Source organism: Clarias gariepinus, chromosome 2 (genome assembly GCF_024256425.1).
Source record: "Clarias gariepinus isolate MV-2021 ecotype Netherlands chromosome 2, CGAR_prim_01v2, whole genome shotgun sequence".
In the NCBI taxonomy this organism is placed as follows: Eukaryota; Metazoa; Chordata; class Actinopteri; order Siluriformes; family Clariidae; genus Clarias; species Clarias gariepinus.
Window position 1 is genome coordinate 912,501 of NC_071101.1, and position 128,636 is coordinate 1,041,136.

Sequence of the window (128,636 nt, forward strand, 5' to 3'; positions counted from 1 at the left end):
TGCTGTGTGCTTAATAAAGTACTCCCAGCCATTGCATTGAGTAGCAAATAGGCTCACTCGTCTCTCCAGCATTCTTCCCGGCGTAAAAACGTTACAATATATATATATATATATATATATATATACACTACCATTCAAAAGTTTGGGGTCACTTTCTAACTCCATGATGGTTGCAGATGTTTATTTCTTTCTACATTGTAAAGGAATGCTGAAGGCGCCAAAAAAATGCATTAATCTCCTTTGAACAGTTAATGGTGAGATGTTTCTGCTACTTCTGCTCTGTAAAGACTTCATAACGCCTCTAATCTGAGGTGCTGGTTGTTAATTGGTCATTTTTCAGGCTGATAACTCTAAATGAACTTCTCGTCTGCGGCAGAGGTAGGTTTTGGTCTCGTCCTCCTGGGACGGCCTTCATGAGAGCCAGTTTCATTATGGTGCTTGACGGATTTTGCAAATGCACTTGACAATACTGTTCTTGCAAGAACTATTACAGAAAGGCCGACCTCTGTGTCTTAAAATAACAACTAACTGTTGTTTTTCTTGTTGTTACGTAATTACCTAATTCCATATGTGTTATTTTATAGTTTTGAAATCCCCAGTATTGTTGTAGAATGTAGAAAATAAATCACTAAACAAAAACAAAGAAATTTGCAAGTGACCCCAAACTTTTGAACGGTAGTGTGTGTATATATATATATATATATATATATATATATATATATATATATATATATATATATATATTTTTTTTTGTAGTTTTGCCAGCTGCTATGTAATGCTGGTGTTATTTTATTTTAACTCCTGTCACCTGTCTCCAGTCTTTTATAATTATTAATAATTCACTCTAAGCTGCATGAATGGATAAATGGAGAGCCGTGATTTTTGATTCTTTACTATAAACATAATTCTCCCACAAGACTCAAGGTTTTTGCACTTATTGCATTACATTTTAGCAACCCTTTGTCTTCTCCTCCATATATAACTGATACGACCTTTATTTAAAGCTAAAAATAAAGCTTTAAATAAAATTTAAAAATTGAAAACCTTTAAAAGTATTTGTGAATATGTACATATGTGAATTTATGAATATTAATTTTTTTTATGCACGTTTATTTTTTACATGCACACATATGAGGAATTCAAGCCAATAATAATGAAAAAAAAAAGCAATCTGGCTGCATCGGCTAAAGAAAGAGAGTTGGCTTGGCAAAAAATAACGGACACATTTAACATCACCTCCCCTTTTATTATAATGCTAAATAATTAAACACCCCTTCCGCATCCTTTTGGCTGTTAAATGAAAGCTACGGTTAGGGTTAACCCTAACCCTAACCCTAAGCCTAGCCAAGTGAAAATCCAACACAAAAACATCCTGCAAAAAGATAATATTTAATTACACGATCACTGAACTATTTATTAAACATGATTTGGTATATTATTTCTGTCATGGAGCTAATAGAAAAAAGGTTGAAGCCCGTCTAACTGGCGGGGGATCTTAGTTGTATTACTTTACATGTTTTTTCTGCATTATTGTTTTTTTCTTTGATAATATTGAGAATTCTATGGGTTGTATTTTCTTATAGATACTAATAGAGGGATTGTATTATTGGACCTTACAGTCTTTCACAGTTGTAAGTGTTTTGTTGTCAGGTACCTTTAGTTGCTTTTATTTTATTTTTTGCCAGATAACGTATACTTGCATATTTTTACTGAAGGATGAAGATGTAGAGACCACATGTGCTGTGACAGAAGTGGACAATGCTGGTAGATCCACTGAGGTCGGATGCATAGTATTATAATGCAGCGCCCCCTTTTCACATTAGAGTAACAAACTGTCATTGTTCTTTCACAGTACATACCTGGGGATTTACCCACGGATGAAGGTCCTTCAACCTCAATGCATGATCTAATCAATGTAAGAATTTGTGTGCAGTTGTCCATATTTTAATTATATTGTCTGACAGAATCTCAATTATTTAATTATTTTTAATAATAAATCCTAGTTTCCTTCCTAGTTGCCAGTAAAGGATCTGTATAAGGTCCATCTTCAAAAACAAATAAGAGAAAGTGACATGGAGATGGACCTTAAATGGGAGAGAAAAGGCTATCCATTAAAAAAGCAACACTAGAAACTGAATTACTGGAGCGTCGCCTTAAGGTGAGAACTTGTGCGTATATTAATCTGTTGCATGTTAAAAGTGTTGTGTATATAAAGCAATGTCATTAAAAAAACAACTTTTATTTCATTTTACTATCATTGTTTTTTAGGAAATAAAGAAATGAACTGAGCAGCAGACCAGTGCAAACTATTTAATAAAAGTTATTTTGACAAATCCTGTCTTCCATCACTTCCATGTTGTGTGCACAAATCTGTAGAGGTTCCTCTGGGCCTCTTCTTCAATACAAGGAAGGTGTCTCTCTCCTCTTATAATGGCAATGTGGTGAAGCACAACACAAGCCACTATGATGTCTCATGACATCATAGACACTGAAACCTAGACTTGAGGATCCCTATGGTCATCTCCACCTCGGCCCGTGTTCGGCTGTGAGCCAGGTTAAAGCGTGTCTGTGATCCAGGTTCAGGGTAGGGGGTCATTAAATAGGGCAGACAAGGGTGTCCTCTGTCCCCCAGCAAGTAACCATTGTAGTGTCCAGTAATGATTCAAGTGTACAATACAAATATAGTAAAAAAAAAAAAACATTGTATAGAGCAAAACCCTGCTGAAATGTCTGGCATAATGATGACTTGTGGAGAATTCTGGCATCATGTACAGATCCTGGCCATTTTCCTCTATCATTAGTAATGATGTGGGTTGCCTCACATATTAAAAAAAGAAAATGAATTTAATTATTTTAACAAGGCAAAAAATTAAGAACACAAAATTAAGTTGTTACCTGAACATTGATACTATGAATAGATTTCCTATTAACATCGTCTCCCTCATTTATTAAAGGAGCTTTAATAGGAATGTGTTTGACATCAATGCACCCAATTACATTTAGAAACCCTGGAATAGAAAGTCATATATGGAAGGATTAAGTGTGTGTGTGTGTGTGTGTGTGTGTGTGTGTGTGTGTGTGTGTGTGTGTGTGTGTGTGTGCAGGATGAATACATGTATACAGTAGATATAAATAGTTTGACTACGTATTAAATATGTGTCATCGATTTTACTATAAAGGACAAACCTGTCACTCTGTGGAATTCCTCCAATAACACACAGAGGTTTATGGCCAGGGAACTGTACACATGTGTGTAAGAAGTGTTTAAGTGCCAGACATACAGTTGCCTTTCCCACATGCTCTACACCACACGCCCCACATTGTACAAAAAAATGCCCTGATGAAAAAAAACGAAGTGCTTTGTACAGAATGTTTTCTAAGCCCAGACCCGCCGTCTGTGACATTTACAATGTGCGGTTTCAAGAGATGTGTTAAGTAAATTAACGATTCCATTGAAAACCAATAACGCTCTTTCAAATAATCATTAGTAAATAAAAAGACATCAATAACCGGTTTTATAACTCTCTCCCAACAAAAACCTCGTATAATTTGTGCCTCCACGTCCACGGGATCATCATCAAAAGGGCCGCTATGCTCAATAACCTTCTGAAACAACCTGACCCTGGAACATAACCTCCTACCGAGCAGGTCATCTTCAGAGAGTCAGTTGCTATGGTTACATACATACCCAGAAAGTTACCCACGTTTTTGGAACCGGAAGTTGAGGTTATCCACTAACTTACTCCTAAACTTACCCGGGTCTGTCACATAACCTGCTTTCTGGAAACCCCCCTGGAATACCCCCCTGGAATACTGATCTGTGTGCGGGGAGTTTGAATAAACCCCCTGTGCTTGTCGGGTTTCCTCTTGGTACGAGCGTTTCATACCAAAATCGTTACCAAATTGCCCGTATTGTGTGAATGTGTGTGTTTGTGCGCTCTTGCGGTTTTAATCAAACTTCATTTAAGAAAGGTTTTACACATCACACGACACATATACATGGTTACAAATGCTTCATTTTTACACTGTTAATTACACTGATATGTAAAAATGTTTTAACATTTATGCCGTATATGCAAAATTATACAAAGTACTACTGATACTTACATTACGTTACATTAGAATTTATATTTCTATCAGGTCTCGCGGATGCTTATTTGCTGTTTGGATGTATGATTTATTTGGTATAAAATGTAATCACGCATTTTATATATTTTTAAGAAAAAAAAGTACTTCTCCTCCTCCAACTATTATTTAAAGGAAAAAACATCATATTACACGACCGTTGGTCCTAGTCCCGCCTCCTCGCCTGGTCTCAAGTAGGTCCTCTGGAGGCAAATAAATAGGTCATCGTTGAATTCTAAGTGCTAGTCTGTTGTTTAACTTTGCGGAAATAGCACGATGTCAGGAAGAGGAAAAGGCGGGAAAGGACTCGGGAAGGGAGGCGCTAAGCGTCATCGTAAGGTTCTCCGCGATAACATCCAGGGAATCACCAAGCCCGCTATTCGCCGTTTGGCGCGCCGTGGTGGAGTGAAGCGTATTTCCGGTCTGATCTACGAGGAGACTCGTGGTGTACTCAAGGTGTTTCTGGAGAACGTCATCCGCGACGCCGTCACCTACACCGAGCATGCTAAGAGAAAGACCGTCACCGCCATGGATGTGGTGTACGCTCTGAAACGCCAGGGACGCACCCTGTACGGCTTCGGCGGTTAAACACTCCAACGGCTAACGAAGCGAATACAACGGCTCTTTTAAGAGCCACCCACATCTTCAACAAAAGAGTTTTTATTTCTGTATGTGTGTAAAAGTGAAGTATTTACAATCTAGTAAACACCGTTTAAAAGCTGTATGATGTTTATATAAAACGCTGTGTTGGAGTCTTCAGCTTGTAGAAATAATTAAGAAACCGCATTCAAATGCATTTTAAAAACACCAAAAATCAAATGAACAAAGTATTTAAAATGTATGTGGTACACACTACTTTTTAATGTGGACTTTTAAAAGATAACGTTCATTCACGAATTATATTTACATGGTCTTTTCTGAGGGTTGAACGCGTGATCTACTTAATTTCTGTATGAAATTATTGTAAAACGGCGGGAAGGGACACAAAGCGAAGCGGAGGGGGAGGAGTAACAGGAAAAGACTGAGGTGGTAGGAGGTCCCTCACGTGTTGAGGTATTGGATATAGACCAATCAAAATCCGTTTTTGGCTTGTGCTTAATTACAATGTGACCTGTACATAGAGCGCCCTCGAGGCGGAGCTGTTCATTCTTTTTTCAGTATCGAGAGTCAGCAGCACCATGCCTGAGCCAGCCAAGACTGCTCCCAAGAAGGGCTCGAAGAAAGCCGTGACCAAGACTGCCGGCAAAGGAGGCAAGAAGCGCAGAAAGTCCAGGAAGGAGAGCTACGCTATCTACGTGTACAAAGTCCTGAAGCAGGTTCACCCCGACACCGGCATTTCGTCCAAAGCGATGGGGATCATGAATTCGTTCGTCAACGACATCTTCGAGCGCATTGCGGGTGAGTCCTCTCGTCTGGCTCACTACAACAAACGCTCCACCATCACTTCCCGGGAGATCCAGACCGCCGTGCGCCTGTTGCTGCCCGGTGAGTTGGCCAAGCACGCCGTGTCCGAGGGCACCAAGGCCGTGACTAAATACACCAGCTCCAAGTAAAGCGCGTCACCGCCGCCATCAACACAACGGTTCTTTTAAGAGCCACCCATGTTGTCCGTCAAAGAGTGATTTCCTGCCGTGTAGGATTGTGTATTTCGAAGTCGTTTTCTAGGAGCCACTTGTAAATCCAATAGAATTTTTAAGCTGTATTGTTCTAGATCAAAGTAGTTTCTAGCCGTACAGAGCTGTTCAAAACTAGCACATAGCAGCTTTACAACTCTGCTCTACTCGTAGCTGTTACTTTTTCTTACAACAAATAAAACCATGAATCTCGGACGATCAAAGGAATTTAATTTAATACAACATGAAGACTAGGGGAAAAAACACAGTGGAATAAATAAACTTATTATATAAATATTTAACTCTCCTGTTGACTCTCACTCATGTAAAGTGACTGGGGTTGTTTGGTTCCATTATGAATCCACTATAATACATATTTATAATGTTTCATCAGACCTTTTTTTCAGCTCTTGTAAACTTTACAATTTTGAGCTTGCATTCGTTGTGTACGTCCTGCAGACCTTATTTACTGGAGCTCATACCCCACATTTTTAAGGGGGAAAAAAGATTTTGATTATATGATAAGATGAAGCCTATTGTACTGCTTATCACAGAATACTTCAGTAAGATGTTTACCAAAATCACTTTTTTGAAAGATTTTGTGTGTATATATATATATATATTCCGCAAAAAAGAAACATCCTCTAACTTTCAACTGTTTTTACAGTAGTAAACTTAATGTGTAAATATTTGTACGAACACTAAAAGAGTCAACACCATAAGGCTCAAAATCAAAAGTACCAGTCAGTATCTGGTGGCCACCAGCTGCTTGAAGTACTGCAGTGCATCTCCTCCTCATGGACTGCCTATTGCGGACAGTCTGAGCACTGATGGAGGGATTGTGTGTTCCTGGTGTTACTCGGGCAGTTGTTGTGGCCATCCTGTACCTGTCACGCAGGTGTGATATTCGGATGTACCCATCCTGTTCGGGTGTCGTTACACGTGGTCTTCCACTGCGAGGATGATTGGCCGTCCTTCCTGTCTCCCCGTAGCGCCGTCTTAGGCGTCTCACGGTGCGGACGTGGCGATTTATCCCCTAGCCACACCAGCGGTCCTCATGCCTCCCTGCAGCATGCCTAATGCACGTTCACGCAGATGAGCAGGGACCCTGGGCATCTTTCTTTGGGTGTTTTTCACAGTCGGTAGACAAGTCTCTTTAGTGTCCTGCGTTTTTAGAACTGTGACCTTAAATGCCTACTTTCTGTAAGCTGTTAAGGTCTTAACGACCATTCCACAGGTGCATGTTAATTAATTGATTATGGTTAATTGAACATGCATGGAAAACATTGTTTAAACCCTTTACAATGAAGATCTGTAAAGTATTTGGTTTTTTACAACATTATTGTTGAAATACACAGTCCTGAAAAGAGGACGTTTCTTTTTTTGCTGAGTATATATATGGCACAAAATAACTTTTGTGGTCCCGGGCACAAGTGACTGATAGGATATAGGATGCGTTGAAAACAAAAGCTTAAATGCACACATTGGAAACCTATAATAGTAAGTAATCTTTGTTATTATTATAACACAGGGCTGGACTGGGACAAAAAAACGGCCCGGGCATTTTGACTAGAGACCGGCCCACTAGGTATTATTGGCAAAGCCATAAAGCCTTTGAATGAAAACACCCGCTGTTCTGACAGCGATGTACACTGTCCTGTTGGTATATATGTATCAATCTAACTTAAACCTACACCATCCTCCCTATTCTGGTATTCTAAACAGTACTTAGCGGAAAACAAAAGACAGCTTGGTCGAGTTAACCTCCTGAACTATCTACAACACATGGTGGAAACCTGAAATTAAGACAGAGAAGACTAGAGGTGAGACATGATCTATAATGAGTATTAAAATTAATAAATTAGAGATTTAGTGATATTTTCATAAACTATTTATTTACCACATCAACAAACAGCATGGCAGCACAAAATATTTTTTAAACATGGCAACCTTTAAAAAGTGAAAGGAGACAGAGAAAGAAAGTTGAGAAAGAATAACACTTAATTGAATTTTTGATGCCATTTTACACACAGTACATGGCACAAGAACTGACAACACAACAAAACACAGAGATCATGATTGCTGGAGTGTCATCCAGAGACCTGGGCTGCCACAACCAGCTAAATCCTAACACAAATGCACAGAAATAAATTATTTTTCTACAATAATTAAATAGATTCAACATCTTTCTTCGACATAATTTCAGACTGCACAGATGGTAAGCTTACTGGGCTTACAGAGACTTAATATTTTTAGACTTAATATTTTTAGACTTAATATTTACTATAAACGATAATGGATTTCTATACATTTAACATCAAATGACCACTTTGGTTGTAAGATTCAGATAATTATTTAAAAGCTAGACATTTAAAATGAGAATAAGAAAGAAAAGTATTTCTTTGTGACCCCCTTTCCTTGTTAATGCCCTACCTGGCCCCCTGGCAAAACTTTGCTAGACCCGCCCCTGCACAGTTACCAGCTGTCAGCTATGTAGAAAAGGATCCTGGTGTTATTTGTCTCTCAGAAACAGTTCATAACTTCCCTTCAACTCATTCATGTCACCTAAAAGATAAACCTGTTTCTCCATCACCTGTTCAACTCTGATGATTAAATAAGGACATCTCCTGGTTTTACCTTTATGTTTCTCTCTCACATATCCAAACCGATCATGACTAGCAGCTTTTATGTGGCTCCAGCAAACAGCTGATAAACCGATCAGCTGATCAACAGGAGAAGGAGTGGGAGAGAATGAGAGAAGCCGAGGCAGCTGCAGCGTAAAGACACAGGATAACTCCAGCTTTGTGTTTTTTTTAATTTATTTTTTTATTCTAGCTGAAATACAGGACAAATCGCGTTCCTTTTCACCTCAATACGTAACACGTAATATTTTCTCTGAATACGGGACGATTACGTTTTTTACGTTTGGCAACCCATACTAACTAACCTTATCAATAATTCACTCTCAGTAACATCATAGCACCAGCATAGAAACTCTGTCATCATGCTAACTAGTACACAGTAGGAGTTATTGTAACTGACTGTAAAAAGTTAGCAAGCACAACGAAAATAAGCTACACCTACTTGGTTTATAAGGTTTTTTTATGGTTTTACTTGGTTTTACTCCTCGGGTCTCTCCTCCTCCTGCCTCCCCTTTCACTCTTCAACCTGCGGCTGCTGGCCTCCATCACTTTCTAATTTTACTGAAGTGGAAGCTCCACTATAGCCACCAAACAACTGTGATATTTTAGCACATTTGGCAGCATCTGCCTGAAGGGCTAGTTTCTTTTTGGCCCTAATTTTTTCGGCTCCTCCTGCTGCTTTGCGTTTTTTGTTCTCCATTTTTGTTCAGCAATGATATGTGATTGCTGAGCCCTTACAAGGGGGAGGGTGCATCTGACCTCCTCGGCTGTAATTGGTCCAGCCCCGAATCCATCCGAAAATCACCATCAGCCCACCGGGCAAATGCCCGGTAAGCCCTATGGCCAGTCCAGCCATGTTATAACAGTAGGTCATCATTATTGATGACTGTCAGTTATTTATACGCGCACATTATACTGCTATTATTTTGAACACAACTGTATATATATATATATATATATATACAGTTGTGTTCAAAATAATAGCAGTGTGTACTGTAGAAAAAAGTTTAAACAAAATTGCTTGAAGTTTAATCTTCTTGTGCATCTCTGAACTAATATTTAGTTGTATAACCTGCTTTCTGAGAACTGCATTACATCTGTGACAATCGTGCTACACGCCACAATTCCTCTTACAGTTCTTGGTTTTGCCTCAAAAACAGCATTTTTTTTTTGTCAGGCCACAACTTTTCAATTGGATAAGGGGCTGGGGATTGGGCTACCACTCCATAACGTCAATCTTGTTGGTCTGGAACCAAGATGCTGATCGCTTACTGGTGTGTCTGTGGTTGTTGTCTTGTTGAAACACCTATTTCAAGGACATTCCCTCTTCGGCATACAGTAAGGCAACATGACCTTTTTAAGTATTCTGATGGACTCAAATTGATCCATGGTGAAACAGAAAGCAGGAATTGATCTGCATTCATACTGTGTGTTAGTTGGCAGGCAGTTCAGCATAACAGTTAATGTTAATTGATGTTAATATGGAGTCCAGTTTGTTATTGAAAACACAGGTAGACTTGTATAAAGTTCCAGTCCTGAACTATTGAAGAGTCAAGTCCTTAGAGAAACAGCTACATCCAACAGCCAACACCAGTCAAGGCCAGAACCGTCTTCTAGGTAGAAAGAACCATCCCCAGACACGAGACGCATCCCAAAGAGACACACAGGGAATCCATGTGACGAGATCTCCAACAACCATCTCCAGGAACAACATGTGTAGCTCGACAGAGAGAGAGGGGGAGAGAGGGAAGAGAAAGAGCAGGAGAGAGAGCAGAAGAGAAGAGATAACAGTTAGGTCTGGTCACAGTCATATAATGTAAATGTACATCTATATTTACTCTATTTTTACTGTAAGAGAGTGCAAGCAGAGACTCCGGCAGGACTAACTATGACATCATAACTAAAAGGGAGAGCCAGAAGGAAACACAGACATGAGGGCTTCCTGAGATGTAAAGCAACCAATCACCTTACTGTCAACAAACCTGAGTGATCAATGAGAGTGGGGAGGACAGCATCCAAACATACCAGTTCACCATAATACTCTACGTTCATGAGTCCCCCAGATCTGCTCCTTTACCTAAGGCTAATCTATTTATAAAAATGCCTGATTAAATAAATAGGTTTTTAGCCTGGACTTAAACACTGAGACTGTGTCTGAGTCCCGAACACTTATTGGAAGACTATTCCATAATTTCGGGGCTTTGTAAGAAAAAGCTCCGCCCCTTGCTTTAGGTTTCATAATACGCGGTACTGATAAGCAGCCTGCATCCTTTTATCAAAGTAGGCGTGGCGGATCGTAAGACACTAGCAGTTCGCTCAGATACTGCGGTGCGAGACCATTTAATGCTTTGTATGTCAAGAGTAGTATTTTAAAATCAATACAAAATTTCACAGGGAGCCAATAAAGTGAAGATAAGATAGGTGTGATGTGCTCGTATCTTTTGGTTCTAGTGAGGACTCTCGCTGCTGCAGAGAGTGGTGCGTTGAGCTGAATGAATCATCTGCATCCCTGACCTGCAACTCAATCTACAGCAAACGGTGCTGGACTAAGGCCAGGAAGATGGTGAAGGACCTCAGCCATCCCAACAATGGACTGTTCTCTCTGTTGCGGTCTGGGAAGCGATTCCGCTCCCTGAAGACCAATACAGAGAGATTGAGGAGGAGCTTCTTCCCGCAGGCCATAAGGTTTCTCAACCACAACACAATACAGGACTAATATTATCTCTTTTACATCCAACACTGACTGGGCATTCATGGACACTATGGACACATTCATGCACACTTTTCGCACTATATACTTATATGGCGCTTTTCCACTGCATAGTACGGCACGGCACGGTTCAGTTCAGCTCACTTTTGGGGGGTTTTCCACTGGGAACAGTACCTGGTACCTGGTCCTTTTTTTAGTACCACCTCAGCCGAGGTTCCAAGCGCGCCGAACCGTTACCAAAACGTGACGTGTAAACTCTGCTGGTCACTGATTGGCCGGAAAAAATCGTCATTACTGCGTCACTGAACTTGCGACACGAGACACAACAGACCCGCGAGTATTATTAGCAGAGCCAGCGAAGGATTGGACGCACCTTTTTGTACTGTATTAACAAAAAAAAATGGCTGTTTCATGGTCTATTGAGGAAGTACAGACGTTCCTCTCATTGGTAGCGGATCCAGCGAGAGCTTGATGGGGCGACGCGGAATGAAAAAGTTTTTCAGGAGGTCGCTAAGCTCTTGGCCGGACACGGCTACCATCGGACTTACAAACATTGTAGGAACAAGTTAAAAAAGTAAAAAAAAATGAAGAACGACTACAGAAGTATAAAGGACCACAACAGCCGGAGTGGTTCAAACAGGCGGTCGAGGAAGTGGTTCGCCCAAATGGACGCAATCTACGGAGGCAGACCAACGAGCAAAGGAAGGGATGGTGCCCTGGACTCGGCCATGCCATTGTTGTTGGAGAACACGATCGAGGATGGTACGTTGTGTTTTTATAACGCTTGAAATCCTAACCTTTCTGGTTTTATTGACCGTCGATGCTTATTTTATATCGCAATTTGACTGTAAAATCATGGCCTTAATGAAGCACGAACTCCTAGTAGCTAACATGTATCAGTGGTAGTGCTATTGTTCATGATGTTCATGTTTTTTTTGTTGTGTTGCAGTAGTTTGTGCATTCCCAACTGATTATACAAACTTTGCGTTTCACACTCATTGTCCACGATCGATTCACTTGTACTTTCTACATGCAAGGACGACGACTCCTCTTCCCAAGCGGTCTCCACCACGCCCGCCAACACCATCGGCCTCCAGCTGCACGGCAACACCGCAGCGTGTGTTTACGGAAACAATACTCATTTGATACTTCATATATCATATTATGTACAAATAGGATATCACAATATAGGATATTTATCCTTATATACCGTGTCTCATGAATTACTGTTGCTTACCATAAATAGTTTAATACCATAAATAATAATACTATACAATACCATAGATACTGTAAATGTAATTGAGTAAAATCAAATGAATTTCAAAAATAATTTCTCTCATTTTCACTCCAATTTTCTACGCTTTGGTCCAGGCAAGAGGAAACGGAGCCTGCACCATCAGGAACATCTTGCTGCATTAAGAGAGATGCAGGTGGCAGACATTGAGCAGCAGGAGCTGAACCGTGCCCAGAGGGAGCGCCACTTGCAGATGGCACTGGAAGAGGCCAAACAAGCGAGGGAGCAGGAAGCGGCCTTGAGGGCAGAGGAACACTCTCAGACGGCAGCTTTCAATCAAGCATTCCTCAATGTTATGGGGATGCTTGTCCAGGCAATGAGCGGCCGACGGGAATAGAACTCTCTTGCTGACTAATGCCATAGGTGTTTGTTTTTGTGTTTTTTTTGTTTTTTTTTTGATAATGTTTGCACTACATGTCTGCACACTTAACAGTTTCTTCTGTTAATGTTAAAATTTATTTTGTTCTACTTGTCTGTTGTATATCCGTTGTGCACTACATACTACATACATGTGCACACTGTTTAAAGTTTACAGTTTATATTTTTACTACTTATATTTTTACTTTTTGCACCTTGTAGATTTTTAGTGTTTTCTGGTCATATTTTTACCTGTAAAATTGTGTTGTGCTTCAATAAAAACAATCTGATCAAATACGTGTAGCCCAAGACTATATTAAAGATTTATTATTGTATGAGCAGGTAAAGTACCTCCTGATAAAGACAAATGGTTAATGCCACCACGCCGAGTCGTGCCACGCAGTGGAAAAGCGCCAATACTTTTATTATGGACCACTGCACAAATCACTTTTATAATAAGACACTTTAAGAAGTCACTTTATGCATATTTGCACACCTCAGCCATTTTGACATTACTTATATGGACAAATTTCTATTTTCTTCTTTTATATTTTTTTATTATATATATTTTATTTTTATTTGTACAGTATATATTTATTTTATGTTACTTAGCACAGTATATTTTACTAGTTAATTTCATTTTTCTGCAATACTTCTTTTACTGCAATATATCTTTATTTTTACTTGTACAGTATATTTTCCAGTTAACTTTATTATCTACCGTGTTACCTTTTATTCATATTTATTTCTTATGTTTAAGCTTTTATTTTAAGGTCACTGGTAGTCGAAAAAGCATTTCACTGCATATCGTACTGTGTGTGGCTGTGTACGTGACATATAAAATTTAAATTGGATTAAAATTTGATTTGAATTTGATTTTGAATTTGATTTGCATTCTGGATTGCTGAAGCTTGTTTATGCACCTAGTTGGACAACCAGACAGTAAGGCATTACAATAGTCCCACCTAGAGGTGATAAAAGCATGAACTAGTTTTTGTGCATCGTTTAGCGACAATATATTTCTTATCTTGGCAATATTTCTGAGGTGAAAGAATGCTATCCTGGTAATATTATCTACATGAGCTTTAAATGAAAGACTGGAATCTATAATCACACCAAGGTCTTTTACTGTTGCATTCGATAGAACAGAAAGGCCAGCTAAAGTTACAGAGTGATCTAGAATCTTACTTCTAGCTGTATGCGGTCCTATGACTAGAACTTCTGTCTTATCTGGATTAAGCAGAAGGAAGTTAAATAACATCCAATTTCTTATGTCCTGCACACATAACAGTGAAAACTAATACCATGCTTAAGGATTATGTTGCCCAGAGGAAGCATGTAAAGGAAAAAAAAGCAATGAGCCTAAAACTGACCCCTGTGGAACACCAAACTCCACTAGGGAACATTCAGAATAATCATAATTTAAGTCTACATACTGATACAGATCGGACAGGAGAGGGCTGTACCCTTAATTCCTACTACATTTTTTAATCTGTGAAGAAGAATAGCGTGATCAATGGTGTCAAAAGCTGCACTGAGGTCGAGTAATACAAGCATAGTTACACAACCCTGATCAGAGGCCAATAGGAGGTCATTTACTACTTTAACGAGTGCTGTCTCTGTGCTGTGATGAGGCCTAAATCCTGACTGATACAGTTCATGTATGCCATTTCTTTGTAGACATGAGCATAGCTGCTCCGCTACTATCTTTTCCAGAATCTTAGAGATTAAGGGGAGGTTTGATATTGGCCTGTAATTGGACAGCTGACAGGGGTCGAGGTCAGGTTTCTTAATTATTGGTTTGATAACTGCTAATTTAAAAGATTTTGGAACATAACCAATGCTGAGTGAAGAATTAATTATTCTCAACAAGGGTTCTGTTATTGCTGGTACTATCTGTTTAAGAAAATGTGTTGGTCCAGGATCTAATATACAGGTTGCAGAAGAGATGAGTGAAATTAGTTCATTCTCTTCAAGGGGAGTAAAGTATTCTAGGTTCTGATCTGACATGGCTAGATTAACATCTGCATAACTTACATTGTTCGGTTTCAAAGCCTCAATTTTATGCCTAATATTTACAATTTTATTATTAAAAAAGTTCATGAAGTCCTCACTATTGCATGATGTTGTTGTGGAGATTTCTGCAGTGGTCTTATTTCTGATTAATTTGGCTACAGCATTAAATAAAAATCTCTGATTATTTTTGTTATTTTCTATAAGAGTGGAGAGATATGTTGATCTAGCTACACTAAGAGCTTTTCTATAGTTCAGGATGCTCTCCTTCCATGCTATTTGAAATACTAACAATTTAGTTTGACGCCATTTACGTTCTAATTTCCGAGCGGTCTGTTTTAAAGTGCGCGTGTGATCGTTATACCAGGGAGCAAGTTTCTTATCTCTAATAATTTTTCTTTTAACTGGAGCTACATTATCTAAGGTATAACGGAGCGTAGACTCTAGATATTCAGTCGCCTTAGTATAAGTTGATAACTCTAGGAGATTACTGATAAAACTCTGTGTGGTAGTTAATGTAAATGTACGTTTAGTTCAGTAGCGCGGCGCTGTGTGTATTTTATTACTATGACACACTTGAATTGAGACAAGATAGTGATCTGATATAGCTTCAGATGGACTTGTAAATAAATTTCTTATACTTAATCTGAAGAATATTATTAAATCTAAAGTGTGACCTGCTTTATGAGTAGGTCCTACTACACACTGATTTACTCCTACTGAGTCCAGTATGGCATAAATGATGTTCTCAGAGGGTCTTCTGGATTCTTAAAATGAATATTAAAATCTCCAGCAATTAACGCCTTGTCTACAGAAACGACTAGGTTTGGGAGGAAATCTGCAAATTCACTAAGAAATTCAGAGTACGGCCCTGGAGGTCTGTAAATGACAATTAGTGGAATCGACTGAGCTGACTTAATATTTGTAGCTACACTTGTTATGTTACTATAGAGAACTTCAAATGAATTAAATTTGTGTCCGTGTTTTTGTACAATAGTTAAATTATCATTGGTGTATGTAGCTGTATCCAGGAGGACCTGCTTCATTTAGAGCTACATACTCGTCCTGTTTAACCCAGATTTCTGTTAAACAGAGTATATCAAATTCCTGATCCATGATAATTTCATTAACTATAACTGCTTTAGATGCGAGATTTCTAATATTTAACAGTCCTAGCTTCAGATCAGAGGTGCCGGCTGCGCATTCAGTGTGATCTGAGTTTGTAATATCTATGTTAACAGCACAAGATCACAGGGGGGAGGATCCTGGAACAGGATCCCACTGTTTGTGCAATTCCTCATGTCAGATGTGGATTTGACCAAGGGACTATTCTTAAGCAATTTTTTATATTTTTAATAACATATTAAGTCCAGTGGGCTTGGTATTATTTTTTGTGCTGTCTGTTTAATAGTACAAATATTAATAAGTATTTATTTTATTTGTTTGTGTAAATAAATAAATAAATATCCTATATGTGAAATAATCTGATGGTGAATTGCATGCTGTTTTACTGTACCAATAGACAATGTTCAGTTATTGATGTATGCTACTGAAGCCTGACAATAAAAAAATAGTTACAAAAATATTAATTTATTTTCCCAATTTTTGTTTCACCAAAAAAATATGTTGTAAAATATTAAAATAAAATGCTATTTTTTATTGCCCTTCTTGTCAGTATTGGAATATGAATAGCATTAATTCATATGAACATTAATAAGTTATATCATGTGACAATTTAACAAGCCTATTCAGCAAACAGTTTATATTGTTTATTGAGAGGCCTACAACACACTTGGACTTCAAGTAGGGAGAACTATAGGTTATTTGAGCACATGTTTAATATTACAAGAATGTGCTGTGTTGGCAAAATAAAATAAAATTTTTTTATGATTAACTGATAAATACTTCATGTGTAAAACATAATATCTTTTAAAATTACACACATAGTCAATGCCACATAACAAAAAAATCTGAAGATTTCTATTTCGACAGTGTAAACATGGGAGGACTACAAGGTACCTTGTCTTGGCAACAGCAAAAGGTGTGAATGGGTGTCAAAACCGTGTGTGCGTGTATGTGTGTGTGTGTTTTTCTTTCTCTTGCGAGTGTGTGTTATGTGTGTGCGCGCATAATCTGACCCCGGCCAGTCACACACAAACACACACGCTCTCTTTCTCTCTCGCATTTACTTTGTGTCAGTGTTTAAGTGTGTGTGTGTGTGTGTGTGTGTGTGTTTTTCTCTTGCACTGCAGTGTATGTGTTTGTTTTTTTTTCTCTTGCGCTGCAGTGTGTGCTTTAATGTGTTTGTGTGTGTTTGTGTGAAACAGAGAGGGGGTGCTTCACTCAGACACAACCGGCACGGTGTCAAATTACACTCGCGCACACACATAACACACACTCAGCAGCGCAGGAGAGAGAAAAACACACACAGTGCCTGTGCGCATAAATGGAAACACTTATCTGTCAGGATTTTAATTTTTACTTTTTTTAAGGTAACATGGAGATTAATTAGTTTTATTTTAAATTTTTATTTTGTGTTAATTATTTTAATGTTTTTTTTTTTTTTTGGGCTGTGGAACAAATAATTTGAATTTCCATTATTTCTTATGGGAAAATGTGCTTTAATTTACGGGTGTTTTGGAATACGAGCCCACTTCTGGAACGAATTACGCTCGTCATCCGAGGTTCCACTGTAATCTAGCTAAAAAATTATTAAATATAGCATCAAAAATGTTGGGATGATATTGTAAGGGTTAACCCCTAGGGGGCGCCAAACACCCAAAGACTACGTTTATGTTTTGTTGTAGTTCATTTGAGTTAACTTAATTTCCCATAAGGCACCTCGGTCAGGTGATGAGAGCACGCACCTAACCAGAGGTGAATTATTAGTTAGATTATAAATAGCCTGTTTAAGTTGAGAGTAGTGTCTAGCATTTGTTATGATTATTGTTGTGATGGTTGTTGTTATGTTTATAGTAAGTGTTGTATTTAAAGTAAAGTTTTCTGTTATTAGTGTTTTCTTTCAGTTTTGCTTTCTTTCGTTAATAAAAGAACATCTTGAACCGTCAACGCTGCCTCAAACTGCAGACAACCCAAACGTGACAATGATAATTTATTAAATGTTTGACTTATTAGCAAATAATTTCTACAATTACTTTAGTCTTGATGGGACAGGTGTTTGAGTAATGAACATGTGCATTAGATATATTGGGACAAGTATTCAGGTGCCATAAAAACTTACTTAAATCATTTGCTTTTTACTTACATTAAAAAGTTACTTCTTGTTGAATTTCCATGATTTACTGTTTTTGGTAATTAAATAACTTTATTAATTCTGTAAGGAGATAGGCCATTTTTATCCAATGTCATAAAGGACTGTATTCCATGTGGAAAATGTAGCACATGGTTCCCCCAAAACAATCTTTGAACATTTTATAATTTAAATTTGTTCAGGTTTTTATTTAGTTTGCTAAAATGTGTGAGCCATTTTACCTGAACATGTCATCTGAGTTTGGGGTACTTGTGTCAAAATCTTCCATAGTATTCTATTTCGCAACATATTTTCTCTGTAGAAATATGGCAGAGATCCACAACAATTTAAATTACTAACACTTAAGATAGTCTTGCTTTATTTAAGGTGGTTTTCTTCCAAAAAGGGTCTCAAATTCAGACTTCAGCCTACATTTTTAACCACTTTAAATGTTTTCTTATACCTCAGCAACATTATGATCTTTTCGCATCACTGTTAACAGTTTTATGAAATTTAATATCTTTATCAAATTAATAGGTTATAAATTTATCTCAAGTGTTATATGTACGAATAAAACATTGACCTTTTATTGATGACCATATGTTTGCAATGTATTTAATGCCTTATATAATTTTCCTTTTTTATGAATCACAGAAAATGGGAGGATATCGAAAAGGAAAGGGAGCTTCAAGAAAGGACGTATGGTTATTGGTTGGAGAAAAAGAAATGGTAGTTACTGAATTTCTGAAAGCTGACCAGGGCTGTGAAGACACAACATACACCTCAAAGGTGTGGTCCAACCTGTCCTATAAGCTTTTTAAAAAGGACAGTGTTAGAAATTGTCACTGGTTATGGGTCATTTGGACAATGAATGGCAATGGTGTACGGCAGTGACGGTTCTACACTGAATTGCTCCCCGGGCGAGACTCCCTCCCAGCGCCCCCTTTGAAGCAAAAGAAGAGAAAGAAACCAATGGGACTGACATAAATAAATGGAAAGAAATTGAACCAGAGAAAGGTTCGACTAAACTTAAACAGCCATGAACAGATTATTTTTACAACAGCTTCAGAGGGAAAAATCCTTGCTGCACACTTGCTTTCAAATATCAACATTCTAAGCCTGATAAAAGCAGAAAAAAACATTCACATTATTTATTTATCTATGGAGTCTGCCCATTACCTTCATGCACGGCGAAATACACTTTCAGATGACAGAGAAACCCAGAAGGGGTTTCAAAATTACAGTCATCCAAAGAGGAAAATCAAAATTACAGTCATCCAAAGAGGAAAGATTAAACACAAAATGAGACAAAAATAATTTAGACCAGCAACAAACTTACGACGTGGGAAAATTGCACTGTCAGTGCAAAATGGAGTTAGCCAAGAGTACTATCGACGGGTAAAACACACTCCTGCAGCTGAGCTCTTGGCTGGAAACATCACTAGGAGCTTGAAACAAGACATAATGAAAGTCATCAGTTATGAAGTAAAAAAGGAATCTCGTCTTCACAATGACATCCTCATGGAGATGTGCCTGACACAGAACATTCTGAGAGAAGCAGATTTTATCGTATGCCTGGGTAAATACAGCACTTTCAAGTTGACCCCTTTGGAGTTAATTTGTATACAGAAACTGGAATCAGCATCTCGGTACAACATCTGCGTCGAAATGGTCCAGTGAGTTTATAATTAGATGCAAGAGGAAATGTTGTCACAAAAATACCCGTGTCCTTTACTACTCTCTGACTCTACCAGGAATGGGTCATAACTCACCACCACTTCCAGTAAATGAAATGCTAACAAATGAACATTCTATTCTACCCATCACAAACTGGATCATGAAGTTCTTACTGCAGGTTTCACAAATACACAAGGCAACGAATCCATAAAGTAGAAACAGACTACAGCTGGGCATTAATGCAAAGTGTCCTCATTCAAAGAAACTCAACAAAGAAAGTGTTGTTAGTTACCTGGAAAGAGCCTTTAACATCTGCAGCAGAAAAACCACTTGGAAAAAAATTAGAAGCTTCACAGTTCTCCACCTTTGTTCAGCTCATATATTAAAAGCAATTGCACAGGTCACTGGAAGGAAAACCGATGGCAAACGACTGAAGCAGTTCATCATTTTCGCATTTGCAAGGATGCAGAACACCGCATCACTTAGAGAAAATTAACATTTTCAGACCACTGTGCACAGTTTAGTTAGCAACCCGACTTACAAAGACTGTGCAAAAGAATCTTGAAGCTTTTCAAAGGTTTATTGGAAAATCAGCACAAGAAAATTGTGAACATTTGGAGAAAACCAGGGTGTGTGTGCTCTATCTGAAACAAATGAACTAAAATGTCATGAACACACAATTCTGAGCAGATCTCCATTGTTTTCAAAAAGGCAGTCAATCAAGGAAATCAAGGAAGCTCAGACACTTGCACAAGATTACTATAGGTTTACAGAGGCTCTGAAATTGTGAATTCTGTTGTTTCACACTATATGGAAATCATCCCCTTGTGGAGCGGCATGAAATTTGCGGAGATAATTGATGTACTGTAGATATTCGGAGATATGCAACAGATAATATTTAAATGAAGAGTTCATATCGAAGCCCCTTCAGCCAAGACAGTCTCAGGAGGGATGGTCAAAAAGAGATGTCACAAAACCTCAACATTCAAAATCAAGGTATTTCACAGCTTCATATCATGTTCCTTCTCCAAAAGAGAAAAAGGCTGAGAAGTAAGTTATAATTGTAGGTAAAACCTGGGCAGAAGGACTCAATGGCCAAAAGTATTGCCACAGAAGAACAGCATATTTCAGGAGAGGTAAAATCTGAGTATTTTGTGAGGGTTCACCACTAGAGGGCAATGTTTAGTGTTTGTAGTTGTAGTTTATAGACTCAGTTTCCCAGAAGGCACCTCGGTCAGGAGACATGGGTGCGCACCTGAACCAAGGAAGTTAATTAGCTTTGTTATAAATACATGTTTGTTCTGGGAAACTGGGTCGAGCATTAATTTCAGTTTTGTTAAGTCGGTTTTAATTTGTTTAGTTATAGTTGGCCTTTTGATTTCTGGAGCTCTTTAAGTTTGCATTTGTCTTAATTTATGAGTATGTCTCTTTATCTCTGTGTCTCCTAGCAGGAGAATTAGCTTTTTGTGTTTACCCTCATGTGTGAGTAACCTCCTTTGCATGTTTAGTTTTTAGTCTGTATAAATACTAATCAGTGCACTACTAACCTGCTTAGATCTTAGTCTGTCTAGTCTCCTTGTCTGCTTAGCGCTTAGTCTGTTTAGCTACTAACTTGTTTAGCCACTAACCTTTATAGTTCTTAGTCTGTTTCATACCTAGTCTGCTGTTTACCTAGCCTGTTCGCCCCTTGGGTCTCTGGCTACTAGCCTGTTTAGCTACTAGCTAGCTTAGCAGCTAATGTAGATAACAGCCAAGCCTGTCTTGTGTGTTTAGCCCCTTGCATGTATCGTCCCCTGTGTTTAGTCCTCTAGTCTGTTTGTGTCTTGTCTTGATGGTATCCCGTTGTCAAAAAACTATATTCATTTTGGTGATTACAAATAAACTGAAATCCTCGGAAGTACACTGCAAATATACTAACAAAAAATTGTACTATCAGTTAATATATAAAAAAATATACTAACATCATGCTTTTACCAAATTTTGGAATTAAACTTTAAATATACTTAAAAATAATTGTATTATAGTAAAATTCTAAAAATATATTATTGGAAAATATTGTGGCATGGGCGGGGTTTTGGACTAGTAACCATCATGCTTTGCGGGAGGGGTTGTTAGGTGTTCACTCTGTCGAGGAAAGGTGTTTGGGTTAGTGGCTTCGGCCAGGGTGTGTGTGTGAGTTAGAAGTGTGTCTTGTTGATCTGTGTTTAGTGAATGTGTGGTTGTGTGACTTTTTGTGCCATGTTAAATAAAATACTCCCAGCCATTTGCATTGGGCAGCAAGGAAGCTCACTCGTCTCTCCTAGTCCCTTCGTGGCAGTGAAAAACGCTACAATATACTTTAAGTGAAAGGTTGGTCTAATTTCCAAAGTATACTTATTTAAACTTGTTTTTAATGTATTTTTGGTATATTAAAAAAAAATATTCTCAAAGTAATCATTGTACAAATATACAGAAAGTATACATTAGAATACAATTTTTAATATACGGTAGTCTCGGTATATTATCAGGTAAATTTAAATGTACTTGTATTTAGTGCACTACTCTCTCGTCCGTGTGCGCTTTTAGACTCTCCTAGAAAAAAAAGTATGCTAAGTATATTAAATCCTAGCATGCCAAAGCATACTTAAATGTACTTGCAGCCAGACTAATGACTAGTATACTTGAAGTTCGCTATTTTGAAACAACTAATTAAATAAATAAGTATATATAATTAAAAGTAAATATAATTAATAAATAAGTGTATTTAAGTTGTAATTAAATTGTACAAAAGCACAATTTTAAGTGTATTAAGTATACTTTTGTGTGCTAAAGTGGGACAACATTAAGTATACTTAGTACACTTAAAGTATATGGCAGTGTGTGTACTAACGTACATACCTGACAGAAATTAATACAATTTAAGTGTACGTGCATGTTATTCACAAGTTCTGACGCGTGTCTTTTGTTACAGTGTCACTGACGACTCCAGACGTTTTTTTTTTTTTTTGTCTCTTGTTTATTTTTAACATCAAAGTACCACGGTTGTTACAGTTTCTTGCATAAATCCACTGTAGTCACGACAAGTCGCTTGCTGTGTTCTGTAGCTTCGATAGATTACAGTTACAACAACTCATTTTACTGTATTCCTTTTAGCTTACTGTCTCACGATCAAAAGCTTGTGTGCTCCACACCTTTTTGTATCCTTCCGTGTCTTAACAACTAACGTGCGTGATAGACATGCAACTACATAACTGTGAGATGATGTCACAATACAAATTATGAGTATGATACTTAGTGCTTAATGCTTAACCAATAGACTGAAATGTAATAAACACAACAAATCACAAGAATGAAATATGACCCTTACATTTCCAGCCCCTAATTGACAGGCAGGAAGACTGACAATTACACTATTTTTTTTTTTTTCAATAGGACCACAAAACATTTGTTTACAGTTTAGCTTAAGGTATTCATATCGTTGCGTACCAAATGAAAGGAACATAACTACTTCATAAGGTAATTAACAGTCCCTTTCACATATGAGGCACAGCTTATCGATGGGTCTTTCCAGGGTACTGGTTTTAGTTTTGACCAGCACACCTTTTTTATCAGGGAACACTTTCGTGATCCATCCGACAACCCATGAATTTCTTGGAGAAGTGTCGTCAATTATTAGGACTACGTCTCCGATCGTGAGGTTTTTTCTCACTTGAGACCATTTTTGGCGCTTCTGAAGCAAGGGCAAATATTTACGCACCCATCGCTTCCAGAATAAGTCGGCAAGGTATTGAATTTGCTTCCACTTGCGACGAGCATAAATGTCCTCTTTTTTTATAAGTCCAGGAGGCAAGTTTGGCTGTTTTTTCATCAGCAGCAAGTGGTTGGGTGTCAGGGGCTCCAGGTCTGTGGGATCGTCCGTAGCAGTGGTAAAGGGACGGTCATTCATTATAGCTTCTACCTCACACAGGAATGCAAGCTCTCATCGTTTAGTGTTTGTTCTTTTAGTACGGACCTCAAGATTTTTTTAACTGATCTTATCTGCCTTTCCCATATTCGACCATAGTGAGACCCAGCAGGAGGATTAAATATCCATTGTATTCCCTTTTGCATGAGGACACCTTAAATTTTTGACTGATTCCACTGTTGAATAGCTTTATGCAATTCAGTCTCAGCATCTATAAAGTTTGGCCTCTTCTGCACATGAAGCGTCAAATAGCATTTACTCAGGAGTCTGTATCTAATGACTGCGCAACTTCAATGTGCACAGCTCTTGTTGTCAGACAAGTAAACAATACGCCAGATCTTTTAACATTACTTCTGCGCCGTTTGACCTCGAAGGGTCCAAAGTAGTCTACCCCTATGTTAGTGAACGGTAGGTGATCTGGTGTTATTCTGTCACGTGGCAGTTCTGACATTATTTGTTCACTAGTTTTTGCTCTGATCTTTCTACATGTCACGCAACTGGACAGAAACCTTCCTACAAGGGAACTTGCAGTCGGAATTCAGTATTTTTGCCGCACTTTTGAAAGCATATAATTCCTTCCACAATGTCCGACTTGTTCGTGAATGTCTCTTAAGATTAAAGTTGTGTGAGTCTTTGGGTGTAATGACTGGGTGTTTTACATTCTCAGGCATTGCAGACCTACCAAGGCGTCCTCCGACTCTTAGCACTCCATCCTGCAGTACTGGATCTAGTTTGGAGAGACAGCTGTTTCTTTTTACAGATGCATTACTCTCTTGTAACATGGAAATTTCGTCTTTGAATTTTTGGTTTTGAACGAACTTAATTCTGCCCTTGTTAAGTCCTTTATTGTTAGAGACCTAGGGATTTCTGTTATTGAGTTATTTGCCTGTCCCTTAATCCTTTTTGTTTTTTGCTTAAGCATGACCTTAATGCAAAGAATCCAGGCAACGGATCTTTTTAACTTGTACCAGTCAAAGTGATAGTTAATGAATTTACTCACGGCATCTGTGCTCTCTGTAGTCTTTTTACGAGATTCACTGAGGCTGAGTGTTTAATCTCAATGTCATCCTCTTTCGTCGACAGATCGTGAATGTTCAGGCCATTTACTCTCTGTTTTTTTTAAGAAAGGAGGGACCATGGTCCCAATTATTGTTTTTCATGAATTTTTTACAGGAAACTCCTCTGGAAGCAGCGTCAGGTGGGTTTTTTGAAGTGTTGACATACCTCCACTGCTGTGGCTTGGTTGACTCTTGTATGATGTAAATTCTGTTAGCAACGAAGGTTGAAGTTTTTCATTGACAATGTATCTCAAGACAGTTGTACTGTCGGTCCGAAACAGAGTCCAGCAGTTCTATTTCCAGTTGACCTTTTGACATTTTGTCGTTGTTTACAGCAACCACTGCCGCTGTCAATTCCATTCGGGGGATAGTAGTTTGTTTCAAGGGCGCTACGCGAGAATTCCCCATCATGAATGCACAGTGCGAGAGTCCATCAGCATTTACTAACCTAATATATGAGACAACTCCATATCCTATTTCACTTGCATCTGAAAAGTGAAGTTGTGCTGTAGTTGCAAAGTCGACTGGTTTTACGCATCTTGCTACACTAAACTCAGACAATTGATGCAACTCTTGTAGCCAGGCCCTCCATCTTTTTATCAATTGTTCGGGAATGTCATCGTCCCAAGTGAGTCTCTCTTTACACAACTGTTGCATTAAGATCTTAGCTGGCAGTATGTCTGGTGCGAGGAAGCCTAAGGGATCATAAATTGAACTAGTGACTGACAAGATTCCTCTTCTAGTCACGGGCCGCTCTTTTAAACTAATCTTAAACTTGAGCGTGTCTGAATTGATACACCACAGCACCCCTAGAGCTCTCTCAACAGGGAGTGCGTCTTTACTCAAATCTAAGTCCCTCATGTCATGTCTTTTTTTCACTCTCAGGGATGGAAGTTAGTAATGTACAACTATTACTTGCCCACTTGGTGAGGTGAAACCCTCCACTTGCACAAAGTTTGGGGAGATTACTATATAGCGCAACTGCTTGATTGTGACTAGAAACAGACTTCAAGCAGTCGTCTACATACAATTTTAAAGTACTGTGTTGACTGCCTCTGCAGATGCATTGCTGCGGTTTTCTTCTGCTGTTTTCCTAAGGGTGAAGTTAGCTACACTTGGAGATGATTTTGCACCAAACAAATGAACGACCATTTTATACTCGACCAAGTCCTGACTCACGCCCCATTCGGCCACCATAGGAAACGCAACAAGTCTGTGTCCTTTTCCGGAACTCTAACCTGATAGTACATGGCTTCCACATCTGCCATCATGGCAACTTTCTCTTGTCTAAAGCGTGTGAGCACCCCAATGAGTGAGTTTGTCAGGTCGGGTCCCTGCAGAAGCTCGCTATTTAATGATATTCCCTGATAGCTGGCAGCACAGTCAAAGGCTACCCTTAGCTTTTTCTTTTGAGGATGGTATACACCATGGTGAGGTATATACCACACTTGCCCGTCTTGTCGACTTAGGTGAGGTGTGGGGGTCTGCGTGACCCTTTTCAAACATGTCGTTCATGAAGTTTGAATACTCTTCATGAAAGGAGCGGTTATTCTTCAGTTCAGTGCGCGCTGCATGGCTGCGCTTCGGTTGTTGGGCATTTGAGTAGCTGCTTTCTTAAATGGGAGGCCGATGTAGAAGTGATTATCGGTGAACTGCAGAGAGTTAGTTACAGAGTCTAAAAACTGATAGTCCTCTTGTGACAACTCAGCTTTGTCATCACAATTCCGTTCAGGAAAATCATGGTTGTACTGTTGTATCAGCATTTGTTCTACACTTTTAATGGAGACTCTGTTGACTGCAACGCTCACTTGCTCATTGTCACATGTGCCTTCCTCGACCGACTCTCGAAGAGGTCCATTTATGGTCCATCCAAGAGCGATCTTTACTGCATATGGCCCATTGTGCCTTCTGTTAATTACTCGCCATGGTTCTAGGAGCCTATGCTCTTGTGTACCTATGAGAATTTCAACTCTAGCATTAATCTGAGGCAATTTTACTTCGCTGAGGTAGGGCCACTTAACAATGTCGTGCTGTTGTGGAATGTTTTCCACTGAGACTGGGATACTCTTTTGTGTGAACACTTTGGGGAGTTCAATAAAGGTGTTATCTTCCAGACCACTAACCTCGAAGTCAGTAAGCACGTAACTTTCTGCTTGTTTCCTCACGTTCATGGTGCTTAACATGATGTCAATTTTTTTACCTTTCTTGTACGTTCAATCGCCTTGCTAATGACTCGGTACAAAAAGTAGCAGAACTACCTGGGTCCATAAAGGCGTGCACTTCTACTGTCTTATTACCTTTCTTGGACTTTGTATTCTCTCCATTGTACCTGTTAAAATAATCATCTCCAGCCCCGGTGCACGCGCTTGTCTCATGACTCACTGTAACGGGCAAGGTAGCAACTGTTTCAGTCTCTTCAACTTTTACTATCGCCTGAGCTTTTTCTTGTGCGTCAATGTGTAGCATGCGAGGATGTTTCTTTGAGCATGACTGACATGTGATTTTTCTTGTGCAGTCTTTGCTTAAATGTCCTTTAACTAGACATCTAAAGCAAAATCCATTCTTTCTTAAAAAGTCCAATTTGTCTTTATATGGCTTAGCGTTAAACTGGAAGCATTCATCTAAGGTATGACCTTTCACACAGAATGCACAAGGTTTAGTGAAGGCACTGATAACTAATGCACCACTACTCTTTACTGTAGTCGGGTCTTTATAATTTTCACCAACCTGTTTTATCCCTGTTGCGAAGCTGACCCCTCTTTTTCCTTCCCCTTTTAACTGGGATCCTTGAAGGGATTTGTGACGGTGTTTTTTGTTTGCCACTGGTCATAGCGTCCAGGTCTCTGAAGAGTGGGTCTGAATATACTTTGGCTTGTTGGTCGATGAATTCCACCAGCTGCATGAACTTGGCTCTTTTCTTACTGCTCTCCTGATACTTGTGTGCATAAACCCTCCATCTGTCACGCAGTTTGTAAGGCAGTTTTGAGATGATAGTCATCATGTTTGATGTTTGGTATGAATCACTATCAGTTTTGGATTCGATGACATGTTCGAAAACCTCTTTCTCATAAAAGACGTGAACTCGAGCGGGTCTCCTTGAAATGGGGAAACTCCACGCTGAGGTAAAGAAAGTTGCCTTTGGCTCTTCGCAAGCAGTTCTGTGATATCTGTCTGACGTTGCATTTGACACTGTACTGTATCAAAGCTCTTGCGTAAATATTCATTGTCCTGGGTGAAACGTTCCCTTAAGGTATTTGTCATTTGTGGGTTTACACTTAGGGGCACACTTAGATGAGCCGCTCCTAAACGCGTTGGCAGTTCGTTATATTCCGTTGACGCACTGTGGTCATAGTGTTCATTGTACTCTAAGTTTTTCTTGAATTCTGTGGGACACAGTGATTTGGACTTGTACCAGTTGTGCAGGTCCTGTTCACGTTCATCGTTTACGTGCAATCGCACGTGTATAGTCCTTTAGCAGCCGTTTATAGTCCGTATGGTACTTAGTTTCAACATCGTACAAGTTATAGACATTGTACATAAGCAACTCCATTTCATTGGATAATGCAGTCAATTGACTCCACTTGCCTTTTCTGGCGTTCATCAGTTCGTAAGGCTTGTCGGCGGATTCTTTATCGTCGAGCGCCATCACACACTCAGGTTCGGCGACAGCAACGCTGTCCTTGCCATCTAACATAGTAAAATTTAAAGCAGGTAAGTCCTCTTATCACTTTCGGTTTTAGTTGCTTGTTCTTGGGCTTCGCCGTATTGCCTCCACCTTGTCCACTTGTGGTCGCAGCTGACCATTGCCCAGGTGATACCCAAGGTATCTAGCTTCCCTACGCGCCCACTCACACTTGTTTACATTCAGCGTAAGTCCTGCTACTTGTATCTTTTTCAAGGTCTTCTGCACATGTTGTAAATGCTCAGGCCAGGAGTTGCTGTAGATTACTACATCGTCCGGGTATGCAGCAGCCTATTCTTCACAGCCTTGGAGAACTTGATCCATCAGCCTCTGAAACGTTGCAGGTGCACCGTGCAGGCCAAACGGAAGGACAGTAAATTGGTATAGCCCCAGTGGGGTCCGAAACGCGGTGTATGGTTTGGAGGCTGGATCAAGGGGCACCTGCCAGTAACCTTTGCACAGATCCAGGGTGGTGATAAACTGGGCTCGCCCTATTTTCTCCAGCAGATCATCTATTCGCGGCATTGGGTAGGCATCAAACTTTGATTGGGTGTTCAGTCTACGGAAGTCAATGCAGACACGCAGGGTCTGGTCTTTCTTCGAGACAATGACTATGGGACTGCTCCATTCACTTACCGAGGGCTCTATTACTCCTAGTTCCAACATCATCTTGATCTCCTCCTTTAGAGGATCCACCAGCCTTTCAGGTACACGATAGGGTCGTTGTCTTGAGGGTTTTAGGTCGGTCAGGTGTAAGATGTGCTGGATCATTTCAGTCTGCCCAGGCCTCTGGCGGAGCAAAGAAGGAAACTGGTTCAAGAGGTGTTGTAGGTCTGCTCTCTTTGCATCATCCAGATGTTCCAAGCTCACTACTGACGGTTGTCTCTGAGCTCTTACCTCTGAACTATCATTGTCCACGTCTTCCACCTTCCGCACCATAAGTGACGTCTCTGTCACCTTACTGATGGGCTCCTTCCACTCCTTCAGCAGGTTCACATGGTAAGTCTGTTTGGCTTTACCTTTGTCAGGGTGATGGATCTCATAAGTCACTGGCCCCATCTTGCGGACCACTGTGTACGGGCCTTGCCACTTGGCTAGCAGCTTGTTTGATGATGTTGGTAATAGAAGTAGTACTTTCTGCCCCGGTCGGAACTCTCGAAGCCTTGTATGCTTGTCGTACCATAGTTTCTGCGCTTTTTGTGTTTTATATTGACAGGTGCAATATATTTACAGGTGGCCAAACAAGAAAGAGGAAAAACAAAAATTAAGAAACCCAAAGTACCAAAAAAAAACAAAACCAAAAAATAAAGGTTGGGAAATAAATCCCAAAAACCAACATGTATCCACAATATACCAACTAAGAAAAAAAAATAGCTCAAGGCACTACAGTTGCACTCTCGCTGTGACTTGGTTAACAAGCAACCATGTTGGAGTCTGGTCTCCTCTTTTATAGGCCAGACTCCGCCCCTTCCTGGGTAATCACTATTCCCACTGAAACCATTACTTTCCCCTTGTCACATGCTTAAGACATGTTTAACACACTTGTCCAAGTTTTACACAAGAAAATAAAAATAAAACATTCCTGTACAGAAACAATGCATTCAATAGGTAAATTTTTCTTTGCCCCAACTTTAGACACCCCTTCAAACATTACACAATGGTTTGGCCGAACTCCGGTGACATCATAACTGCCCGCCGCCCGGTTGCTCTGTTTGGCCGATGCAGCATCGCACACCGGAGTGCCGGCCGTCACACGCCTGCCTAAAAAAAAAACATAACAGCACGCCAAAATAGCACAACACATTTAAATATCCAGGACTATAAACACATGTAAACAGAGGAAGTAATGTACACCATACATCGGTAGCGTGTGTGCACCCGCGCTACCTACGGCAGACACAAACAGCAGGGAGGGGAGTGAACGTGATGGTTTTTCCCAGAGGTAAGCGTGTGTGTGTGTGTGTGTGTGCGTGCGTGCGTGCGTGCGTGCGCGGCCTAGAGGTAGAGAGAGAGTGTGTGTGTATGCGTGAGAGAGAATATGTATGTGTGCCAGGGTTGCTCAGCGGTGACATCTAGGCCAACTTTGTCACAATATGTAAGTACCTTTAGTTTAGCGTGGAAGAACATGGCGACGGTAAGGCTTGGTGTGGTTAGGCAATATAAGTAAGTTTTTTTTTTTTGTTTTTTGTCATTTAATTGTTCAATTAATTGTTGTCGACAGACACATATTACTGTGAGACGAAACACCGACAGGTTTACCCTCAAAGTAAGGGTTGGCAGTTTGTATCAGTGTTCGTTTTGCGCTACAGATCAGGGGGTTTTTAGGCCTTGTGAAAGACACAAGACACTTTTTATTCTGACCAAGAGTTCGAAGGATTCTGTTCCATGGATTGCTACTACAGCATAAATAAATGAATGAATGAGCAGATTGAGTGTACAGGTTGGGTGGAGTACACTCTTAATTGGAGCAGCTCTGCCTCTAAATAAAATGTTTTATTGGCTAAAATTGTGTCTGTTCACTGAATAAGTGCCAATTCAAAGGTTACTAAACTGTACCCATCCTCCTCTTTATTGTGGGCTTTTATGAACTATATTTGTCCTTATCAGGCAATGCCAAAGTCAACGTTATTGTCAATTCTGCTACATGTACAGTGCATACATATAGAGAATTGAAATTACGTTTCTCTCAACCCTTGTTACAAATAACACTGAAAAAACTTAAATAAACCAAAAAATAAAAATTAAATAACACTGGAGAACTTGGAGAACAACAGAGGTAAGATAATTGAGTTACTGTTCTGTAAAAAGGGACAGATTACAACACAGAAGGCTGATATGGTAAAAAACGGAACAGTGCAATAAGAATAGTGCAAGTGTGCTTATTTTAGTTGATTAAAGTGACATTTTAAAAAGCAATATGAAACAGTATAAACAAGAATGTTTTTAGTTTTCATGCACTTCTAGTAAAACTACAGAAAAACAACTGTCAGTTCAAAACATTCTGAATGACTAATTCTGTAACTTTTTTGGTCTTGTTTAACCAATACAAAGTTAATAGTATTCCAAAAATTTTAAAATTACATTAAATTTTATAAACAGCTTGTGGTACTATATTCTTTAAATAATTGTAATTCGATTTTGATTATGGGTTTAATACAGTTAAGGCTAGAAGGAATACAGCTCGAGCTCTATTGGGCATGCACACATCAATCTAACGTTTTTTTCTTCCTCTCACTATACAATAATAAAACTTTTTGTATTACAAAAAGGATTAGTTTTAGACGTGAAAAACGATCTAATAGGTATAACAATTTATTTCATAGTTAGTTTCTGGTCGGAGCTATATATCCCAATGCCAATTGTTAAAAGCGCTATACAAATAAAATTGAATTGAATTGAATAAAAAAAACATGAAATGAAAAATACCTTACCAGGGATACGATGACAGAATGTTGATCTTCTAGAAGAGACGAGCTCAGAATGAAGAACGCACTGTGTCCTGGTTTATAATCCTGGCTGATGACAGGATGTACAATGTTGCAAGTCGTCACAATCGTCTGGAACTTTCTGTATGCCTTAAAAAAATCAACAGGTGGCGTTTTACTTTTTTTCAAACGTGAGTCTGCAATTAAATTCCACACGAATGACATCACGGGAACATTTATTTGTTGTTCTTTCTTTGTCTCATTGGAAGAAGTTATCTTGTGTGCACACAGCTCACTTTAACCACAAAGCAAATGAAATAAAGCAATAAAGGCCTTTACTGACTTCACATCAGTGTTGATGTAAGTGTAATATTGACCTCTGTAGTTTTCATGCAAAAGCCTGGCATGCCTTTAAACCTGAACACAGAAATCACTTGTTCCCACGAGATAAAACCACCTGTAGGCACCAGATAACGAGACCCCCGAACGTACAGTAAAAACACAGGACATAGTTGAACTGTAACTAATAACAGTGTTTGTGTGTGTGTCTTATTAATTAATTAAGCTTTAATGAAGCTCCTTTTCTGTGGTTGGATTGAGGCAACGATGCCGACTCTTTAAATAGCGAACAAAATTCAAATTCAAATTTTATTTGTCACATACACAGTCATACACAGTACGATATGCAGTGAAATGCTTAGGCAACTGCTCATGACCTAAAATAAAGACTAACTTGAGAATTAAATTATAGGGTAAATAAAACTAGAAAAGAATAAAAAAAATATAAAAACTAAAGTTAAAAAAAATAAAATAAATAAAATAAAATAAATAACTGTACAACAAAATACACAATATAGAAAATATTTGAAGAATGTATAATGAAATATAAAACAATAAGAGCAGCTGAACGGGCAGGTATATTTATGTAATTTTTGTATGGAATGGTAGTTGTAATGGTAATGTAATGTCCACTGTTTGTGCAATTCACATATTTAAAGTGACTAGTGCCGTGCAAAAAATGCTTAAAAAGTGATTTATTTACTTGTGACCACCAGGTGTAGTTGTGCAGTGGCCACTAGTGTAAACGAATGTCCAGAATGTCCAGTGTGTGTGTAAAGACCATATGTGTGTCAGTACTGTGTGGTGGTGTGATTGAGAGACCTTATCGCCTGTGGGAAGAAGCTCCTCCTCAGTCTTTGTGTTGGCCTTCAGGGAGTGGAATCGCTTTCCTGACCTCAACAGAGAGAACAGTCCATTGTTGGGATGGCTGAGGTCCTTCACAATCTTCCTGGCCTTGGTCCAGCACCGCCTGCTGTAGATTGAGTGCAGGTCAGGGAGCTCGGTGCGGATGATGCGCTTAGCTGATCGCACCACCCTCTGTAGAGCTTGTCTGTCCTGCATGGTGCTGTTCCCGAACCAGGTCGTGATGTTTCCCGTCAGGATGCTCTCTATGGTGCAGGAGTAGAAATTCCTGAGCACCCAGGAATGCGCGGCGGCTCGGAATGCGAGGCGCGCGCGTAGCACTTAATCAAAGCAGTAAAGTGTAGAGATCGCCCTCCGATATGGATTATACACACGGAGGGACATCTCGTTTAAACTCATTATCGGTGAGTTAAACACTTATTTTTGCTGGTTAGACACGACACGCTCACAACTAGGTAAAGACAAGAATCTGAGGAATGTTTTCGGTTCACTCCTATTTATAACCTGCAGGTGCGTCCTATCAGATGAAGTCACCTGACCGAGTTTATAAAAGCCAAAAATTTAGCGTGTTTGGTACACACATGCTTCACAACCGGCAACATGACAAGATGTTCCCATAGCGTTTTCACGCAGCATCTTGTTCCCGCCTTTTCAGGGAACAGGGTTACAGCAAAGTAACCCGAGACGATACTGCAACTCATTCAGTTACAGTGCATCATGTTATCTACATAGCCATGTTCACTAAAAGGATGACTGTCGTTTTATTGAAAAATGACCGACTAAGAATATAAATATTAGGAAATGTACAAGTACCTATTCTGACTCCTACTACAGTTGTTTTCCTGCTTCATCTATTCTATAGGTACCCTGGAATTTCATTTGTTTTTGTGACATGCTGTTTTATTTTATTTATTTATTTATTTTTTTACAAAGGTTTGCTTTGTAATGCACCGTCTAAAGTAATGGTGTGGAGCAACATAACAACTATACACCCAGAAAAAAGGGGGTTGTACAAAATAAGCACTTGAAATTGGCTCTTTGTTTAAACTATGAGTGGTTACTGGGAAATGCTAAATTAATCAGGTTTAAAAATACCACTGCATACATTTTTCATTGAATTATATATATAAATTTATGAAAGTTTATGTGCTTGGTTAGTATTAGAAATAAAAGAGGTCCTTAACTACCCCCTAGTGTCAGGAGTGGGTATGACAATTAACATTAACATATACATTAAAATGTAAGTCGCTCTGGATAAAAGCGTCTGCCAAATGCCTAAATGTAAATGTAATTAACTCTCCCACATTCTTATAATGTACAGTTTTATATGTGTGCAGCCCCCATAATTTCTTGCCAGACTGTCTACACAAATCCAGGATTTCAAAGTTCAGTTATAAGTAGTACTGCGTTTCTGAGTCACTCTGTATCGAAGCCTTACCATGTGTAATATTAAGGTTAAAAGTTTTCCCCCCTAAAAGATTCTGCATTGATGCGCAAGAGACGATTAGAGTATTTATTATGTTTAATAAACATTAAAAAAAACATACTAAACTATACTTTGTGGTTTTCATTATTATTTTAATTAATGACAAACTTACAGTAGGAAACAGAAATGACATAACAGCACGTATAGGAGGTGTAATTTTCCCTTTACAAAAAATCTGAATTCAATTGTGCACTTATAATGTTAATTTTTTCCCTATACATTATTCCTATTTATTATTTATTACTAATACTGTATGTATTTACAGTAAAGTTTCTTGTTGCTTATATAAAAACAGGTAAAATGTCGTTAACTCAGTTTAATTAGTCTACTGGAGCAAAAGAAAAACAGTCCGATTATCATCAATGTCGCTAAATTATTTTGAAACACATTAACAAAGTTACCTAAAAAGCAAGATGTTTCGAATGAAAGTCCTTATATGGCTGTGAAAGCAAAGAGCTTTTAAAACCATTAGATATTTAACCCCTTATGTTACATAAACCTGTTCAAAACATCCTGTTTCTTTGAAATCAATGTGTACAATGCTGCAATTTTATTACATCTACCTATATTTACTGTAGGTTTAAATAAATTCCAGAAGATGATAATGCATACACCGTAGGGTGTAGGGTTACAGTTGCTTCACAAACACCACTAATTACAGAACATCCAGGTTAATTATATTGACAAGGATTACCGTGTACAATTGGTCCAGTAAAATAAAAATCAATATTGAGTTTTAGGGCATGACTTTGTAAATTCGACTATGAAAAGCACAGAAGGAAACTTGTAAACCTTACCTTGTACAATTCACAAGCTTCACGGGAAACACACCACAGTAGCATGTAGTTTTCTACCACCATTGTGATAGATTATAATCATAAGCTATAATAAGTTGAAGAAATTCCAAAGAGCTTTTCTTTCCAATTTGTTTCTGTTTTTCAACAAAATAATATAAAAGTCACCTTTAATAGTCTACTCTGGAATTTTCTGCTTACAAACCGTTATACGTTTTTTTAAAACAAAACTATGTTGCAAAGTAATTTCTTTGAAAAACATTTAGGGCTTAAAATAGTTTTACTATATTTAGATGGAAAACTTTAAAATAGGAAGAACTTTTAAATCTTTTACCTGCGACGAAGAGGAGTTTGCGTATGCAGTGTGTGTGTGTGTGTATAGGAGGGGTGTGGCGTATATTTATGGAGGACTAAACATGACATAATTATAAATAAATAAATGTGTGAATAAATAAGTAAATGTATAAATAAATAAATAAATAAATACAATAAGCCTACTTTTGTTTATTAACATATTTCAAGATTTATTTATTTCTGCATTTCCACATTTCTTCATTTATTTATTTCCACATTTATTTATTTCTGCATTTCCACATTTATTCATTTATTTATTTCTGCATTTCCACATTTATTTATTTCTGCATTTCCACATTTATTTATTTCTGCATTTCCGCATTTCCACATTTATTTATTTCTGCATTTCCACATTTCTTCATTTATTTATTTCTGCATTTCCACATTTATTTATTTTTGCATTTCCACATTTCTTTGTCGCTATATGCTGATAAGGTAGGCGGTCCCAGCCTTAGTCGAAACCATGATTGGTTAAACGAAGTGAGTATGTTTTCGACTCAACCAGTAATGCCTTGGCTTGTAATGTCTGCTGTCTGGGAGCTATAGTGTATTATTATTATTGTTTTTTACAAGCTGCTACTAATGAGGTAAAATCCTCAGTCGGTGAAATTAAAAACCTTGCAGCAAATTACTACGTTTTATATCGAGTCGAAAGATTAATGGACGATTTAGTTCGGCTTGATACTGTGAGTGGATGTTGACCTTAACCAAACTGTGTTTGACGTCTTCAAGAAGTTCATATCCTCACGCAAAAAGAGGAAGGGAACGTTGGGCGTCCACGGTGCGTTTTACCTCCCAATATAATTGAGGCTCATCTACTTCTGGGTAAAACACACCGTGGGCGCCCAACGTTCCCTTCCTCTTTCTGCGTGAGGACATGAAGTTCTTGAAGACCGTCAAACACAGTTTGGTTAAGGATCCCGCAGAACGTGTTCTAGCAGAAATAAATAAATGTAGAAATGTGGAAATGCAGAAATAAATAAATGTAGAAATGTGGAAATGCAGAAATAAATAAATGTAGAAATGTGGAAATGCAGAAATAAATGAATGCAGAAATGTGGAAATGCAGAAATAAAGAAATGAAGAAATGCAGAAATAAAGAAATGTGAAAATGCAGAAATAAAGAAATGTAAAAATGTGGAAATGCAGAAATGAAGAAATGTGGAAATGCAGAAATAAAGAAATGTGGAAATGCAGAAATAAAGAAATGAAGAAATGTGGAAATGCAGAAATGAAGAAATGTGGAAATGCAGAAATAAATAAATCTTATGTTAATAAACAAAAGTAGGAATATATTTAGCAATTTTCCAGGGCTTATTGTATTTATGTATTTATTTATTTCTACATTTACTTATTTATTCACACATTATGTCATGTTTAGTCCGCCATATATATTAAAACAAGTGCATTAAATGCAGTGCTTTTTGTTTATTTACTCTTCTTGAATTTTTCAGGTTAAAAGGAACCGAAATGGACTTGAAATAAGCAAGACGGATGAACCTGGATTTCTGATTAGAGATTCAAATTTATCTTTTTCCGTGGGCGCTGATTTGATGTGTGTTTACATACCAAAAGTGTTAAATCAGAATATAACCTTTTTTGACATGCGCAAAGTGTTACTGGCCGCTGTGAAGAGTTTATTCTGCTGGAAATATAGTTTGCATCAGTGTTCTTTGACCAGTCCAGTTTATTGTCAATGTGAACCCCCAGGTATTTGTAGCTGTCCACAATGTCCACCTCACTGCACATTCAAATTCAAATTCAAATTTTATTTGTCACATACACAGTCATACACAGTACGAAATGTAGTAAAATGAAATGCTTACACGACCGCCAGTGACCTTAAAAAGAGAATTAAGACTTATAATAAGTAATAAATATCAATAAAAGAAATATAATAGATGGTTATTAAAGTGTCTTTGTGCAATGGTCCAGAATGTAAAAGTAAACATGTAGTGTAAATGTGATGTGCGTGGAGTTGTCCATAGTGTCCATGGTTGTATTAAGATTGATTGATTGATTGTGAAAATTGTGAAAATATTGTGTTAGTTTTGCATAGTGGTGTGGTTGAGAGACCTTATCGCCTGCGGGAAGAAGCTCCTCCTCAGTCTCTCTGTGTTGACCCTCAGGGAGCGGAATCGCTTCCCAGACCGCAACAGAGTGAACAGTCCATTGTTGGGGTGGCTGAGGTCCTTCACGACCTTCCTGGCCTTGGTCCAGCACCGCTTGGTGTAGATTGAGTGCAGGTCAGGGAGCTCGGTGCGGATGATGCGCTCAGCTGATCGCACCACCCTCTGTAGAGCTCGTCTGTCCTGCATGGTGCTGTTCCCGAACCAGGTCGTGATGTTTCCCGTCAGGATGCTCTCTATGGTGCAGGAGTAGAAATTCCTGAGCACCTTGGAGGGCAGTCTAAAGTCTCTCAAGCGTCTGAGGTGGTACAGACGCTGCCGGGCCTTTTTTACCACGGTGTTGATGTGACAGGACCATGCCAGGTCCTGCATGATGTGAACACCGAGGTATCTAAAGCTGTCCACTCTCTCCACTGGGCTCCTGTTGATGATGGGGGTCTGGTAGTTCCTCACCTGCTTTGTACTGAAGTCCACTATCAGCTCCTTTGTCTTGCTGACGTTCAGGAGGAGATTGTTTCTCTGGCACCAGTTCTCCAGATTTCCAACCTCCTCCAGGTAGGCCGTCTCATCGTTGTTGGTGATCAGGCCCACCACGACAGTGTCGTCAGCAAACTTGATGACGGTGGTGGAGTTGGTAGTGGCCACGCAGTCAGAGGTGTACAGAGAGTACAGCAGGGGGCTCAGAACACAACCCTGGGGGGCTCCAGTGCTGAGAGTGATGGAGGCTGAGACATGTCCGCCCATCCTTACTGCCTGTGGTCTGCCAGTCAGAAAATTGGAGATCCACTGACACATGGATGAGCTGAGTCCCAGGTGCTCCAGCTTGGTGGTGAGTGTGGAGGGAATTATGGTATTAAATGCAGAGCTGTAATCGATGAAGAGCATTTTAACATAATTCCCCCTTCTGGTGTCCAGATGAGTAAGTGATGTGTGGAGGAGATGTGAGATTTCATCGTCCGTGGAACGGTTTGGACGGTATGCAAACTGTAGTGGGTCCAGTGTGTCTGGTAGTGAAGAAATTATAAAGTCCCTGACCAGGCGTTCAAAGCACTTCATCACTACTGAGGTGAGAGCTACAGGGCGATAGTCATTGAGTGAAGCAGGATGTGGTTTCTTTGGGACAGGAACAATAATGGACTCTTTGAAGCATGTGGGGATCACCGACTGAGATAAAGAGATGTTGAATATCTCAGTGAACACAGGTGCTAGCTGGTCTGCGCAGGCTCTGAGAATACACATGATGTTTATGGGGTTAGGGATGGCCCTCTGCTTCCTAAAATCTACCACCAGCTCTTTAGTTTTCGAAACATTGAGCTGCAGGTGATATAGTCCACACCACTCCACAAAACTGTCGACCACGCTCCTGTAAGGAGTAAGGCATTACAATAGTCCAACCTAGAGGTGATGAAAGCATGAACTAGTTTTTCTGCATCGTTTAGCGACAATAAATTTCTTATCTTGGCAATATTTCTGAGGTGAAAGAATGCTATCCTGGTAATACATGAGCTTCAAATAAAAGACTGGAATCTATAATCACACCAAGGTCTTTTACTGTTGCAGTTGATGGAACAGAAAGGCCATCTAAAGTTACAGAGTGATCTAAAATTTTACTCCTAGCTGAATGCGGTCCTATGACTAGAACTTCTGTCTTATCCGGATTAAGCAGAAGGAAGTTAATTAGCATCCAATTTCTTATGTCCTGCACACATTGCTCAACTTTATTAAGCTGTTTTTTCTCATCTGTAAATAAATACAAAATGTCAAATGTTTGGACACAAGTTTATTTTTTAACAGTTGTTATTTTAAGATGTGAAGGCCAGCTATTTTGAAATAATTCTTACAAGAACAGTGTGTCAAATGCATTTGCAAAACTCATCAAGCACCATGAGGAAACTGACTATCATGAAGACCTGTAGAGGAGAAGTTCATTTAGAATTACCAGATTAAAAAAAAAAAAATCCCAACTAACAGCACATCAGATTAGAACCGCTATGAAGAGTTTACAGAGCATAAGTAGAAGACACATGTCCGTATCACCTGTTCAAAGGAGATTATTGGATATTTTGGACGCCCTTAGCATTCTTTAACAATGTAAAAAGAAATAAAAATCAGAAGGACCGTGGAATTAGATGGTGTTTTCAACCTTTTTTGCAGGTAGTGTACATACAGTTCATGCATACATGTGCAAGACTATACTTTCAAAGCACAGCAATTAAATAGATCTCTTTTTTTAAAGAAAGTAATTAATACAAAAACAAACAAACAAAAAAAACATATAAATACATAACACACAGAAAACCAATGTATTTTTTTTTTTACAATAACTTTCACAGAAAAAATTGTTTGCATGCCCATTTTTTAATGTTTATACAATTTGACAAATTGTTTATATTATCAAGAGCTCCTAGATTTCTACAAGGAAAATGACAATGTTGGGGTTACAGATCTAAAATCTGTTCTAGAGAAGATGAGAACATTACGCTCACTGTTGTTTGATGATGTAGTGTTTTTGATCGTCAGCATTCTGGCTGCAGAATTCTAGATAAAGCAGTTAGGCCAGATAAGATCCTAGGTTTACTGTTAGTTGTAAAAGAGGTTCATATGCTGATCTGGGGTGCGTTTCCCAAAAGCATCGTTAGCCAACTATGGTCGCAAGTTCCGTCGTTACCAACATAGTTCAACAATTCGCTGTTTCTCGAAACCCTAGTTCAAACGAACATTCGCAAACAGCGTCGCAAACTTACGTGGTTGGAACTACAGCCTTAGACCTGTGGTTAGAAGCATAGTTCCCTGCCGCGGCTGGGTGTGTTCTATTCACAGTTCACGACCCTACGGACTATTAGTTTCTAAATATTTTCCCAACCACTTTGAGCGATTTGGACAACTTAATGTTTTGGTGCTTAGATATTAGGCTATTCATTGTTTGGTTATTTTAATTACAAATTCACTTTGAAACGATATAACAGCGATACCATCGCAATTTTTCCCCCTTCGAAGTGCCCTACGAAAGCATTATTTATGTTCCGGTTGGAACACAGCCTTGGTTTCGTTTGTGCGAAGAAAAGGTGAGTTTTTAAGTGAGTTTTTTTGTTGTGCTCTCAGAAGTAGACGTAGAATATGGACTATTCATAGGTTAAAAAAATATATATATAAGAGAATTGTATATGGAGAATTGCAGTAACTATTACATAGCAGCTTTTGGAGGGGTTCGGTTTCAGGCCACCACTGGACTTGCTTGTTTGGTCACACTTGCACAGTCCCTCCACTTGTTTCTGACTTCCTCTGGGCTTCTCTCATACCCATTTCCAGAAGCATTAATTTTTTGTGCGATTTTATTCCATGTTTTTTTTTTTTTTTTTTTTTCAAAATTTGTAACTGTGTTTTTTAACTTGGAGAAAAGCAAGATTTGATTGTTTCCCACCTCCTCCAAAAGAACTGCAAGCTCTTTTTTAGTAAATTGCGGTTTCCGCTTCATTTTTTCAGATCAACTCTCATTAAAACACGGCTTCATGTAAAGGGACTTATATAGGAAATGATCTTGAGCAAAATAGGTAACAGGTGTTCACAACACAATCCCAGCATTTTCAAAACCCATAATTTCTTTTTATTTTAATTGTACTTATGTATCAATAACAAATAAAAATGAGTTCTAATGAAATATAACTAAAAGTTATAGACTTTGTTATTCGAAAAGAGCACATTTAAACTGTGTATGCCTATGTATGTTTTATTGTACAAATAATGAATGTTGCGTTCGTGACATTATTACACCACTTCTACGTAACGTCACTGCGAAAGCGCATTGAATGGGAGCCGAAGAGAGAGAAAAAACACTTAACAGTAGGGGGCGATATGTGCCTCTGGCACTACTCCGCCATTGTATCGAAGAAGAAGAAGAACGACCGAATAAACCAACATGGTTCTAACGATGGAATTGCGACACAGGTACTATGGTGTTGGGAAACAGTCATGACTAGTTAGTTATTTTCTTCAACGTTGCATCGTACAACGGTGGTTAAGTAAAGAGCTACATCGTTGTACAGGAAACGCACCCCTGGAGAGGTCGCTGACCTGGTTTGTTTTTTAAACTGTAGCTTTTAAAAAATTCTCCATGAACACTTCAATAAATTAAAACTTAGACATTGGTGTCTGGCTTTCTGTCCTTTTTGACTGTTGGATTTTTTTTAGCTTCGAGGATGAATGGAAACATTTGAGCATATCAGTTCTATGTACTTCATTTCTTGGTTCTATGCTGTTTTTCCCTCCACTGGACAATATTGTGAAACCACTGTGTCCTTAAATGATTCTGACTGAATGCCAGAAAACCAAATATGTACATGGGGATGGTACAAGGGCATCAATCTCTGCCTCCACTGCTTTGTGGATTAGTATGGTGAGGTAAAATGCTTAGAAAACACATCATAACACAATGCAATCTGTAACCAATTTAGACCTAGTAATGAATTTACGCCAGAATATTTCCAAACCCCAGAAAAAAAAGTTAGTGGTGTTCTAAAACAACATGCGTCCTTCCTTGAACAAATATCCAACTTTACGAGTGTTTGTCATGGCTTCCCATTGGTTTTCTTTCTGGAGAGTTTGACTGTGGATATCGATTAGACCAAAGAAACATTACAGGCTTCTGTATTATCATGAGTTGCAAAGAAAAAAAGTATTGGCCTTTTTAAGCAGCCAAAACCTGTAACAGCACACAGTGGACTACCGACACACTTGGCCTACCTCATAAGGAGAACTGAATAGCCATTTCTTTTATTTCCATCCACAGGAAACCACTTTGCCAAACCATAAAGGATAACAAAAAAAAGTAACACATTTATTCTAGATAATTGGATATGAAATGGTAGAGTTAATTAATGCACACTGAATTATACCTTAAAAATAATATAAAAAAATTGTCATACTGTATACATGTGTCATATCTACTTGGTTATAAAGTTAAAGCATATGGCACCCTGTGGACACAATAAAGATTATGTGACATTCCACAGTGACAGTAACCTGAGCTAAGGAACCAACCATACTCTGCATTGATTCGAGTGCATGCTTGCCATTAAAAGATTCATTTTAACTTTTGGCCACCTGAGTATTCATCATGGTTAATAATGATCAATCACAATTTTGAAATATTTAGATTTACTTTTGTCACTTGTTCGAAGGGCGAGGCACAGGTTAAGGCTTGAGATGTTTTTATTATTTTTTTTTATAAAGAAAAGCAAACAAACAAACACCAATAACTAAACAGGGAGTTTTTCCTTGCCACTGTCGTCCTCGGCTTGCTCACCAGAGACAAACTTATCATTTTGATTCATACAAATTCACATTTCATACAAACTTAAATAATTCTTTTGACTGTGTAAAGCTGCTTTGCGGCAATGAAAATTGCTAAAAGCGCTATACAAATAAAATTGAATTTAATTGAATTGAATTAAACAGCAAAACAATATAACATGAGAAAAAAAAACATCATTTCAACAGATGCAAAACCACCTTTAACTCACGAAGGCACTACTTATAATCAAATTAGCAACCTCGGTTCAGGTCACCTGACCGAGGTGCACTCTGGGAAATGAAGTTCAAAACAAAACTAAGTCTCTGGGAGCACAGCGCCCTCTAGGGGTTATCCTGGACACTTGTATTAGAAACATGCAATGTTGGAATAGAGTAGTGCATGACAAACTGGTCAAAGGAAACAGATTAAGCAGTTCTATAATATCTAAACATTACCATTTATCAGTCAAATTGAATTACCTTTAATAAGACCAGCACTGCATGTGGTGTCTGGGTAGTATGGGGTTTAGCAACCCCTTAGCAACCCTTAGCCACCAGCTAATTATACTTTAGTTATTCAGAACATTCACTTAATGTATATTTTAATACAATTATTTTTAAGTATGTTTAAAGATAAATTAAAATAATTCTTAAAAACATGATATTAGTATACTTTTTTAAGTTGAGTCATACTTTATCAAGTTGTTCAGAGTATCTAGAAACTTTTTTTTATTAATATTCATAACTTCATGTTTCATGTTTCAGTGCACACATGGCCTCCCCTAATAATAATCGAACGGCATCAACAGGAGGGGCAAAAGCCAGCTCACGCGAGAAAGGTAAATCTATTTAGAATTTCAGATGGTTTTCACATTTGTTTTTGTTTGTTTCTTAATTTCTTATTTAATCCATATGGAGGCATCGCACTGATGATGAAACACTTGGATTATAAAGTGATCCTGAAAAAAACTTTCACTCATACAGTAGCAGCTGTTCTACTTAGTTTGCATGTGATGCATATTCGCTGATTCCTTTAAATAACTGTGCAACTTTAAAAGGAGTTTATTGGCATGAATGTTAACAAAAATGATACGCTGTTGCCAAAGCAGTTATAAAACATTAACTACATTAGAAATAACATTAATCTGAATTTATAAACATTATAAAGCTCGGCCCCGACCGTAGCTTTCGTACACCGAGCGCGCACACACACACACACACACACACACACACTCTGCCCTCTGTGCTCCAGGTTCTCCTGTGTCGGCCTGTACCTGCTCAGGATCTGTCTCTGCTTTATGTCTCTGATGGTGAAGAGATACTCTGCCGGTTCCTCCTCTCTCTCTTTAGGGCCCGATAGCAGTGTAGTCTGGACTGGGTAGTCTGACTGTCCCAGTGCTCCAGATACTCTCTCCTCATCTGATCAGTGATGTGTCTGATTCTGATAAGACTGTGTGAGCAGTGTGAGACTGCAGTGTGTTAGTGAGACTCAGGACCAGCTGACAGAGGGGATGGGGCTTAGGGCCAAGGTCTCTGGGTTTCAGTGCTTCATACTCCAATTCTTTGCTCAGTTCAAAGTATTTATAGGATTTTCCTGCTTGTTTTTCGGACGGCTATAGTCAGTGGGAATCGGCCTGATCCTGCCCTGCGTGAGTTGCTTGCAGTTTTTCTCTGAACTTTGAGGAGATTTCTACAGAATTGGTAGTTTTAGTGAGTGTAGTCGTGTGTACTGATTGGACCTCAAACCTCACATCCGTACAGCACCATAGGCCCAGTGACGCTATCTGATATTTTACATCAGATTCTAATTATTATTATCTATTAGTTTATTCTGTAGAATCTTTTCTTGATTGCACATAGAGCTCTTTGTGATTTTATTTTTTGAGCCGTCCTTAGGTTGTTTAGCTTTAAGTTGGTATTTTCCTTCTCTTTATTCTCTACCTGAAACTAACAAAATTTTAAGTTTGTCCAGGATACTTTTGCTGACTCTCTCTCTCTCTCTCTCTCTCTCTCTCTCTCTCTTTTTCTCTCTCTCTCTCTCACACACACACACACACACACACACTATCACACACTATCACACACACACACACACACACACACACTATCACAAACACATGTATTGTAAGTTTAAATGTCTCTTTATCTCTCCTTATGGAACTCAGTCTGAATCTCGAGTCAGCAGTTTGTATCTGCTCTCTTTCCCACCGAAACAACATGAAGCACACCATCCTTGAGAAGCTCCATATAATCTCATTGCTTTTCAATGCACCTTTTCCATCTGTTAACATTTCTGTTAGCATTTTGTATTCAATCTTTACAAAAAATGTTTTAAAAGGTAAAGGGTATTTAAAAAAAATTATTACTAACATGAGTGAAAAGTATTTACAGTATATAAATGTATTAATTTGCTTTAATAACAGTCAACTGATTTTTCTGTTTGTATTGTATTCACGCAGCAGAATAAACTGCCTTCTCTACTACATTTGTGAACTAAAATATCCGCCCAAGTCAGGGTCACTTAGTAATGTGACACTACACTTTTATATTTCACTATATTTTCACTGTTATAAGTTTATAACAAAACACACAAAACAAATCATGATATGAAATGCATATTTGCTTTTCATGTTATGTTTAAGAAAACATTTTAATTAAATTGTGTAATATCAGACCACAAAATGAATCTATACACAAGTAACCAATCGCTTATTATAAACTTGACTTCTGGAACCTTTTATCACTTTATAAAACTTTTTGAACTTTTGAACAATTGTCAAACATTACAAAGATACATTATCTATTGTGTAAGCTTTTCACTGCAGTCAGCAGCGCGCTCTCCGCGAATACGGCGGGCCAGCTGAATGTCCTTGGGCATGATGGTCACTCTCTTGGCGTGAATAGCGCACAGGTTGGTGTCTTCGAACAGACCGACCAGATAGGCCTCACTCGCCTCCTGCAGGGCCATGACAGCCGAGCTCTGAAAACGCAAATCGGTTTTGAAGTCCTGGGCGATTTCTCTCACCAGGCGCTGGAACGGCAGCTTACGGATAAGCAGCTCGGTAGACTTCTGATAACGGCGAATCTCCCTCAGAGCCACAGTGCCGGGCCTGTAACGGTGAGGCTTCTTCACGCCGCCGGTAGCCGGCGCGCTCTTACGGGCAGCTTTAGTGGCGAGCTGCTTCCTAGGCGCCTTACCGCCGGTGGATTTACGCGCGGTCTGCTTGGTTCTTGCCATCGCCTACAAGCTACTTGTGCTTCTTCAGAGAAAGTAGAGAGTGACAGAAAACGCGGCCTATTTACAGCCTAACGCTCGGCTGCGCTGATTGGGCGTCTTGAAAGCGCCGCCTGTTATTTGTTCCAACGCGTTACGTCACCCCTTAACGTAACGAGGCTTCAATTTTATTGGCTGCTCTTCTCCCACCGACTCGTTTGAAACTTATTACCTTAACCCAAAACCGAGCGTTTTAAAATGTTATTTACAAGGTTATACATTATTTTGTACATATATATCTAAAAATTATCACATTTATAATGCAACGTTAAAACATGGTAGCAAATTTCATGCACATTTTATTCTAAAAGCCCCATGAGGCTTTTTGTCGTTGCTGACCATCACATTCCTCTTGTGTAAGGTCCGCTAGCATGCGGTAACTTTAAACATAAAGTAAAACATCACATACCTCATTGGTCGGAAGAACTCAAAAAGAGAAAATGAACTAAATCTTTACATGTATTCATTCCAAAAAAGTCTCCAGAAAAACAAGTCTGCACAACACTGTAACTTAAAATATTAGTCTGCCGACCACAACTCTCACATGGGCAAGTATATAGTGTCGCACACAATTAAACCCTGACTGGAGAACATTGGTTCCACTCTGAAAATACTATTCCGATGTCAAATTCTAAATCATATTCCTGCTCAACTAAAATTAGAATTAGTAATGGTAGCAGTTACACACATTATATAGAAGAGATCCCCACTAAAAACTCATTCTGTCAGGTAACCTCTTATTATAAAATATATATTAATCCTTTACGTTTACATTTTATAAGTGTTTATGAACTGATTAAGGAAGGGGGAGAGCACTTTTAAAGAAAAAGTGGGTGGCTCTTAAAAGAGCCTTTGGATACTGACGAACGCAGCAGCAGAGTGAAATTACTTGGTCTTGGCCGGCTTCTCGGTCTTCTTGGGCAGAAGCACAGCCTGGATGTTGGGCAGCACACCACCCTGAGCGATAGTCACTCCGCCGAGCAGTTTGTTCAGCTCCTCATCGTTACGCACGGCGAGCTGCAGGTGCCGGGGAATAATACGGGTCTTCTTGTTGTCGCGGGCGGCGTTGCCAGCCAACTCCAGGATCTCAGCAGTCAGATACTCCAGCACAGCGGCCAAGTAGACCGGAGCGCCGGCACCAACGCGCTCAGCGTAGTTCCCTTTACGGAGGAGCCTGTGGACTCGGCCCACGGGGAACTGCAGTCCAGCTCTGGATGAGCGAGTCTTGGCCTTGGCACGAGCCTTTCCACCGGTTTTGCCTCTTCCAGACATAATTTACTAAGTCAACGAGTTCGAACAGAAAATGTAAGCAATCATTCTCTAGCGCTCTCTAATATAGCCTAAACTGCTGCATCCTCATTGGCTACAATCGTCGTGACAAACCAACCAATCACTAACACGCCGCCGACTTCTCTCCAGCCCCGCCCCTGTCTCGAATCGAAAGACGTCAAAGGCAAACTGAAAATATTTCACTTCAGTTGTGTATGAATAAATCTACAATAAATCAGATTATACCTTTTTAAATAAAAAATTAATTCACACAATATTCTTCTTTCTTTCATTTACATTGTTAAGCTCGCCACTAAAGCTGCCCATAAGAGCGCGCCGGCTACCGGCGGAGTGAAGAAGCCTCACCGTTACAGGCCCGGCACTGTGGCCCTGAGGGAGATTCGCCGTTATCAGAAGTCTACCGAGCTGCTGATCCGTAAGCTGCCATTCCAGCGCCTGGTGAGAGAAATCGCTCAGGACTTTAAGACCGACCTGCGCTTTCAGAGCTCGGCTGTCATGGCCCTGCAGGAGGCGAGTGAGGCCTATCTGGTCGGTCTGTTCGAAGACACCAATCTGTGCGCTATTCACGCCAAGAGAGTGACCATCATGCCCAAGGACATTCAGCTGGCCCGCCGTATTCGCGGAGAGCGCGCTTAAACATCTTACGTTACGTCTTATATACACAAAGGCTCTTTTAAGAGCCACCTCACTGTTACAGAAAAATCGGCGTTTTTCCAAATTCTTAATAGGGTTGGGTTTTTACACACTTTCGTACACAAACTGACTGCAGTGAAAAGCTTACACAATAGATAATGTATCTTTGTAATTGAAAGTTCAAAAAGTTTTATAAAGTGATAAGAGGTTCCGGAAGTCAAGTTTATAATAAGCGATTGGTTACTTGTGTATAGATTCATTTTGTGGTCTGATATTACACAATTTAATCAAAGTATGTTTTCTTAAACATAACATGAAAAGCAAATATGCATTTCATATCATGATTTGTTTTGTGTGTTTTGTTATAAACTTATAGCAGTGAAAATATAGTGAAATATAAAAGTGTAGCGTCACATTACTAAGTGACCCTGACTTGGGCGGATATTTTAGTTTACAAATGCAGTAGATAAGGCTTTAGATTATTTTAGAAAGTAATAATGAAGTATGCTTAATTAATAGAAATTATTTAAAACTCTTGTCCTTCTTCAAAACTTGCATGATAGTTATGTTTCTCTGTACATGATAAATATTTTTACATGTATTATTACATCTATTGTTGTAGCATATATAATAAGACTTTTTTCCATTACCGAACAGAATGACCTTACTTCATTTAAATCATTTCAATAATATACATTTTGAGGCGTTCAGTGCTGCTGTGTGTTCGTATTGAGACACTCTGTGCTGGTATCTGCATTTGAATGTTAAGGCTATTTCAGCAGAATGGCTCAATTTGTCCACGTTCAAATCGTGCATAACGTACTGTGTCTGTGTGTGTGTATCTCTCTCTTTATCTCCCACACACACACACACACACACACACACACACACACACACACACGCACACACACACACAGTTCATGTATAAAAAGAATTCCTCATCCTTCCAAAACCAGTCTTTCATACTCAGTGTCCTGGAATATGACCATGACATCAGGGAAGATGCTGGATAAAATTGTAAATGCTTTTATTTTTCTTTTATTTTAAGGTTCATTTCTCTTCTGGGTTTCAATAATGTGTAGAAGGGTTCTTAACCTAGGTCCAGGAATAAAAAAATTTCTTAATTGTTTTCTTTGCTTGATGCAGCCCAATAATTTGACACTCTCAATATAAACCAATAAAAAGTTCACCCTCATTGTATAAAATATGGAAGTGTGTATAAGCTTTTCAAGATCTTTGATAAAAATGGTTTGGCCTTGGACAAGAGCCTAAGCTGAAAAAAGCTAGCTATGATCACAGAGTTAATTTGCTTATCCAGTTTAAAATCACTGTCTAATAAAACACCCAGTTTTCTAGCAGTTGGTTTTACATATAATTTAAGAGAATTAGTCTCAGGGAAAGAGTCAACACAGGCTTCACTACATCGTGGAAAACAACAGGCCACCTAAAGGTAAAAAAAAAGGTGAAATTACAAGTAACAATTTGCACAGCGTGTTTAAGGTCACTCAACTTTTAGAGAAATTTGCTGCCCAAAATGGGACATAACATGTACCCAGTCCAAATTTTATGTTGACTTAACTTATAATTCAAATATGCAAGTAGTATTGGTTGTGGGTAGAGGCGGGCAGAGTAGCTGTACTTCAATATACTATTACTCAAGTAGAAGTAAAAAGTAGTCAAAATATTACACAATTACTGTATGAGTGAAAACAGTATTTTGTGGAAAAAAACTACTCGTACTGAGTAATGTCCATGTAATTTTCTTTTAGAAATTATTATTCTCATAACAATTATATATGGCAATATTGCAACATTCAATGAAACAGCTAAAATTACAGCGACATGTTTCTTCCAGTTAGACGTTGTGTTTTTATATACTGAAGTGTGTGTATTTTGGCAAATAGAGAAGACACTGCAGTATGAAGCTATTCTTTTGCAAGTGAAACATGCTTTGTATATGATGCCAGAGATGCCGGCTAAAATTTTCTCCCACTGTGCCGTCTGACTACATGTGGTTAGCGTTACTGCCTACATGTGGTTATCGTTACTGCGTCTGATTGGTGAAACAGTCATGCGGTTGATTTACCGGCTGCATGTGTAGAATAAATGGTTAGAAAAGTAACGAGTCGAGTGCAGCCAAATGTAGCGGAGTAAGAGTAGTTGGCCTTACAATAATCAGACAATTAAAACAGACATTATTAATATATATATATATATATATATATATATATTCTTTCAAAACTCGTCAAAGTCAAAACAGCGATCTGCATAAAACAGGAGAACACAAGTTCTATTTTGCTTAAAGATCAATAAAATATCTGGAGGCCAGATGCTTATCAGTATCTTACAGATTGTTTTACAACATCATAACCTTTTTCAAAAACTAGCAAAGATGTGACTTTTGAAGACTATTTTTCCCAATGTGTCAGTCACAAAAAAAAAGCTATGGCAAAAGAGTATGTCTTTTCACGTCCAGTAATAATCGTTTGTATGGCTTCATAGGTGAACGTCCTGTCATTTTGAAATTCAATGTTTAGAGCACAGATCTGACCATATATAAATATATAAAAGAATTATTGATCTGGTTACTGACGTTGGACTGCTATTATTTTGAACCAAACTCTGTGTAACCAAATCATATAAATATTATGGCAAGCCGTTTAGGAAAATATTCATGAGAGAATTGAATGAAAACTCTATATATATATTGATTGAAAAGTCTGAATATATTGAATGGATTCTGAATATATTGAATAAAACTCGATATATATTGAATGGATTCTGAATATATTGAATGAAACTCGATATATATTAAATGGATTCTGAATATTGTGGCGTGGGCGGGGCGGCGGCTGACGACCAGCATGCTTTGCGGGAATGTCGGTGTGTTCACCATAATGGGGAAAGGTGTTTGGATTAGTGACTTCGGCCCTGTTGTGTGTGTGTTGAGGTGTGACGTGTGAAATGTGCTCCAGTTTAGGCTAACGCTGAATTGGATGTAGGCTCCTGAGTGAAAGTGCTGCTCATGCCATACCTGCTGTGTACTAAATAAAGTACTCCCAGCCATTGCATTGGGCAGCAAGTAAGCTCACTTGTCTCTCCAGCATTCTTCCCGGCGTAAAAACGCTACATTGGTGTCAGAAGTGGGATGGAGAATAACGGGTTCGAGCGCACAAAGGAGGACCTTCTAAAAATCCAAGCGGGCCGCCGAGTAGCGGAGCGACTACTCGCGCAGAAGAAGCGCTTTTCTGGCGGTGCTAGCGCGAGCACACCACATCAACCAACGCGGAGCGGGAAGCAGAAAATCCCGGCTCTGGATCTTGCGGCGGAGGCTGGCGCAAGCGCCGGAGCAAGATACAGCTCCGGGCGCCGTTAGCAGGCAAAGCGACCTGCCGCTGCGCGAGGCCGAGCGCGCTGAGCCCATATCGGCGGCACATCGCGGCGGAAGAGCCGAGCGACCGCCCGCAGCTCAGTGGCGCTCGGTTCGTGAACCTAGCCGGGGACAGGGCTACCCGTCGCGGCTAGGCAACGAGCAGCTCTCCGACGTTTCGCGGCGAGGCGACGGCGCGGGTGACCGTAAGGAGGCGCTGTGCGAGGTCGAGCGCGCTGAGCCCATATCGGCGGCACATCGCGGCGGAAGAGCCGAGCGACCGCCCGCAGCTCAGTGGCGCTTGGTAGGTGAACCTAGCCGGGGACAGGGACTGCCTCAGGACTACATTCGCGTTCATCCCTCACCTGCCAAAGGACGCCGGCGTTCCCAGCGCCGACCGCCTCCACGCCTCCAAGGCAAAGTTCGTCATGGTGACCAGGGACGGTCACAGCTCGAATACGTTGAATATGTATATGGCTTGCCATAATATATATATATATATATATATGTATATAAATATATACAGTGGTGTGAAAAACTATTTGCCCCCTTCCTGATTTCTTATTCTTTTGCATGTTTGTCACACAAAATGTTTCTGATCATCAAACACATTTAACTATTAGTCAAAGATAACACAAGTAAACACAAAATGCAGTTTTTAAATGATGGTTTTTATTATTTAGGGAGAAAAAAATCCAAACCTATAGCCACAGGCGCACGGCGGTCTGGATCTACATTAAAGTAACGGTGGAGCGTTTGATGTAGTGAGCCAGACGAGAGGACTCACCGGCAATGCGCTCGAAGATGTTGTTGACGAACAAATTCATGATCCCCATCGCTTTGGACAAAATGCTGGTGTTGGGGTGAACCTGCTTCAGGACTTTATACACGTAGATGGTATAGGAGCCATGTAAACAATGTGTGTGACGTCATGTGACCGTTGGAAAATTTGGGAGTGCCATTAATTACGTAAGAATTAAAGCACCTGTTGTGGGGAAGGGTAGGCAGGAAGGAAGGGGGGTGAGCGTGGGAGCACATATTTGTTTGTTGACCGTAAATTCATCAATATTTGCCTTGATTCAAAAATAATCATTCAATGTTTCTGTCATTAAAATAAATTTCAAGATCCAAGATGATTGAATCATCACAAGTTATTCCCACACTCAGCTCCTGCGGCTTTGGTTGGCTTTTAGCCGCTACAGATGGCGTAGCTCTCCTTCCTGGACTTTCTGCGCTTCTTGCCTCCTTTGCCGGCAGTCTTAGTAACGTCAAGCCCTTCGTGGGGACCATCTTGGCTAGGTCAAACATGGTGCTATTACTTCTCGATGAAAATGAGAGAAAAATGAACAGCTTTGCCTTGAGGGCCCTCTATGTACAGGCCACATTGTAATTAAGCACAAGCCAGGAACGGATTTTGATTGGTCGATATTTTCAAAACTCCTCACATGGAGGACCTCCTACCACCCCAGTCTTTTCCTGTTACTTCTCCACCTCCGCTTCGCTTTGTGTCCCTTTCCGCCGTTTTAAAGTCGCAGGTTAATTTATTATTTTTTATATTAAAATGTGATAAGTAGATCACGTGTTCAACCATCAAAAAATATCACATACCTATAATTTGTAAATAAACATTATCTTTTAGAGTCCACAATTGTAACTAGTGTGTGTATACCAAACTTTAAATGCTTTGTTCATGTCTTGTGATGCTTTAAATGGATTCGAAGGATTTTAAAAGCGACTTCCTGATTATTTCGATAAGCTGAACACTCCAACACATCGTCTTCCAACTTGGGTCCGAGAGATTGACTTTAAATTTCTACGTCTAATTCTCTTAACTGCCCGCAGATTTTGTGTCATTAAAGTGTCATTAAAGTTTCACCCTAAAAAAATACTGAACAGCTACTGGGTAAATATTGGACTAACTAAATGCTGGGTTAATTTAACCCAGCAAAATGAGTTTTTTTTTAACCCAGCAAAATGGGTTATTTTTTTAACCCAGCAAGATGGGTTAAATATTCAACCCAAATGGCTACAAGGCACAATCTCGCCCATCGTTTGGTAAATCCGACCACGCCGCCATCTTCCTCATGCCAAAATACAAACAAAGGCTGAAACAGGAAGTTCCGGTTCAGACGGAGGTCGCGCGCTGGACGGACCAATCGGTGGCCGCGTTACAGGACGCACTCGATGACGCAGACTGGGACATGTTCAGAAACAGCTCCGATGATGACGTCAGCGTGTTTACGGAAGCGGTTGTGGGATTCATTGGGAAATTAGCGGACGATACCGTAGAGAAAAAGACTATTATAACGTTTCCCAACCAGAAGCCGTGAGTGGATAAAACCATCCGCGACGCTGTGAAATCTCGCACCGCTGCCTACAACACGGGACTCGCGTCGGGGGGCATGGAACCGTACAAGGCTGCGTCATACAGCGTCCGGAAGGCGGTGAAAGCGCTACGGAAGGAAACTAGAGTCACAGCTCCAACAGAGTGACTCTAGGAGCCTGTGGCAGGGATTAAGGACAATAACGGACTATAAAGCACCAACAACCGGTGTGACGAACGCGGACGTGACTCTGGCAGACGAGCTGAACACTTTCTATGCTCGCTTCGAGGCTGCAGCTAAAGACGCTAGCGATGCTAATGCTAACAGGAAGTCACTGCCAGCGCCAGGAGCGCGTTCATCATCACCGAGCATGACGTGAGGAGAGCCTTCAAGAGAGTGAACACCAGGAAAGCAGCAGGACCAGACGGCATCTCAGGTCGTATTCTCAGAGCCTGCGCAGACCAGCTAGCACCTGTGTTCACTGAGATATTCAACATCTCTTTATCTCAGTCGGTGATCCCCACATGCTTCAAAGAGTCCATTATTGTTCCTGTCCCAAAGAAACCTCAACCTGCTTCTCTTAATGACTATCGCCCTGTAGCTCTCACCTCAGTAGTGATGAAGTGCTTTGAACGCCTGGTCAGAGACTTCATCATTTCTTCACTACCCGACACACTCGACCCACTACAGTTTGCATATCGCCCCAACCGTTCTACTGATGATGCCATCTCTCACCTCCTCCACACATCACTCACTCACCTGGACGCTAGGAAAGGGAATTATGTGAAAATGCTCTTCATCGACTACAGCTCTGCATTTAATACCATAATTCCCTCCACACTCACCACCAAGCTGGAGCACCTGGGACTCAGCTCATCTATGTGCCAGTGGATCTCCAACTTCCTAACTGGCAGACCACAGGCAGTAAGGATGGGCGGACATGTCTCAGCCTCCCTCACTCTCAGCACTGGAGCCCCCCAGGGTTGTGTTCTGAGCCCCCTGCTGTACTCTTTGTACACCCACGACTGCGTGGCCACTACCAACTCCACCGCCATCATCAAGTTTGCTGACGACACTGTCGTGGTGGGCCTGATCACCAACAATGATGAGTCGGCCTACCTAGAGGAGATTGTAAATCTAGAGAACTGGTGCCAGAGGAACAATCTCCTCCTGAACGTCAGCAAGACAAAGGAGCTGATAGTGGACTTTAGTACAAAGCAGGAGAGGATCTACCAGACCCCCATCATCAATGAGAACCCAGTGGAGAGAGTGGACAGCTTCCGATACCTCGGTGTTCTCATCACGCAGGACCTGTCATGGTCCCGTCACATCAACACCGTGGTAAAAAAGGCCCGGCAGCGTCTCTACCACCTCAGACGCTTGAAAGACTTTAGACTGCCCTCTAAGGTGCTCAGGAATTTCTACTCCTGTACCATAGAGAGGATCCTGACGGGAAACATCACGACCTGGTTCGGGAACAGCACCATGCAGGACAGACGAGCTCTACAGAGGGTGGTGCGATCACCTGAGCGCATCATCCGCACCGAGCTCCCTGACCTGAACTTGATCTACAGCAAGCGGTGCTGGATTAAGGCCAGGAAGATTGTGAAGGACCTCAGCCATCCCAACAATGGACTGTTTTCTTTGTTGCGGTCTGGGAAGCGATTCCGCTCCCTGAAGGCCAACACAGAGAGACTGAAAAGGAGCTTCTTCCCGCAGGCGATACGGTCTCTCAATCACATCACACCCCACAGGAGTTAATGTCTTTTAAACATTGACACTGACTGGACAATCATGGACACATTCATGCAATACATATTCACATATCTGAAGCCATTGCACATGTCACTTTATACAATACATGTTTACCTGCCATTGCACATGACAATTTGCCACTCTGACACTTTAAGACATTTCAATGCCACTTTAAAACACTTTAAAAAAATTTATATATATATTTTCCCCCCATATTCCTATATTCTATTATTTTTACATGCCCTTATTTGTACAGTTGTTAATTTTACTAGTTACATTTATTTTCCTTTGTATTTTATGTTAATTCTTTTATTGATATTTATTCCTTATATGTAGTTTTTTTATTTTCTTTTTTAAGGTCACCGGCGGTCGTATAAGCATTTCACTGCATATCGTACTGTGTATGACTGGGTCATATTTAACTGTAATGCTGGGTTAATTCTACTATATAAATTGGTCAAATGTTCTACCCAGATGTTGGTTCATTTTAACTGGAATGTTAGGTTAATACTACCTCACAAGTAGGTTATTATTATTTTCATGTTTTACAGTGAATCTGTAAAAAAACAAAAAAACAAACAAACAAAACAAAAAAAAAAACTGCCCATGTCTATTAAAAGTTAAAATACCTTGATATACTGGTCTATTACAAAAAAAAAACAAAACAAAAAAAAACGTCCAAGTTTTGCAAACCATACATATATGCAATAAACAACATCCTATTAAATGGTCATAGAAAAAACGTTTATTTTTCAAAAGCAAAAGAACAGATAATCAACAGCGACATCATTACTATACTATTACTCACAAGGGCAGAATGGAGTAATAACACAAATAGGCTGAGGCAGCTTCTACAGAGCAGGATCTCTTTGTGACTCCAAATATCTTTTCTGCAGAACAAAACATTTTGTTGAATAGCAAAGATTAAACTGAATAAGACAATTAATTTATTGTGTAATAGGATTTATACTAAATAAAAAATTACAAAGCTGTCCATTAAGATAGGGTATAGATAACCTGAAACAAAAACATGGACACAGCTACTACCAACAATAAAACAGCAAAATAAGCATGGCTTTTAGGATAAAGCTCCTAAATATTATTATTTTTGTTTTGTTATTTATGTCAGGCTAGCTGATCTTGTGGTCTGCTTTGATTTTAAGCTAATTACCGAAACAAATGTCATAGCTGGGGTCATACTTGCACATTACAATGACCCAAATATTAATACTTCCATCTAGTAGTTACCTGTTCAGCTTTGGTACTTTTTCCTGTAGTTGGCGCGTTGACTAATAGTTCATTTAGCCTGAGTCACCAGCAACGTTGGTTATAGAGGGCGACCTGGTTAGCTTACATGCATCAGTAAATAGGCATACTTGCAAAAAAAAATTGATAAAAAATATTATTGTTAACTCGGGAGAAATTTGACCGCAGAGTAAATTACTAGCTGGTGAAAAACGGGAGGTTGGCAGGTGTGTATATTTGTGAGAGGGTCAGTGTTTTGTAACACCACAGAATTTTATTGTCTCGAACAGTGAAATTAATAAAGTTCTAATGTTAACTAAATGCTAGCGTCATGCTAATACTACAGTTACAGTTTCGTCACCCTGCAAACATTCTACAGAGAAAGATAAAAAGCTCAGACATCTTATCCGTTTCTTTCACACACAGGTGGGGTTCTTTGGCTAACTATAGCAGCTATTGTCAGCTAAATTATCTTACCTCAGACCAGCCTGAAAGTTTAAGTGTAACCTTAACACAGTAACAGTAATAAATCTCACATATAGTAATAATTTATGTTATATGTGACTTAGGTGAGTGAACAAGCGTATACAGACCTTGTATTTAACTTCATTTTCCCTTAAATTAACCATCATCAGCGGTGTGGGAGCTCAAGAGAGACACGAAGCTCTGACTGACAGCCGCTGAATGCACCGGTGAACTTTGGGGGTGGGGCCAATCAAACTTTAACCCAGCAGCTGGGTTACACAAAAACTACCCAACTCTCTGTAAATAACCCAAAAAATGACCCAACAGAGGCAACCCAGCGTTTGGGTAGAAAAAACAACCCAGCGTTTTTTAGAGTGTAGGAGTGTATCTGGATAATAAACTGGACAGTTAACACAATGGCCCTCTACAAGAAAGAACAGAGCAGGTTGTACTTTTTGAGAAGGCTCAGATCTTTCAACATCTGTAATACCATTCTTCGGATGTTTTACGAATCTGTTGTGGCGAGTGTCGTCCTCTTTGCTCTGGTCTGCTGGGCCTGTAACATAAAAGCGGCAGACAGAAACAGACTAGTTTGTACAAACAAGTCAAGTATTCAGGACACAGTAAACTGTAGAGTTCATGTGTTCAAGGTTCTAATGGCCCACAGTGCACTTAATTAAACTCTCCTAAACAATCTTTCACTGAATTAAAACTGGCTTTATGGGATTGATCCACAGGAAGTGCAGCTACGTAGAGAAGCAGAGAAGTTTGTGTAAAATATAAAATGTAACGGCTGAGAAAACTAAATCACCTCCCTCCTGCTAATCGTCTTAGTTAATATGACTCATGAGTTATAGACTCTAATTAGTCCTAATTGATCTGGTATACAGAGTCAGACAAAACATGTACACACACTTCAAGAAAAGAAAATACTATGATGTATATTATATTATCATATTAATAATATAATCATATTGTCATTATAATGATGTCATATATATAGCACCCTCCACAATTATTGGCACCCCTGGTTAAGATGTGTTTTAGGTCATTATCCTGCTCCTCCAGTGTACTGCCCTGTTCGCTATTTAAAGAGTCGGCATCGTTGCCTTAATCCAACCACAGAAAAGGAGCTTCATTAGAGCTTAATTAATTAATAAGACACACACACAAACACTGTTATTAGTTACAGTTCAACTATGTCCTCTGTGTCTTTCCCTATCCCTATCATGGCCCCATGTTGCAAGGAAAGATCCTTGCAACATGGGGCCATGCATTATATTGCTGAAACATGACTGTTTAAATAATCATTTAGACTGATTTGTGAACAATGTTTGAGAGAAATGAAAATATTGTGTATCTGGAATGAATTTTAGATCTTTAAGTTCATCTCATGAAAAATCGGAGCAGAAACAAAGGTGTTGCGTTCATATTTTTGTTGTGTATATATATATATATATATATAAAATCTTTCAAAAAAGTAATTTTGGTAAACATCTCACTGAAGTACTCTGTGATAAACAGTACAATAGGCTTTATCTTAGTATTTGTCATAGTCAAAATCTTTTTTTTTTTTTTTCTAAAAAAATGTGGGTTTCGAGCTCCAGTAAATAAGGTCTGCAGGACATACACAGCAAATGCAAGTTTAAAATAGTAAAGTTTACAAGCGCTGAAAAAAAAGGTCTGATGGAACATTATAAATATGTATTTTAGTGGATTCATAATGGAACCAAACAACCCCAGTCACTTTACATGAGTGAGAGTCAACAGGAGAGTTAAATATTTGTATAATAGAAGTTTATTTATTCCACTGTCTGTTTTTTCCTTAGTCTTCATGTTGTATTAAATTAAATTCCTTTAAACGTCCGAGATTCATGGTTTTATTTATTGTAAGAAAAAGTAACAGCTACGAGTAGAGCAGAGTTGTAAAGCTGCTACACGCTAGTTCTGAACAGCTCTGTACTGCTAGAAACTACTTTGATCTAGAACAATGCAGCTTTAAAATTCTATTGGATTTATAAGTGGCTCCTAGAAAACGACTCCGAAATACACAAACCTACACGGCAGGAAATCACTCTTTGACGGACAACATGGGTGGCTCTTAAAAGAGCCGTTGTGTTGATGAAGGCGGCGGTGACGCGCTTTACTTGGAGCTGGTGTATTTAGTCACGGCCTTGGTGCCCTCGGACACGGCGTGCTTGGCCAACTCACCGGGCAGCAACAGGCGCACGGCGGTCTGGATCTCCCGGGAAGTGATGGTGGAGCGTTTGTTGTAGTGAGCCAGACGAGAGGACTCACCGGCAATGCGCTCGAAGATGTCGTTAACGAACGAATTCATGATTCCCATCGCCTTGGACGAAATGCCGGTGTCGGGGTGAACCTGCTTCAGCACTTTGTACACGTATATAGCGTAGCTCTCCTTTCTGGACTTTCTGCGCTTCTTGCCTCCTTTGCCGGCGGTCTTAGTCACGGCTTTCTTCGAGCCCTTCTTGGGGGCGGTCTTGGCTGGCTCAGGCATGGTGCTGCTGATTCTCGATACTGAAAAAGAATGAACAGCTCCGCCTCGAGGCCCCTCTATGTACAGGTCACATTGTAATTAAGCACAAGCCAAGAACGGATTTTGATTGGTCTATATTCAAAACCTCTACACGTGAGGGACCTCCTACCACCTCAGTCTTTTCCTGTTACTCCTCCCCCCTCCGCTTCGCTTTGTGTCCCTTCCCGCCGTTTTAGAGTCGCGGGTTAATTTATTGTTTTTATAATAAATAAATAAATTAATAAACCAGAATATTTACAATAATTTAATCCAGAAAATAAGTATATCATGTGTTCGACCATCAAAAGATATCCTGTACATATAATTTGTAAATAAACGTTATCCACATTTTTAACTAGTGTGTGTGTGTGTGTGTAACAAACTTTAAATTGAAGATATGAACTCTTTTGCTGGAGATGTGGGTGGCTCTTAAAAGAGCCGTTGTGTTCGTGTCGTTAGCCGTTGTAGTGTTTAACCGCCGAAGCCGTACAGGGTGCGTCCCTGGCGTTTCAGAGCGTACACCACATCCATGGCGGTGACGGTCTTTCTCTTAGCATGCTCGGTGTAGGTGACGGCGTCGCGGATGACGTTCTCCAGAAACACCTTGAGCACACCGCGAGTCTCCTCGTAGATCAGGCCGGAAATACGTTTTACTCCGCCACGGCGCGCCAGACGGCGAATAGCGGGTTTGGTGATTCCCTGGATGTTATCGCGGAGAACCTTACGGTGACGCTTAGCGCCTCCCTTCCCGAGTCCTTTCCCGCCTTTGCCTCTTCCTGACATCGTACCACTTTCACAAAGCTAAGCGATAGAATGAAACTATTCGTACAGCGACGACGTGTTTATTCGCCTCCAGAGGACCTACTTGAGACCAGATTGAGGAGGCGGGACTAAGACCAACGTTCGTAATATGATGTTTTATATATATATATATATATATATATATATAAAATGCGTGATTATATTTTATACCAAATAAGTATGATTTATTTGGTATAAAATATACTCTGCAAATTGCAAATAAGCATCCGCGAGACCTAATAGAAATATTGTAGCGTTTTTACGCCGGGAAGAATGCTGGAGAGACGAGTGAGCTTATTTGCTGCCCAATGCAATGGCTGGGAGTACTTTATTAAGCATCCGCATAAGCATCCGCGAGACCTAATAGAAATATTGTAGCGTTTTTACGCCGGGAAGAATGCTGGAGAGACGAGTGAGCTTATTTGCTGCCCAATGCAATGGCGCGGATGTAAGGCATGAGCAGCACCTTCACTCAGGAGCCTACATCCAATTCAGCACTTGCTTGAACTGGAGCACATTTCACACGTCACACCCTACACACACAAACAGGGCCGAAGCCACCAACCCAAACACCTTTCCCCATCATGGTGAACACACCGACATTTCCGCAAGGCATGCTGGTCGTCAGCCGCCGCCCCGCCCACGCCACACTGCCCCCACCCGAGCTGTGACCGTCCCTGGTCACCATGACGAACTTGGTTTCGAAGGTGTGTAGGCGGTCGGCGCTGGCGGTGGGAACGCCGGCGTCCTTTGGCAGGTGAGGGATGAACGCGACTGTAGTCCTGAGGCGGTCCGGCCTCCACAGAGTTCAATGTTTCCCCGGCGTGTGGCTGGCAAGGCGCAAGACGGTCCCAGTGGAGCAAAACTCGTGCCCGCCCCGCCAACCGCACCCGGTAGATGACATCGGAGAGCCGAGATATTACCGTACAGGGGCCCACCCAATGAGACACACGCCCGGCCGGGGGCCCCCTCCTTCTCCTTCCGGAGGAACACACCCACACCTGCTCGCCAGCAGCAAAATCTCGCCCCTGGCTGTGAGTGTCCACGCCCATTCGCTCCATAGGTGCCCCCACCCGAAAGTCTTGCAGCGGTGCCCGCGAGCGCTGGGTGGGGCCCTTCTGCCTGGCGATGAGCGGTTCACAGTTCTGTGAGACCGGCGAAGCGACTGCGGGTGACGCAGTAACGCGGCTGCACGCTGGCTCGGACGGCTGATCACCACCGGAGAGCCTGGAGGACTGCACGGGGGGAACGTCCTGCGTCGAGGGTTCTACAGCGCGACGGCGCTCCACTTGCTCGCAGTACCGGCCACGCGCTTTGCTGCCCGGCCGGCGAGGTAAAGCGCCGGTGTTAGCGCGCAGATTTCCCACTCGGTCTGCTACCGGAAGTTCCGCCCCCCGGGTGTGTGCTGCTAACCTGTCCGGCTGTGGTTTGGGTCCGAGCAACCTGGCTACCCCGAAGTTACCACGCAGAGTTCCGCTGGACAAGTTCAGCACCGCACCCCATCTCTCCAAAATGTCCAACCCCAGAACGCAGTCCTCCTCGACATTCCCCACTAAGAACTGGTGTGGAAAAGTTCGACCACCCACCTGGACTCGCACTGTGCGACACGCCCGTACCTTGACGCAACCCCCCAGCAATGGTGCGGATGCTGAAAGCAGGATCAGGCCGTCGGCGAACACGCTTGCTTTGCCCCAGTACTCCAGAGCGCAGCAGCGAAACAGTGGAGCCGGTGTCCACGAGCGCCCGCAGTAAGACGCCATCCAGCACACAGTCAATGTAAAGCCCAGCGCGGCTTCCCACGCGTCCTCCCGGCGCTAGTTTAGCGGCTGCTGGTGTACGCTGTCCCGTGCCTCGGCCTCGCCGCGAAACGTCGGAGCGCTGCTCGTTGCCTAGCCGCGACGGGTAGCCCTGTCCCCGGCTAGGTTCACGAACCGAGCGCCACTGAGCTGCGGGCGGTCGCTCGGCTCTTCCGCCGTGATGTACCGCCGATATGGGCTCAGCGCGCTCGGCCTCGCGCAGCGGCAGGTCGCTTTGCCGGCTAACGGCGCACGGAGCTGTATCTTGCTCCGGCGCTTGTGCAGCGCCAGCCTCCGCCCCGAGATCCAGCGCCGGGATTTTCTTCTTCCCGCTCCACGTTGGCTGACGTGGTGTGCTCGCGCTAGCTCCGTCAGGAAAGCGCTTCTTCTGCACGAGTAGTCGCTCCGCTACTCGGCGGCCCGCTTGGATTTTCTGAAGGTCCTCCGTTGTGCGCTCGAACCCGTTATTCTCCATCCCACTTCTGACACCAATGTAGCGTTTTTACGCCGGGAAGAATGCTGGAGAGACGAGTGAGCTTATTTGCTGCCCAATGCAATGGCTGGGAGTACTTTATTAAGCACACAGCATGTAAGGCATGGGCAGCACCCTCACTCAGGAGCCTACATCCAATTCAGCACTAGCTTGAACTGGAGCACATTTCACACGTCACACCCTACACACACAAACAGGGCCGAAGCCACCAACCCAAACACCTTTCCCCATCATGGTGAACACACCGACATTTCCGCAAGGCATGCTGGTCGTCACCCCGCCCACGCCACAATATAAATTCTAATTTAACGTAATTATCAGTAGTATTTTGCATATACGGCATAAATGTTTAAACATTGTTACATATCAGTGTAATTAACAGTGTAAAAATAAAGCATTTGTAACCATGTATATGTATCGTGTAATGTGTAACACCTTTCTTAAATGAAGTTTAATTAAAACCGTGTAAAGAGCGCACAAACACACACATATTCACACAATACGGGCAATTTGGTAACGATTTTGGTATGAAACGCTCGTACCAGGAGGAAACCCGACAAGCACAGGGGGACTATGCAAACTCCCCGCACACAGACCTGAAGCAGGATTTGAACCTCCAACACTCGAGGTACAAGATATGGAGTATGGAGGACTAAACATGACATAATTATAAATAAATAAATAAATAAATTTGTGAATAAATAAGTAAATATAAAAATAAATACATCCATAAATACAATAAGCCCTGGAAAATTGCTAAATATATTCCTACTTTTGTTTATTAACATATTTATTTATTTCTGCATTTCCACATTTCTTCATTTATTTAGTTCGGCATTTCCCATTTTTTTATTTCTGCATTTCCACATTTCTACATTTCTTTGTCGCTGTATGCTGATAAGGTAGGCGGTCCCTGGAGTGAGATTGTTTCGAATCAACTAGTAATGCCTTGGCTTGTAATGTCTGCTGTCTGGCAACTATGGTGTATTTTTATTTTTTTTACAAGCTGCCGCTAATGAGTTAAAATCATTAGCCGGTAAAATTAAGAACGATTAAATTAACAGAGAAGCTAAACTAGCTAGCTAGGAGGCCTAGTTAGCTGGCTAGCAGAGACAAGACAGATATTCCTAACATAAATTACAACATAAATTAACAAAAACTAACTAAAGACTAACTAACTAAAAGACTATCTACAGGTTTTTTTCCAGACAACAGACAACAACATAAAGTGCACGTGCAAATGTGCAAAACGAGCAACAACAAAGTGACAGTGCGACAACAACGACATATCAGAACAAGTGTTTGACGGTCTTCAAGAAGTTGCCTGACAACTTCATATCCTCACGCAGAAAAAGGAAGGGAACGTTGGGCATCCACTGTGCGTTTTACCTCCGAATATAATTGAGGCTCATCTACCTCTGGGTAAAACACACCATGGACGCCCAACGTTCCCTTCCTATTTCTGCGTGAGGATATGAAATTCTTGAAGACCGTCAAACACAGTTTGGTTAAGGATCACGCAAAACGTGTTCTAACGGCCTCTCGTTGGCAGTCATTTTAGTTTAGTTTTAACCTAGTTAGTTTCAGATAACTGAAAAGCATTACGCTGAACGGCCCTCTTATGGCTCAGATCCTATTTGACTAATCGTTATCAGTTTGTAGATTTAGATGGTGACCATTCTTTATGTTCTCAAGTTGAGTTTGGTGTTCCACAGGGTTCTGTTTTAGGCCCACTGCTTTTTTCCCTTTACATGCTTCCTCTAGGCAACATAATTCGTAAACATGGTATTAGTTTTCATTGTTATGCTGATGACACACAAGTATACGTTTCAGCAAAACCAGATGAGAAAAAAACATTTGACTGTACGTATGTATGCATGTATGTTGTATGTTCTATTTATTTACGTTTACTGATGAGAAAAACTAGCTTAATAAAGTTGAGCAATGTGTGCAGGAGATAAGAGATTGGATGTTAATTAATTTCCTTCCGCTTAATCCTGATAAGACAGAAGTTCTAGTCATAGGACCACAAGCAGCTAGAAGTAAGCTTTCTGATCACTTTGTGATTTTAAATGGCCTTTCTGTTCCATCAAGTGCAACAGTAAAAGACCTCGGTGTGATTATAGATTCAAGCCTTTCATTTGAAGCACATGTGGATAATATAACCAGGATAGCATTCTTTCACTTCAGAAATATTGCCAAGATAAGAAATATATTGTCACCAAATGATGCAGAAAAACTAGTTTATGCTTTTATCACATCTAGGTTGGATTATTGTAACGCCTTACTGTCTGGTTGTTCAACAAGGTGCTTAAATAAGCTTCAATTAGTCCAGAATGCAGCAGCGAGAGTCCTCACTCGAACCAGAAGATATAAGCACATTACCCCTATCTTATCCACATTGCATTGGCTTCCTGTGAAATTTCGCATCGATTTTAAAATACTACTCTTGATGTATAAAGCATTGAATGGTCTCGCGCCGCAGTATCTGAGTGAACTGCTAGTGTCTTACAATCCGCCACGCCTACTTCGATCAAAGGATGCAGGCTGCTTGTCAGTACCGCGTATTATTAAAACTACAGCAGGGGGCAGAGCTTTTTCTTACTAAGCCCCAAAGTTATGGAATAGTCTTCCAAATAGTGTTCGGGACTCAGACACAGTCTCAGTGTACCGGAAGGCGATTAGGAATCTGGAGAACTGGTGCCAGAGGAACAACCTCCATCTAAACGTCAGTAAGACAAAGGAGTTGATAGTGGACTTCAGCACTAAGCAAGAGAGGAACTACCAGACCCCCGTCATCAATACAGTACTTATCCATTTTGCACATCCACACATATGTTTTTTACACTCACTCTGGACATTCTGGACATTCGTTTACTCTAGTGGCCACTGCACAACTACACTTCGTGGTCATTAGTTAAATCCCTCAATCACAAGCCACTTTAAATAAATTACCTTTAAGCATATTTGCACTGCACAAGACACTTTAAATATGGAGATTGCACAACCCTGGACATTACCATTTTTTTTATTATCTTTCATTCTAACTTCATCCCACACAAAAATGACATTAATCTATACCTACTTTTTACAGCGTTTTTTATTGTTCTATATTATGTATTCTTGTTGTACAGTTATTTTATTTTAACTTACATTTTATATTGTATTTTATTCTTTCCTAGTTAAATTTACCTTTAATTTTATTTTTTATATTTATTTCCTATTCATAGTCTTTTATTTTAAGGTCATGAGCAGTTTTCAAAGCAAATGAAAAAAAAAATTTGAATTTGAATTCATGGGAAAAACCGCTCACTTTTCAGTTGTCCAGAAGATGACTTTATTCTTATTATTCTCAGCAAATCCTTTAATAAGAATTTTTATATTCCTTTTTCATATATATTTTTTAAACATTTTGTATATGTCGCTAAAAGTGATGTCCATCCTGGCATTTGGGGAAACTGTGAGAAATTGGTTAATATAATTAGTGACATCACCACCATCATCCTCACTGAAAGAATAACAGTAAGTATCATAAGCTTCATATGTCGACAAGAAATTCAAAATATGTGATAAACAGGACACAGTCACGTGCAACAGTGAATCACTGTATTAACTGAAGGTCCACCATGTGATCATAGGATGGAATAGTGAGGGACATTTCTTAGATGATTGCTAACTAACAAACAAATAAACAAAACCTCCCCCCACACCTGACAGACACACACACACACTCGCTCTCGCTCTCTCAACCTGACTCCCTAAGCTGTGCTTTACACAGACCAAAACAAGCTCCGTTTCATATCCCACACACAGCGCTCGGCCAGTGCTCACACATCGAGCTCACTGACAGGACTCGCCTTCAGTTCGGACCAGAGTTCTTACAGCGGTGCGACCTGTTTTTGTCCGGTTTTTACACACGACACGCACGAAATGCGCAGTCCGCCGGCTCGAGCTGCAGGCGCGCGGCGCACGTTTATGGCTACTGCGCGAGAGTGCGGCTGTCTAACTGACCGTGTCGGGCCTCGGAAGAAAGAGGAAAGGCCTTTCTCACTAAACGTGTGCTTGAACGGTTGAGATCTGCAGTCAGGACTCGGATATTCGCAGAGAAATGTCCGGAGAAAACACACTCGCTATCGTGTGAGGGAAGCGCAGTCATTCAGCGGCTGCCTGGTTGAGTCTACACCGCTCTCATGTGTGCTTTAAGATCAGAGGGGAGGGAGGTTCCAGTGTTTTACTGCGCGCTCAGCGTTACACTCGTTTATTCTACTTGGATCCCGGAGAAAGAGATGGCAGAAGTGGCTCCCGCGCCCGCCGCCGCGCCGGCCAAAGCGCCCAAGAAGAAAGCAGGTTCGCGGCCAAAGAAAGCCGGGCCTAGCGTCGGCGAGCTGATCGTCAAAGCGGTTTCCGCGTCCAAGGAGAGGAATGGCGTGTCTTTACCCGCCCTGAAAAAAGCTCTGGCTGCCGGTGGATACGATGTGGAGAAGAACAAGTCCCGCGTCAAGCTTGCCGTCAACAATCTGGTGAAAAAAGCAGTCTTGGTTCAGACCAAAGGCACCGGCGCGTCTGGTTCTTTCAAGCTAAACAAGAAGCAGACCGAAGCCAAGAAAACCGCACCCAAAGCGAAGAAGCCGGCCGCCAAAAAGCCCGCAGCGGCGAAGAAGCCCAAGAAGGTAGCGGCCAAGAAACCCGCCGCCGCCAAAAAGTCTCCTAAGAAAGTGAAGAAACCCGCCGCTGCCGCCAAGAAAGTCACCAAGAGCCCCAAGAAGGCGAAAAAGCCGGCGACCCCTAAAAAGGCAGCGAAGAGCCCCAAAAAGGCGAAGGCGGTTAAGGCCAAAGCTTCCAAGGCTGTCAAGCCTAAAACGCCCAAGGCGAAAAAGGCAGCTCCTAAGAAGAAGTAAACATGTTAAGTTTATTTCTTACATATTTCCCCCTAAACGGCTCTTTTAAGAGCCACCCACGTTGTCGTTTAATGAGCAATATTTTGCTATTTTGTCAAACTACATAAATAGAATAACCACGTAACTAATACTATAAGATACTAAGGAATGCTGTGATTTTATGATTTTTTTTTATTTAGTATACAGTTCAGTCTAGTCATGTAAAAGTACATTATATTAAAATGCATGCAGGTAAGATTCTGTTGTGTGGGACACTCTTCTTGTAGATAGTGAAATATAAAAATTTTTGATTTTCGTTTGCAACTTTAACATTTTTTTTTTTTAAACCTTTTTGGAATTAAATTATCGTTGTGGATATTTTTGTGTATTGTGACTGTCATTGTAATCATCTATGTATTTTCTCATTAAACAAATCATTTAAAAAAAAGCATCAAAACTCTATATCTTTTGATTCGAGACAGGGGCGGAGAGAAGTCGGATTTCGGCGGAGTGTTAGTGATTGGTTGGTTTGTCACAACGATTGTAGCCAATGAGGATGCAGCAGTTTAGCCTATATTAGAGAGCACTAGTAAATGCACGCTTACATTTTACGTTTCTCTTTGAACACGTTAACGTAGTGAATCATGTCTGGAAGAGGCAAAACCGGCGGAAAAACCCGTGCCAAGGCCAAGACTCGCTCATCCAGAGCCGGACTGCAGTTCCCCGTCGGCCGAGTCCACAGGCTCCTCCGTAAAGGAAACTACGCTGAGCGCGTTGGTGCCGGCGCTCCGGTCTACTTGGCCGCTGTGCTGGAGTATCTGACTGCTGAGATCCTGGAGTTGGCTGGTAACGCCGCCCGCGACAATAAGAAGACCCGTATTATTCCCCGGCACCTGCAGCTCGCCGTGCGTAACGATGAGGAGCTGAACAAACTGCTCGGCGGAGTGACCATCGCTCAGGGTGGTGTGCTGCCCAACATCCAGGCTGTGCTTCTGCCCAAGAAGACCGAGAAGCCGGCCAAGACCAAGTAATTTCACTCTGCTGCTGCGTTCGTCAGTATCCAAAGGCTCTTTTAAGAGCCACCCACTTTTTCTTTAAAAGTGCTCTCCCCCTTCCCTAATCAGTTCACAAACACTTATAAAATGTAAACGTAAAGGATTAATATATATTTTATAATAAGAGGTTACCTGACAGAATGAGTTTTCAGTGGGGATCTCTTCTATATAATGTGTGTAACTGCTACCATTACTAATTCTAATTTTAGTTGAGCAGGAATATGATTTAGAATTTGACATCGGAATAGTATTTTCAGAGTGGAACCAATGTTCTCCAGTCAGGGTTTAATTGTGTGCGACACTATATACTTGCCCATGTGAGAGTTGTGGTCGGCAGACTAATATTTTAAGTTACAGTGTTGTGCAGACTTGTTTTTCTGGAGACTTTTTTGGAATGAATACATGTAAAGATTTAGTTCATTTTCTCTTTTTGAGTTCTTCCGACCAATGAGGTATGTGATGTTTTACTTGCATGCTAGCGGACCTTACACAAGAGGAATGTGATGGTCAGCAACGACAAAAGGTCTCATGTGGCTTTTAAGAATAAAATATGCATGAAATTTGCTACCATGTTTTAACTTTGCATTATAAATTTCATAATTTTTAGATGTATATGTACAAAACAATGTATAACCTTGTAAATGACATTTTAAAACGCAAGCAGCCCGCTCGGTTTTTGGTTAAGGTAATAAGTTTCAAACGAGTCGGTGGGAGAAGAGCAGCCAATAAAATTGAAGCCTCATTACGTTACGGGGTGACGTAACACGTTGGAACCAATGACAGGCGGCGCTTTCAAGACGCCCAATCAGCGCAGCCGAGCGTTAGGCTGTAAATAGGCCGCGTTCTCTCGTGTCACTCATTCTGTTTTTCTCTAAAGAAGCACAAGCAGCACGTAAGCGATGGCAAGAACCAAGCAGACCGCGCGTAAATCCACCGGCGGTAAGGCGCCTAGGAAGCAGCTCGCCACTAAAGCTGCCCGTAAGAGCGCGCCGGCTACCGGCGGCGTGAAGAAGCCTCACCGTTACAGGCCCGGCACTGTGGCTCTGAGGGAGATTCGCCGTTATCAGAAGTCTACCGAGCTGCTCATCCGTAAGTTGCCGTTCCAGCGTCTGGTGAGAGAAATAGCTCAGGACTTTAAGACCGACCTGCGCTTTCAGAGCTCGGCTGTCATGGCCCTGCAGGAGGCGAGTGAGGCTTATCTGGTCGGTCTGTTCGAGGACACCAACCTGTGCGCTATTCACGCCAAGAGAGTGACCATCATGCCCAAGGACATTCAGCTGGCCCGCCGTATTCGCGGAGAGCGCGCTTAAACATCTTACGTTACGTCTTATATACACAAAGGCTCTTTTAAGAGCCACCTCAATGTTTCCGAAAAATTGACGCTTTTCCCAGGACCAAAGTTCTCCGTTTTACGACGTATTTCATTTATTTGTAGCGAATCATCGGCGGAATTCCGTCAATTATACTGTTTCGCCTGTCCTTAATGTTTTAAGTTTAATTTTAATGCTGTATATGCAGGCTTACATTTCTCAAATAGTGTAATAAATGTCTTAATTTTAGTTTAAATAGGTCTTAAATTAAGGAAAGACAAAATGTATTCAGCCTGCTGAGAAGGATGTGATCAAAGCCTGGAGTGGAGCGAATGCACGTTTCTCTATCCAATCTAAACATTTTATTATTCCGGGTTTTGGTTTAGTTTTGAAGAAGTACATGTCAGGCTACGGCTGAGGTATAACTATATTTAATATCGCATGGACACACTTAGTGCAGGAAGGCTCCGATGTTTCGCGGGATTGATAAAAGTGTAAAAATAAAATAAATGGAGAGCCTGCAGAACCTTAACACCAAAGGCAGGATTTGTTCATTTGAAGCATTTCACAGCATTTACCTCTAAAGCTTTTTCTTATTTTCGTGTAACTTTTAGCTCAACCTTTTCTTCTTCCTCCTTTTCATTCAATGAAATTATGATTAATTTGCTCAAAGAAATTCGCTGCATTGAGAAAGGATCAATATCCCTCCCTCCGTAAATTAAAAGTAAAGGTGTCTAATTAATATTGAGGTACAGCGTAACAGCCCATTAATTCATACTGGTGTAATGATGAGAAGGACAAACTGCTCGATGCCCCTGTTCTTTTATTTACTGCATTGTCGGGTTATAGTACAACCTTTCGGGTGGATCCTGCACTTGAATCCGACTGAAAACAAAACTCAGGCGCTATATCCCAGCTTACATGTCGTATTCGCATTCACACACACCGGATAAGTTATAGGTACAGAGACTCAAAGGGTTAAAGCTGGGCTTCATTCCAGATGCAATCAAATTATTAAATAACCTTTATATAAAGAAAAGAAAGTGCCTTGACCGTTAAACACAAAAAGTATGTCATGACTGTTGAAGTATTGGCAATTAGAAATAGCATTGTAGATTTTTATTTCTTCTTAATCCTTATGTGTAGGCTATATGTTATTTTGTGATGCAGATGGCTCCTGGACCAGCTTCTTGATAAGCATGCAGTTACATCTGATGAGAAGGCCAGGATAATTTGTCTGCAACAGCAAATGGCAAAATCTGCGAGGATCGGAAGTGATGTCAACAAAAAAAATGAAAGACGCGCATCTCTATGCTTTTTTAGAGCTCGACAGGCTCACAACCATTATTGATTTGTATCGAGGTATGTTCAATTTTTATTCACTTTAAGCGTTAAGAAAAGTACAGAGATTTCTAATTTATTGAAATCCCTTTATTGCTATATATATTATTTTTCTTTGAAATCCTGGAATGGAATCTGGGTTAGCCATAAATACAGTTTTTAGATTACTGTTAATTAGATCACTTTGGTTAATACTTCTACTACTACTAATTAACCATTTATACGGCACTTTTTAAAAACAACGTTACAAACTTATTAAACCAGAATTAAAACATTTTAGGACTGATGTAAATAAAATTAGACGAAAACTAAAAAAATAAAAACAGATGAAAATAAACAACAACAAATCCAAAAAAAATATATTTAAGGGTTGTAATATTCCAAGAAGAGTATGTTGCATTACAATGATTGTAATTATTAATCAATAAATAAAATATTTAGACCCATTTCAAACCTGATTCTATTGTGATTTTCAGGTGTACTTCCAACTTTCCAGGTGTTCCTGAAAAAGTTGCAACATGAAAAGCGCATGATTCATGCACTGCATGCTGAAATGCTGCTATTGATTAGGGAACTTTTTCAAATTTATGAAGGCTGAAACTATTCCTTTGAGTGCAAAGGGCTTGTTGAAGCTTAATGTTCACCAGAGAGATTTGCAGTCCACTGACAAAAGGTTGTCTGTGGGGAGATTCAGCTTCTTTGCCTTAAACAAGGCTAGAGTAGAAAAGAAGCCCTGGGTGCAGAAGGTCTACAGCTCTCTCATAGAAGGCTACATAAAGGCAGCAACATTCCTCCTGAAAAACCTGCCCCTCAACAACATCATCACCTCTTTATCTGCGCTGACACCATCATTGATTCTCCATGAATCAGTCCATGGGGGCATTCAACACCTTGGCCAAGGCCTAAATTATCCCTGCATTAAGGAGATTTTGCCTGTCTTCTTATGAGACATACCAACATCATCTGAAGAAAAAGAAGGTGAACCTTGACAAGCAAAAGGAAAGGAAACTGAGGGAAGCTGTGAAGGTCCTCTCAGCAGTTAGGGTTAGAAAAGTAAAGAAAGGTTCCACCTCTTCTGTTTGTGCTAAAGCCCCCACCTCTTCCACTCTTGGAGTTAAACGAAGAGCTGCCGCTAGCCTACACCCATGGAGTTAAAGGCAAAACTGCTGCTACAGCCTCCACCTCTCCTGGAGCCACTAGAGACATTTGTACAAGAAAAGGTTTTTTTTTTCAAAGATTACAAATAGCTTTTAAAATATGCAAACTGGCTATATTAAAGCGTTTTAATCTCCCCTTAAAACGCTATTGGTCTCGACTATTTAAATAAAGTGTTTGTTAAAGGAATATGGCTTGGCCTAAAAAAAAGTTCAGTCAGAAGATTTTTTTCCACTTTAATCCCTGTAATATTATATTAGAGCATAAATTTATAGGTTTATTATTATCAAATATTATAATATTAGTATGATAATCCCTAGGCACGAGACAGCTGTAAAGATTCTTGTACAAATTCTTGTATAATGTTTATTTTGTAACACATTTATTTTTCAGGGGTTTGTCATGAATATGCAAACAAATAATTATATATAATAAAAATAATTATTTTTTATAATGAAAAATTGGACGGAACTAATTTTGTTTGTTATAACAAACAATAAAAAAGTATACATGTATTAAATGTTTTATTTTATTTTTTCATATACAACATATTTATTTTCATATTGCTTATTTTATTGTCTCATGTGATTTGTAATTTGTAAACCATTAACCTATGAATTTATGTTCTAATATAATATTTGATAGCGATGATGTTGGGGGAAATCCATGGCAGGGGGCATTTCAGCGCATAACATGTGTTACAAAAAAACAATAAGCTCACTCTTTTTTATTTCGTCAACCAATCAAAGGGCTCGTGATCAGATGCATATCGCCTTTTAAACCAACGCACGAACACACAATAATCCTAGACAACTCAATCCAGCTATACTAATCATCAACATCAGGTGTGCTCGAAGAACCAACTTAGCCAGATTGGAATAAGCACGATGATCTGATCTTAGATGAGTCAATTCATCTCGGATGTGTCAAGCGACGTACGAAAAACGGACCCCTGCAGTGTAAACATAGCCTTAGATGAGATCATCGTGCTAATTACGATCTTTTTGCTTTGATCATCATGCTAATTACGATTATTGCGCGTTCGTGCGTTGGTTTAAAAGGTGATATGCATCGACAGTAGAAACACTGATCACAAGCCCTCTGATTGGTTGATAAAATGACAAAAGAGCGGCTCAATTCCTTTTGTAACACGTGTTATGCGCTGAAATGCCCCCTGCCATGGATTGCCCCCCCCCCTACATGATCACTATCAAATATTATATTAGAGCATAAATTCATAAGTTAATGTTTACAAATTACATGAAACAATAAAATTAAATAAGCAATATGAAAATAAATATGTTGTATATGAAAATATAAAAATATTGTTTTTTAAATACAACATGTATATTTTATATTGTTTGTTATAATAAAATTAGTTTCATCCAATTTATCATTATAACATATATTTTTTCTTATTATTTATAATTATTTATTTGCATATTCATGACAAACCCCTGAAAAATAAATGTGTTACAAAAATAAACATTATAGAAAAATTTGTCTTGTGCCGAGGGTTTATTATAATAGTAATAATATAATATTTGATATTAATAAACCTATGAATTTATGTTCTTATATAATATTTGATAGCGATATATATGTGCAAGATACTTTTCTTTTTCCACGTGAGTCAGTCCGTGTCAGTTGTGCTTTTTAACCAACCAGATGTGACCTCGCCATTTCAACCAATCATAAGCCGCCAGAACCCTAAATCCTGTTTACATGTCCCTATGACAGCAAATGCGAGAAACGCATCAAAGAACAAAACAATCCTAGATCAGGACAAATCCACAACAATCATACTAACTGAATAATAGCTAACCGAGTTAGCGACATACGAAGAACGGACCCCCGAAGGCAGCTGTTTTCTTTATGTACACAGAAATAATAATAATAAAAAAAGCTCCTGTTGTTTTGTCAGGCCAAAGGTTCTGTTCACACTGCAGGCAACTGTGATCTGTCAGATCTGATGTTTTGTTGATGTTGAAATTTTTAATATTACAGCCATGGCCAAAAGTTTTGAGAATTACACAAATATTAATTTTCACAAAGTCTGCTGCTTCAGTGTTTTTAAATCTCTTTGTTAGGTGTTACTATGGTATGCTGGACTAATTTATAAGTGTCAAATGGTTTTATTTACAAATACATTACAAAAAGTTAATATTTGCAGTGTTGATGCCTCTTTTTCAAGATCTCTGAGATTTGCCTGGGCATTCTGTCAAACAACTTTCAAGCCACATCCTGACTGATGGCATCCCCTTCTTGCATAATCAATCCTTTTAGTTTGTTAAAATTTATGGGTTTTATTTGTCCATTCATCTTTTGAGAATTGACCACAAGTTCTCAATGGGATTATAATCTGGGGAGTTTTCTGGCCATGGACCCAAAATTTTAATGTTTGTTCCCTGAGCCACTTAGTTATCACTTTTGCATTATGGCAAGGTGCTCCATCATGCTAAAAAGGCATTGTTCTTCACCAAACTGTTCTTTGATGGTTGAGAGAAGTTGCTCTTAGAGGATGTTTTTGTATCATTCTTTATTCATGGTTGTGTGCTAAGGCAGAATTGTGAATGAGCCTATTTCCTTGGCTGAGAAGCAACCCGACACATTTGCACTGATTTGATTGCAAAATCTGCAAGATATGATCATCAATATAGCGTTGATGATCAGGTGTTCACATGACGTTTTACACTTAACACATAAGTGTATTAATAACAAACTGGCATGACTGCCACTGAAATGATTTAGATGCCAAACTGAACCTTTTATAAAAATTAAAAATAAGATATAGCATCTAATGAATGACCAATTTGAAACATTAAAGTGTTCTGGTATCAAACTACCAAAGACGTTTTAGTCTTTACAGAAATTACAGTGGCAATTTCATAAGCATGAAATTTAAAGTGACAAAGACAGATACACTATAGGAGATAGTTTAAGGGGATTGAAGTGAAAGTAATGAAGGTAAATGTAGCATGTGTGGCAATGTGGATTAGAACTATGAAGTCTTAAGTAAGGGAATGCATTATTCCCTTATTAATATATACTTTTGCTACCCTTAAAAAATGCATCAGAGCGCCCTCTTGTGGTTGTCTGAAATAAACGAAAAGGGCTGTGGATATTTATCCAGGAATGAATGAACCATACAGTATATTATAGTATGTTGCTAGAGGTACAGGGCACTATACAATTTTTATTCAAGTAATCAAATTTAAAAAATGGCTACAAAAGCAAAGGTGTTTATGTGTGTATAAATACTTATGCATCATAACTTTTACATTCACTCATTCATCGTCTTTACTGCTTTATCGTATGTACAGGGTTGCGGGGAGTCTGGAGCCTATCTTAGTAGGGCATGAGGCAGGGTACACTCTAGATGTGGTGCAATCCGTTGCAGGGCACACATACTCAAGCTCATTCACACACTACGACCGATTTGGAAACCCCAATTAACCTAATATGCACGTCTTTGAAATGTGGGAGGAAACAGGAGTACCCAGATGAAACCCACCAAGCAGAGGGAGAACACATGCAAATTAGTTCTAATTCCCAAATTTTACTTTACATAAAGGTTGCAGTCCATAAAATCATGCAGCTATGAGCCAGCAGCTTTGGGAAATGCTCACATCAAACATCACAACCAGAAAAAAAATTGACCAAAGTGATTTGATTGTGTCACGATTGTTGGTCCGAAACAGCTCGGTTCGATCATTTCTATAATTGCTGATCTACTGGGATTTTTACACACACACCAGTTCCTCAAAATGGTGCAATAAAAAAAAATCCTCTAGGGCGCAGCAGTTCTGAGAAATGAGAGGTTTGAGCGACTCAGATCACTACTTCGCACATTGTGGTGAACAACAATAGCATTACAGAATGCATATTGGACATTGTTCTGTTCCTGGCAGACAGAAGTAGAACACACTCAATTTATCATCTTACACTGGCTTCAAGAACATGACATGAGTTCGGGGTTCTTTAGGGGAGTTTAGGGGTTCTTCAGGCACCGTCTAAATCCAATTGGGCACCTTTGTGATGTGCTGAGACAGAAGATCTCAGAAAATCTAAAAGGAATGTTTTTAACATCTTGAGGAACCTATGCGACAAAGAATTGCTGCAGAAGTCCAGTACTGGTACAGCATCCTAAAAATAATAGGAAGAAAAAATTGTAGGCTCCGTGAATGTAAAATAACTAACAAGCAATGAATTATACAATATTTTCTTTAGCGTAACCCGTTCTATTAAATACCTAAACGTTAATGGAGTGGCCTGCTTAGCTTCCGAGATCAGACGAAATCAGGCGCTCTTAGGCCTATTTGAACAATAAAAACACCAAAGATTTTACTTACACCCAAAAAGAAAACAAAAAAAAAAACAAGATTTTACTTCACTTGGATGAATATCCAACCACTCACTCTCACATTGTTTATATCGCTTTATCCTGTATTCAGTTCGGCAGGGGACCAGGGGCCTCATGTACAAAGACTTGCGTTGAATTCATACTAAAACATTGCGTACGGAAAAAGCTGTAAATGTGTGTACGCAGTAAAAAAATCTGATGTATGTATGGAATCCCACGCATATTCTCTTTGTACATCCGAATTAACGTGAAATTGAGTGCACATGCACAAGCACAAAACCCCTCCTTGCCTTCTCCTCCATATAAATATGGTAATGACTCCCCTTTGGCAAAACCAAATGAAAAAGCAATGGCAAAAACAAGCAAGAAGAGAAACTTCACAGAATGGGAACTGGAGGTGCTCCTATCGGAGGTAGACTGGAGAAAAACTGTGTTATTTGCAAGTTTGTCCTCCGGAATTAATAACAAAAATAAAAATAAAAAACTTAGCTGGAATAATATCTTTAAATACATCACTCACCAAGAAGCCACCCATCGCGCACCCTGTCACCCTGGAGCCTCATCCCAACCATGCTGTTTGTGAGGATGAATGAATCATGGGTTGACCCAGGCCACCGTGCCACAATATTTGTTAGGCGCATTTGAGCATCACATATTATTTGCACATTTGTTAATTGGAAATGTTTCCGATTCATGTATGCAAATTTGTCTTCAGATGGCGCCTTTATAGCAATGTGCGTGCAGTCGATCGCTCCGATTACATTAGGAAAACCGGCGATCGCTGCAAATTGCGCTTTAATGTTTGGCTGGTCAACTGCATGGTATGGAAACCTTATATACCTGCTAGACATGCGGATGATCCTGTCCCATACAGCTGGAATTGCACGGCTTAAAGACGACTGGCTTAACCCCGAGCGGTCTGCCAGTTCCTTTTGGACAGAACCAGTTGCCAGGTAACCAAGCGTTGTCAGCACCTGTAAGGGAACGGGTATTGCGTGGATCCTCGCTGTCTCTCTTTCCAAATTTGGACTCACCTCAGCACAGAGCTCCAAGAGGATAGCTCTTGGAAATCTGAAATGGCTAATAAGCCAGTCATCATCGTGGGCCAGAAAATCACTGTGATCCCTAAAGACGCGTCCCTTCGGATTCGGCCATTGACAATGTCCTCTAATAAGGCCAACACTGCCATTGCCATAGACTAAGGGTTGTATACATTTGCAAATGCTTTTATATGTTCTAAAATCACATAATTGGTAGAAAAATATTGTGTCAATTAACCCATTTTATCAATTATAAATCAATAGCAATGTTTTTCACATGTGTTGGTGCGATACTTTGTAGTGTGCAATTTATCATAATTGCATCTAGGAGTCGCCAACGGAAATAAAACAAACACACACAAGAAATACACGTACGCCAGACATGAAGTTGGCGTGGAAGAACGCACATTCTCACGTTAATTTCACTGTTAGTAAATCCGACCGTGAGCATGAAAACTGGCGTAAGCAAAGTTTTTGTGCGTACGCAGCGTTGATACATGAGGCCCCTGGAGCCTATCCCAGAAGGCTTAGGGCACAAGGCAGGGCACATCATGGACTGGGTGCCAATCTATCACAGGCCACATACACACTACAGGCAATTTGGGAATGCATTTAGCATGTCTTTGCACTGTGGGATAAAACCGGAGTACCCAGAGGAAACCCACCAAGTATGGGGAGAACTCCATGCACACAGAGACGGGAATCGTGCCTGGCCAGGAATCGAACCCGGATCCTGGACAAACTTTATTCTCTCTTTCGTGACTTTTTTTTTTCTCCTTCACAAATCATGAATGAATGTTAAAAGTTTTAGTTTTCAAACTGGTGGTGTCCATATATATTCTTTTTATATTACAATTAACTCTATTTATTGTATTACATGTATTTTCTTTTAACTCTGTTTTTGTATACTCTATTCGTAAGGCAGTAAGAAGAAACTTGTGCACAGACAACTAAGTTGGAGATTGAAAAAGTTATCAAACGGTTTCATCGAGCTGGTGACCATGATGAAAAGAAAAAGAAGAAGAACCTCTTTACAAAATGTTAATGTGAACTAAACATTTTAAGTTATCGTAAAAAAAAGGGAAGCTGTTTTATGTTGTTTTTATATTATATTTATATATTTCTGGCCAAAAGACCAACAACATAATCATTAAGGTGTTTCTTCTCAATAAATCCTGAGTGAGGCGCCAAAGTCGGGTAAAAGAAAAATAATCCAGTTCTTACTCTGATTGCAGACCATGAATGGATTTAGACATACCACTTCAGCTGCTTATTTGTACTGAACATCCTGAAGAACCAATAGAGAGAACATTCCCTCCACACAGGAGCATAAATATTGTATATTCAATAAATTTATAATTTAATGAATAAAAAAAAATCTCTGCCTCGATCAGTCAATCGGAATCCTGTATATTGCATATCTCTGTAGATATCTCCAAACATGCCATGACGTACATTCCTTACAGAGACACGCTTAAATGTCAAATATATATATATATACTCAGCAAAAAAAGAAACGTCCTCTGACCTTCAACTGTTTTTACTTTCAGTAAACTTAATGTGTAAATATTTGTATGAACACTAAAAGAGTCAACACCATAAGACATAAACTAAAAATGTTTCCCAATGTGTCCCTGAATGAAGGGAGGCTCAAAATCAAAAGTACCAGTCAGTATCTGGTGGCCACCAGCTGCTTGAAGTACTGCAGTGCATCTCCTCCTCATGGACTGCCTATTGCGGACAGTCTGAGCACTGATGGAGGGATTGTGTGTTCCTGGTGTGACTCGGCCAGTTGTTGTGGCCATCCTGTACCTGTCACGCAGGTGTAATATTCGGATGTACCCATCCTGTGCGGGTGTTGTTACACGTGGTCTTCCACCGCGAGGATGATCAGCTGTCCTTCCTGTCTCCCCGTAGCGCCGTGTTAGGCGTCTCACGGTGCGGACATGGCGATTTATCGCCCTAGCCACATCAGCGGTCCTCATGCCTCCCTGCAGCATGCCTAATGCACGTTCACGCAGATGAGCAGGGACCCTGGGCATCTTTCTTTGGGTGTTTTTCACAGTCGGTAGACAAGTCTCTTTAGTGTCCTGCGTTTTTAGAACTGTGACCTTAAATGCCTACTTTCTGTAAGCTGTTAAGGTCTTAACGACCATTCCACAGGTGCATGTTAATTAATTGATTATGGTTAATTGAACATGCATGGAAAACATTGTTTAAACCCTTTACAATGAAGATCTGTAAAGTTATTTGGATTTTTACAACATTATTGTTGAAATACACAGTCCTGAAAAAGGGGCGTTTCTTTTTTTGCTGAGTGTATATATATATATATATATATATACTATAAATTATAAACAGAAGAAGAAGGATTTAAAAGACGTGTGTATCTATTTTGTTATTGTTAAATTTCTGATATGTGAAGGGAAATGTAGAGTGGATACAGCAAAATTTAAAATAAACAGTGCTTTCTTTCTCTCTCTCTCTCTCTCTCTCTCTCTCTCTGGTGCATGCTGCATGGGAGTTGGTGGGTGAGAGTAGAGTGTGTCTTAACTGTGTGTGCCCTGCGATGGATTGGCACCCTGTCCAGGATGTCCCCTGCCTCGTGCCCTAAGTCTCCTGGGATAGGCTCCAGGTCCCCGCAACCCTGAATACAGAATAAAGCGGTAGCTATATGGGATGAGATGATGAGATTGTTTGTTTGTTTCAGTTTCGATGATTACACATAGTATATCACAATATTAGAATAAATTAATTGATAAATAAATAAATTAATTAATTAATTATGCATTCAGTACTAGGGTACTTCAGTTATTTTAACTATGTGGCACTGCTGGGGCATTTTCCTAAACACCAGGTTGCTTTGATAGCAGCCTTCAATTCAACTAGTCTGCATTGTTGTTTCAGTGATTCTCATCTTCCTCTTAACAACACCATGTAAATCCTGCTGAAAAAGAAAATCGGCATCTTCATAAAGTTTGACAGAAGCATGATGTGCTTTAAAATCTTCTGGTAGACACTGTGTTGACTTTGGCCTTGATAAAACACAGTGGACCATCACCAGTAGATGGCATCGCACCCCAAATCAACACAGACTGTGGAAACTTCACACTGGACTTAAGGAACTTGGATAATGTGCCTCTCCTTTCTTCATTCAGACTCTGGGAGCTTGATTTCCAAATGAAATGCAAAATGTACTTTTTATCCGAAAATACAACTTTGGAACACTGAGCAACAGTCCAGTTATTTTTCTTCTTTGCCCAAGTAAGAGGCTTCTGATATCTTTGGTTCCGTAGTGGATTGATCCTGGAAATGCAACAGTTAAAGCCCATTACCTTTCCCTTTTTTTCCAATGAGTCTAACTAACACATGGTTTTCTTATACCTGCACAGCTGTTTATTTTCAGCCTTATGAGTCACATGAAGAATGTGGAAATGCTCGCACTTTCAATATTACACATAGCTGTTTCTACTGTTCATCTTTATAATACAACTTGACCAAGAACATAAATGATCTCCATTTCTGATTTCTTTTTCCTGACCACTCTAATAGTATCACAACAAGAGTAGAGGTTTATTTAAACAGTGCAAAAGCGTCTGCAAGAGAGAGGTACCCCCATTGGCGTTTTTTTATGTTTTATTGCCTTACAACCTGGAAATAAAATGGATTATTTAAAGGTTTGCATAATTTCATTTACAGAACATGCCTACAACTTAGAGGAGGTGATTTGTAAAAAAATTTATTGTGACACAAACACAATAAAATATGTATAGGACAAAAAACCCAAAAAAAACTTTAGCGTGCATGGTGCATACCACCTTTTGAAGCAATTACAACTGCATCTCACTTTAAATGAGACTCTATGAGCTTGCCACATCTTTCCACTGGGATTTTACCCATTCCCCAAGGAAAAACTGCTCCAGCTCCTTCATGTTAGATGGTTTCTGCTTTGTATCCCTATATTTAGCACCAACCATCTTCTCCTGGCTTTAGATCAGTTTCCCAGTCCCTGCTGCTGAAAAACATCCCCACAGCATGATGCTGCCACCACTATGTTTCACTGGGAGAAGGTGTTCTTGGGGTGTGTCTGGGTGTGTGGGGTGTGTTCTTGATGTGTTGGGTTTGTGCATTTTCCTAGTTGTCCAAAAAGTTACATTTTAGTCTCATCTGACCAGAGCACCTTCCTCCATACATTGGGGGAGTGGCCCACATGTCTTTTGACAAACTCAACACTTAGTAACTGTATATTCTAATGGAACAGGTCAAGAACAGAGCTGGTCCCTTGGGTGCTGTTAACTGGTCAGCACAGTTCTTCCAGGTTTAAATAATGTGTCGAAGAAGTTCCTAAACCAATTCCAGTTATTTCAATTTTTTTTTTTTTTTTTTCCTTTAACCAGGTAGTGTAGTGAACTTTGGGAGCCATGACAACACCATAATAACTTTATATTCTTTTTGCAATGAGGCAGGGCTCATTATCCTGCTGAATGAGTATCACTGCATTAAAAGGGTATTGACCCTGCAACAATGTTTAATTAGGTGGTATGTGTCAAAGTAACCGGCAGAACCTTGGCCAAAGTAGGTATTTTTATGCCTATTTTGCATTATTCTGGCCTTCTTCTGTGGTATTAGATCAGGCGAGTTTACCACATCGTGAACCCCCCTCCCCTGGGTAACTGGTGTCAGAGCGCAGGGTCAGCCATGATACAGGTTAAGGGCCCTGCTCAAGGGCCCAACAATGGCAACCTGTTGGAGCTGGGGCTCGAACCACTGACCTTCCAATCAGTAACTTAGTGCCTTAGTCCTCACTATCACTACTCTTCTCTTAATAATTCCTGATAGTATATGTTGGGGGATGGTCCTGTTGTGCTCCTCATTCTTCTGCCTTGGGATTTGTTAGAGCCAGCTCCACCAGCACCAAGTGTAATTGCTGTTGCAGTTCTGTATAAACAAAAAGTAACATCTGTTGTTTGTACCTATACATACACTGAATTTTAATACCTATATTTTGGCAGCCTGAATTTGTGACAGTATTATATATATATATATATATATATATATATATATATATATATATATTGAACAACAATTTGATAAGATCAGTTTTTTTTTATTCCTAAATTACATTTTCATTTGAAATATACAACCAGAATAATTTGGAGTACTGAAGAGTTTAAGCATTTTTATTGCAACAAGTTTTTTTTTCCATCCATCCATCCATCCAGGAACCTCTGTAGGGCAACTAGGGACCATGAAGACCAATGTTGACCATTGTATGTACTATTTTTGCAATCATGATAGGACCTCCAGTCACATTCACATGCTCATTCCCACATTACGGTTACACCAATTAGAGCAAGCAGGGGTGCTGTATCATGACTGACCTATGTTGGGTCATTATCATGGCCCAGTTATGCTGGGATATGAGAAAAGTTAATTTCACTGTGCAGTAATGTATATTTGACAAATAAAAAAGCTTAAATTAACTTAAAAGTCATTTCTTCATTTTAAATGTAATTAAATGGAATTAAATTGTAAATGATAAATTACAGAAATGGGAACAAATGTTTGTTTTACTGTGACAGGCTGCAAAGTGCCCAAAGATAAAATTTAAAACTTTCTTGTTTATGTAACAAGGTATAACAACCTCAGCAGCAACCTTATTTCCCCTCTTGTCTGTTCTAACCACTCAGCATTCAGCATCACCAGTAGACTAATCACCGGCCTGATCATCTATCATCATCCGCACCTGTTTGAATGATTCATAGGTCACTGTGTATAGAAAGTGTAATGTGTAAAAATCACGTTTTATTCATTCTGATCTTAATTCTGATCTTTAGTTATTGTGCCACATAGACTATAGAAGCTTTATGGATGAATAAAGCCTGATGAAACATAGGACGACAAGGCCTTGACTAGAACAGAAACAAACAGATTGTAGTTGCCACTTAAGGAATGATAAGGTGAAGACATTTGGTCTGGGTCAGATAAAGGAAGTCATAAGTTTAAATGGGGGGAAATCATGTACAGGGTGGATGTGTAAAGCATGTGTTAGGGACAGAAAAGCAATGCAGTTAGGGGCAGGTCAAATCTCACAATCTCTCCAGTTTGTTAAGACAGATCCTGACCAGGATGGCTTCCCACCTCAAAGACATCCACAACGTCCTGCTCCTGAACACCCTCCACCCCGTCATATATACAGCTTTGCAGCGCAAGCAGAAACACCAGTCCTGACCCCACCTGTGTCATCACATATATCAGAGAAACAGAAGAATTGGAAGCCGTACGATCGACTCAGCAGTGAGCCACTGAGGGATGAGCAGGAAAAACACTCGTGCACAGACCATGGAGCTGGAGAACAGGTCAACAAACAGATGTCAGCCCCAAGACAGGCTGGAAGATACAAGATATATTGTATGTGTAAGAAATTTAGACCAACTTCACATGAACCTAGAGGACTGCTAATGTCTAAACCGGGAACTGACTTTCACAAAACTCAAGCAACTGGCCTGAAGTCATGTACATGATGCGAAATCCTGTCTGGAATAATCAACAGCATCAGGAGGGTGTGATGTGGATGACAACATTGATTGCAAATTGACAAACCCCTTCCCAGTGAGAATGGACAGGAAGTGGCGGATTCCTGAACTCTGTGGGTGCTTCAGGACAACCAGCTCGAGAAATCTGCACACAGTCAAGTGTATGGCTTTCTCCAAGTGTGCATGATAAATTTCAACTTTTTGCTTTCTGGTTGCTGCCCAGTAAATCTATTGGGATGAGATTTGATATGTAAATTAGGTATAAAACTCCTGAGACTAAACCAGTATTGAGCCTGAAGATTAACTCTTGTGAAATGTGATCTATTGCCCCTTTTGTATGTGTATGAATGGAAGCTCTGCACTTCAGCTGTGATTTCAGTAAATGCTAAGATGATAGACATTATAGATTATATGACAGTAAACACATATATGTCACACATCTCAAGTTTTTAATACGAGCACAGATGTGTAGTTAGTGTAGATACTGTATAAGCAGTGTGCACATGAGAAAGGTGTCCCACTTATGTCATTAGGGACACCCCTGCTGTGTTATTGGTTAAAAGGAATAAAGATGAGGATACAAGATTTTGGCCTGTAGGTGACATGGTTTACTGTATGAATGAGATTGATTGGGAATGAACCTCTCATCCAATAGTAAACTCATGTATTGCTTTTAAATTATGCTGGTAAAGTGTGAACAATCTGAGAACATTACAGCTCACAAGACCTGGTCAGGCAGAAAATTTGGTTAAAATATCAGTATGTGAAGGCCTTTTTTCTTGTTGTGATGATTCATGTTTATTATCAAATTTTTGGGCTAATGGCAAGAATAAAAGAGGTTAAATTAAGGGAATTGAACTGGTGCTGATCACCTAAAAGTCAAAATTTTATGTCCTACAAACTTCGTACAGTATCCTCTTCTAACCAAGGCAATTGCTGAAATAAATTCTTTGTTAAAATTTATTACTGACAGCTGTGGTACAAAACAGCAACTTCTTATGTAAATGTGATCTTATGCAAATCAAGGTCATAAGCTACAAAGCTACAATTCGTACAAACAAGTCAAGTCTTTAGGACAAATTGTTTTGGTACAAGATAAAACTTTGGATCCAAGTAGTAATCCAAAATATTGTGAAATCTAAAACAAAGAAAAAAAAATATGTAATTCTTGTAAAAGAGTTTCTACTGATGAAAAGTTATTCCGATTTATGCAATCCACAAGGCCCCAGTGAGCTATACACTGATGGGAAGGGTCTACTGGCCCACAGTGCAACCCAGATCTTTTATGATGCCCATTACTACTCTTTTACAAAAACTGTTGATGAAAAGAATGGTTGCAGGATTTCAGTTTTGCATGAAACAACTGTAGTTTATTTCATAGCTAAATCAGATCTTGTAGCAGTACCCACATACCAATGTGTTTTTGTGCAATACCAGTAACTAAGAAGACAGGTGCAGCCTAATGACATCACATTTATCTGCAACAGAGTGGTTAAGACATAATGCCAAATCGCTTGGAAATGAAAAACTTCACAGTCAGACGATATATAGTTCTAAACCTGGTAAATTTTTCCTCCTACAGTGCCAACTTAAACAACTTTGTTTCCCTAGGATTGATCTATAGGAAGTGGCGCTACAGAATCCAGATTTAAAACTGTTGTGGATGGATCAGTATTACATGATACGAAAACTGGTGCTAACTCGAGTTTGCAGTGATGACAGCACATGAAATTTTAAAAGTGATGCTTATACTAAGAAAACAGATCTTATTTCAGAAAAGCAGAAGACGCAGTGAAGGCAGTGGTGATGAGACCACTAAATGACAATATGAATATATGTGCATTACAAAATTTTCCAGTTGATTTGCAGGATAACCACTATGGCTGAGCCAAAATCAGAAGTCCCTGGGTGTAATTATACCAATAACCTATTTTTTTATGCCCCTGGGAGCTATATTGCACCCCAATGTCTGTTAGGAAATATAGAGACAATTACACCCATGTAGTCCCTTGTCAAAAAGAAGACACTTGGGTCGTACAAGGTCAAAAGGGAAACGGGAAAGCTGACTTAGGATGGTCTGAGTGCACCACTTACAGTATGTTCACATTACCAATCATTCAAAAAGAGGTCACGTAAGTGTAGTATAAATTGGAAATACTTCCCAAATGACCGCAGTTGTCCTTTTACAGAGCTATCTTCCTAAAAACACAGTGATATGGGTGTGTGGGACAAATACATATGCGACTCTATTCATATTATCCAGCATATGGATAATCTTGAGATCCAAGATGGCAGCGCAGCAGTAGCACGCAGCGGCCGCTCCGGAGCCAAAATGGTGCTACGTTGTTTACGTTTTGTGTGTAGCACCTTTTATTTTACACTGTGTATGGATATCATTGTGACTGGTGTCCGTACATACATGCGGGAAAAGCTACGCGACCTCGGCTTGCTGCGGGAACCAGGCCTCGAAGCCTCGGCATTGGCTGATGCCGGCGGCCGGAGAAGGGGACATCGGAAGTGGTGCGCGAGGAAGCGCGGCAAGCGGGAGGGAGTCTGTGCTAGGCTAAAAACAAACCCTAGCCGGCTGGCTCTCCCGTCCATCATCTTATCTAACGTCTGCTCCCTGGACAATAAACTGGACTACATGCAACTCCAGCAGGCTAAACAGCGTGAGGTTAGAGACTGCTGTGTCTTTGTTTTCACGGAGACTTGGCTCAGCGACAGAGTACCGGATGCCGCTATTCAGCTAGACGGACTATCCTTGTTTTGCGCCGACAGAAATGCAGCTCTGTGCGGTAAGACTCGCGGTGGCGGCTTGTGTGTTTACGTCAACACGAAATGGTGCAAGAACTGTTCTAGTTTCTAGTTATTGCTCACCGCTGGTGGAGGTTGTGACTGTTAGATGCAGACCTTTTTATTTACCATGGGAATTCACCACTCTTTTCATTATCGGAGTGTACATTCCACCTAGCGCTAATGCTAAGAAAGCACTATGGGAACTGTATACAAAGATCAGTGAACTGGAAAATACACACCCGGATGGACTGTTTATTGTTGCTGTGGATTTCAACCATGCAAATCTCCTGTCAGTGCTTCCTTGATTCCATCAATATGTGGACTTTGCAATGAGAGGGGAAAACATGCTGGATCGTCTTTACACAAACATCCCCAGCGCATATCGGGCAAAGCCCCGCCCCCACCTCGACTACTCAGACCACATCTCTGTTATGCTAATTCCAGCATACAGACCACTCGTCAGGCGTTCAAAAATCTGCGTTCTGAAGCAGGTGAAAACCTTTCCAGCAGGAGCCATCTCTGCTCTTCAGGACTGTTTCTAGAACATTGACTGAAACATGTTTAGGGAGGCTGCAACTTACGGCGACTTCACTGACTTGGAGGAGTACATGTCATCAGTGACCAGCTACATCAACAAGTGCACCGATGACGTCACTGTCTCCAAGAGCATCATTTCATGACCCAACCAGAAACCGTGAATTACTGCGGAAGTGCATGCAGTTCTGAGGACCCGAGACTCTGCCTTCAAAGTGGGAGACAAGGTGGCCCTTAGAAGAGCAAGGGCCAAACTTTCTCGGGCCATCAGAGTGGCAAAGTCAACCCACGTAAAGCTGCTGGACCAGACAACATCCCAGGCAGAGTGCTCAGAGAATGTGCTGAACAGCTGGCAGATGTTCTCACCGACATCTTCAACATCTCTCTGAGCAGAGCCGTCGTTCCCACATGCTTCAAGGCCACCACCATCGTTCCCATGGCCAAGAAGTCTTTTGTGTCCTGCCCGTTGCAATTACACCCACCATCATAAAGTGCTTCGAGCGGCTCGTCATGAGACACATCAAGACCCTGTTGCCCCCCTCACTGGACCCACTGCAATTTGCATACCGTCCTAACAGCTCAACGGATGACGCCATCTCCACTACACTCCATCTTGCCCTCACACACTTGGACAAGAAGGACACATACGTTCGAATGCTGTAAATAGATTTCAGCTCAGCATGCAACACTATCATCCCCCAACAACTGATTGGGAAGCTGAACCTGTTGGGCCTGAACACCTCCCTCTGCAACTGGATCCTGGACTTTCTGACCGAAAGGCCTCAGTCAGTACAGATCAGGAAATGCACCTCCGGCACCTTCACACTGAGCACTGGGGCCCCACAAGGCTGTGTGCTCAGTCCCCTGCTGTTCACACTGCTAACTCACTGGTTCGCTGATAAAATGACCGTGGTGGGTCGTTAGCAAGAACGACGAGTCAGTGTACAGAGGGGAAGTGCAGAGGCTAACGGACTGGTGTAAAGACACCAACCTGTCTCTGAATGTTGACAAGACAAAGGAGATGGTTGTTGACTTCAGGAGGTCATGAGGTAACCATTCTCCGCTGAGCATCGATGGCTCCTCTGTGGAGATTGTCAAAAGCACCAAATTCCTGGGCGTCCACCTGGAGAAGGACCTCAGCTGGTCCCTCAACACCAGCACCCTGCACAAGAAAGCCCAACAGCGTCTCTTCTTTCTGAGAAGACTGAGAAAGGCCCAGCTTCCACCACCGATCCTGACCACCTTCTATAGAGGGACTATCGAGAGCATCCTGAACGGCTGCATCACTGTCTGGTTTGGGAATTGTGCCATATCGGACCGCAAAACCCTACAGCGGATAGTGAGACAGCGGAGAAGATCATCGGGGTCTCTCTCCCCTCTATTGAAGGCATCTACACCACACGCTGCATCCGCGAAGCCACCAGCATTGTGGCTGATCGGACACACCCCTCTCACACACACTTCACTCTCCTGCCATCTGGAAAAGGTACCGAAGCATTTGGGCACACACATCCAGACTGTGCAATAGCTTTTTTCCACAAGCCATCCGTCTTCTCAACAAAAAGGGACTGGACTGATACTATACTATATAATACTTACTATAAACAGAAGTAATTCAAGGTTTATTAATAATTTATTAGTAATTTAAGGTTTTATTATAACTTCAGCATGGTGGAAGGTGATTTCTTTCTCTCTCCTGTCCCATTTTACACACAAACATTTCTACGCTAACATAATCTACGCGCCCTGAACATGCTGTTCCCGCATTCAAACTCATGACTCTCTTTATCTGACTCAGACCAAATGTCTTCACCTTATCATTCATGCAGTGGCAACTACAATAAGTTTGTTTCTGTTCTATTCAAGGCCTTGAATTTGGAATTACTACATGATTAAAAAGTTATTTTCCATTACAATTTCCTGCTTTTGTTATTCTATGACAACTTTATACATTTATTACATTTAAAGAAGACACCCCCACAACTATGTTAACCACAAGATCCATGAATTATCTGATAGGGAAGGTGTCTGTAATGCCATTTTTTAGATTATTTCTGATGTTTCCAATATTCTGGTGATTAAAAACACTTTAGATACCTCACCTCTCTTGGCCAGTAAAATGTCTAAAGCCATTCTCTTTTGAATTGTGATCTCTCTGACCTGCTTAGGTTTGTCATTCACTAATTGCAAAGCACAGTGTTATTTATCTGTAACATGTATACCAACCCTTTCATCTCAAGAAAAAGTGATCAGCCTACAGTATATTTGCTCTCAGGCTAGTCCATAGGTTGGTGAGAGTGTAACCTTGAAACTTACCAGGTACCATCTCTTACCCTTCTACCCTCTATGGCTTGCACATATCATCCGTGTGTGCACTGACACACTGGAAGCAACATCAAGTTCAAGGTTAAGTAGGCTTTATTGTCATTACAACCATATACAGTTAGTACACAGTGAAACGAAATAACGTTCCTCCAGGACCAAGGTGCTACATGCAACATAAATTTACAACATAAATTAACAGAAAAACTAAACTAGCTAACCAAGAGGCCTAGTTAGCTGGCTAGCAGAGACAAGACAGATTGACCTGACAACATAAATTTTACCACCATAAATTAACACCATAAATTAACACCATAAATTAACAAAAAACTAACTAGCTAACCCAGAGACAACAGATAACATAAAGTGCATGTGCAAATGAGCAACAAAGTGACGGTGTGACAAACACAACATAACATAATACTTTGTGGTGTTGAGGGGATGAGTTGAGGTAGTGCAGAACCAGTAAACATTTTAGAATTAAGAAGAATTTAAGACGTTAGTGCAAAAAGTAGTCCAGTAATGAATATTGTGCAAAAAAGAGCATTTTCAGGTTGATGTGTACGATAGTTTGGTGGTGTAGGTCAGTGTCTCTGTGCTGGTGTTGATTAGTCAGTCCAGTCTCAATGTTTTGAGGGAGTTGAGTTAAGCCAAGTGATAATGTTTGTGCGTGTGTGCGTGATAGTTTACTTTTTGCTTAAGTGTTTTTTTAGGATTTCCACCACACAAGTTACAGGGACTGGACTGAAAGTGAGAGGCAAACACTTACCAAAAATGAAAGCCAAAAAGTCTTTCAGGATGCCTGGAGAACTATTCCTTAAGACTATGAAGACATACAAGAACATCTGGCTCTTCCTTTGCACACCACTGTACATAAAAAGCAAAAAAACTATTGCATTGTCCCAACAATGTTATATCTCATTTAAACGAACCCGAGATAAGCAAGACATGCTCTCCTAAATGGAACCTTTAGAAAAAAAGGGTCTTTTTCACACACACACACACACACACACACACACACACACACACACACACACACACACACTCTCTCTCTCTCTCCCTCTTTCTGTACTAAGTGAGCAGGGTTTTTATTTCCTAATTACATGCATACAAAGAAAATAAACCACTTATTATAGTCATAATACCCCCCTATACTTTTCCTATTCCTACGAATTCCTTTCAGCACAGAGCAAACTCTAAAATGACAGATGATGGATGGATGGATGGATGGATGGATCGAAGTTTTTTTCTGTACATTGGTCAGAGCTCGCCCTCTCAATCTTCAGTGTTTATGTTTCAAACATTGGAGGAACCAAAACTAGCCAACAGTACAGAAAGAGGTATCAGACTGTTTTGTCCATTGCTTTTGTCTTTTCTGTAATGACGTAGAAAGTATCTCAGTGTCAACTGTGCTTACAGAATCATTCAGTGCTTCCTCTGCTCAATTATAGGAAAGATTTTTAGTGTGCATCTGGAAGCTCTGATAATGTTTGTTAAGTTTGGATCTTCATACTGAATCGAAAAGTTGTAATGAAGCCCTTTTAGAGCAACAACCAAGTCTTCAACTAAAACCAGCTTCCTACATTTCGGATTTGGCAGACACTCTCATCCAGAGCGACTTACATTTTTATCTCATTAAACATCTGAGCAGTTGAGGGTTAAGGGCCGCGCTCAAGGGCCCAACAGTGGTAACTTGGTGGTTGTGGGGTTTGAACCTGGGATCTTCCAAACCGTAGTCCAATGCCTTAACCACTGAGCTACCCCTGGCCACCTTCTTGGTAAGGGAGAGCTTCCATATGTCCCACTCTGTCAGTTTAACTCTAACTACAATTTTCTCATGAGAAGTCATCTGACCAGAAAATAAAAACCTGGTAATTTCTAATAATTAAAATATGAATACACTGAGGAAAACTATAAAATTGTCTCAAATGTGCATTGATAAAGTTGGCATGGCCATAAATACTGTACGAAGTTTGATGATCTTCAGTATTTTAGCAACTTACCAAAACTTACACCAAAACAACTGGAAGAAAAAGAAAACAGAAAATAATCAATAATTATAAAAGAAAAAAGTAATATTTGTGTTCATTCCATGCAAAAATGTGACACAATGAGAATTTATTTAGCACAAGATATGACATTTAGGTGTCACTTCCATCTTGCCTTTTACACTGTAACATGATAGAGGAAAAACATCACTGAGCTCTGACATCTGAGTCACACCAAGGGAAGTGACATGGCTCACTGAATGTGCTCAATGTACCATGCTGAGATTGTTTTACAGACAAACAGAATATCACTTATATCAGTAATAGAATTTGGAAGACTAGAGTTTAAGCAGAGTAGAAATACCCATATTCTATTTTATCAGCTGTCACGGAGGATGTAGTCAGCACTGTCTTTAGCTGTGGTGCCATGAAATTATATGACAGGTGCTGTTTTAACTTCGTCCATGTCAACTGAGGGTCTGAAAAATGAGCTGGAGTACAGATAGTATGCCATCATTCTTTGATCTTACAGTGTGAGGGCTAAATTTGTAAAGTTTTCAGATTCACAGAATAAAAAAAAAAATGTTTGCCCTCAAAAAAGGCATTGTTGAAACATCAGAGGGTGGGCCAAAGGCTTTAATCAGCTGAGGTTAAGGCTGTGGAAAGTGATGCTTTGGTTTCAATCTAAAACCAGACACACACACACACACAAATTCAATATTGTTGTTTACACTAGAGTTGTTAATGTTCATTTTAGCTAAAGTCATAATCCTGTTTTACATTAAAGTTGGTAATTTCCACTAAAGTCTTAAAACTATGTCAAGATATCAAGACTACTTTAAAAAATGCAATTGAAAGTCCAAATAAAGTCCTTGCAAGTTCTGTACTGTACCTATTCAAGCACCCATTCAATCTTTTGTCTTGTATGATGCTGCAGACTGAACTATTTATGTTTCTTTGTCTTCCATCATTCAGCAAACATTTCCTTTTGTTCCTTCATTCTGCACCTTGAAACTTTTTTGTTTGCCCATCAAAATAATCTTGTCAACAGAACAATCAAGTCTTTTCTTTAAAACACTTCTGATTAATTACTTATTTCTAGTTTTTAAATGGCCTTTGATAAAAGTGTATGCTATTTAAATAAATATCATAAAAGGATTTTAACTATAAGAAACATGTTTTTTAGTTTTGTATTATTTATGAGAAAAATATCTTTAGAATGATATACAAATTACTTAACACATGTTTCACGAGGCTGTTTAAATGTAAAAAGCACATTCATACCACACACCTTTATTTACTCTTCGGCTAACCAAAACGCAGATCTCAGCCGAATATCTCAATTCAATTCAATTCAAATTTATTTATATAACAATGGTCATTGTCTCAAAGCAGCTTCAAAAAAATGAAAAGAAATTAAATTTCAATAAAAAATAAAAATAAAATAATAATAAATAAATAAAATAATAATAATAAATTGTGTATGTGTGAGAATATCTCCTGTTTCCGGCTCAACCAAACAGATACAATTTTCTTTTTGTTTTTTTTGGTTGGCCAGACTGCAGCCAGAACTCAGCCTAATGCTGTTTGGGATCAATACTGGGAGTCCTGGGGAAACCTGGTGTCACCTGAGCCAGGTGTCAATAGTTCTTACATACTGTACCCTTAAAAAAGTCGTGGATTATTCAGTGAAACAGAGGCTCTGCTGAAAAAAGTTAGGTACATCAGTCCCTTTACCTCTAATAAACGGTCTTTCTGAGTGGTATAATTGAGTTGTTTTGCTATGAGCACACACCCAATGCTTTCATGAACTCAGTTCTGTTAAAACAATCTGCCAGATACGTTTATTCTCCATTTTCTCAGCTTTTCTGCTAGAGTTTAAAATGATTTTTTTTTGTTTGTGTAAATTGACATAGTTTAAAAGTCGCACATGAATCTAACTTATTTACATCAGCCACATTATGAAAGCCCAGTTTGTGCTCTATATCAATAAGGGAAATGTATTAACTACTATATTGGTAAAGATTTGAAATTTAATTACACAAATTTAATTACACACATGAATCACTGCAGGTCTTCAGAAAGGCCTCAGACCACTTAGGGTTATAAATCACAACTTGGCATTAATTTCAGAGCACGGGTAAAGTGGTTTAATGAGTGAATAATAGGTCTTATGGGTCAGTGGATACTACGGCGGTATGCACCTCATTATAAATTCTGTCTCAAACTTATTCAGTTCTTTATGTTAATGTTACTTCAGGTAAGTACTTCAGATTTCATTAAGCTGAACAAAAATATCTGGAACATTTTCGACAACAAAAATGTCTTACTTTATTCCTTTGTAGTTTTATTTTGTTTATTTATTTACGATTTAAAAATTCAAATAAAGAACAAGAATGTGTCAATAAAGAAGATGTCTGGGAATAAAACTCTGCTGCTATAGACATTTGCATTGCTTGCACACTTCTATTATCTTGAACATTTTTAGGATTAAAGACAGGACTACAGTACAAGACGTAATTAAGCAACATAGACAGAGATATATAGATAATCTTTATTGATACTTGATACAATGTTATTAGGTAATTGTACCTTATTTAAAGTAATACAATTTTGCAGATGATGCTACAAAAAAAAAAACAGATTAACAGATTTTTTAAGGCAATTAAAAAAATAGAGAAGAAAAATAAATGTGCAAATTGTCAGAGTACTTTATAGTATGTATGTGTGTAAAGTAACAATGAATACGATGGTGGGAATGATGTCCTGAATCATTCTTTGTGACAGCGAAGCTGAATCGTGTGATTATATCGTCTTTTGTTTAGCAGCGCGGTCAGTGTGTTTTCTCTATATTAAATTCCTACAACTAAGCAAACTGGTAATATATATATATAATGCATTAAAACATTTTGATTATTTAAAAGGTTTTTCTTTTAGGTAATTTATATAGGCATTGTGTGTTATGCTTGCCCATGTGTTCCATGTTGGTCACCTGTCCCTAGAGGTCTTCCTCAACTATGTTTCTTAACTCTATGTTGGCATTAAATGTACGCTCCCAGATGATAGAGAAAAATGGTCTTTTGTAGAAGAGGAAGCCTGCGAGTCCTGCTGCAGCAATAATCACCAACACAACTGCTACAACGATACCGGCGTAGCCATGAGAGCCCTCTTCCACTTGGGGTTCTGCTGGGCAAAGGTAATAATTAGGAGCATTGAAAAAAAACATTTTTAGCACAAAATGATTTTATAGCAACAGGAGATTGCTGTTTTACTTATAGGCTTTTTTAGCTTTTAATAGAAAATAAATTTATTTATTAATTTTGTAATTAAAATGTCAATGCAGTTAATTAAAAGTAAATGAAGTTTTGTACTTATTAATTGCCGGCTGTTTCTCAACTGAAAAAGCGTGTATGTATTAGATAAAATTCTACAATAAGCTTAAGACACATTGGTTGTCATAAAAAAAATTGACCATATTTTTATCCATATTCATCTTTATCCTGGTCATTTCATTAATGTGGTGGATCTGGAGCATAACATAATCAGCTCACAGCAGATGAATCGTTTTTGCTAAGTTTTTTTGCATCTTTTTGAAAGTTTTTTCAAAAACAAAAGCACAAACACAATAGCATTTGGAATTATGCATCCAGTTACCATAACGTACACGTCTCTCTTAGTTTCCCAGATTTTACTCAAATAACTTTTATAAAACTGCAGTTATAAATGAGGCCATAATCACCTGTGCAATGAGCATCAGGACCTACTTGGTGAGCGTTTGCAGAGTGAGTAGTAGCTTTTGTTGCAGTCTGAGGTTTTCCATGTTCCATCTGTGTCGATGTATACACAGGCCTGTTCCCTCTGTGGTTCACCTACAGCCCATTCAGTGTAGTTCAGGAAACGGTTATCTATCCAGTGGTATTGTCCATCAGTCTACAAGCAACAGCAAGGAAGACACACTCAGATGAGCAGTGGTGTGTGTGAGAGAAACCAAGACAGGATGGTACCTTTAAGAACTTCCAATATAGTCATTTGCATATTTGACAAGTTATTTGAATCGACAAATCAACAAATAGCTAAAAAAAAAACAAAAAAAAAAAAACAAGGAAAATAAACATTGACTCCAAAATAAATAAATAAATAAATAATAATAGACTGGATATTATTGTAGACATTTAAATATCAAGTCTAATATCTGACTATTTATATACTGCTTCTAAAATTGATCAGGGATCTTCAACTTTAGATTGTGGATTCTTCGAGCGGACTCAACTAATCTGTTAATCAGTAGTTTCAGTGGGTGTTTGTAAGTGTTGGTGCATTACAAACTGTGCTGGACACTGGCCCACCCAGCCCTGAAATAGACCTTTACTGAGAGCGATCCATGGATAATAGTTTTGCTGCTAAACAGGTATGCAAGTATAAGACTCTGGTATAAACTAAAATTAAAGCTCAAGAATATCTGTCCGTAGCTCCCGCACGTTGGTTTTCTTTGTGCTTACCACATAGCTGTTGAGGCCAATCCAAATAGGCTCTTTTAAGGTGACAGTCCAGAGGGTGATGAAGGCCTGAGTAACATAGTCTAACACACTAGCTAAATCAGCATCATCTGCTTTGCACTGCCTCCTCGCTTCATCCCAGCTCATCTTCTCAGCCTGTACCTTATATAAATTGTATCCCAGTTTAAAATATGATGCTGGTGCCACTGTTGTCACTGGAACTTCGACCAGAGGATCTGGAGCAGATTAAACACACATTCCTAATAAACACATCATCTCAAGTTTTGTAATGTATTTTTTTTTTTTTTACTGTATATATATTTTATACACAGCTATTTTCAAAAGTTCACTGTTATTCTAATAGTTTGTGCTGTGGCAACTTCCAGTTACCAGTATTTCTCTTGCAAACAAAACCTCGTTTCTCTTCACAATGCTCAACTTTCCACATGCCAGCAATCAGGTCTGGTCCCTTCACCATAACGACACATTCAAACTGCAGAAAATGATGATTATGTCATTAAATTATGTCCTCAGAATAGGAATTAGGTCAACATATACATTAACAGTACAGTATATTGTCAAACAATACATATGCTACAATAGGAATAAAAGGTTGAAGGTTAAATAGTGGCAAAAAAATATCAAAAAGTGTCACAAGATTCACATTACTTGGTCAGTGTCTTTAAACAGGACGAAGTCTGGCAAAAAATATATAATATCCTGATATGAGGATCTTACAGTACATGGATATACAAATACAGTAATGTACTGTATACATCTGAGGACAGTGAGGTCTCATGAAGTTAAGTTATTAAGCCTTAGAACGTTGGAAAACTTCCATGGGAAAGAACATTGCTTTCACCACACCCTTATCCAGAGTAACTTGCATTTATATCTCCTTATACATCTGAGCAGTTGAGGGTTAATGGCCTTGTCCAAGGGCCCAATAACCCCTAAGCCAACCCTGCCAACTAATCTGTAAGCAAAATGATTATGTGCAGAAGAGAAATGATTACTGTATATGTTTATGATAGAGAAAGGGCACTTGCCTCTACTCCGTATGGTCTGCGTCCATCTGGAACTGACACTGGATTACCCTTAGCCCAGTTTGTGAAGCTGACCCGAGTTCCATCCGTCCAAAAGAAGGGCGTTTCCGAGGTGACACCATTCAAGCCAATCCACACGTCATCACTTCCGCCGAGTATCATAGTAGTGAGAAATGCTGAGCAGATAAAGACTGATTAAACCAGACTTATCGTTTAATTGTTCAGCCCAAATTAAAATGACTATTCCAAAGCTAACAGAAGACCATTGTAGAGGTTAAACCAGTAGGGGATATTTTTCGTTCCAGTATAACGGGTACCTTGCTCTGCTTGACTCAGAACGGACACCAGGTTGCCTCCTTGGGAGACGCAGTATTGTCGAGCATCATGCCATGATTTGTCTTGGCTACCATCTTTCCCTGCAGATTTATAACACTACGGAGAAATTTAAATAATGTCAGACAAGCAATATTGTAATGTTTTATTTTAGTATCGGTGATGCTAATCTATTAATGTTTTAGTAAAACCTCGTGTAAACAGTTTGCATAAGCCATCCTGATCTGAGAATTTCCTCTACATTTTACATGTGTCAGAAAGTCTGGTTTACTTTTTTCCCTTTTTCCCTAAATGTGTGCATACAGTATGTTGATGAAGACTAGAAGTGCCATAGAAAAGGGAATTATAACTGGAAAGTATACTTCACACTGTAGATTTAGTTGTGTGTCATTAATGCTGGCTCCAGGTATTGTACAGAAAATGAAACACTCTTACACCTCTTCTGTCCATCTTCCCTTTATACACTGATATTCTTACACATGAGGCCCATTTTGTGATGGAGGCAGCCATTAAGGGTGAACTATTTCAAACTTTAATAATAAGCCACTGTTTTTTTATGTGAAGATTAATTGACTCACTTTTCCCTGAAAAGCAGTCCAGTCAGAACGACATCCTCCTTCTGGGGCAGTGGTAGAACGGCTGCTGTGAGCTGCTGTGTTGCTTGGAGCTGTGTGGTGCTGACAAAGTTAGCGCTTCTTTTACAGATTGACCGTAACCTTTCTCCACAGGGAATATTTTCCCAAAATCCTGGAAAATAGATGATTTTATGCATCCCAAGTTTATTGATGACAACCTAATTCAAAAAGATGAGGTGGACTTACCCTTCCGTGTGAGCATGGCGACACAGTTTTCATCTTCGGTGCGAAAGCTTGGTGCACCCCAGGCCCATGCTGTATAGACAACTGGGGAACCATCCACCCAACTAGAGGAATGGGAAAATATTAATACAGCTGATAGAAGAGAAAATTGTCCTTGTGTTGCCACTTTATTAAAGTTACCTAATGGATTCATCCAATCTCACAGTCAATCCAATGTAGTACATGCCATCGAATCTGCTTAAAATCTGTAAGATTAAATTCATAAAAGCACAAACAGCTTTGAAATTGGTATTATCAGCAAAGAACAGTGGCACTGGGATCGGTCCTTTACCTGCGTATATAAAAATGTTCTCTCACTTCGACTGGTAATGACAACAAGGTCAGAATGATGATTCTTGCAAGCTGTGCGAGCATCTTCCATATTCAGATGCTCATCATTAATGTAGTACTGACTACCACTGAACTGGATCCAGCCATCATCTGTAATGGTAACCTCCGCTATGGAGCGTAAAAGACACAAAAGAAAAATATCAGGTTGTAGAATTGAGAAACTTTTCTTTAGTTTTTATTGTATTTTATTCATGCACAACACAAGACAACTAATATAAGCGGTTTTATCAATATAATGCAAAGGTAGGCAAACTGAATTAATGAAGTGAAATTATACCTTGGGGTGTGTTTGTAGGTGGAGGTTTTGGAGTTGTACCTGTTGTAAGGGTCAGAGATAAACATCTGAAATAACTTCAGAGTGATCACAGTGGAACAATTATTGTTAATCCTAAAATACTCCGGGGGAAAAAAAAGGTAGATCATATACACTGCAATTGATGAGTGTATGTGTGTGTGTGTGTGTGTGTGTGTGTGTGTGTGTGTGTGTGTTTAGACTACCTACCCAGTGGTATCTGACAGATCCAATTGTTGTAGGCTTCACAATTAGCATCGTTCCACTTATTATAATGGATCAACCAGACTTCGGCACAATGCTCTCCAGAATGCACATTATCAGGCTCTCCAAAGGACCAGTTCACATAGTTTGACTAGCATGCAAGAACACAAACATAATGAAAAAAATTATAAGAAGAAATCACACATATAGATATTTAAGGTGTAAAAGCCTTTCCCACTCATTCATCCAAAACAAAAATAACTAAACATGTAAAATATTTCTAAAGTCTCTAAATTCCTAAATAAATCATCTAATATTACAGATGTCAATACAGCTTTAAATACAAACCAAGCCATTACCGGCTCACTGATATTTCTACACTATAAACATAAACTGTGTATTAAGCATACTATGGCGGCTTAACTACACTCATACATACATGCCCTAAAGAACCTAAATATATAATATAACAACAACAACAAATCAGCCATAACGTTCCAAGGCTAAACATTCCCAGCATTGTCCGGGTTCCCCTTGTACGAATGACTTCACAAGACCTTTGGTGGTGTCCGGCACCAGGATGTTAGCAGTGGAACCTTTGGGTGCTGTGGGATTGTAGGGCGGGGTTCTGCCTCCGTGGATCAGACTTGTTTGTCTGGTGAATTCAGTGGATGCTCGGTCAGATTGCCGTCAGGGAGCTTGGACATTGAGCTGTTTGCCCACTAACCTCCATATGCAACTGGCTGTGATGGAGTGGATCTTCTGATACCTTTCTATCATTGCCTGCATTAACTTTATTTAGCTATTTAAACTATATGGCTGATGTTTGGTCCCCAGAGGCATAGATAAGCTCGGTTCAGTTTACTCTATATAACTGATAATCACTGTTATTCAATTTACCTGGTGGTGGTGTTTGTGTTATGGCTGATCAGTGTATAATTATGAATAGTAAAATACTTTCGGCATAGAATCATTATAATTAATAACCATATACTGTACATCCCCAAGGATTACGTTTTATACTAAACCATTTAAAGCTTACAGTTTTTTCAACATGCTTTCTAGTTAATAATAATTATAATAATAATAAAAATTAATTATACTAATTGATATAAAATAAAAATCTTAGCAATGAATTAAAATCATACAAGAGTGAACAGCAAAAATGTAATTAACTCACTGCAGTTCCATCTGACCAGACAAAGCCAGCATTATCATCCAGCATATTATAGCCAATCCAGGCCGTAACCCATTCACCAACATACCTTTTAGAGGACAATAAATAATATGCATTTCAATTCTAAAGTCAAATAAAAGTTATCCAACTGAAAAAAAAAAATACTTACTTCAAATTGTTGTTTTCAGATGCACTATGAAAGCTCGCAAGGTCACCACCAATGTCTTTGCAGTAATTACGTGCCTCAATCCATGTTTTCTTATTATTTTCCGAATTTATATATAGCTAAGGAGTTAGAAAAAAAAAAAAAGCACAAGATGTTGCATGAGAATGTGTGCGTCGCTTTATGGTTTAAACCATAAAATCTATTGAGTGAGATTGTTTTTTGTGGTTGTGCAGTGACCGTACCCGAATGCAGTTGCCAGGGTCCTTTTTTATCCACCCAGAGGGGCAACTGAGAGGTTGTGTCACTGGAGGTTCTTTGGTTGTCGTAACACCCTCTGCCAATTTCTTACAGATGTACTTCTCTTTACTGTCACAGCTGATTACATCCCATAATCCTGCCGAAGTCCCAGTTAGCATGGCAACACAGCCCTGGTGCCTCCCTAAGTGTTGGACATAAAAAAAGTAAACTTTGATCATTCAATACAATATTAAATATTAACAAAATATTTAGTGCTCACTATAGGACTCATGAATAATGTCCATACCTGGCATTCCTACATTAAATTGTGTGAATTTGACAGTTTGCTTATTTGTCCACTCGAAGGTTCCTACATGTTCTGTATTGGACAGGCCGATCCAGAGATACTTTTCAGGTCGCAAGCCAAAGTGGCTGATGAGAAATGCATTCTCATACCTACAATAAAGCCCACATGACCATATCACTACACACATGCAGGTCCCATGCAAAATATATTTAATGGTGTATAAAAGCAGTATAGCGTGTGCCTTACATGTCTGCAACTTGAACTAGGTTTGCTGCACTCTGTCCACATGCTGTTTCGGCCTCATTGAAGGTTTTGGCTTCTACGGCAATGCTGTAGCAGTAGGAACTGAACCTGATCCACCCCTAAAAGTACAACGGAAAGCAGACACACTCTAGCACTTTCAAATATACAGTTTCCCCGAATCCTAAATCCATGTTTATACTTGGTATCCCAAAAGACTTCATACAGTATTTATTAATTAACGCTTTTTAGCAAAATATGTTGTGGTCGCTTCAGAAACCTAATGAAAATCATTCATTCGTTGTTTATATACCACTTATCCTGTTTAGGAACACGAGAAGCCTTGAGTCTATCCCAGGAGACTTCGAGCATGAGGTAAGGTACACCCTGGACAGGGTGAGAACTCATCACTCATGCAGACGCACAGAATACCTGAAGGAAAAACACACCAAGCTCCATGCACCCATACGGGCGGGATACAAACCTTAGACCCTGGAGGTGCCAGGCCACAGTGCTGACCACTACACTATCGTGCCACCCTAATGAAGAACAATCTTATGCAATTCAAAGTGAGAACCCACCATTTTAAACAATATTGTGCTACACTCTGAAAGATAAGCCAAACACCTTGGGAACTTATATCTTAAATCGAGTAACGCTAAAGTCAGACTTTCTGCACACCACTGCGGTGACAGTGCACCAGTGAAGAACTGGAATCAGGCTGTTCCCAAGGTTTTTATTACTTGTAAACTCCTTCCTGCAGAGCAGAAATATGCAGATATGGACGGCAGGCATTGGCTATCAAGTATATATCACACCATATAGTGTGGGGTTCTATGAGACAACGCCTACAAAAAGCGCATCACCATGGTGAGTGACACCTGAGAATGAAAAGAGAAATTAACAAGCAGGAAAGGTAAATAAAACTGTAAATGTACATGGCAGCAGGATGTTGATTACACACCACCAGGACATTTAGATAATTTTGAATCTAAAGTTTTGCAGAGAAGCAAACATTTGCTTAATTAATACTGTGTGTGATAAAACCATAAATCAGATCCATGTATTTATATTAAAATATTACAAATTACGCAAACTCTTATATAGTTGTACTTATGGACACATGTTCAGGAACCACTAGTTTGATGGTTCCAGCTGGAAAAACAAAAAAACAAACAATGCAAGTACAGTATTGAGCATTTTCTGTGTGGATAAAATAAAACGATAAGGAGAGGGTAGGACTCACAGCAGGACATCCAGGACCGATCAACTCAGGGGACCCATCAGGTTCGGTGGAGGCTTCCTTTTTACACACGTAGCCATACTCCTTTTCACATGTCTGATCTGCCCATTTCCCCTCCTACATATAGGAGAATCCAAACAATCACAGAAACACTTTCAGTGCTTCATCTGCACAGGTTATACCAATTGGTAATACATTGGATTTCGCAGTTACTGTACCGTTCCTTTCATGACAACGCAGTGCTCTCTGAGGATAGCCATGTGTGAAGGTTCTCCCACATCCCACTTGGCAAAGGTGACATAGGATCTGTCTGACCATTCAAACAGGTTCTGAGTCTTCTGATCATTTAGACCTATCCATAGTTCATCAGTCGGCACTGGGGAACAAACGCAATGAGTATCCAAGTCAGTGGGGGAAATGTAAGGTTTTAAAGTTGAATAAACGAGTTGCTCCGTCTCTCTGCTGTGCTGTGATAAGCTTTTCTTAGTATAGAGGATTTAACACTTCATATCAGATCCATGAGTAGAACTGAATTCTTTTATATAAAAAAAAATCCCTTACAGGAAACAAGCCCATGTGTTAAGGGCTATATGAAAGTCTAAGGGTCCAAAAATGTAGATTTTGCTTTAAAAAAAAAAAAAAAAAAAAGGGCAAATCACTTGTGCAATCCAGAAATGTAAATTTAATAACCAGAACGTGTCCATCAATAAGGACATGGTGTGCCCATGTATTATTGTATATTGTATTCACCTTCATTTTGTGTAAAGACTATCAATATACAGTTTCTTTAGAGATTCTATTATACAGAGTGGGTCAAAGAATTTATACACACACATCAACATGTATGCACAAAATTATATATACATAAAAAAATAAATAAAAATCATGGTCACTGTATAGTCTGAGTGGCTGGGCCCCAGGCGTGGCATGAGATTTTGCTGCATGTGTATAGAAAAGTGGTTAATAACTCTGTGTGACATCATAGTTTGATGTTTTATTACCCCAGCATCTGGGGCTTCTTGATAAAAAAATACCCTAATCTAAAATTATGTGATAATAGTATTGGTATGTCCCCTTTAAATGCATGTGCAACTTTTTTTTTCTGGGGGCCCCTGGGTGGCGATGGAGCCAGGTGTTCGTTGTTTGCAACTATATTTCATTTTAAGTTTTTAAATAGGGCATAGATAACTGTTGAAGTGTGTATACATTTTTTTTTTTTTGCACCCTCTGTATTTATTGTAACGCATCATGATTTGTTCAAATCGTCTAATCCAAATACATTTGTAAGTGTGTGCTCTTACAGTATCCAGTCTGTGATATAATAAAGCTGTGTTCTTCTATATTGTGAATACTAGTCAGTTTGGCTCCTTCTCCAAGACAGGCGGTCAGAGCATCGTCCCACGTCCCCTTAGTGCGTGAGAGAGAGTAGCAGTGACCTGAATATGGCACCCAATTGGCTGGGCAGAAACTGGGTTCATCTTTTTCTATCCAACACACATGCACACACACACACACACACACACACACACACACATCAGTGAAATGTCAAAGAGTGACAGTAAACAAAATAATAGTGGCATATGCAAATGTGTATACTTGTGACTGTATATGTGCCTCTAGATCTTACCAGCTGAAGGTGTAATGGTCGTGGAGCCCTTGCGGCAGATAAAGCCCAGTTTACTACTGCAGGCTAGACTCTCCCATCCAGATGCTTTCCCAGGATTGAGTGCTGCACAGTCCATGCCATCCTTCTGCAATGGGTGGCCTAAAGGATGCAGTATGGGCTTGGTAATAGTCATGTTAAACATGTGTTTTAGTAAAATGTTTGTGTGTGTGTGTGTGTGTGTGTGTGTGCACTAACCTGGAGCCCAGTTCAGATATCTAAAGGGGTTTCCATTGCTCCACTGCCAGCCACTTTTAAGATCCAAACTATTTAGTCCAATCCAAAGAGACGAACCACTTGCATCAGTTAACGCTAAAAAATGCAAATATATTATATGAATAAAAAAGCATTTCTGTTACAAAAATTCTCATTGCGTTCTTTTACTGACGTTTGTGTACCTGATATATATGATTGTTCACGCAGCTCCGTGATGCTGAGTAGATTAGCGTCTTGCTGCTGGCAGCTTTTATGAGCCTGATACCAGGTCAGCGCTGCCTCGGGGTTTCTCTGGTAATACACACCTGTGACTGGATCACGGTCCCAACCGGTTGTTGCTATACACCACAGACACAGAGATTTTTAAACACACACACACACACTCAATTAGGGAGTTATGTGGACAGTAGTCACACCCCTTTCCAGTGATCCTCTGGGTGCGAAAAAAATCTGGCATGTAAAATTATAACAAGAACGGGTCATTAATGGGGACCTCATTTACATACACAGAAAATTAACTGGTTTCATAACATCAAACTGTGAATTTAACTGTGCTTTTAAAATTAATAAGAAACTACAAACTACTGTAAGCATGTAAAACTTCTCTCTGTAAAGCGCATGGTCTTCATGGGTTTGAGCTCCTCATGACTAAAGAATTGTTCGTGATTCTGGTTATACATACTGTAGGCCCGGCCAGTCAAACTTTCATTTCTATTATTTGCAAAGATTGCAATTAAAAACCTCTTAATTAAACTGCGATACCTATGACCATCATTTTGCTGTAGCTTGAATAGGTATTTAATAAAAGCAAGAACTTTTCATTGAAAAGAAAAAAGTATAACATTTTATTTATTCATTTATTCATGGGGGGGGGGGGGGAGTGCTTGATGTATTGAACATCACCGATTCATCAAAGGCAAGCATCACAAATTGATACTTTTTTTCTAGTTAAAGAGACACAGCAGGGTGTCTAAGATGACCGTGCATGTGAGACTAGCTAATGTTAGGAAATACTGAGAAAGATCCTAGGAAAGACATAATCCTTTCTCGAAAGTGACAATTCAGTTGTAAACATGATGAAACCATGTCCTCATCCAGGTCCCAAGACTTCCTCTTTTTTTGATGCAGACCTTTTTTCCTAAATGTAATAATAAACGTCAGTTATATATCAATCACATAAAAATGTGTTTTTAAACGCATAATTTAAACGATAACAGTGGGACAGTTAGTAATGATGAATTGAAGGTGTTATCATTAATGCTAAACAGCTTTCAAAATATAATGTTGCAACGCAGTGTTGTCCTCATTAAAAATGCATTCTTAGCTATGGGATATTCTTAGCATTCTGCTGTGGGATATCCTATACAAGGATGAAACATGCTTAGAGGTAAATTAATCAAATTCAAATTGAAGACACATTCTGTCCTTTTTATTAAAATACAATATAGAAGGGGACAAACCCTCATCTGCTAGCATCTAAAAATATATATATTTTTAATTTACGATCATAACCCTAAGTGAAAAATGTAAAGAGGGTCATTTTACGAGTTAGGGACAGTCTGCAAATTACTGTCCAAGGATACTATTATGAACATTAATATAATAAATAAATACATTTGTTTGTTAGTTCTGTTACTGTTAGTGTCATTGTGATGCATTATGGTGTATCATGACTTATATTTATTAACATAATCTTTTTTTTAAAATAGAAATATTAATTATCTTATCTCAATAACTTTCAGTTAATGTGACCAACTGTAATATTTTTACATAGGTATGATGTACAATAATTTCCTGTAAACATGTCTTTCGCAGTGCTTATTGTTTTCTGATACTATTATTATTTATTTATTTATCTGTTTTTGATTATAAGCAATATTTGTTGCTGCTGCTGATGTTGCTTTTGTTTTTACTTCTCATTTGACATTGACTGATGTTGCTGTTCGTTTAGAATTAGAATCTTTATTGTGATTGTAGTAATGAGACATTGTACAATTTAGATTCTCATCATTTGACATTGACTGAAATTCTGAAGTTTTTTTTTGGGGGGGGAACATCTGCGGTAATCGAACATCTTTCTATAAAAACACAGTAAACTCTACACTCCACTGTATAGACAAGATATCCGTTTTGTGTCTTCATTAAATATTAGGTAATAATTTAAAGAACAGAAGCATTTAATTCTGAACACTGGGGACATTTAAAAAAAAAGTTGTTTGGCGTTGAAAGACAAACCTTTTTTTAAATATAAAAACATGAAAGTAATATATTTAAGATATTGTTGCTCCTTACCAGGGAAGGCCTTTATGCTCACCCTGTACTACTATTCAAATAATAACATAATAGATCAACCATAGATGTGCAAACTGCTAATATTTAAAAGAAAACGTTTGTGCCCTCTGCAGGACATGAGGCCACACATTTTAGAATAGACAGTGAGCCAATAGGTCATATGACCTAGAAGTTATTAACATCAAATCATTAACATTTATATTAAAAAATATTTCTCAATATGCAAAGCGATCATATTGAATAAATAAGTCCTTTTACGCCACCATGCATCACACTGATGCAAATATCCAACAGTCAAATTCAAACCAACTTCACCCTGGGTACTGACCCCTCCTCTCCAGCGTGCAGTTACTAAATGCTCCTCTCCAGCCCTGAGGCTCCATCTTAGAGACTTTAACACTCAAGTCAGAGTTTAAATCCTGCCCTATTTCATATGGTAACAGAAAGACTAACATACCATCTCGGCATAAACAAACTCTTATCAGTGCTGGTTGTTGCTGCTATTTCTCATGTAACTTGATAGTTGAATGAATAATTAATGTCACATGAATTCAGAATTGATTTTTTTTGACAGTGGACATTTTTTCAGTAATGTTCAGTAAAACAGTTTTCACAGTGCATGTGTTTAAGTAACTTAAACGTTTTAAATGAAATTCTGTATATTTCGACATATGTCTTAAGTGCCAGAATCATTTGCAATTGTTTTAAATAAAACAATTTAATATTTTGTAATAATTGAGTCTGTGTGGATTTAATAGCAGTAACTGGTACTGTAGGTAGATTAGGATATAACCAAAATCAATGTATTCAGTGTATGTTTACTGTATACATCTAAATATGTTTAATTCATATATATTATTAATTATGAAGGAATAGAATTATAGTAATATACATTTAACCTAGGTCTTCACAGAACCTGTTACTGTAAATGTAAAATGCGGTTATGGTTACTGCATATGGCAACACTGTAGCCAGTGAGTTACTGTAAAACCTTTTGAAATGTCTAACAGTGTATCTATATACAGTAAATAGAAAAACTTTGCAAACTTATGCGTCCAATAACATACGGAGGTATGAGGTGTATTTATTCGTCAGTAGTAAAAGCTAAAGATATAGGAGATGAATAGATGCCTGTTAATGAGTTAGTTAACAGGCATCTATTCATCTCGTACAGTATATTGTGTGCTCAATAAGAGATTTAATAAGAGAATTTCCTTGCAGGCCAATTAAACTAACAGTACATAGTGTCACGTGCTATTTTCACACATTACAAGAGGCTTTTTTACTATTTATTGTGAGCATGTTTTTTTTTTTATATGTGAACATAAAAGCTTTTTAACTAGAACCACTTACATCTGCAATAACGCAGGAAAATACGAGGAATTCACTTCAGCAGGTCTCCAGACTTGATTTTGCTCATCAGGAACTATCTGACCATTTTGATTCACACACATTCACATTACTTACAAACTTAAATATTTCTTTTGATCGTGTAAAGCTGCTTTGCCACAATGACAATTGTTAAATTGAATTGAATTGAATACAAATAAAATTGAATTGAATTTTGGTCTCACCCCAGTTTTCTGGCCCCAATGTAGCATTCAATTTAGGTCTATTATTCAGTAGGTCTACCTGGTCGTCCTGCCAGATTCCTATGCTTAACTATAAGCTAACCACATGGACATATGCAACGTGTCACCATGTTCATTTCAACATGTGATATTAAGAAATTAACGTTCTCTTACAGGTTGTTGGACAGAAACCCCATTTGCCGGAATGGTCGTAGTCTGTGACTGTGGCACACCAGAATCTCCCATCACCAGGTCCCAAAACATGGATGCACTCAGTGTACCAGTGTCCTTCATACTTAAAGGGAAACTCACAGGGGGCGCCCAAAGCATTGCCACCGATGGTGAAAATCTCTGCAGGAAACAGAAGTGATACAAATGATTACTCTTAAACCGATTGGTGTTTGACTGATAGGTTTAAGAGTTTATAGAACATTTACAATTCCACCAATGTCTTACTTCGCATACTGTATCTACCATGAGTCAAGTATATCATCAAACTTAACAACTTATGCCACATCAGTGCGCAAGGTTGGCTATTTATAGTCAAGTACACACACACACACTTCTTACAAATTCTTACTGGGTAAGCTATTGTGTCCCAAATATGGAAAAAAATAACATGAACATGAACATGTCAGGCAGAGAGAGACCTGGAGACAGACAGGCAAGAGAAAATACATTTGCATTTTCCTGGATAAACAAAAGGGTTCAATGACGGAGTCGTTTGGATACAGGCTATAGGAAGTGTCACCACATAAGGTTTAGGATGCAGTGAGAGGGCTGGTCTCAGGGCACAGGAATCTTCTCATTACATTATACCTTAATAATACCTTATAATGCCCCCTTAAATTCTAACATGACTTACTACAATTGATCAATGAAAATGACAATTTAAAAAAATGTAACTAATCAAAACCATGAGCACAAAAAGAGAAACTGTGACCTTAGAATCAGTGAGATATCAGATTAGAGTTACAGTACATATGGATAAGTCAGGGAAATCCCCCTTGTCTATTGCTCCTATGCTGTTAATTTAGGAAATCCTTTGGTTAGATATGAACAACATTCATACATTTCATTAGACAACCATCAGCTGCTCCAATGGACTTTCTGTATCTGAAATAAAAGAGAAGATTTAAAGGCATCACACATTGTCATGATTTGTTATGCGGCCCGCTTGCTTCCAGTTTGCTTTTTCCTGTTGAGGAAATTGAAATGAAATATTGCTGCTGCTGTTTTATCTGTAAAATCAAGGTAGTTATGTTTAAGCAGGAGTACAGTCATATACAACATGGGAGACATGAATCTGTCACATTCCATCTGTACAAACGTCTGTCATGTCAGGCGTGTCAGTTTGACTACGGGTTGAATCTAGTTATTCCAGAATAGAAACATTTATTTATTTATTATTATTATTATTATTATTATTATTATTATTATTAGTTTTAAATACTGTAATTTACTAACAATACCTTGTTCCTGAAAAAATGCTCAGGAAACAGATCCTAGCCTCATTATCAAAAACAAATATTGCATTTTGCAACATCCTGAAAATGTGATTGTGAATACACGTGATCTTTATTCCTGAAAACACTTTCTAAGCATCTAAGCATCTCTATACCAAGGTCACGAATTCACGCCACTCCATGTTCCTAAGAACACCCTTGGAAAAATAGGTACTCGAACCTGCGCACCTTGAATGTGTGGTTCACTCATTTATAAAATGCAATTACTGTGAATTGACGAGGCATCTGGGAAACACATATACTGTACATTCTACCTTGTTCCTGAGAACACTCTCAGGAATATGGACCTCTGTTGTGCCTGCAGAGTCCATGCCAAGAAGAGCAACAACAAAAAGAAATCATGTACAGCATAAGAGCATGACTGCAACTGTTCCGAAGGAAAAAAATATCCACACTCTAAGGAATGAGGATATTTTAATCAATTCATTTTATTTTTTATCCATGCCATCTTATGCCAGGGGCAGCTTATACACTAAATGCAAGCCTCAGATGCTGCCCTAAACCCCACCTACTGGTCAAAGAATGTAAGACGAGATGATGTGTTCGTGGTCATTTTACCAGTAATGTATGTGATCCCTTTAAAGAAGTCTTGGGCGTGGGAATAAAACATGATTTTCATTAAACTATGCAAACAAGTCATTATAGGTGCTTAGTGGAATCTGGCAGGATGTGATGAACCCTTTGTGTTACTGAAAAGAGGAAAGAAATTAATTTCCCAACCACTTTCCTGGTGAGATTCCTTATAGATTCTAACTTTAACAGACAGTGATCTCTTCATTCCTACAAAGCGGTCATTTAGACCACACAAAGAAAGTTATATTCATAGGTTTATTATTATCAAACATGACATATTACTAGGCACGTGACAGCCATCAAGACCATTAATACAAATTCTTGTATAATGTTTATTTTGTGGCACATTTATTTTTCAGGGCTTTGTCATGAATATGCAAATAAACATTTATATATAATAAAAATAAATATTGTTTATGATGAAAAATTAGATGAAACTAATTTAATATTAAAAAAACAATATAAAAGTACAATGTTGTACAGTAGATGAAAAAATATTATTTATATTTTTCATATACAAAAATATATAATTATCATTTTAATACTGCTTATTTTATTTTATTGTCTCATGTAATTTGTAAACCATTAAACTATAAATTTATGTTCTAATACAATATTTGATTGTGATTATGTTAGGGGGCAATTCATGGCAGGGGGGCATTTCAGCACATAACACCGGAAAACCAAACTTCTTAGACAACACGATTGGAGTTAATTAAGTTGAACGAGACTTATTTAGAAAACATAACACAAATTAAACATTATTTTTTAACTTAAGTATTTTACAAACAAATCTCACGAGAAGATTTATTGCTCGGCTCGATTTCTAATTAACTGGATCCATATTTTATGTTTTGAAAATCTTATAGATTTTTCTTAAAAACAGTGTTGCAAATCATTGGTTGCAACATGAACATTTAAATTAATATTAATAATTAATATATTAAATTAATATAATATTTTTAACCCATATCTCCACGGATCAATCTGATCAGTCACGCAAAAAAAGATGTGTACATACCTGACTGCACACTGATTTGCAAAGTGTTCCAGAGAATGGCCACAAGGACAGACACGGCGATCTGACGGTTCCTCATGTCTGATGACAATCACCGGCGTGAGGGCCTGTTTTTATACAGTACACTGGTACGTGTCACGGATTTGTTACTTTAAAGAAGAATTCCAGATTCTTTTTGCTTTACACATGAGCTCAGTCAGCGCTTTGTTTAAGGAAACACTAACAAAGAGCTTATTATAATTTGACCTTGAGGATTTCACCAGCTACTGTATAATAACTGTAAAAATGTGACATCATTTGAAATATGCGTATCTGATAACGACTTGTCCTAGGCAAACGAATATGGATTTTAAACCTTTCCCAGATTACTGCTCACACAGATGCCCCGGTAGGTGTTAGGGTCTAATTTATCTCCATCTTATAAATTAAACACTTAAACACTGCCTTTGAACATTTACAATCAAACACGCTCTGGACATTTTATCCACTTTTAAAGAAATTCCTGTGTGATGATCGTTGTTACAGATTGAAATCGATACCCCACACACGCGCACATGTGAAAGTACCCCAAGTGCTTAATGCTTCTGTGTCTTCAGGGAGGTCGTGGAGGATGCTCAGAAAAACGAGATGCAGAGGACGGATAACACGTTCAGGAAGAGACTAGAGGAAGAAAGGTCAAAGATGAGGGATAACTCCGCCTCTTAACATGCAGGAAGGTAAATGTTTATTAATACGTTATTGAAGGTAATTAGTCAGGCAGGTTCGGACGGACGAGGGGGTCTGGATCAGTGGCAGCTCAGGGGTGACATGTAGCTCAACAGACAGGGAGAGAGAAGAGAGAGAGTGAGAGAGAGAAGACCAGAGAGCAGAAGAGAAAGGTTAGGTTAGGTATGGACATGTCACACAATGTATACGGTGAATGGACATTTAGTGCAGAGTGCAAGCTCCATTCTGGCTATCAAGGTGCAGATATAATTGTAGCATTTACTCTGCATTCCACTACAAGTTTTAAACTGTTTCCTTCCCCGAAAAAAGATAGATAGCCTGGTTATGGTTACACACACACACACACACACACACACACACACACATACCGTAACAGTTTCTCTGTATTCATATAAATAAAATCTTAATTACTCAGAAAGTGTTCCAAACTGAAAGAGAGAGAGAGAGAGAGAGAGAGAGAGAGAGAGAGAGAGAGAACATAGAGAGATAGATGATGAAGTGAAAGAGACAGAGGGCCGAGACAGATGACAGAAAAAGAGACAGACAGATGCAAGGGAGAAGGAAGCAGATGAGAGACAAAGAGAGAGCAGAGAGAGAAGAAGGATATATTTGTATATTTAACTACAAATAATAATAATGCTGTACATTAGATAAATTCATCAGACACTGTCTCTTCAACTAACACACTAATATACACAGAAGACATAACAAAAACTTTAAAAGCATTAAAAATTGCATTATGCTCAAACTATTTACATGCTTCGTAACTTTTTGAGGATTTTAATAGGACCTTTCATCTCTGTGTCAGAAGTCACTATTATAATAATTCAGTCACCCGGCATTTATGGCCAGCCAGGAGTCTTGTTCCCATTGTGTGCGTATGTCTTTTATATTATTGTTTAATGAATATTCTAGTCCTGACCTGTTGAGCGACTGCAGTCACAAGTCCTCAGAGAACAGCTGACAGCATCAGCCGAGGCCAGGACTATCTTCATGGTAAAGTGAAACCGTCCCCACCCGCATCCCAAGCAGACAACACGGGGCATCCAAGTGAAGGGTCCAACCAGAAGCGTGGCACCAGGACGAGACAGACAGGTCCAGAGGGCAGAGGGGGTCTAGATCATTGGCAGCTCAGGAGAGCCATGTGTAGCTCAACAGAGAGACATGGAGAGATGTATCTATCCTAATGTATGTAAGGAATATTTTTATAGCAGAGTGCAAACAGCATAACTAAAAGGGAGAAGAAAACACAAACTGACAAGACGATTTAAATTTATTAAGGTTAACAAGACTTATTTAGAAAATAAGTCAGTTTTCGTCTCTATGCAACCACAATCACATTATTAAAAAACAACGATAACCAGCCGTATCATTGAGACACTTAATGATCGTTAGACACTAGCAGTTCACTCAGGTGTTGCGGCGCGAAACCATTTAATGCCAAGATACCCAAGTGAACTGCTAGTGTCTTACGATCCGCCACGCCTACTTCGATCAAAGGATGCAGGCTGCTTGTCAGTACCGCATATAATGAAAACTACAGCTGGGGGCGGAGCTTCTTCTTACAAAGCCCCCAAATTATGGAATAGTCTTCCAAATAGTGTTCGGGACTCAGACACAGTCTCAGTGTTTAGGGTCCAGGCTAAAAACCTATTTATTTACTCAATAGATGTAAATAGATTTGCCTTAGGTAAAGGAGCAGATCTGGGAGACTCATGGGTGTACATTAAAAATAGTATTTTAAAATGAAAGCAAAATATCAAAGGGAGCTAATGCAGTGTGGACAATAGAGGAGTGATGTGTTTGTATCTTCTGGTTCTAGTGAGGACTTTGGCTGCTGCATTCTGGACTAACTGAAGCTTGTTTATGCACTTAATTGAACAACCAAACAGTAAGGTGTCACAATAGTCCAACCTACAACAGATTAATTTGTCTGCATTGTTTAGTGACCGACTTTGGATAAGCGGTTGAAGATGGATGGATGGGTGGGTGGGTGGATGGATGGATGGATGGGTGGATGGGTGGATGGGTGGGTGGATGGATGGATGGGTGGACGGGTGGATGGATGGGTGGATGGGTGAATGGATGGGTGGATGGGTGGATGGGTGGATGGATGGATGGGTGGATGGGTGGATGGATGGATGGATAGGTGGGTGGATGGATGGGTGGGTGAATGGGTGGATGGATATTCTTTATCTTGGCAATATTTTAAGGTGAAAGATGGCTATCCTGGTAATATTCTCTACATGAGCTTCAAATGAAATACTGGAATCTATAATCAGACCAAGTGATTAGAGTGAGAATATTTCACTGTTGCACTTAATGGAACAGAAAGGCCATCTTTTATTGCTTTTAGCTGCGTGTAGTCCTATGAATACCTTCTGTCTTATCAGGATTAAGCAGAAGGAAGTCCATTAACATCCAGTCTCTTATGTCCTTCACACCTTGCTCAAGTTTTTTAAGCTTGTTTTTCTCATCTAGTTTTGCTGAGACATATAACTGCTCACACTTGAGATGTGTGACATACAGTGTAGTGTATTTACTGGCATGTAATCTGTGGCAGTAGGTATGGTGCATGCACATACTTTATCATCGTAGTATTTACTGAACTGACTGCTTACAACAGGTGCAATAGATTACATTTTACTCTTAAACCTCAATATAATGGTTTATTCTAAGGATTTTTATACTCAATTTACTGGGCAGCAATAAGAGAGCAAAAGTTAAAATTTATCATGCACACCTGGAGAAAGCCATACACTTGACTGTGTGCAGCCTTCTCGAGCTAGATGTCCGGAAGCACCCACAGAGTTCAGAGATCCGCCTGATCTGTTTCACCAAATTGTCAAATTCACATGCTTTTATGACAGAATGTTCCGCACAGAAGCTACTAAAAATAAATTGTGTTTGCCATGGAGCGGCAATTCTGTTGTAGCATTTTCGCTGTACTTCAAGATCATACTTAAAATACAGTTGTGTTCAAAATAATAGCAGTGTGTTGAAAAAAATTAGTAAAGCTCCATATCCATATAATAACTTTTAATTTAAATTACATAAATGCATTGGACTCCTGCACGTTCTATTCTGAATCACAACATAAAGAAAAATGTGACAAATGTATTATTAGTTTAATGTTAGTGAAGAAAAACAAATATTAGTCCGTTCAAAAAAAATAGCAGTGTCATCATTCATCTTTATAAAGTGATGAAGTTACAGTTTAAACAAAAATGCTTAAAGTTTAATCTTCGTGTGCATCTCTGAACTAATATTTAGTTGTATAACCATGGTTTCTGAGAACTGCTTCACATCTGTGACATCTGTACTACACGCCACAATTCCTCTGTGTTTCTTGGTTTTGCCTCAGAAACAGCATTTTTAATGTCAGGCCACAAGTTTTCTATTGGATTAGGGTCTGGGGATTGGGCTGGACACTCCATAATGTTAATCTTGTTGGTCTGGAACCAAGATGTTGCTTGGTTACTGGTGTGTTTGGGGTCGTTGTCTTTTTAAAACCACCATTTCAAGGGCATTTCCTCTTCGCCATAAGGCAACATGACCTCTTTAAGTATTCTGATGGACTCAAATTGATCCATAAAATGTGATAAATAGGCCCAACACCACAGTACGAGAAGCTTTCCCATATCATGATGCTTGTGCCTCCATGCTTCACTGTCTTCACAGTGTACTGTGGCTTGAATTCAGTGTTTGGGGGCCTGACAAACTGTCTGCGGCCTCTAGACCCAAAAAGGACAATCTTGCTTTCATCAGTCCACAAAATGTTGCGCCATTTCTCTTTAATTCAATTCAATTCAATTTTATTTGTATAGCGCTTTTAGCAATTTTTATTGCCGCAAAGCAGCTTTACATAGTCAAAAGAATTATTTAAGTTTGTATGAAATGTGAATTTGTATGAATCAAAATGGTCAGTTTGTCCCTGGTGAGCAAGCCGAGGGCGACAGTGGCAAGGAAAAACTCCCTGAGATGGTAATAGGAAGAAACCTTGAGAGAACCCAGACTCAACAGGGAACCCATCCTCATTTGGGTGAAACAGAAAGCAGTAAATGATCTGCATTTATACAGTGTGTAGGGTGGGAGGCAGTTCAGCTATAATAGCTGATGTTAATTGATGTTAATATTGGGTCCAGGTAGTTATTGAAGACCCAGGTAGACTTGTAAGAAGTTCCAGTCATGAACTATCGAACTGTCAAGTCCCCAGAGAAACAGTTGCCAACACCAGTCAAGGCCAGAACCATTTTCTAGGTAGAGAGAATCATCCCCAGACACCAGACGCATCCCAGAGAGACACACGGGGCATCCATGTGACGAGATCTTCAGCCAGAAGCGGGGCACCAGGATGGGTCAGACAGGTCCGGAGGGCAGAGGGAGTCTGGATCACTGGCAGCTCAGGAACGACATGTGTAGCTCGACAGAGAGAGAGAGAAAGAGTGAAAGCGGGGGACAGGAGGAGAGAGGAAAAAGAAAGAGGGGGGGGAAAGAGAAGAAGAGGAGAGATGGCAGTTAGGTATGGTCACAGTCACACAATGTATAATGTGAATGTATATTAACTGTAGAGTGCAAGCAGAGACTCCGGCAGGACTAACTATGACAGCATAACTAAAAGGGAGAGCCAGAAGGAAACACAAACATGAGGGCTTCCTGACATGTAAAGCAAACAATCACCTCACCGTCAGCAAACCTGAGTGATCAATGAGAGTGAGGAAGACAGCATCCAAACATACCAGTTCACCATAATACTCTACGTCCATGAGTCCCCCAGATCTGCTCCTTTACCTATGGCAAATCTATTTATAAAAATGCTTGGCTAAATAAATAGGTTTTTAGCCTGGACTTAAACACTGAGACTGTGTCTGAGTCCCGAACACTATTTGGAAGACTATTCCATAACTTTGGGGCTTTATAAGAAAAAGCTCTGCCCCCAGCTGTATTTTTCATAATACGCGGTACTGACAAGCAGCCTGCATCCTTTGATCGAAGTAGGCGTGGCGGATCGTAAGACACTAGCATTTCGCTCAGGTACTGCGGCGCGAGACCATTTAATGCTTTATATGTCAAGAGTAGTATTTTAAAATCAATGCGAAATTTCACAGGGAGCCAATGGAGTGAAGATAAGATAGGGGTGATGTGCTCATATCTTCTGGTTCTGGTGAGGACTCTCGCTGCTGCATTCTGGACTAGCTGAAGCTTATTTATGCATCTAGCTGAACAACCAGACAGTAAGGCATTACAATAGTCCAACCTAGAGGTGATAAAAGCATGAACTAGTTTTTCTGCGTCGTTTAGCGACAATCAATTTCTTAATCTGGCAATATTTCTGAGCTGAAAGAATGCTATCCTGGTAATATTATCTACATGTGCTTCAAATGAAAGGCTGGAATCAATAATCACACCAAGGTCTTTCACTGTTGCATTTGATGGAACAGAAAGGCCATCTAAAGTTACGGTGTGATCTAAAATTTTACTCCTAGCTGTATGCGGTCCTATGACTAGAACTTCTGTCTTATCCGGATTTAGCAGAAGGAAGTTAATTAGCATCCAATTTCTTATGTCCTGCACACATTGCTCAATTTTAGTAAGCTGTTTTTTCTCATCAGGTTTTGCTGAGACATATAACTGTGTATCGTCAGCATAACAATGAAAACTAATACCATGCTTACGGATTATGTTGCCCAGAGGAAGCATGTAAATGGAAAAAAGCAGTGGACCTAAAACTGAACCCTGCGGAACGCCAAACTCCACTAGAGAACATGCAGAATAATCACCATTTAAGTCTACATACTGATAACGATGGGTCAGATAGGATCTGAGCCAGGAGAGGGCTGTACCCTTAATTCCCACTACATTTTCTAATCTGTGAAGAAGAATAGCGTGATCAACAGTGTCAAAAGCTGCACTGAGGTCAAGTAATACAAGCATAGTTACACAACCCTGATCAGAGGCCAATAGAATGTCATTTACTACTTTAATGAGCGCTGTCTCTGTACTGTGATGAGGCCTAAATCCTGACTGATACAGTTCATGTATGCCATTTCTATGTATATATGAGCATAGCTGCTCCGCTACTATCTTTTCCAGGATCTTAGAGATAAAGGGGAGGTTTGATATTGGTCTGTAACTGGACAGCTGACAGGGGTCGAGGTCAGGTTTCTTAATTATTGGTTTGATAACTGCTAATTTAAAAGATTTTGGAACATAACCAATGCTGAGTGAAGAATTAATTATTCTCAACAGGGGTTCTATTATTGCTGGTACTATCTGTTTAAGAAAATGTGTCGGTACAGGATCTAATATACAGGTTGATGAATTTGAAGAAGAGATGAGTGAAATTAGTTCATTCTCTTCAAGGGGAGTAAAGTATTCTAGGTTGTGGTCTGACATGGCTAGATTAACATCTGCATCAATTACATTGTTCGGTTTCAAAACCTCAATTTTATGCCTAATATTTACAATTTTATCATTAAAAAAGTTCATGAAGTCCTCACTATTGCATGATGTTGTTGTGGAGATTTCTGCAGTGGTCTTATTTCTGGTTAATTTGGCTACAGCATTAAATAAGAATCTAGGATTATTTTTGTTATTTTCTATAAGAGTGGAGAGATATGTTGATCTAGCTACACTAAGAGCTTTTCTATAGTTCAGGATGCTCTCCTTCCATGCTATTTGAAATACTAGTAATTTAGTTTGACGCCATTTACGTTTTAATTTCCGAGCGGTCTGTTTTAAAGTGCGCGTGTGATCGTTATACCAGGGAGCAAGTTTTTTATCTCTAATAATTTTTCTTTTGACTGGAGCTACATTATCTAGGGTATAGCGAAATGTCGACTCTAAATATTCAGTCGCCTGATCGAGTTCTGTGGGGTCAGACGGTGATCTAATCGTAGTTGGGAACTCTGGGAGATTACTGATAAAACGTCTCGGGTTACTTTGCTGTAACCTGCACTCTCCCTCTCTGATGCAGAAAAACTGGTCCATGCCTTTGTCTCGTCCAGACTGGATTACTGTAATGCACTTCTTATCGGGATTCCTGGCAAAAATATACAAAAACTTCAGTATGTGCAAAACTGTGCTGCCAGGGTTCTGATGAGAGTGAGGAAACACGAGCACATCACTCCTGTGCTACGTTCCCTTCACTGGCTTCCTGTCACTGCACGGATCACCTACAAAATCTCTTTGCTCACCTTTCAATGTCTGTATGGAGATGCGCCTGTATACTTAAAAGAACTTCTTACCACTCACTGTCACCAGCGTACTCTACGCTCCACTAACACACACCTCCTTTTACTCCCTAGGACTCGCTCCCGTACCACTGGAGATAGAGCCTTTTCTTGTGCTGCCCCACGGCTGTGGAATACCCTTCCTCCTCATTTAAGGGCTCCACAGTCTGTGACATGTTTTAAGACAAACCTGAAAACGTTTCTTTTTAATCAATGTTTTAACTGATTATTTAACTGTGTAATTACTGCTGTTTTTAATGTGATGTTCTCTTAATTGTTTGACTGCACTCTGAGATTTTCCTGTAAAATGTAAAGTGCATTATAAATTAAATTCATTATTATTATTATTATTATTATTATTAACCCTGTTCCCTGAAAAGGCGGGAACGAGATGCTGCGTGAAAACGCTATGGGAACATCTTGTCATGTTGCCGGTTGTGAAGCATGTGTGTACCAAACACGCCAAATTTTTTGGCTTTTATAACCTCGGTCAGGTGACGTCATCTGATAGGACGCACCTGCAGGTTATAAATAGGAGTGAACCGGAAACATTCCTCAGATTGATTTGTCTGAACGGACGTCCGGTCACATAGGCAGTGCGGCATTGGGACGCAGCATCTCGTTCCCGCCTTTTCAGGGAACAGGGTTACAGCAAAGTAACCCGAGACGTTCCCTTTCAAAGGCTACACTCGATGCTGCGTGAAAACGCTATGGGAACGAGAGTGCCAACGCCGCCGCACTGCGAGTGTCTGGACTCCAAGGTTGTGTAGCGTGTGCGCACAAGGCCGAGAAGGTCTCAGAACTATGTCTGGGTAGCTGACTCGAGGACCCGTGAGCCCGGAGTAGCATGAACATCCAAACTATAAATGTAATTAATGTGTGCGGAGAGGACAACCCTCCGTGTCACACACTTGCTGCAGGGGAATACCTCTTGCTAGTGCAATAGATGAGGTGATCCCCCTGGTTGAATGAGCCCTGATTCCTAGAGGCGAAGTGAGCCCACGCGCCTCATAGGAGAGGGCAATAAGCCCAGTGTAGTGGGGGCCACCCCCCGTTGCGGCCCCAGGCCATGTAAAAGCTGCTTTGACTTACGCCACTAGCTGATGCGGTGGACGTAAATCTAAAGAGCACGTACTGGACAAAGTAAGTGAAGTCTTGCTGCAAGGGAATACCTCTTGCTAGTGCAATTGATGAGGCGATTCCCCTGGTTGAATGAACCCTGATTCCTAGAGGCGAAGTGAGCCCACGCGCCTCATAGGAGAGGGCAATAGCATCTCTCACGCCGCTTGCGGCTTCAAAACATGTAAAAGCTGCTCTGACTTATGCCACTGGCTAATGCGGTGGACATAAATCTGAAGAGCACGTACTGCAAATGTGTGCGGAAAGGAACCAACCCTCCGCATTACAGACTTGCTGCAAAGGAATGCCTCTTGCTAGTGCAATTAATGAGGCGATTCCCCTGGTTGAATGAACCCTGATTCCTAGAGGCGAAGTGAACCCACGCGCCTCATAGGAGAGGGCAATAGCATCTCTTACGTAGCTTGCGGCTTCAAAACATGTAAAAACTGCTCTGACTTACGCCACTGGCTAATGCGGTGGACGTAAATCTGAAGAGCACGTACTGGACACAGTAAGTGAAGTCTCTCCTGCTCCGAAGCTGTAAAGGCGGAGGACAGAAGGCTTCAAAACAATAGGATGCATATTGGCAAATGTGTGCGGAGAGGACCAACTCTCCGCATTACAGACTTGCTGCAAAGGAATACCTCTTGCTAGTGCAATTAATGAGGCGATTCCCCTGGTTGAATGAACCCTGATTCCTAGAGGCGAAGTGAACCCACGCGCCTCATAGGAGAGGGCAATAGCATCTCTCACGTAGCTTGCGGCTTCAAAACATGTAAAAACTGCTCTGACTTACGCCACTGGCTAATGCGGTGGACGTAAATCTGAAGAGCACGTACTGGACACAGTAAGTGAAGTCTCTCCTGCTCCGAAGCTGTAAAGGCGGAGGACAGAAGGCTTTAAAACAATAGGATGCATATTGGCAAATGTGTGCGGAGAGGACCAACTCTCCGCATCACAGACTTGCTGCAAAGGAATACCTCTTGCTAGTGCAATTGATGAGGCGATTCCCGTGGTTGAATGAACCCTGATTCCTAGAGGCGAAGTGAACCCACGCGCCTCATAGGAGAGGGCAATAGCATCTCTCACGCAGCTTGCGGCTTCAAACATGTAAAAGCTGCGGTGGATGTAAATCTGAAGAGCACGTACTGGACACAGTAAGTGATGTCTCTCCTGCTCCGAAGCTGTAAAGGCGGAGGACAGAAGGCTTAAAAACAATAGGATGCATGTTGGCAAATGTGTGTGGAGAGGACCAACCCTCCGTGTCACATACTTGCTGCAAGGGAATACCTCTTGCTAATGCAATTGATGAGGCGATTCCCCTGGTTGAATGAGCCCTGATTCCTAGAGGCGAAGTGAGCCCACGCGCCTCATAGGAGAGGGCAATAGTTGTCCGATCCTCTTAGAGAGGTAACACCACTTAGAATAGTCTTAATTACGCTGGCTGGACGACCAGCTTGACTTAGAGTCAGAGAGTAGTAAAGGGGACATTTGTGATCTTGCGAGCCAAAGAGGTCCACCTACGCTACATGAGATTTTCCAAGAATGTAAATCGCCCTGAGGGACAGGAATCTGGTGCGCTAGCTATTTAGCGGCGCGAGCACAGTCCGCCCTGGCGATTAATATACGAGACTGCCATAGTGTTGTCCACCCGCACTAGGACATGGTAGTCTCAACTGCTGGAGGAAGTGCTTTAGGGCCTGAAATAGAGCCATGATTTTGAGGCAATTAAGTGCCGCGCAAAAAGATGGCCTCTCCAGCTCCCTTGGGCTGGACGGTCATTTAAGACCGCACCCCAGCCCATGAGGGAAGCGTCTGTCGTTAGCATCTGCGACGACAAGACGAACTTAGAGTGGGACCCAGAGTCAGAAACCGGGGTCTGAACCACATAGGAAGGGTACGAAGCACCTGGCGCGTAGCCCTTATTGGGGATTGGCCCTAGAGTAAAATCCCCTGGTTCTTAGCCACAACTGAAATGCTCTCATGTGCAGAAGGTCCAAAGGTGTCACCGTGGATACAGCTGCCATGAGAGCTAAGATCTCTGAAAGTGATGGTCACTTTCTGGTCTAGCTTGATTTCCTTGATGGTGTTGAGAATGGATTCGACACGAGCGGGAGACAGCTGTGCCCGCTTACGCTCAAATTCCATGTGACACCCAAAAATGTTGTCCTCTAAACAGGAAAGAGCATGCTTTCATGGCATTGGATCTCAATCCTAGGAAACAAAGATTAGCTAGAACGACATGCTGATGTCGAAGCGCTAGCTACTGAGACTGGGCCGGCCAGTCATGTAATTCAATACGGATGCTCTGGAGTCGTTAGAGCCAGAAATACATCCATGTATTTTGTGTATGTGCGGGTGAAAAAGCTAGACCAAACGGAAGGACCCGATACTGGTAAGCTTCGCCCCCGAAAGCGAACCTCAGGAACCTCCTGTGTTGTGGCAATATTTCCATTGATTTATTTTAGATAGCGGTAAAGCCCGCAAAATCTAAAAAATTAGACGCAGCCCCCCGTTCCTCTTGCACTTTCCGGTTTCATGGAAGTGGAAACCACGCCATTGAAACGCGGAGGGTGATGTGAGAACTGAATCCTGTAGTTTCTCTGTACAGTGCTTAGTGCCCAAGGAGATATACTTGGCAGTAGCTTCCACGCTGCCAGTTTCTCAGAAAGGGGCAAAGCTCAGCGGCTTGGTTAAACGGGGGGGAGGGATGTTAGATGTTCGGCATCCTGAAACACGGCAGGAAAAACCCGAAGAACTAACATTTTATTGGAGACTGGAGTTGCCCGAAACACCAGTGGTGGCGGAGCAAGAACACCAACCTCCTGGGGGTGCCAGGGAAAACACTTTATTCTTTAAAAGGAATTCTGCGTGCCTATCCCCATTGGGGGGCCACCCCCCACGGTCCTGGGCACATGAACCTCAGGGCTTTTTTGTGAAGACAATATAGTCTGACCTCTTTTGAGGCGGACCCGGTCGAGACTGGGTGGCCGACAGTCCCGACTCTTGAGCAAGGCGGGGAAGGAATTTCCCGAAGGCTTGTTATACAAACTTCGCCTCATGAACCTAGTGGCGACCGAGTTAACGACATCGCCAAGTAGGCCGGGAGGCGAGATGGGGCATCGAGGAGGAATACACGATCCTTCTCCTTAATGCCCCTGAGATTCAACCACAAGTGCCTCTCCGCAGAGACCATAGCAGCCATAAAACGGCCGATAGCACGAGCCGTCTGCTTTGTTGCACGAAGAGACAAGTCTGTGGCCCGGCGTAAATCCAATACGCCTTACCTTGCAGAGCCCCGCCAGTACTCAAGTCTCTCAGCAGGTCAGCCTGGTAGGCGTGCAAAACCGCCATGGTGTGCAATGCGTCAACCTGACCTGCTGCCTGAAGAGCTTTTCCCTCCAGGGAAGATAAAAAGTCTACACAACTTGAAAGGAAATAATAGCTTTTCAGGAAGGATGATGTCCCAGAAGAGAGATAGCCTGGAAGCGTCTCTTCTATCTGGGTGTCATCATATAACTCCGCGTTTCTACCTCAATTATATTTAAATAAATAAATAAGTTGATGGCAGGAAAACACGGGATGAATACAGCTTACTCCATGAAAGGGTTAACTTATATGGAGATTGCTAAGAAAAGGGAAGAGAGCGTCGTTGAGGCTCCGCCCCCGGCCACCCGACAGAACCTGCCGTCTATGTTTTTTTTTTTTTATTATTTTTAAGTGCTTAGAGCCTATTACCATCTCCGCGGAAGCAGGAGAGGATGTTTATCCTTGCCCATTCACAAGAAGCGCGGCGCGCGCTTGCGAGCGGACAGAGGGATTTCCCGATCCGATGAGAACGCGAAAGAAAGGAGTTTTAAATCCGTCTCTCACTGCTCTGCCGGATGCACGAGTTTAAGCCCCAGGAATGCGCGGCGGCTCGAAGATTCCCAAGGAATGCGAGGCGCGCGCGTAGCACTTAATCGAAGCAGTAAAGTGTAGAGATCGCCCTCCGATATGGATTATACACACGGAGGGACATCTCGTTTAAACTCTGCCATTATCGGTGAGTTAAACACTTATTTTTGTTGGTTAGACACAACACGCTCACAACTAGACAAGGTGAAGACAAGAATCTGAGGAATGTTTCCGGTTCACTCCTATTTATAACCTGCAGGTGCGTCCTATCAGATGACGTCACCTGACCGAGGTTATAAAAGCCAAAAAATTTGGCGTGTTTGGTACACACATGCTTCACAACCGGCAACATGACAAGATGTTCCCATAGCGTTTTCACGCAGCATCGAGTGTAGCCTTTGAAAGGGAACTCTGTTTGGTAGTTGATGTGAATGTACGTTTTATACGGTAGCGCGGCGCTGTGTGTACATTATTATTGTGACACACTTGAATTGAGACAAGATAGTGATCTGAGATAACTTCAGATAGTGGTATTGTGAATAAATTTCTTATACTTAATCCAAATAATATTATTAAATCTAAAGTGTGACCTGCTTTATGAGTGGGTCCTACTACACACTGATTTACTCCTACTGAGTCCAGTATAGACATAAATGATGTTCTCAGAGGGTCTTCTGGGTTTTCAAAATGAATATTAAAATCTCCAGCAATTAACATTTTGTCTACAGAAACGACTAGGTTTGAGAGGAAATCTGCAAATTCACTAAGAAATTGCGAGTACGGCCCTGGAGGTCTGTAAATGACAATTAGCGGGATCGACTGAGCTGACTTAATATAGTTAAATACACTTATGTTACTATAAAGAATTTCAAATGAATTAAATTTGTGTCCGTGTTTTTGTACAATAGTCAAATTATCATTGTGAATAACTGCGACGCCTCCACCTCTACCAGTTAACCGAGGCTGGTGTATGTAGCTGTATCCAGGAGGACTAGCTTCATTTAGAGCTACATACTCGTCCTGTTTAATCCAGGTTTCTGTTAAACAGAGTATATCAAACTCCTGATCTGTGATAATTTCATTAACTATAACTACTTTAGATGCGAGAGATCTAATATTTAACAGTCCTAGCTTCAGATCAGAGGCGCCGGCTGCGCATTCAGTCTGATCCAAGTTTGTGGTCTTTATGCTAATTAATTCTTTAGGCCAGTCAATGTGTTCTTTGGCCGACTGTAACCTCTTCAGCACATGTCTTTCCAACAATGGGACTTTGCGGGGACTTCTTGCTGATAGCTTGGCTTCACATAGCCGTCTTCTAATAGTAACAGCACTCCCAGGTGACTTTAGGTGTTCTTTGACCTGCTGGAACTGATCATTGTCTGAGTCTTTGCCAATTTTGTTATTCTTACTCTGATGTTCAGAGGGAAATGCACAGGACAACCTTTTCTGCATTTACCCTTAAATAAGGGGAACTTATTTGACGCCTGTTTTCCACGGAATAATTTACCTCTGTAATTGAACTCCACACTGCTATTATTTTGAATTATCTGATTCTGTTGATTATTTACTACTGAGCTGTTGGTACTGGAGGAAAAGGCGTGCAGAAAGGCGTGGAGCTAGGCCAGTGTTTCGTTTTTAATCACTAGTACCTTTTTCAGTATCTTTACACACCATAGTACCCTTTTTTATCACCAGTACCTTTTTAAGTTACCACACCAATTACCTTTTTTCACCTATTATTCTTTGATCACCAGTTACATCACCAAAATCTTTTTTTTTTTTTTTTTTTTTAAAAGTTCATTTCAGTTTAAACAGCAGTATCACCCGAGTGTGTTACCAGGTTGCTCAGAGGGCTAAAGCTCTGAGTTACTGATCAGAAGATCGGCGGTTCGATCCTCAGCTCCACCAGGTTGCCACTCTTGGGCCCTTGAGCGAGGCCCTTAACCCTGTCTGCTCCAGGTGCGCTGTATCATGGCTGACCCGGCGCTCTGACCCCAGTTACTTTGGAATATGCAAAAAAGGAATTTCACTGTGCTTTAATGTATATGCTAAACCTGGGAGTTTAAACCACTTCCCAATACCATTCTTAAGGGTCTCCAGCAATATATTGGAAGAAAAAAAAATAAACCTGTAAATTAACAAATCTCTGGTCAAGAACATTCTCGGGCAAGAAGAAAGATGACAATCCTGCATGTTTTTATAAGGACACAGAGTACCAGGACCTGTGCAATTCAGAATAGTACCTTTTTTGGATGCATTACCTGAACACCATTTTTTTACATACAGTTTTTTTTTTTAAATAGATATCTTAGGATAAAAAAAAAAAAACAGGACATGGGACGTGAAAAAATGGCAAAGAAAAAAACATTCCAAGGAAAAAAAACACTACCCATTGGGCAGTACTGTATCTCAGTACTTTTGGGAGCGCAACAGTACAAGAGATACTGGCAATGGGAAAGGACCTATTTTTTCCAAATGGCCTCTTAACAAAAGGACCTGCAGAAAATTTTAATGATCATGTTTGTGACTTTAAAAGAAACCGTACAGTATTTCTTTGGGTGAAACTGTTGGCCATCTTTATGAACAAACAAAATAAAGAATTTAGTTTTTACATCTGGACTAAAGATACATGATGATATTGAAGAGTACAGCTCTGACAGTGATTCCTGGTTGGCTCATACTGTAGGGGCGCGCGCGTGTGTAAGTCGCTCGTAGAAGCATCCCAGGTTTAAGTCCACTTTAAGGAGCTTTGGAAAGTAGTCTGTAGTGTCTTAATGCTGTCCTGTATATTTGTTTATTTTTACCAATTTGTTAGTGTACAAAGTTACAAAATGATTAACTTTATTAAAAAAAAACACAACACACACACACACAATCATTTTTCGATTTAAAAATATGCTGGAAAGTTTTGGCACCCAGAAGCCTGCGGATCCCAACTCAGGAGAATTAGGTGTCATCATTACCATAGGCGTGTGACCTCTACTGGTCAACTGTCAGAACTACATCAGCATTTTAGACTTCTTCCTAAAGGCTTTAGAATTCGACCTAGCTCATTATTAAAGATTATACTAAGTGAGGTGGATGTGATAGAAGAAGGATCTCTGTAGGATAAGTGTACCACTACAATGTTTATCTATTGTGTGTTCATCTTAAATGGTGTGCAAGACACCAGAAACCTACATTGCACACTTTCAAAACCTCCTACTTGAAAAAAAAATCAATTTATCAGATAATCATATTTGTTATGATTGTCAGTGTGCTAAAGGGAATCATGACTGTACCTCCATGGGATACCGTACTCCATCAGTGGTGTGTTTAGACCTATTGGCTTCACTGTTGCCCCAGTGGAAATCCAGGTGGACAGTAAAAGTTTTCATCCATCACTGTGGCCCCAGGAGGGGTTTTAAGTAAAACTGCAAGGAAATAGGGATGGTGTTAAAGGTGTAGATATGCACTCCCTTAATTACTGTAATAATGTGCTGAAACCGTTGGGGGCGGCGTAACACACTCG

General features: G+C 39.9%; 8 protein-coding genes and 1 pseudogene across 8 annotated transcripts; 4 read left to right on the forward strand and 5 right to left on the reverse strand.

Moving 5' to 3' along the window:
• The first annotated feature begins 4,401 nt into the window (after nucleotides 1-4,401).
• LOC128543031 (histone H3-like) lies at nucleotides 4,402-70,339 on the forward strand (annotated as a pseudogene).
• On the forward strand, nucleotides 5,301-5,689 carry LOC128543252 (histone H2B-like). Its single transcript, XM_053513621.1, has one exon. The coding sequence runs from the start codon at nucleotides 5,304-5,306 to the stop codon at nucleotides 5,676-5,678; it is 375 nt and encodes a 124-aa protein (XP_053369596.1). The 5' UTR covers nucleotides 5,301-5,303; the 3' UTR covers nucleotides 5,679-5,689.
• On the reverse strand, nucleotides 45,845-46,291 carry LOC128545690 (histone H3-like). The gene has a single exon (XM_053516214.1). It carries the CDS (start codon nucleotides 46,280-46,282, stop codon nucleotides 45,845-45,847), a length of 438 nt encoding a protein of 145 aa, XP_053372189.1. The 5' UTR covers nucleotides 46,283-46,291.
• On the reverse strand, nucleotides 47,204-49,828 carry LOC128543203 (histone H2A-like). Its single transcript, XM_053513573.1, has 2 exons — nucleotides 49,820-49,828; nucleotides 47,204-47,590 (listed from the first exon to the last, which is right to left on the reverse strand). The coding sequence occupies exon 2, from the start codon at nucleotides 47,588-47,590 to the stop codon at nucleotides 47,204-47,206; it is 387 nt and encodes a 128-aa protein (XP_053369548.1). The 5' UTR covers nucleotides 49,820-49,828.
• On the reverse strand, nucleotides 57,808-59,948 carry LOC128543195 (histone H2B-like). Its single transcript, XM_053513561.1, has 2 exons — nucleotides 59,457-59,948; nucleotides 57,808-57,956 (listed from the first exon to the last, which is right to left on the reverse strand). Exon 1 carries the CDS (start codon nucleotides 59,916-59,918, stop codon nucleotides 59,544-59,546), a length of 375 nt encoding a protein of 124 aa, XP_053369536.1. The 5' UTR covers nucleotides 59,919-59,948; the 3' UTR covers nucleotides 57,808-57,956; nucleotides 59,457-59,543.
• Nucleotides 60,408-60,722, reverse strand: LOC128543270 (histone H4). Its single transcript, XM_053513645.1, has one exon. It carries the CDS (start codon nucleotides 60,717-60,719, stop codon nucleotides 60,408-60,410), a length of 312 nt encoding a protein of 103 aa, XP_053369620.1. The 5' UTR covers nucleotides 60,720-60,722.
• Nucleotides 67,313-68,153, forward strand: LOC128543069 (histone H1-like). The gene has a single exon (XM_053513379.1). The coding sequence runs from the start codon at nucleotides 67,313-67,315 to the stop codon at nucleotides 67,922-67,924; it is 612 nt and encodes a 203-aa protein (XP_053369354.1). The 3' UTR covers nucleotides 67,925-68,153.
• LOC128543137 (histone H2A-like) lies at nucleotides 68,548-68,934 on the forward strand. Its single transcript, XM_053513484.1, has one exon. The coding sequence runs from the start codon at nucleotides 68,548-68,550 to the stop codon at nucleotides 68,932-68,934; it is 387 nt and encodes a 128-aa protein (XP_053369459.1).
• Nucleotides 70,340-95,341: 25,002 nt separating the features above from the next.
• On the reverse strand, nucleotides 95,342-112,230 carry LOC128509756 (macrophage mannose receptor 1-like). Its single transcript, XM_053481593.1, has 26 exons — nucleotides 112,155-112,230; nucleotides 109,209-109,385; nucleotides 105,354-105,509; nucleotides 105,154-105,267; nucleotides 104,920-105,057; nucleotides 104,594-104,776; nucleotides 103,511-103,668; nucleotides 103,296-103,409; nucleotides 102,056-102,171; nucleotides 101,810-101,958; nucleotides 101,508-101,704; nucleotides 101,269-101,384; nucleotides 101,103-101,187; nucleotides 99,929-100,073; nucleotides 99,704-99,742; nucleotides 99,368-99,534; nucleotides 99,217-99,281; nucleotides 99,040-99,140; nucleotides 98,882-98,965; nucleotides 98,797-98,849; nucleotides 98,203-98,317; nucleotides 97,889-98,061; nucleotides 97,230-97,332; nucleotides 96,843-97,075; nucleotides 96,108-96,273; nucleotides 95,342-95,526 (listed from the first exon to the last, which is right to left on the reverse strand). The coding sequence occupies exons 1-26, from the start codon at nucleotides 112,228-112,230 to the stop codon at nucleotides 95,342-95,344; spliced, it is 3,408 nt and encodes a 1,135-aa protein (XP_053337568.1).
• Nucleotides 112,231-128,636: the final 16,406 nt, after the last annotated feature.

Excerpts from the sequence above, each read along its gene's own strand:
- LOC128543203 (XM_053513573.1), bottom strand. The coding sequence starts at position 47,590 with ATGTCTGGAAGAGGCAAAACCGGTGGAAAGGCTCGTGCCAAGGCCAAG.
- LOC128543069 (XM_053513379.1), top strand. The coding sequence starts at position 67,313 with ATGGCAGAAGTGGCTCCCGCGCCCGCCGCCGCGCCGGCCAAAGCGCCC.
- LOC128543137 (XM_053513484.1), top strand. The coding sequence starts at position 68,548 with ATGTCTGGAAGAGGCAAAACCGGCGGAAAAACCCGTGCCAAGGCCAAG.
- LOC128545690 (XM_053516214.1), bottom strand. The coding sequence starts at position 46,282 with ATGGCAAGAACCAAGCAGACCGCGCGTAAATCCACCGGCGGTAAGGCG.
- LOC128543252 (XM_053513621.1), top strand. The coding sequence starts at position 5,304 with ATGCCTGAGCCAGCCAAGACTGCTCCCAAGAAGGGCTCGAAGAAAGCC.
- LOC128543270 (XM_053513645.1), bottom strand. The coding sequence starts at position 60,719 with ATGTCAGGAAGAGGCAAAGGCGGGAAAGGACTCGGGAAGGGAGGCGCT.
- LOC128543195 (XM_053513561.1), bottom strand. The coding sequence starts at position 59,918 with ATGCCTGAGCCAGCCAAGACCGCCCCCAAGAAGGGCTCGAAGAAAGCC.
- LOC128509756 (XM_053481593.1), bottom strand. The coding sequence starts at position 112,230 with ATGAGGAACCGTCAGATCGCCGTGTCTGTCCTTGTGGCCATTCTCTGG. Across the intron at positions 102,172-103,295 it reads TCGGTCCTGGATGTCCTGCT|GGGTGGATCAGGTTCAGTTC; the intron begins GTGAGTCCTACC and ends TTGTACTTTTAG. Across the intron at positions 96,274-96,842 it reads TTGGCCTCAACAGCTATGTG|ACTGATGGACAATACCACTG; the intron begins GTAAGCACAAAG and ends TGTTGCTTGTAG.